The sequence below is a fragment of the Hyperolius riggenbachi genome, chromosome 3, assembly GCF_040937935.1.
Source record: "Hyperolius riggenbachi isolate aHypRig1 chromosome 3, aHypRig1.pri, whole genome shotgun sequence".
NCBI lineage: Eukaryota > Metazoa > Chordata > Amphibia > Anura > Hyperoliidae > Hyperolius > Hyperolius riggenbachi.
Genome location: NC_090648.1, coordinates 143,289,786 through 143,433,964, shown reverse-complemented (window position 1 = coordinate 143,433,964; position 144,179 = coordinate 143,289,786). Strand labels below are relative to the sequence as shown.

Here is a 144,179-nt window from a genome sequence, read left to right as displayed (position 1 = left end):
AAGTGATCTTATTATCCAAGAGGATCCCAAGTTTTTTATCTTTTTAATCTCCTTTTTTTTTTTTTTTTTACATTTTTTCTGCATGTATGTGCATTGTAGTATTTCAAAAGAGGAACCAGCCTGCTACCTTTTGTATGTGATTGTATGTGATATGCAATTTAGCATGCTTTAACAATAGCTTTTATTAATAAAGGATTATTGACCCTAAGATGGTATCTACAGTATATGATATATTTCCAGCGCACCTTTAATTGATTGAGATACTTTTTTACTAATACATAACATTGATGTGTTGTTGAAAAATGCACAGAAGCATTCCAGTGTGCTCAGGCCCTTAGTGCAGCAAATGGGCAAAGAAATTGCACATAAAATCCAGACATTTGAACAGGTACTCAGTGACATGTCATGCATATTGAGCTTGTCAGAGGCTGAGCTGCATATACTGTCCTATGGAGAGGGCAGCAAGAAGAAGCTGTAACTTCCCCATGGTGGTCTGAGACAAAACAATCAGCCAAAAAGTTCTGGGGTGGCCAATTGCTGTTGTTCAAGTGGTGACAAGGGGTGCCTATAAACACATCATACTGTATGTACAGTGTCCCAGCCATCAAAAGTTTCATGCCTGTGCACTTACACTACAGGTTTGTATTTTTCATTGTTACAGTATTAGCGCACCGATAGTGTTACTGCATGTGTTGTTATTATACTACAGATTATTATATCGCTCTTAGTGTCAGTCAGCTACACTGCAGGTTTTTATATCACACAGCGTGGGATGAGAAGCCTTTGCAATGTTGCCCATTTCTCCCCCTCTCCTAGCCATTGCTTTACCCTCTGTTCCCCACTCCCTTCCTCTTGAGGGGAGCTGGAAATGTGACACAGAGTATTTCAGAGTTAATTCTTGATTGGAGATTTGGCGGGCAGCCATGTCCTCCCAATCTGAGGCAGAGGAAAGGACCTGATGGGACCCGTTGACCCTTTTCCAACCCCCACCAATGTGTCCCACATAAACAGCCAGGGCTGATTGAGGTGACCCCACAGCAAGACACGAGGTGGGGATGTCTGGCTCAGGGCACAGCCATAATTAAGGCTCAACACAATAGGAAACCTGAGGATGGCAAGCGCAGGGGGTTAGGGCCAAGCCTAGCAGCGAGTCACACTTGTCACCAGCACTTCAGGCAGTGTCAGCCACTAATGAGGAGAGGAAAGTGACCTCATGAAAGCGAGGGCAGCTGTGAATTCCAGCCATGACCTGCATGCATTCCCTGCTGATATTCTGCATCACAAGGCAGGAGGCTTGCAATGTACATGGAAAGGCATAGAAACGCTTGCCAGGTTCACAACCTCATTGTGATGCCATGTAGCTGTTTGCATTGAAGTCATAAAAGACGTATAAACATGTTGCTAGGTAGTTGCAACTTCCAAACATATCATTGCTTGTTGAAACACAAATGTATGTAAGCTTCAGGGAGCAACAATTGCTCTTATGTACATCATTGCTGGTGTTAAACCTGCAAATCTCTATTTGACCACTAAGTGGCAGGCCAGTGCAGGAAATCATCTCTGAAAATACTTGCTTTTTCCCTTTTCGGCTGGTATTGTCTATCATGTCAGCAGCAGAATCCGAGAAGCCAAGGGGATGAGCAACAAGGCACTTCTACGTTCCATCAAGGTTTAGTGGATAAAGGAGGAGTGTGACAGAGATGGAGTACCTAGCTGCACTTGCATAGTCAGTAGAAGTCCACATCCCCACGTGGATGCCCATCAGGGCTAGCAGGTGATGGCTGAAGGGAAAGCAATACAACATGTATTTTTGTCAGACACAAGTTAATTTCAGGAAAAGAAGGATATCTATTTGTTACCATTTAAAAGAAATCTTAAGGTAAAAACAAAAAAGCCGTTTTACTTACCTGGGGCTTCTTGAAGCCCCCTGAAATCATCCAGTGCTCGGGCAGTCTGTATCATCCTGTGCCACCCACAAAGATGGCAATGAAGAGGCGCCAAAGTAACTGGGATACTGCCGCTGGTGATTTAGGGCAGTGTTTCTCAACATTTTATTGGTATGTACCCCTTTTAAAACCATATACTCACTAAGTACCCCCTAGCATAGTAAACATTATCACAAGTACCCCTTGACAAATATATATTTAATCGTAGTACATTATAATTGGTTTTAAACCATTTCCAAGCTTTTACTATTGCTTTTAATTAGCTAAAATACTAATTTGGTGGTGTTTAAATAAGATTTATCATTTTCTAAAACTCTAAATTTGTTATTTTTGGTTAAGTATATCAAGCCTGAGTACCCCCTGGAACCCTCAGAAGTACTCCTTGGGGTACGCGTACCACAGGTTGAGAAACTATGATTTAGGGCACACAGGTGGCGGGCACTTTGAGGGAACACGTTCAGGGCACCACAGCAATAGATCCAGGGCACAAGCTTCAGATCCTTGCCCCTAGCAACGTGCCTGTCTGGGACCACTGGCAGCACTTTTGCAATAGGCACAGTGCTGCAACAGTAAAACCCTAAGAGAGTGGTTCCACTTGCAGAGCAGCATGCAGCATTTTGGGAGCAGCATGATATCTGCAGAGCCAAATCGCAATCGCTCTGGGAAACATGTTTGAAATCTCAGGACTTCCATGATTCAGGAATCGTGGGAGCTTTGTGATCTCTTGTGAAGTTCTGCCAGTGGGTCCCAGGCCTAAGGGCCTTTTTCCACTAGCCTGCGATTTGCTTCTGATCGCAAATCGCAAGGTACATTCAACTAATGGAAACTGCAGCAGCAATTCCCATTAGTGCGATCTGATTGCGATGCGATTTTGGACAAAGCGCAATCGTCGTCCTGCCACGTTTTGTATGCGATTGAGCTGGACTATAATGAGTATAGTAGCTCAATCGCAATCGCATGATGGAAATTGAAACACGATTGCGATTGCGATCGCAATCGCGTTTCATAGTGGAAAAGAGCCCTCATACTTCATGGTAGACAAGGAAAATAGAGGTCAATTACAACACTGGATATAAATAAAGGTTTATAAAAAGGCCAGCTTATTTTATTTAAAACTTTTTTTTTGCACAGTGAGTGTGTTGTTTTACTCTCTATTCTCTTATGATAGATAGGTAAGATGCTATAAATGAGCGTACATTTAATGTAGCCACGTGTTAAATTTGGTGCCAAGTGTTGAAGATAGAATATCGGTAATTCTATATTACCAATATTCTACTAGCACCTCGCTTAACGCCTAAAGATGCGTCCACACATCCAATTTGGTTGGCCAATGACCAGCCAATTGTAACACTTCTATGTAGTATGATGGCCAACAGATTTTGAATACTGTGAACAGATTGTGTAGGCAAGCTGTCATACTACACGGAAGTGGTAAAATTGTAAAAGTACAAGGTTTTCTTTTACTGGGACTGTGCAGGACGCGCTTGATGACAGGAGAACGCAAACAAGGATGCGTGTAGCCGGGGCAGCACAGATGCAGTGGCCTGACGACTCTCAGTCAGTCAAAAACTAAACTAAGCCACGGTGGGGGACTGGAGGCTAGTCGAGGACCGGTGAAGGCACAGGATGGCTACAGGGGGCTTGGGGAAGCCCCAGGTAAGTAAAACTTTTTTTTTTTTTTTTTAAACTCGGTTAAAGGAAACCAGAGCTTTAGCTATAAGAAGAATCGATACTTACCCCCTGCTTCCTCTTGCAGCATAAACACGTGTGAGTCCCTCGCCGTCATTCCGCGGTCTGCCATTCTGCCGCGATCAGCCCCGGTAATTGGCTCGGTCGCTTCAGTCCAGATCTACTGCAGGAACCTAGAGTGCTGTGGGCAGCATTGCAGGAAGTGAAGCAAACCGTGGAACGCAATGCCTGGACCGGAAGGAGGTAATTGCTTCCCCGCTCCTCGCTGACAGATAATGATGCTGTGCAAATTGCTCCCACCACTGTGCCCCTTCCTGGCTGCTACCCTCTCCAGCTCGGCGGCCCTACCCACCCACAGCCAGGCGAGCGCCGCTCCGCCACTTTCACCCCCTGAGGAACCTGCCTCACCCCACCTCATGGGCGGCCCATGGGTGTACCTTTCCTGGCTTCAGCTTGCATCTGTGCATATTCCTGGGAACTTCCAAACTGTGAACTAGAGCTCCAGGCACACTGCAGTCACATGACAGTTATCTTGGCACTCTAGTCAGTTCAGAAGCTGCAAGCGAGTTGCAGGGACTGGAGCCAGAGCCAGGAGAGGTAGATATACATTCTGCAGTACACTCCAATGTGCACTCTGCATCCACCAGCACGTTCCAATGTGGGCTCTGCAAGAGCTATGGTGGCACATTGGAGAGACAGTTAATTGGTGGGTCATAGATTTTTGGCTGTTTTTTTTCAGGCCAAAAGTGTGTGTGTTTGTGTAATTAAAGCTGTTAATTGTATTCATTATCCATAAATCCTGGGTTTCAGTTGTTAGCATTTTTTTAGGACAGACATTTAGTAACATTTGAAACTCTTTAATATCTCTTATTAGCTCTAGCTGTATTCTAGGGTGTATAATTCCAGGTGGAAAATATGTATTCCTTGTCAATGAGATGGAACACTATGGACCTCCCCACCTCCCCCCATTAGGGCACCTTTTCACTCTGAAAAGTGGGCCTACCTCCCCCCAACTAGTGCTCTAAACCTGAAGGTGAACTGTAATCCCCTACCTTTCGTGTCCCTACCTCTCCCTCTAGATTGTAAGCCTTCGGCAGGGTCCTCCTCCTGGTGTCTCCTACCTGTTCATGCACCTCTATTAACGTAAACCCATCCTATGGATCTGAGTGGACTTGACTTGCCTAATCTCCATGCTCCCATCCAGTGACTGACTAAGCATTACCTTATACTCATACTGTGCTGTGTGATCTGGTTTGCGTGTATTCCTGCATTGTCTTATTGCTGTATATCACCTCTAAATATTGCCTGTAACCTTAACTAATCTCTAGTGCTGCGTAATTTGTTGACGCTTTATAAATACAATAAATAAATGAGATAAATGGAAGATTAAAGTCCAAAATAACTTTTACCTTAGTGAGCCTGATAAAGGTGTTAATGGAGAATTTTATTTACGGTACGTAGATTCTTAAAATGCCTTTCGCCAACAATCTATGCACACAGTGCAATAAGAGCTCACTAATATGGCCAATTTGGCCCTCTGATCTTCATCAAATGCCCTGAAGATACCTCTTCCATAAAATAAGTGTTTTGGTGTCAGTTTATAAAAACTGTGAACAGATACAATTGTCTATTAGTGTGCAAACTCACATCCTAGTACTTCCTCAGGTTATAAAATGTGTACATTTTAAATTTGCAAGAACGATTGTGCAAAAATTCAAAAAAAGTAGTACTGTATTATTTCTAAATGTATTGCACTGTTTAAAGCTACTTACCAAACACAGCCACTGGTATGCACTTGTCCCTCTCAGCCATAGACAATGCCTGCAGTTCATCAGGTAGAAGGTGAGGAAGCACAGCTGAAGAACAAACATTCATTTGACTTTAGAAAGAGCAGCACTTTAGAAAACTATTCTAAAATGCAAAATACATTCAAAAATAAGAAGTAGGCATTAAGACAAGACAAAAATGAAGACAAGAGAACACCGTTTTATAAATAGAAAGTATACTCAAATACAAGTCGACTTCGTGTATAAGTTGACTCCAATATCCAACCCTCAGGCTGGATTTTTTTATTGACTCAAGTATAAGTCTACCCAGCAAAGTTAATGGCTGTGCTTGGGGCTCAGGAGGGGTTAATGACTACACTGCATTCAGTATTGCAACCATTAACCCTTCCTGTCCCTTAAGTGCAGCCAATAACTCCTCCAGGCCCCCCAATTGCATATAATATTCACCCCCACCCCCTCTTGCAGCCCGGTATTTTTCCTCCTGTCCTTTACCTTGTTGATTGTTGTGGCCAGGATTTTGAGATGTGTGTTTCCTTGGCATTTCCCTCCCTCAAAGTATCACTTACCACAGGGTACATTGCTGGAAATGGGAATGACACTATTCGTACACACATAACTCAGTGTGCTCAATGCTGCCTGTGACTCGTTATAAGTCGACCATTATACTTTTATGAAGTGAATCACACCTAAATTTCTAGACTTATACTCGAGTATATACAGTAATGAATTAATATGCTCTTCTAAATGACAAGCTTTATATAGGGGCCTCTAAGTGTTGTTGAATAACCCATTCAGGTTCCGTGGTTTTCACGTGAGAAATGTTCACCTCCCATTCATTAGCCTATAACTTTATCACTACTTATCACAATGAACTGATCTATATCTTGTTTTTTCCACCACCAATTAGGATTTCTTTGGGGGGTACATTTTGCTAAGAGCCACTTTACTGTAAACGCATTTTAACAGGAAGAATAAGAAAAAAATGGAAAAATTCATTATTTCTCAGTTTTCAGCCATTATAGTTTTAAAATAATACATGCCTCCATAATTAAAACTAACGTATTGTATTTGCCCATATGTCCCGGTTATTACACCGTTAAAATTATGTCCCTATCACAATGTATGGCGACAATATTTTATTTGGAAATAAAGGTGCATTTTTTCCATTTTGCATCTATCACTATTAAACAAGTTTAAAATAAAAAAAATATAGAAATATTTCATCTTTACATTGATATTTAAAAAGTTTAGACCCTTAGGTAAATATTTACATGTTTTTTTGTTTTTTTATTGTAATGGTTTTTTTTTTTTATAGTAAACATTTTATTTGGGTAGTTTTGGGAGGGTGGGAGGTAAACAATAGATTTATAATGTAAATGTGTGTTCATTTTAATTTATTTTTATTTTCAGTTGTAGTATTACTTTTTGGCCACAAGATGGCGGCCATGAGTTTGTTTACATGACGTCACTCTAAGCGTAACACACGCTTAGAGTGACGCATCGGGGAGGGAACGGCCAAAAAAGGCGCAGCTTCCGAGAGAAGCTGTCGCTTTTTCAGCGGGGGAGAGGAATCAGTGATCGGGCACCATAGCCCGATACATTGATTCCCTGGCTACCGAATCCGCGGCCGGGAGTGCGCATGCACGCGCGCGATCGGCCGCGGTAGCGCGCATGGTTCCTGGACGTAGTTTCTACGTCCAGGAACCAAAATAGGTTAAAGAGACACTGAAGCGAAAAAAAATATGATATAGTGAATTGGTTGTGTACTATGAATAATTACTAGAAGATTAGCAGCAAAGAAAATATTCTCATACTTTTATTTTCAGGTATATAGTGTTTTTTCTAACATTGCATCATTCTATAATATGTGCAGATTACACAACACTCAGCATTTAAAATGAGTCTTTCAGAGCAGTCTGTGAAGTAATGACCTCTCCTCTAGCAGAGGAAAAGTAAATAGTCCAGGAACAGTTGAGATAATAAAAGTCAGATAACAGCCCTCTCCACAACTAACTTAGTCGGAGAGCTTAATGGCTTGTTTGCATAGAGATAACAACTGGAGTTTCTCAACTCTTCCTGTACTGGAAACAATTACACTGATGTATATGATCTTAATGTTTTATTTCTTAGCTGTGCTACACATACAAATCATAATATCATCATTTTTTTTTCGCTTCAGTGTCTCTTTAAGTGTGCCTGAAATGCCTGAAAATTGGGTCCAGATGAGTTACAACTAAAGACCTACATGTTGGGGAGATCTCAATAAACAAAAATACATTTAATTTTACATTGAACTCCTCCTGCCAGGTCCGTCCACCTGTGGCCACTCTAGCCCCTGGACAGTAATAGTTTCCTTGCTGACCACTCACTGAACATTACAAGCAGAATTGCTCCACACCCTATCCATCGTAAGGCCTGAATGGTTTTACCCCAATGCACGTGTCTATGCCCGTCTAAATGTTATCTCCCAAGTTTCTGTCAATGCAACGTTATACAGTATCTTCCTTGTTTTTGTCAATGCAATGTCCACTCCTGTCAATGCAATGTCCACTCCTGTCAATGTCAATGCAATGTCTGTCCAATTAATACTGCCTTTGCCATGTGAACCACAATCAATTCCGGGTATGATAATTGTGGTACTTGGCAAATAAAGCTGATTGTAATCTATTGTTAACGTCTTCTTTTTTATAGGAACCCTGATGGATAATACAGTATAAGTGTATTGTATAAGATGTTACTCTTTGCTTACACTGAAGGTAAAACTTGCTGATCATCATTTGCTGATCCTAGTTATTCTGCGCGTTTCCGACCCTCCTGGGTTCTTAGTCATAGCTCAACCGAGCTAAGGACCCAGGAGGGTCGGAAACGCATCAGCTTTTAAGCTGTCATGTACCACTGTTGTACCTTTTAATGATGATAAAATAAAAGAATGCGGACAACTTTGCTTCAGATGAAATAACCGCCGCCAGCCAATTAAATACAAAAGCTGCGCTCCAACTTCCTGATGCGTGGCCACGCCTGCTGACATAATTACGGTGTGCGTCATAATATGATGCGGTAGCGTATCAGCAGAGGGAGTAAATAATAGTAAATATGTAAATAGCCAGAATCTCGGGGGTGCTCTGGACAGATAAACATAAAAATATAATGAGTAATAATAGAAAACAATTATACATAATTTTAAATATGGATTTGGTTCATGAGGAGTCTAAATACAAATATATGTATGTATATGTATGTATAAACTCTTGATCGCAATCTAGCGGTGAAAATACAAAGTGCAGACATGATCTCACAAGGAAAGAACAAATGCATGCATTATAAATGGGTGATCGAGGGCAAGTATAGCCTGTAGGTGTAAATATAAAGTACCTCCCCTTTTCCCAGTTGTAAATTATCCCTTCCCTTAACACCACACCTGCAGGTATAATCAGCACTTCAGTAGACAATGGGCAAAAATATGGGCTATATATGAATCATTTTTATAATGAAATATAATATAAGAAACATACAGTACATATATAAGTAATTCTCACCTGTTGTTTCCTACCTATTCCTTTAGATTGCAAGAACAGTGTTCTCTCACCCTTTTGTGTAGGAAGTTATTATACATTTTGTTAATCATGTTGCATTTGTCACTGTAATTACTATAGTGTCTATCAATTCTATATTTTCTATGTCTGCCAATGCTATATGATGCCTACCAATGTCTATATTTAGTGTATACCATTGTCTGTATTATTAAGTACTCCATGTTTGTTATTACATATAACTTGTATCGCGCAACAACTTCAATGAGTCTTTGCTACTATATTTTAAGGATCAAATGTCCATATAGTCCATATGTCCATAAACTCTTCCAAGCAACTACGTGGGCAATCAAAGATGCGTGGATTCTTGTACAAGTGCACCTCCACCACACCCTTAAGACTGGGCACTCACCCTTATCCACAGACCCCCTGTCAGATGGGTCTATTACACCTTGGGATACTCTCAGGCGATCCCCAGCCTCAACGATCCACTGCTTGTACAGTATGCAAGATCTCCAAAAGTATACACCTCAAGACAAAAGCACAAGGCCTCCCATAGCGTAAAACCATTCAAATTTTAATAAAATATTAAAAATGCACACTCACATGTCCAGATAAGAAACTGCGCATAGAGTTTTATGTATGGGCTCTCCCCCATATGTTGGCCGTCAGGCAGGGCATAAGCTGAGACCAGGATCCCAAGACTATCATCCCTCACGCCGTCCTTGCGCCACGCTGATCCACTTCCTCATTAGAAGACCCTGCCCGACTAGTTTCGTCTATTGCGACTCATCAGGAGCATGCCCAATGAGGTAAGTGGAGCTTCTAAAATATGCATTACTTCCCCTCCCACCCGTGCATCACCTTCCACCCAATCTCCATTGAGGCGCACTCATAGGAAGATGCCGGCGGGGAGACGTCAGGCGTCTAACGTCAGTATTCCTGCACATGCGCACTCCATCCACTCCTGTTCCGTCACGCCCCATCTGCCGCAGTATGGCACTCGGGAAGGGATGGATCACGCCCCCCTCTCTTCACTATCCATACGCGCATGCGCCTGTCTCCCGACTAACCCTTCCTGCGCTGCCACAGTGTCTACTGACAGCGTACCCAGCATGACGTCAACCATAGGGGAGCCGCCCTCAGTGCTATATTTAAAACATTAATGCATACAATCCTTATGTCATATTATATACATTGACATGATTTGTTTGTTTATTACTCTGTATAGCACCATGAAATAGTGGTGCTTTATAAATCAATAATACTTTTTACTTTAAGATAGGGCTACATCAGCAATGTAAGTACATTACATAAGTGATCAGAGCTTCATTGTAAAGTACACCTGATGTTTTATACTTACCTCAGTAGTGAGAAGCCTCTGGATGGTCCAGAGGCCTCTCAGAACGTCCTGTTACACACTGTTCCAGTGCAAGGTCGCTATACCTAGTTGACTCCCGCCAAGTAGTTTCTTCTGTCCATTCAGATCTTTTTATCCACGCATGCAAAGTAGACCTTAATGCTCATGCATGGAGGAAAGAAGCCATGGATGATCAGATTCCATCAGCTGGGCATGTGCAGACCGTACTCGTGCATGCAGAGTCTGGAGGTGCTTATCCATGTTCCTACTCATGCCAGAAGACACCTTTTGATTGGCGCTAGTCGAATATCAAATAGGTATAGAGGGACCTTGGGCTTGACCAATGAGCTGTTGGAGGATCTGAGAAGCCTCTCACCATCCAGAGGCTTTTTACTACTAAGGCAAGTATGTAACATTTTTCTTACTTAAGGTGTTTGTTGAAGTGTACCAGAGCTGACGAATAATAAAAGTTTTATTCATACCTGGGACCAGAGCCGGATTAAGGCTAAATGGGGCCCTAAGCAAAGTAACTGATTTGGGCCCCCCATCATGTCGTAATAGAATCAGAAGATGCAGCTGCACAGCAACATGCCGCACACACCGGGGCAGCCGAGCTACTGGTTGCTATGGGCAACAGCCCACTTTCCTCTGTGAGTGCACAATGCAGGGAATAGCAGCGGCCAAATGCAGAGTGAGAGATGAATGACTGGGACATTTGCACTCAGGGGCTGGGGCACCCCTGTGAAGAGGGCGCCAGATATCACAGCAGCAGCACTTTCCCCCTGCATCTCCAGCCTGGCAATAGCAGAAAGCTCTGGACACCGCCAAACCGGAAGCCGTTCCCCAGACAGAATTACATAACCACCCTCACCACCGAACAACCGATTTCCTCCCAAACTAGACAGCCACCATGCAGCCTCCATCCCAGTGAATATGATAGTCCAGCAGAGAAGGCAGCCGCAGCGGGGGAGAATGACAGCACCAGATGACTCACATTCACCTATTGCGATCCAAGCAATAGAGGTCCTGTCACCTGGAGCCCATCTGTCTCCTCTAGAGTGCTGTCACTCTGTAACTACTACTATTACTACTTCCTGTCTCATCTGAGAATCAGGAAGTTCAGAGCGAGCGGCTGCACTGTAGAAGAGACAGATGGGTTTCAGATGACGGGATCTCTATCGCTTGGATCATGGATAGGTGAGTGAGCATTTGCCATCTGCTGCTATCATTCTTGCTGCAGCTGTGGTTCTCTGTGGGGAGGGAGGAGTGGGCAGCGGCAGAGCGCACAGTAGCAGGAGGGGGACCTAGGAGGAGAGCCTGGCTCTGAAGACAATCAGCAGTGCACGGCATCATTTGACAACACAAGACAAGACAAATAACATTTATATTGCGCTTTTCTCCTGGCGGACTCAAAGTGCCAGAGCTGCAGCCACTAGGACACGCCCTGTAGGCAGAAGCAGTGTTAGAGAGACGTGCCTAAGGTCTCCTACTGAATAGGAGCTGGCTTACTGAACAGGCAGAGCCGACATTCGAACCCTGGTCTCCTGTGTCAGAGGCAGAGCCCTTAAAGGGACTCCGAGCAGTGCCTGTGGGTATGCCTTTAAGCATACCCACAACTAATTACATCCTCACACCTACCAGCATGATGTTTGTAATTATATCCCCCTGGGTTCCTTATATTTCATTGCATTGTGCTGAATCGAGCTGCCGACTTTGGAGAAAAGTCGTCCTGTGGCAGCGGCAATTTCAATCTAAAAACTAAAAGACATAGGGCGGCCGTTTATATATCATTGGAAAGAGGAGAAAGAGAGCTTTAAAATGATATGCATCTTTCCATAGTTACTGCACTGCTCGGAGTCCCTTTAATCATTATACCATCCAGCCACCGCTGACAGGATGGCGAGGGCTGGTTTATGTGCTGATGGGGCCCCTTTGACTCTGAATGGGGCCCCAAGCGACTGCTTTTGTTGCCTGGTCGGTAGTCCGGCCCTGCCTGGGACTTCCTCCAGCCCAGGGACGGATCAATAGACCCTGCAGGGGATGCAGCCGCAGGGGGGCCCAGAAGCAGCAGAGAACCGCATGGGAGAAGAATTTTTGTTTCCCTGTCCTGAGAGACTGACAACTAAAGGCACAGAGAAAAAAAACGTTCTGCTCTCTGCACAGTTGTTCTAACGACTGCATCTGCGGGCAAAGATTTGTAGACAGTCCCTATTCAGTGTGCAGCAGGCTCTTGTGTACAGCAACCAGCCCCCAACCTCTCTACTCCTCCCCAAGTGCTCTGTACTGTAGTGATGCTGGAGAAGACTGCACAATCAGTTCTGCTCCATCAGATATGGACAGAGTGAGTGTAATAAGCTGAAGCTGGGAGCACACGCGTCTGTCAGATTTTTGTATGTGTTTTCTGCACACCATGTGGATCACGTTTTATCACAGAAGCTAATGGAACTCAAACAGAAAATGTGTGCAGTACTTCACTGCTGTCTGTTTTTGTCTGCATGGGGAAAACACATTCAAGTGTGCACTAGCCTATTGAATAACATTGTTTCTCAGTTTACCTAGGCAGAAAGCGAGCAGGGGGAGGGGCGCCATCCAAAGTTTTGCAGGGGGGGCTCAGTGATTTCTATTTACGCCACTCCTCCAGCCCCATCCGCACGGATCGCTCCCATGCCGCCATCCTCAGCCTTCTCCTGCTTCGGTACTGGGTCCCATAACTTCAGCCAGTCATGGCCAGTCTGATGCAAGAGAAGTGCGCTCTCTAAGTATCTCTCTGGCAGCTGCTGGAGAGATACATAGAGAGCACACTTCTCTTGCACAGACTGGCCGCGTCTGGCGAAGTTACAGGACCCCGTACTGGAGCTAGATAAAGCTAAGGACGGCGGCATGGGAGCGATCCGTGCGGATGGGGCTGGAGGAAGCCCCAGGTATGTATAAAAAATGTATTATTAGTCAGCTCTGGTTTCCTTTAAGCTCACTTAGGTACACTTGTAGATACACTTAAAAGACAACTGAGGTGAGAGAGATATGGAGGCTGCCATATTTATTTCCTTTCAAGCATTACCAGTTGCCTGGCTATCCTGCTGATCCTCTGCCTTTAATACTTTTAGCCATAGACCCTGAACAAGCATGCAGCAGATCAGGTGTTTCTGACATTATTGTCAGATCTGACATCATTAGCTGCATGCTTGTTTCTGGTGTTATTCAGATACTATTGCAGCCAAATAGATCAGCAGGGCTGCCAGGCAACTGATATTGTTTAAAGGGAAATAAATATGGCAGCCTCCATATTCTTCTCACTTCAGTTGTCCTTTAAAGGCAGACACAGCCTTATACAAATGAACCCATTACACTACATATAATAGGTAAAAACACAAAGTACCTTACTCTACTTATTGTTTCATAGGCTTGCATATACAGTATCTAATCTATCAATGTAATGCATCTTCAATCTAGAGTGGACCAATGCATCTTCAATCTAGACAAGTACTTTTTAAAATACACTCCATTTAACTTGGTACATTTTTAGTTTTAAAGAGTACCTGAAGGGAACAAGGTGGTTTGGGTATTCACCCCAGGATCCTCATGAGCCTTCCCTGTTGCCCTTCTCCTCGCCACTCCAGCACTGAGACAAAGCACAGAGCCGAATGGGCTTAGCTTTCTCCAAAGAGCCTGAGTGGGGGCTCCATGCTGCTGCGCCGGTGCAAGCCATCCTGCACCTGGACAGTGCGGTAGTGCTTGACCTTGTATGGGATTGTGGCCGTGAACTTTGGGGGTACTGGTGCTGGAACGAGGGGGAGGGGGATGGGGAAGCCTCTAGCAGTTGCAGAGGTTTTCCTCTCCCGGTGTAAGTACCCAAAATGGGCATTGTTTTCACTTCAGGTACTCTTAATACATCCTTGTTGTCACCTCTGGCCGTTGCATTCCATCTCACATTCCATTACTTTGATACTTTCTTTTTCAAAGCCAAAAGTAGGAAGTATCAAAGCGATGTAGAAAATGACGTGGAACATAATGGCCAGAAGCGGCGACAAGGGTGAGTCAATACTCTCTGCAAAGGTGCAAAGTCTTTGTTTCATATAAAACTCAGAACATACACTCAGAAGCTTATCCCAAACCCTCTCACAGCCAAACTCTTGCTCCAAAGCTAATCTCCTGATCTCTTCATTCCACCGCTGACTGCCCAGTTAGCAGTCTACGACCAATAGGTTGGAGACTGCTCTCTCCCGCTGCGGGGGCTTTTGGAAGCCAGAGTGCTCCCGAAGACGGGCAGTTCCATACTGCGCATGCGTGAGAGGGTGTGCTCGCACATTCACAGTAACGACCCACTAGTCTTCAGTAGCACTCAGGCTCCCAAAGACGAAGCCTAACACAGCAATAGAGCAGTCTCCAAGCCATCGGTCGGAGACTGCTAACGGGGGAGCCAGCAGTGGAACGAGGGGAACAGGAGAGAAAGGGGAAGGCTCTACAGGACTCAGAGCCTTCCCTCTCCATAGGTAAGTATCTGTTTTGTTTTTCGCTTCAGACTCACTTTAATACCAGCCTGTTCCCTAAATTGTTATTTTTTTTTAGGGCGTATTCACACTGTATTAGTTGCGCTGCAGAATAATAGTACAGGTCAAGAACACTTTGCCCTGATAAAGAGACCCTGTGCGGTATCAAAACATTGGCATTGCAATGAAAGGTTTACACTTGAAGCAAGGAGGTGCCGGCTTATAGTTAATTGCGTTGCAGAATAATTCTGCATGTCAGCTCACTTCCCATACAAATCTATTAGGCTATTCACACCTTTGTGTTGTAATGGATCTCATTATTCTAACACGCTGCATGCAGAAATAGCGTGTATGGTACAAGGCGTGCAGTGTCCATTGAAGTTCATACATATTAAAACGCGTGCATTAAGCAACATACACGATCCAATAGTAGAACCACACACCAAGTGGATGCTGGTGATAGACTCCTAGGCTGCTCAGTACAAGGTTATGAAGAGTCCGCACACAGACTTAAGGAACAATAGGTGCAAGAATTTATTGTCCCATCACATACATGTGCAACCAGATGTCAGACCTGCAAGGCCGATGATCCTTTCGGGGCCACTGAGGGTCCCCTTTGTCAAGGCAAGTCATTCTGCTCCTTGCTTTGACAAAGAGGACCCTCAGTGGCCCTGAAATGATTGTCGGCCTTGCAGGTCTGACATCTGGTTGCGCATGTATGTGATGGGACAATAAATTCTAGCACCTATTGTTCCTTAAGCCTGTGTACGGACTCTTCTTCATAACCTTGCATTAAGCAAAAGACGATGTGAACCCAGCCTTAGAGTACGGCTGCACTAATGACTACAATCTGCGTAAAACTCTGCAAAAAATGTCAGTGCCATGTCAATACACAATAGTAATAATGTACTGTATACTGTTAGCTTCACTTCTGGGAAAAGTGTGATGTAGGGAAGAATAAATATCATTAAAATATTGGATGTGGCATTGCTGCTTTAGTTTATCCTGAAATCTGGTCGTTTGGCTTTCCTGCAGTTTGAGCAGAGCCGCACTCATTTTTAGGGAGTCGTGTTACTGGCTCAGTACGGAGATTAAGTTGCCTGCTTTTTATATGGCACAGCTCAACACAGCTAGCAGGGAGGAGGTTAAAAATTTTGAGGTCTGACGCCTGAGTCATGTTTCCCAAAGAATTTCAGGCAGCTCTTGAACTGCGAGGCGAGGATTGTCCCTTCATCTCCCCCCACTCGCTTTCCTTACCGCTCCTTGCTTTTTATCTCTCTCCCTACCTCTCTCTATTTCACCCATTGCAATAGATGTTATCCAGCAGCCCTTGCAGTCAGAACAGACCGGCAATTCATTAGGTACCATACTTGCCTAAACATACCCATCTTAGTGAGAAATATGAATGACACATCCAACTTTATCAGATGAAGCAGAAATGAAGTAAAGTTCTGTTTTATCATTTTGAATGAATGTAGGTAGCATATTTTATATAGAACTTATATAGTACAGTGAACAGTTCATGTTACTGTCTCTTAAAAGGAACTCACTATCTTGATGTCCCGATCATGGTAGTTTTGTGGAGCAGCAAATAATCCTAATCGCTGGATTTCTGGAAAGGCCAAGGCCTCGGGAGGCAGCTGGTCAAGGGGCGGCTGGACACGGAAGAGGGATTGCTGCATATGGAAGAGGAGGCTGCACATGGAATAAAGAGGTTGCAAATAAGGAGCAACACATGGGGGAGCTGCTGTCCATGAGATCTGTATATAACTGAAGGGGGCTGCTGTACATAGATATTACACATGGAATGGGAGGGGCTACTGTACATGAATATTACACTTGGAGGGAAATTCACAAGGAATAAGATGGTAGCTGCTGCACATGGAAGGGAAGCTGCAGGATAGTTGGCCAAAGGGCGGAAAAGTATAAATCTGACCCTATTTTGGGGGGGATGTGGGTAAAAGTGCCCAGAGAAAACACAAGCTAATACAGGGAGAGCATAGAAACTTCATACAAGTATGTAGTGTCTTGGCCAAGCTTGAGACTTTGAGTAGGAATCCTGCTTCACTGGAGTATAAAGTCCAAATGCTGCTGTATATACAGGATTTGTATACATTTAGTATGGGTGCTAAGGAATTTGGCACGAGCTGCCAAAAGTATTAAGATCTGTAATTTTAGATTTCCAATATCAGAATATTTGGCCAAATTAATTCGCACTTGCAGGAATGTGACTTGGCAGTTGGTTAATGGACACGGACATTACAATACAAGGATAGATCACATAGATATTATAAGTCAGGCCCAGTATACAGGTTAAAGCGGATCTGAGATGAAAAACTAACTATAACAAGTAACTTGTCTATATATCTTATCTAAAGTTTAGATTACACAGCATATCTAGCTGCAAACAGCTTCAAAAGTTTATGATCATTTATTCCTGTGATACAATGAGGGCAGCCATGTTCTGTTTGTCAGATTGTCACAGGCTGAGGGCTGGAGATGCTATCAGCTTGCCTGTGTGTAAATTCAGTCCCCTCTCCTCTTCCCCTCTGTCTCTGAAATCAATGACTAGTAACCTCCTCCTCCTGCTCAGACTGAGCTCCCATAAGCCCTTGCAACAGTGCCACGGCACAAAAGGAGCTGTGGGCGAGGCTTGTTTAGTTTATAGGGAATTAGAGTATTAAAACAAAACAAAAAAGTATTTGGCTTGAGGAATGCCCTATAAACTATATGAAAGGAACACAATTATGCAATGAGTAAACGTTTATCTCAGATCCACTTTAAAGTGGTAGCAAACAGGGTGAGACGTGTTCATTTTCAGTTCTGCGCTGTAAGTCCTGGCACTTCTAGCGTGATTCTGCATTAAACATAACTGCCGCCTGAGAGAAGGTGCGGTTTCTGTGACTGGAAGTTTTTGTTGGAAGGCAGAGTGAGAGGCAATCTTATCACTATCTTTCTGCATCTGCTAGCGTAAAGGTCCTGCAGGAAAGGTAAACTACAGCCAGTTATTCTTTCTGTTGATCAGATGAGGCACTGCAGTATCACCTTTTCGCGTATGAAGCATGAGCCAAACAGACAGTCATAAATGTCATGATGTATTCAATGATTGCAATACAAAACTGCACCATTACATTTCTGCGCCACTCTTGTCAAACCCTCCTACTCTTGCTACGGCTAACACTATAACCGTCCTAAAGCCACTGCACCTCACTGCTGCTACTTCTAACCCTTACCTTACCTCACTTCCACTCCACCTAACACACAATTTTACCACCTCCATGTAGTTTGAGGGCCAACATATTTTGAATACTAAGAACAGATGTGTATGCAAGCTCACATACTACATGGAAGAGGTAAACTTGGCCAATCATTTTGCAGCCAAAATTGGATGTCTGTACCAGTTTAGGGAGTCAGACAGCCAGGATTTGAACCCTGGTCACCTATATCAAAGGTGGATAAGGGGAACTTTTCTTGTCCACCAGTAGCGATGAGCTTCCGAATTTGCTTTCCGAATGAAACACACCCTTTACACATGTGGGCAGAGGCAGCAATGGTGAGGTTGAGAAGAGGAAGGTAAGCCTTTTGATTTGGGGGGCTGTGAAAGGTCCAGTTTGAGTATGCAGTGAATGGGTCTATGATTGACCTATGGATTATTATGCTCGTCTGTAGAATGACTCCTGCAGATTATGGAGCACAGCCAGGCATCAAGGTAATTTTCAATTACTCTAGCACAGGGCAACCATTCGCCCCATTTAGACAACTGATATGACTGGGAACTTTCAAAAATTGATTGGCTAAAACTACTAATAAATGACAACTGTACTAAACAAAAAACTCTTTGGGAGTGTATTTGGATCAACAGTATAGACGCATGGGGAACAGAGGAGATAAAAGAAATGCAATTAGCATGCAGCCTGAAACTACCATGCAGCTACTGTTTGGCACAGTCGCAAGCTGCATGCAAACCTGAGCTGGGTAAAATGTTGGCACTTTATAAATAATACTCCTACCTAATAAAAAGGCAAGTGTCCCTGCATCCTGTTCCTGTGTCAGTGCTTTTGCACTATTGCGCATGTCCTGCCCAGACAGCCATTGGGGCAGGATGGACAAGGGGGCAGGCCAGGCAGGCAGGTGCACACGGCGGTGACATAACTAGAGCCCATTTTTAAACGGGGTTAGGTCACTAGTACTAATAAACTTGGAATACAAGCTTACTGATCATCTCTAAAGGGAGAGATTGTCAATATTGATTTATAAAAGCATCTACATACATCATAGCACTGTAGAAAGTAAGAGATCACTCATTTTAAAGTAAATGTATACTGAGACTGTTTAAGGTTTATTATAACTAGAACAGGTCATATGTTCTGAATACTGAACACACACAATGATAAATCTTCCATGGAAAATCTTTAAAGATAATTTAGATTTAAAGGGACTCCGAGCAGTGCAGAAACTATGGAAAGATGCATATCATTTTAAAGCTCTCTTTCTCCTCTTTCCAATGATATATAAACCACCACCCTACGTCTTTTAGTTTTCGCTATTTTCGCGATTGAAATTGCCGCGGCCGCGATTTCGATCGCGAAAATAGAGAAAACTAAAAGGTGTAGGGCAACGATTTAGGTGTCGTCAGAAAGAAGAGAAAGAGACCTTTAAAATAATATCCATCAAGCCATAGTTATATTGTATTACACAGGACGACACTTTCTCCAGTGTCAGCAGCTCCATTCTGCTGAATGCAGCTGCTGACTTTGACAAAAAGTCGCCCTGTGTAATACAATATAACTATGGAAAGATGGATATCATTTTAAAGCTCTCTTTCTCCTCTTTCTGACGACACCTAAATCGTTGCCCTACGCCTTTTAGTTTTCTCTATTTTTGCGATCGAAATCGCGGCAAATTCAATTGCGAAAATAGCGAAAACTAAAAGGCGTAGGGTGGTGGTTTATATATCATTGGAAAGAGGAGAAAGAGCTTTAAAATGATGTGCATCTTTCCATAGTTTCTGCACTGCTCGGAGTCCCTTTAAATTAGACACCTGGTCACAAAAGTTTAAAATCGGTGTGTATGGCAACCTTTGTGTGTACAGTCCACTGCCGATTTCTGGGCTATGCAATCTACTCTGCTAGAAATCGATGCCCAAACATGCTGGCCCAATTGATCATTAGATTGATTTTCAGCCAAAATCAAATTGTTTGACCTTACCAGGTGGAAGATATCGATTGGCGGCAGGTCAGGAGCAGATCAACGGCCCATAGTGTTGCACAGCATTGGACAGCACAACGCTGCGGTTTAATAGATTTCATCCGGAAATCTATTAAAAATCCATGTGCAGTGTGTGGAAGGATTCCATTAGATACATCCCTCTCTGATCAATATTATGATCTGCAAAAGACCACTTTACTTACGGTAAAGTCTTTTCCAGTAGTCATGAGGACAGCACCCCTGGATGAGACTTGTCTCCCTCCCCACTGTGGACAGGAAACTGTTAAAAGAAGAATTTGCATAAGCAATAGGCAGCCACATATAAGATACTACACCTGCCACAGTACCTCAGTTAATAAAAAGATGACACGGACATTTAATGATGCTTACACAAACTTATTTCTCTTTCCTACCCAAATAAGGGCGGGTTGCAGGGGTGCTGTCCTCATGACTACTGGAAAAGACTTTACCGTAAGTAAAATGGTCTTTCCCAGAACGTCATTTCGGACAGCACCCCTGGATGAGACGATATACAAGAGTTAAAACCTTAGGGTGGGACCACAGCTTGCAAAACTTTCCTTCTGAAGGATAAACCTGCGCAGGCAGATACATTAAGGCGATAGTGCTTTACAAACTTATTGTGACTTGACCAGGTCGCAGCTCTGCAAATCTGATCTATAGAGGCCCCTGCCCTCTCTGCCCAAGAAGTCGAAATTCCTCTTGTGGAATAAGCCATGATAGAATTGAATTGCTCCCCCTGTGTCTGATATGCTAATGAAATAGCCCAAACAAATGTATAATCTGTGTAGGATTTAATTAAGGAAGATTTCTCCCAATTAATGATCCAACCTAGATCTTGTAGTAAGACTATTGTCGTAACAATCTGATCTCTTACCGAATTGGGAGATGTCCCCCAAAACAGAAAATCAAGGTAACCCAAAATGTTAACCTTTCTCTGTCTAAGTGTAGCCAGAACCCCAGACATTACCTTCATAAACAACCCTGGAGCTGAGGATAATCCGAAGGGCAAAGCATTAAACTGATACATTCTTACCTCTTCCTCCATCTGGATGGCAAACCTTAAGCATTATTGAGAAGTCAGATGTATCGGTAATTGAAGATACGCATCTTTTCAGTCTAGAAAGGCTAGGAAATCGTCCTTCTGTAAGAGATGAATAATAGATCAAATTCATCCTGAATTTTCTGTATTTTACCTTCTGGTTTAGACTCTTTAAATTTAGTATGAACTGATAATTTCCCTGTAGCTCCTTTACTAGACAAAACACAGGGCAATAGAATCCCTGTCCTCTGACATTTCGGTACTTCTCGAATTACCCTTTTTTTCTAAACAAGGAAAGGACTTTCGATTGTAGGGCTGAAAACTTTATTTGGTCCTGCAAACGGGGAGTAATGCAAAAGCTCTTAAAAGGAGGCTGGCTGAACTCTATTCTGTATCCCTCCAACAAAAAACACCTTAAAGGCTCTTTCCCACTAAGACGTTGCGTTAGATGCGACGCTAAGGTCACATAACGTGCCCCCAACGCAACGCATGTGAGCTTTGAAGTTGGATGCTATTTAGAGCCACGTTATGCGTCTCCTGATGGGTCTGTGATGCGTACTTTTTGACGCTTACTATCGGACGAAAACGGCGCATGCGGCAAAAGACTGTGGAGAGCACGTGATCGGAAAACTCCGCATCACGTGGTCCTGCCAGCCAATAAGCGGCCGCTCCAGGAAGTTAACACTGCAGTGCATATTAATTAGTCATGTGGCTGGCCACAACAGCGGACTCTCCCCTCCTCTCCTGCAAGAAAAAACAAAAAACACACATTATTGAGCATATGCAAACAGTCTAATGCGGCTAAAACCGTGTATAACGCACAGCATGATGCACTTTCTTTAAACGTCCAGCGTTAGAGTGTAACACAACGTGGGCACTGTGAACAGCCCATTGATTTTTCATTACTGTGAGCTGGGCTGCGTTACAAGCTGCTCTAACCTGCGCCTGTAACGTCCCACTGTGAAAGAAGCCTAAATAACCAATATTTTGTGCACTGTAGTTGCCATGTTTTGAAATTTGCAATTCTCCATCTCACTGGAATACTAGCGTCATTGCTTATCCGACTTCTTGGTAAAAGTGAAGTTGGACTTAGGGCCGGTTCACATTACAAACGCGGACGGCCACGCATGCGGAACGCAACGCGTACGAACGCACGCCATCCGCGTTTGCATGCGTTGCGTGGCTGATCCCATCACTGAAAAGTGAATGGGACAGCCGCGCGTTTTTGCTAAATCTGCGTGCAGCATGCGTTCCCGGACCGCACAGGTCCGGAACGCATGCAGTGTGAACATCAGACAGTGCACTCTATGCACTGTCTGATGTCGTGCGTGTTGGCCTTCTGCACGCGTTTCCAAAACGCAGCTGGAAACGTGTGCAATCTGAACAGGCCCTTAGGCTTCTGTGACTTGTAGAGAGCCCATCTCCTGCCCTTAGAGGACTAGTGATCTGACTTATTCTTAGAAGGAGGGACGAAAGGACCGTTTACTTTGAAAAGGTCCTTTCTTAAAGGAATACTATCGATACCCAAGTGTTCTAAAATGACAATGTACAAATAATGTCTAAGTTGCTGTGTAAACATTTTCCTACCTTTCATGTTAAATATCAGAGGCAAAAGCTGTAATTTACTGAGGGTAGGATTAGCTATATTGGGACAAATCAATTGCAGAAGGGGTGTCTACTTCAATGCACAGCCAGAGTTGCATATCGGACTACAGAAAGCAAATATCAAACAAACTCTGAAAGCAAAAAACAGTATGAAAAGCTGTAACAATTAGTTACATTTCCTCTGCTCTCTACAGACTCTTCAGTCCGAAACAGGACACAGAAGCTGCAGCTGTTCTCTCTGTCACACACAGTTACACAGAGTTATCTGATCAAGTGTGAGGGGAATTTCCCCTCTCCTCATGGCTCAGAGTCAGTTTTGTCAGTAAAGTTTGAAAGCATTTTGATAACAGTAAACAAAGAGGTTTCTACTAAAATGTATACACCAGTACTTAGCAACACTTCCCAAACAATTCCTGTGTCAATTGAAAATATGTGAATCGATAGAATACTTTTTTTTTTTTTTTTTTTATGTGTGTCTGCCGTTCTGTCTAGAGGGTTGTCTAACTGACTCAAACAGCAGACCCCCTTCACAAGGTACACCACATAACTTGATTTCGAAGAATTGTCATCATTCCAAGTTTTTACCCATACACCTCTTCTGGCTGAATTAACTAATGCCGTAGTTCTGGCCATAAGTTTAACCGTATCATCTGAAGCGTCCACTAGATAATTGGAAGCATTCCAAACTTTAGGGAAATCATTCAAAATTTCCCAGAAATCCTCAAAAAAGTAGGTCAGTTTTGTTTGATACCCTTGAAAAATATGGATCTAATTTAGGCGGGGTTCCCCAAAACCCTGATCTTCAGGAGAAAAACAACATTTAGATAATGATCTGGACCAAAAAAAACTTTTCCTAGATTATCCCACTCCTTAATCCTAATCTTAAGAGTAGAATGGACTGGAATAAGACGAGAATGAGGATCCACCAAACTCTCATACATTTGATCCAAAGGTGTCAAAGATTTCTGCTCAGACTTAATACCTATTAGTAAGTCTTTCATTAATTCAGGAAAAAACATTGCGGTTAGGGCTCTTTTCTACTATGAAATGCGATCGCAACCGCATTTGCGATCCCAATCGCACATCAATTTCCACTATGCGATTGCGCTACTATACTTATAGTACAGCTCAATTGCATACAATGCAGGAGGATGACGATTGTGCTTTGTCCAAATCGCATCGCAATCAGATTGCACTAATGGAAATTGCTGCTGCAGTTTCCATTAGTTTAACGTACCTCGTGATCAGAATCAAATCGTAACTCGCAGAGTAATGAAAAAAAAGGCCCTTAGTCAGTTTTACTCAAATCTTCCTCCTAGTTTGATACATTTTCTCTGTGCAGAGAGAGTTACTATAAAGGAGGCAGCCCCAGCATTCCTTTACATGTGCATTTTTGTTTAAATTGCCTCTCCTTGCCCTGAATCTGTCTAGTTCTTTTAAACAATCTATTTAATTGCTGCAGCTTAGAAGAACTTCAAGAATGTTACACATGCAGGCTTTCTGATGTGAAATTTATCTGAAAACAGGTACCCAAGGGGTTAAAAACACAGCCTGGGTATTCTGGGATGCAGTTTGTTCTGCTCTCACTGCAGCTGCCTGGGAGGTCCGTCTCTCCATTAGCTTGCCTGTTATGGCTGGCTTATCGCCTTCTCTAAACAGCCAGGGTTTCTCTGCTCACATTTGCCTGCTTTAATTTTTATAAATTAACCTTCAGTGACCTGTGTTGTGATAATCTCCGCACAAGGTGTTAATTTCCCGCACCTGCTCAGGAATTATAAATTTTCATGCGGACACAGGTTTTATGAATGCACACTTTGCTAAATGGTGGGTAAAGTCAGCTGTTTTGAGCATTACCGCATGCAGGAATGCTCAATAAATAGAGGCCTATGTCTCTTGGAAGCAGGAGGCATAGTTAGAGGTGCAGACAACATAGGAGATGATGGATTAGCTATAACAGGTAGATAAGCCATAGCAGTACTAGTCCCAGGCCCATCTGAAGCAGCTGAGGCGGTAGAAGCAATAGCAGAATCTTTAATTTCCTATTGCTGTGGACCTTCTCTGTACAATACTGGCATAATTTCCATTCAGAGTTGCCAATCCATGCTGACTGGACTGAGTAGAAGATTTTTCAGACTTTTCAACCTTCTCAGTCTTATGTCTTTTGGGGTATAAAACATAATAAACGATAGCCAGCCATTAGACAAATCCCTCTATACATAACATACATCCAGCCAAGCAGAAGAAACATAATCACATCTACTTGCCAGAGAGGGATCCTGGGCAGATTCAGCAGATTGTGCAGGAGCTGACCCAGAGGCGTCCTCCATGATCCCAGCCACAAACCAGAGTGCATCATGGACTCTACAAACTTATACCTGTGCTGCTGATTTGATGCAGCTGATCCAATTATGCATGCGGCCCCCGCCGTCTAAACATATGCTTAATCAGCTTCTTACCTTAAGGAATCAGCTGTATGCCGATTCCTAATCACCGCCGCGGCCCCTGCCTCCCGGCTCAGACTTCAGATCACGCGGGACGCCAGCGCGTGACTACCTCCGGTTCAACCGGAAGTGAACTCTCTCCAATGCACGCACCTGCGCGCATAAAGTTGCTGCCTCCAATGGAGAAGCCTCCTCCACGCTGCAGGGCTCCGACTGTTCACTGAACAGTGCTGCTTGGAGCCCTGGAAAACGCTGCCCCTGCCGCCTGACATGGATGGCACTCCTGGAGACCTCTCCCATGCATCCCGTCCGAGACAGGAAACTAAACTGAGGTACTGTGGCAGGTGTAGTATCTTATATGTGGCTGCCTATTGCTTATGCAAATTCTTCTTTTAACAGTTTCCTGTCCACAGTGGGGAGGGAGACAAGTCTCATCCAGGGGTGCTGTCCGAAATGACGTTCTGGGAAAACATAAGTTTCCCTTCTTAAAACAGAAGGTTTTTACAATTATTCAGGTTGGAGTGAAATCCGAAATGTCCCACAATGCATCACTGCTGAATATGCAAATCATCTCTTTGATAGCTAAACACACCTCCAGATCCGCTGGAATGTAATGTAATTATGATCTATATTTTGGCCATAAAGAGTGGTGTATGGCTAGCTTTATTGTTACCAACAGGGATGGTCAAGGAAAAGCTCAATTCTGAGCTGATCAAAAACCTATGGCAATTTTATATAAAACCCCTCCAACTCCTCAGTTTAGGATTCACTGGAGTGCCATTTCAGCCAGGTTCCAGCATTTAGCCCTGCATCTTGCAGAAAAAGGACCCTGCTGATATAGCATAAGCCCAAAGCCATTTCCTGCAAGGGGACAGATCTGTGCACCAAAACTCAGCTGACACTTTCAAGTAAATCTTATTAAACAACGTGTTGGTACATTCTAGCAATAACATACCCAGAGATGCATTGTAACTAAACTTAGGATATTGCTGTAGAGTAGCTGTTAAATAGAAATCAAAACTAGTCCTTGGTAAGAGTACGTGTAGAGGGTGCAGACAGGAACAAAGAACATTGATCAGGCCCTAGGCAATCTAACTGAGTGAATGTAAGAGTGATGTGCAGGTACTCTGCAGCAAAATGAGGGAATTTTTCCCTTCATTGCTCATTCTTCATGCAGGATCTGGACCAGGTTCATGGGTGATAGACACCTCTGCAGTCAGTGTTCACAACAACTCTGCAGGGAGTGTATATGTATAGTGCAGGGGTGTCAAAACAGTCCTTCGAGGGCCGAGGTCCTCACACATTTTTGGTGCAGCTCAAAATGAATTGATGGGTCTGAATCAGAAAAGGTGTGGTCCATCAGGTAGAACACATTCCTCTCTTTCTCAGTCTATCCTAAACACTGGCATGGATTTGGCCCTCCAGGACCGGAATTCGACACCTGTGGTATAGTACTACTGTGTAAGTTAAAGGAATCTTCGTAGTCTCCTGGTTTCAGATAGCTAAAAGGGCTGCCATGTTTGAGAAATAAAACATACTTTCTCTTAATTACAGTTTAAATTAGTCAGTGCATTTTTCCCTGACTCCAGGTACTGTAACCTAAAAATGGGGGCGTGTCACTTGGGCATCTAATGTCACCAATAATCTGGCACGTTGGATTGTTAGGAGACTTCAGGGGGCTCGGTGCTAGTCACACCCATGGCGGTCTTTATTGTCCACCTCGGCAGAGTTTAATCTAGTGTGTGATCATAGCTTTAGACTCAAGTTAGTGTTCCTTCATCTGTAAAACATGCACAACTTCTGTTATAATTGAAGTAGGCCTCAGTTATTTGAACTGAGTTAGTGAAAAAGGCTCGATGTGCAGAATTGCCCTTTAAGGGGATTTTCTCTTAGAGAGAAAAAAGAGACAGTTCAGAAAAACTGGTACTGAACATTTCCAAGGCTGGCAGTTACCAGGAACATGTCCATGGTGCAAGGCCACAGGCCTACGTAGGCCTAAACTGCCCCAGACCTATGGTTGACAGAGAGGTAAACAGAGCCAATATTTACCAAACATGGCATTCTTTGTAAGTGGGTTAGAAATCACCCAGAATATTAATTAAGTAGGTGTGGGTCATGACATCGCAAGGGGTCTGAGCCAATTGTAGGTTTGGAGGGATGGCTCAGATGTCACATTTAACTCTTCAGTGACCGGTATTAAAAGGGGGTCACAAGCTGAGGAGAGACACTTTTTTCTCTGCTGGCTTTCTCCAACTCGACTTCTATCCAATGATGTGGTGTCATATATTACAACTGTATGCTGTATATAGGTAGTATAGATGTAACGTAGTATAGACATAAGAGGAACCTGGGTGCCAGGACTGGAGCCAAGAGCTGTAACGCAAAGACTTAGTACAGAATAATCTGCTTGGCTAAAGGTGTAACGAACTGTATCTGTATATCTGTTTACTGAATAAACTCCTCAACTCTGAAGATGCTTAAGAAGGTCTATCTCCTATACTGTTTGCTGTGATGAGAGTCGTGTTTGCAGCTCTTACTAATGAGTTGCTGGTGCCGGAATAAAAGTGTGTTGTTGCCAATAGCAACCAACGTATAGTTTCCTACAATTGGTGCCGAAACCCGGGATCGAACCAGGGACCTTTAGATAAGACTGTAGATTAAAACAAAAAAAAAGTAGAAAAGTATCAAAATGCACTCTTACTACACGGATTCAGTTTATTGATTCTGTGCTGGAAGAACTGTAAAAGCCAAAGTGCATTTTATTTGTATTTAAGGTCATATACACATTGCACCATACATAAATAATGACATTGTAAAAATGACTCCGTATTTACAAGTATAATATATATTTCAATATAATATATAAACATTTTATATTAAATCTAGGGCATGGCATTGAGTCCTTTTTGGAAAGTGTGTGGGTAAGGGGGGAGGAGAGTCATGAGGAGTTCTTAAAAACTGTTGTGTTTGCTATAAAAACAAAGAAAAAAAAGAGAGCGAGAGAGTGAGAATGAGAGCTTAAAGGACAACTGTACCAAGAAGGCTATAAGGGCTGCAATATTTAATTTATTTTAAGTTATACCAGTTGCCTGGCTATCCTGCTGATCTTCTGCCTCTAATACTTTTTGCCATAGACTCTGAACAAGCATATGCAGATCACATGTTCTGACATTGATGTCAGAACTTACAAGAGTTGCTGCATGCTCATTTCTGGTGTCATTCAGACACTACTGCAGCCAAATAGCTCAGCAGGGTTGCCAGGCAACTGGTATGGTTTAAAAAGAATTATATATGGCACCCTCTATATTCTTCTCACTTCAATTGTCCTTTAAAAGAAAGGAGCAGTATCGCATGATAAAATAACCTTTTCTACTGTGGACAGCTGCAATCCCCTGCAAATAAAATACAATTAAATTAAAGAGGCACTACAGCGAAAAACTGTAAAATTTGATATATGTGCAAACATATACAGTACAAGTAAGAAGTACATTTTTTTCCAAAGTAAAATGAGCCATAAATTACTTTTCTCCTATAATGCTGTCACTTACAGTAGGCAATAGAAATCTGACAGAAGTGACAGGGTTTGAACTAGTCCGTCTCTTCATAGGGGATTCTTAGCAAGGCTTTTATTCTTTATAAAGATATTCCTGAAAAAGGATTTAAACAATGATGCTGGCCAGCTTCCCTGCTCCCCACACAGTTTTTTGCCAGTTGGACAGAGCAACTGCCACTCACTAAGTGCTTTTGAAAATAAATAACTCCCTGAGAATCCCCTATAAAGAGATGAACTAGTCCAAAACCTGTCACTTCTGTCAGATTTCTACTACCTACTGTAAGTGACAGCAACATAGGAGTAAAGTAATTTATGGCTCATTTTACTCTGGAAAAAAAAATGTACTTATTTGTATATGTTTGCACATATTTTAAATTTTACAGCTTTTCGCTGTAGTGCCCCTTTAAAGAGGAGAACTGCAGTGCACTCCATTATAGCAATAAAGAGAATGACCAATATGGCACCTGAAAGGTTCTTACACGATAGTATACAACTCCATAGTGTGAGGATAGTGGGGTTTTATCTTAAGGCCAGTTTCACACCGCCAAAAACAGGCCTTCAGGGAATACCGCATTACTATGTGGTATTCCCCTTCAGGCATCCATCCAAACAGGAAGTGACATGCGCCTGCTGCCACTTCTTGTTTCGGGTATGCGGAAGTGCACGGAAGCTTATTGTAAAAATACGCCTACGCGCATGCGTGTTGCAATGCCACCAACATTTTTAAAATGCCTGTGCCGCCATAGACTTACATGACTTTCGATCCGACTCACGTCAAAGCAGATACACCTGCTAATGTAGTTATGGAAGTGCATCAGATTGAGGACTTCCACCGCACCACATCGCACGTAATATAAAAGCACCCATAGACATTGATTGCCCTGCTTTAGCAGTGCGGTAAACAGCCGCGAGGCGCCGCCACAGTGTGAAAGGGCCCTAAAGGACACCTGAACTGAGGGGCATATGAAGGCTGACATTGATTTCCTTTGAAAGGGAACCTTAACAGAGGGATATAGATGTTTCCTTCTAAACAATACCAGTTGCCTGGAAGTCCTGCTGATCTCTATGGCTGCAGAAGTGGCTGAATCACACACCTGAAACAAGCATGCAGCTAATCCAGTCTGACTTCAGTCAGAGCACCTGATCTGCATGCTTGTTAAGAGGCTGTGGCTAAAAGTATTAGAGAGACAGGATCAGCAGGAGAGTCAGGCAACTGGTATTATTTTGAAAAGAAAAATCCATATCCTTCTCAGTTTAGGTTCCCTTTAAAGAGGAACTGTAACGACAAAACGGCCCCTGGGGGGTACTCACCTCGGGTGGGGGAAGCCTCAGGATCCTAATGAGGCTTCCCACGCCGTCCTGCGTCCCTTGGGGGTCTCGCTGTAGCCCTCCGTACAGCCGTGACGCAATATTTACCTTCCTGGCTCCTGCGCAGGCGCTCTGATGGCTGTCAGCGCCGAAGTAGGCGGAAATACCCGATCGCCGTCGGGTCTGCTCTACTGCGCAGGCGCAAGTTTCCGGCGCCTGCGCAGTAGAGCGGACCCGACGGAGATCGGGTATTTCCGTCTATTTCCGTGCCGAAAGTCGCCACAGCGCCCCCGCTGGAGCCAGCAAAGGTAAATATTGAAGCTACAGTCGGCTCTGTCGCCGGCTGTTCGGAGGGCTGCAGCGAGACCCCCGTGGGACAGAGGACGGTGTGGGAAGCCTCATTAGGATCCGAGGCTTCCCCCACCCGAGGTGAGTACCCCCCAGAGAAGGTTTTTGTTGTTACAGAGTCTCTTTAAGCAAGGCAGATTGCCACACTATCCTGCTGATAATCTGCCTCTGATCCATCTAGCCAGAGACCCTGAACAAGCATGTAGACCAGAAGCGCTGACTGCAGTCTGACTGGATTAGCAACATGCTTGTTTCAAGTGTGCGATTCAGACATTACTGCTGCCAAAGAGATCAGCAGAACAGCCAGGCAACTGGTATTGGTTAAGAGGAAATATAGCAGCCTCCCCATCCCTCTCAGCTGTGCTTTGAGCCTGGTACACATCATGCAATGTTCACTTCATCTGCTATTCGAGGGAGTGATCAGATTGATATTCAGAACCAACATAGATTGGATATGGAAGAAAGCTAGGAGTACCAACGTATGCGATGGTTTTAAATTCCAATCAGATTGTTCAAAAATGAAACAAAAAAGGGTGTACACATGGAATGACATCCAGTATTTCAATTGATATTTTTCGGCATGTCTGATCTGCTTCCAAACAAGAAAAATGTCAATTTTGCGAAACAGAAAAAAAGGTGCCCCGAGGTGCCATGGAAAGAAGGGTGGTGCCATTCACAATGATAAAAGCTGCGATTAGCGTCAGGCAGAATTTTGTGCACCCACCATTTTATCCGGTGCCTCCAGGTGCCCAAATTTCTATCTACTGCCACGACTAGCAGCTTTGGGCATCGGTAGAGGCAGAGTTACGGGTTGGGCATCGGTAAAGTTACAAGTTAGGCATTGGTAGAGGGAGAGTTACGGGTTAGACATTGGTAGAGGGAGGTTTCTGTGTGAGAGTAGGGTTGGGTCATAGTAAAATATCGGTAATCATTGCCAATATTTTACTATAAGATTCAGGTAGTAGAATAATCGGTAATTTTACCGATATTCCACTAGCGTCAATATCTGGCACCTTTTTTTCTATGTTGGTCACTGACAATCAGTTGGCCGTATATATCCCTCCCCCTCGTAATTTTCTTGATCAGAAATCGGTTCCGAAGTGAAAATTGCGTGGTATGTACCAAGCCTTACAACCCTGTGAAAAGGTGGGAAGCACCAAGGCTGTTAGCAGGTCATCAGTTGTGACATTACACTATGAAATGGTAAAATCTCACTGCAGGACAAAAAAAAAAAAAAAAAAAAGTGACATCTACAGCAAACAGCACAGGGACACAATGATGAAGATTAAGTTACAAAGTATGCCGTAATTCTCCTTTTATTCCACAGTGTGTACTGATGCTGGAAACCTTGTCCTCTGGCACAGTGGTGCAGCAATACTGATCTGTATAGCAAACAGGTTATTGCCTGCTTCGCAAACAGAAAAGGGCTTTACCAACTCATTTTTCCTGCTCAGAGTGGTATATATCCTCATAGAATCCTACATGAATTGGCAGGAGTGGGATGCAGACTTGTTGCTATCGTCCAAGTAAGACCTCCAGCCAGCAAGGGCAAGAAGTGATCATCTGTCTTGAATAACAAGGTCCCCAGCCTTTCGCAAAACTGATGCGTATACTGTGAGGGTCATAAGGTCCGTCTGTGTATTCAGGGTGTGCAGGAAGATGCTGTAAAATGCATGACTTCTTATAGTCAAACACTTTTAGAGAGTAGCCAGGCATCACCTTCCGTATAACAAGTGAACGATACGTGGGGCCATCCAGCGTTGGAGAGTTGACGAAGATAGGATGGTCACTGCGGTTATATGCCCACACCCCATCCGGCTCTTTGCTTAACACAATACCAAGTCCAATCTTCCCCCTTGTCCTGACAGAGGCATCACTCCGGTTTTCCAGACTCAGCTGGCCCAGGCAGAAACCACTCCCTTGAGGTAGGTCATAGAAAATGCTCACTGATGGCTGGCACACAGCATAGAGGCGGCCAACACGGGTTCGATGCTCCCAGTAGGCTACGCTGCACCAGTGGCCCTGCTTGCTAGAGTCCAAGGACAAGCTGGTGTCTGTTGAGGAATAGAAGAAAGAAACCATTATTTGATATGAACACAAAGTCCGCAGTTCTAAAATTGGTTACGAAAACATTCTTCAGGATAAGTAAAATGTTAAGTAGAATGGAGTCCTAAAACGTTTGAAATGAATCCCAACAAAATTATTATAAGATGTAATATACAATTCACTTGTTACACACTGTAGGTACAACTCTGGCTGATACCTAAAGAGAAGAACTACAGAAGAGCAGAAAATGGAAGCAATTTTGTGATTGAATATTAAAATCACACACATTTGAACCTTACTTTTCTTAGAAGTTGACAATTCCCAATCCAACATATTTACAGCAAGGATTAACAATTAAAAAAATGACAGACAGGTGAGGACTTCGGGTCTCAGTGTTAACTTGTAACACCCTTTTTGGCTCCTTTGCTAATCCCACACCTACATTGGTTCCTAAATTCATCAAATTGACCAACAACTGTGTACAAGTGACACTTTCAGTGTACCTCAGATAAAAAATACACAAGGATTTATATTAACCCAGGGCTTCTGCCAGCCCCTTGTTGTGCAGCTGCTTGGTCGCTGTCCTCATGATCTCCTCCGTTCACCTGCAGTTTGGTATATTTCCCGATTGGCCCAGTTGCGGGCCAATGCTCATATGAAGTCCCTGCCACCCTGACCGCACTCCTGTGACAGCATTACGCACATGCACAGTTCCAAAAGACGGGGGGGCGGTCTCCAGCCCTTACAACACGCAGCTCTAAATGCCCTTTATCTCTCGGAGAGCTCAAAACAAAAAGAAAATACTATGCACTTGCTGCCATCAGTACTAGGAATACAAAAGCGGCACAGCAGGATGAAAGGAGATGTCCCTTTAAGCTGTCTTTCCTGGCTGAGAGCAGCTGACTGGCTTTCAATTAACTGGAGTGATAAGGGAGTGCAGGAGGAAAGAGAAGACACATAAGCAGAATGCTTGGGAGAAGGAGACCAGAGCCTGATTAGGGTTTCTCCAATATGCCAGACCTCTTCCCTGCCCTGGGCCCCTCGCACAGGAAGCAGCCTTGTCCTGCAGCCACACAGAGGAAAGTAGGGCAAGGGGATGGATCAGGGAAGAGACCTACATTTAGACATAAGGAAGAGGTCACCCTAAAATAAACAGAACCAGGACATGAAGCAGACCACTGATAACACTGAAGTGGCCAGATAAGATTCTTGCAGCGCCATCATAAGTCTATATTACAATATTTAAATAGAGCTACAACACTGTGTAAAGTACTGGGTAATTTGTATGTGCTGTTAATACAGTATCAGGTTAGGCTGTGTTCACACTACAGCAGAAAAAAAAAGGACATTTTACTGCATCGGAAAATGGGCAAGCGAAGGATCCTATTGTCCGCAATTTTCCCAGAGAGAGTGGTTGAGTTTTCCATATAGCCCATGGTTGAAACGTGTCTGCTTCAGGCGCCAACCGCAACAGAGTGGACACGACACTGTTGGCTCCCACTGGGTGTTCGAGGTCCAGCTCAAGTGGAAACCCAGCTTTTTTTGTTTTTGTTTGAAAGAATAAAGGGAACCCAGCTTTAGCGTTCAGTCTCGTGGACACTTCCAGGGCTACACCAGTGGTTAAAACAAAACAAAAAAAAAAGCTTACAAAATGCTGGCTTAATAGCCTGGCCCTTCTTGGCATTCAGGTTGTTCTGTTACAAGAAATTAGCCCAGTGAACCACCAAATACTTCCAAAAGGCTTGAGAGGCAAACATTAATGAAACACCCATTTAAACAAGGACAAAAGTTGGGCCAGGCGGCTGTGTGAAAAAGCCATTACTTGAAGATGGCAGATACTAACCTTGGTAGTAGAAAGCCTCTGGAAGGGCCAAAACTTCATTGATCCAGCGAAGGGTTCCTCTAATCTAATTAAAATCGTGCCAGTCAGAAATTATTTCTAGCAGTGCTCCCAGCCCTAAACAAGGGCATTCCGATGCATGCGTAAGGTCTGTGCATGCCCTTTAGAATGAAGCCCTACTGGCTTTGCCCTTACTCGCACATGCCTCGTTGGGATACGTACATCTACTGCCAGGAGTATGGCCATAAGAAGATTGGAATGGCTAGAGTGGAATAAGTGGCACACGGATGCAGGCAGGCAAACATATACACACACACACACACACACACACACACACACTTTATGTGTACATTGAAACTATTTAGATCTACACAATGGTCTATTAGCTACCTTTCAGCTGGAGGTATGTGCTCCCAAATGTCAAGGGCAAACTGTGTCAAAGGATTCCGCCCGCCCATGTTTATTCCACTACAGCAGGCCTTCAAACCTCTATCATAAACCTATAATGCAGTTTTATCATGCTTGCCTAATTACATGCTTGGCTGAAGGTGTGTGCTGTCTCCACTTTTTAAAGAACACTAAACTTTTTAAACTTTTTTTCCTGACCAAATTAAGTTTATCCATCATGGACAAAGTTTAATGCAGTTTTTAAATGTATTAATGTAACGGAAGCAAGGTCAGATAAGGGTTATCTCTTAAAGCCCATCTAGCTAGAGGTTGGAGTTTCTCTTAAACAAACAAGAATCTGTCAGAAAGTAGAACACTCCCATAAACCAATGTTTCCCAAACCTGACCTCATGGACAACAAATTACTGTCTAAGTTCTCACAGACAATTAGCACCCCACCTGTGTACATTAAGTTACTGCAAAATATATGTCAGTGGATGGCAAGGAGAGGCTTGGGTAACTGCCTTTAAAATATGCAGCACAAAGCCTCTCCTTGGTGTGAACAAAGCTAACTAGCCAAGATTCAAAGGGGCCCAAATATACCACGTCTAACAAAGCTCTAAATTTAAAAAGAGCACAAACAGATTGCCATCTAGTGTGAAAGCCTGGCACACGTTCCAGTAACAGGAAACTCCAGTTGAACTTAAAGCAAACCTGAGGTGGAAAAAAAAAAATACTTACCTAAGAAGAAAAAGACTCTGGATGGTTTAGAGGCTTTCAGTGTCCTCAACTCCACCGCCACTGGCCAGGACCCTCAGTTCAAGACTACGTTACCCTTCTTGCACAAGCGCAACTGTAGTACGCCTACATAAGTATGGCTGAAAGCTTTGACTTACTAAGGACTACCAAGAGGCTTCTTTCTACCTAGGTATCTTTTTTTTTTTTTTAATTTATTTCAGACATACAGAATGTGTCTATCATATTCCATAGCTCACATAAGGTATACGTCCACAATGTAGAAACAGGGCAACAGTAAACACATCTGTACATTGGTTTAGGAATCCTGTACAACAGTTTACCTTTATAGAAATCCGAATGATTAATCGCATGCAAACCTCGACATTTGTACACTAAATCTCCTTGATCCCTCTGTTAATAATTTGGGGCAGAGTGACAGACGCATCGGTAGGCTACAACCTAGTGATGCATTCTGCTGTGGGACGGCGACAAAGCGTACACCACAGTGACTTCTGGCAGGAGGGTAAGGAGGGGAACAATGCCCTCAGCTGAGTTGAACTTTGAGACACATCAGGGTGACTGTACTTTTGCTAGATTCTTGGTAGAAGAGATGGTCCAACTGCCCTTGCAGTCAATTCCACACCAACATCTGTACAGTCCTTTGCCGATATGTAGGATTAAAGGTGTCCCTCTATCTCAAAATGTTGGGAAGCATGTGTGTTACATGCAGAGGCATATCATTACACCGTAAGCGGCATAGTCAAATAGGGATGCCCCTAGGAAGGCCCCTACTACATTGGGGAAAAATGCACAAAAGTAATATGCTTTGAAGAAAGTCCGCTCCTTAAAGGCTTTCATGGATAAAGAGCATGTGGCAATAGTGTCCCCTTTAAAGTATCCCAGTTGCTAAGGCTTTTAGGTTTTCTAATTTACCCTAGTCTGCATCTTGTTTTCACTCATTTAGTAAATGTTCTCGGCTCCATACAAACATTCCCAATAAATATGCTCCCTCTCATAATCTAAGATCAGTTCTTGGGGACAGGCTCCTCTGGAGAGAAGCATATGATTTCACTTCAGGCCAGGCCGTTCTTGCACTCAGTGGAAAGTCTGTGACAGCATCTTGGAGAGGACATCAAACGAATCTGTGGAGACGGCTCCCGTAGAGTGAGCACATCCTAAATCTTCCAAGTCTTGTTGGCAATTTTATGAAGAGGCAGGAATTTTTTCTTTTTTTTTTACATCAAAGCGCTTTGAAATGACATGATAACCTAACTGCGCTTACATTCCAGTCAGGCAACTGCACACAACACAATAATGGCAACATTGATAGGACCACCCCAATCAAAAAACTGAACAGCAGACAAGTCATCTCAACAGACAGAAGGCCAAACTGAGCAAAATGATGGCTCAAAGTATCTCATGCAGCAAAAACAAAAACTTTTTTTTTTCACCTTACAATGTACTTCTACAATCAACATGCAGGAAAGTAGATTCTGAACCACAAAACCGCAGAACAGATCTCAAGTAAGAATGGTCAAATGAAACTGAAACCATTCTAATGGTGGCCACTAATGATCAAATCTTGTTCATCCAATTTTACCAAATCTATGTAGTAGATGGATAAATTGAGTGAATATATTGCATGGATAATTTAGGCAGTCCCTTATATTTAATAGAAATGGTAAGATTGGATGAAAGAGATTGGATCGTCAGTGGCCACCAAGTCAATACATCAAGTTTTGTATGCAAATTTATGCAGCTTGAAAATGGACCCTGGCGGGATTTGCATCAACTTGTGAATTGGGATGGTCAATGAGATGCAAATTCCAAGTATACATTTTCCTGCTTAAAAAGCACAGTCTGGTCCCTCATTCTATTTTCCAGTTAAAACTCTGGCAGAGAACTGCAAAAAAAAAAAAAAAAAAAAAAAAAAAAAAAAAAAAAAAGGGAAATAAATAGGTCAGGAAAGCTTACAGTGGGCTTGTGACAGCAGGAACACAACAAATGGGTTTGCGGCTGGATGTAATCTGTATGCTGCATCGCATACACTCAGTAAAAAGTAAGGCACTGCATAAAGTGCATTAGGATGCTGCACAACCCAGTGTTGCCAACCTTTCACGTTATTTTTTACTGACAAATACCTAAAGATTTACTGACAAAAGATTTTTTTTACTGACAAAATCCCCTGCGCAGTGCGGCGCGCAAAAAAAATGGGCATGGTCACGCAACAGAATGTGGGCGTGGTTATGGGTGGGGCCAAATATACATGATTTTAGTATTGCTGTAAAAGGTCTGCCAGGGAAGTTTGAGCTCTGCCATATCCCCCCCCCCCCCCCTTTCCCCCAAAATATATGTAATCTTACAGCATTTCACCAAAAATCCACGTAACCTGCCAGAGGTTCTTCCAAAATACAAATATGGCAGTGGTTCCCAAAAAATAGATGTAATCTGGCAGCAGTGATTCCCCCAACATACACATAATCTGGCAGCAGTTCCCCAAAATACATTTAATCTGACAGCAGTGGTTCCCCAAAAATAGGTAGCCCAAGGTCTATAGGTGTCCCCAGAATAGGTAGCCAGGGGTATATGTAGGCAGGGGTACAGGGCCGGTTCTAGACTGGCACATATGAGGGGGCAGGCAAATGGGTAGGGAGCAACATGTTCGAGGAAATTTGCGGCATGATTTGCGCGCCGCGGCGACTAAAGTGGGCATGGCAAGTAAATGCACATAATGAGAGACAGCGTTTCCCCAGTAAATGCACGTAATGAGAGACAGCTTTTCACCAGTAAATGCACATAATACGAGACAGCTTTTCCCCAGTAAATGCACATAATGGCAAACAGCCAGTGTCCTCAGTATATGTAGCCAGAGGTATATGTCCCCAGTATATGTAGCCAGGGGTGTATGTGCCCAGTATATGTAGGCAGGGGTATATGTGCCCAGTATATGTAGCCAGGGGTATATGTGCCCAGTATATGTAGCCAGAGGTATATGTAGCCAGGGGTATATGTGCCCAGTATATGTAGCCAGAGGTATATGTGCCCAGTATATGTAGTCAGGGGTATATGTGCCCAGTATATGTAGTCAGGGGTATATGTGCCCAGTAAATGTAGCCAGAGGTATATGTCCCCAGTATATGTAGGCAGGGGTATATGTGCCCAGTATATGTAGGCAGGGGTATATGTGCCCAGTATATGTAGGCAGGGGTATATGTGCCCAGTATATGTAGCCAGAGGTATATGTCCCCAGTATATGTAGGCAGGGGTGTATGTGCCCAGTATATGTAGGCAGGGGTATATGTGCCCAGTATATGTAGGCAGGGGTATATGTGCCCAGTATATGTAGCCAGAGGTATATGTCCCCAGTATATGTAGGCAGAGGTATATGTGCCCAGTATATGTAGGCAGAGGTATATGTCCCCAGTAAATGTAGCCAGAGGTATATGTCCCCAGTATATGTAGGCAGGGGTATATGTGCCCAGTATATGTAGCCAGAGGTATATGTCCCCAGTATATGTAGGCAGAGATATATGTGCCCAGTATATGTAGCCAGAGGTATATGTCCCCAGTATATGTAGCCAGGGGTATATGTGCCCAGTATATGTAGCCAGGGGTATATGTGCCCAGTATATGTAGTCAGGGGTATATGTGCCCAGTATATGTAGTCAGGGGTATATGTGCCCAGTATATGTAGTCAGGGGTATATGTGCCCAGTATATGTAGTCAGGGGTATATGTGCCCAGTATATGTAGTCAGGGGTATATGTGCCCAGTATATGTAGTCAGGGGTATATGTCCCCAGTATATGTAGCCAGAGGTATATGTGCCCAGTATATGTAGGCAGGGGTGTATGTGCCCAGTATATGTAGGCAGGGGTGTATGTGCCCAGTATATGTAGGCAGGGGTGTATGTGCCCAGTATATGTAGGCAGGGGTATATGTCCCCAGTATATGTAGCCAGAAGTATATGTCCCCAGTATATGTAGGCAGAGGTATATGTGCCCAGTATATGTAGGCAGGTGTATATGTCCCCAGTATATGTAGGCAGGGGTGTATGTGCCCAGTATATGTAGGCAGGGGTGTATGTGCCCAGTATATGTAGGCAGGGGTGTATGTGCCCAGTATATGTAGGCAGGGGTATATGTGCCCAGTATATGTAGCCAGAGGTATATGTCCCCAGTATATGTAGGCAGAGATATATGTGCCCAGTATATGTAGCCAGGGGTATATGTCCCCTGTATATGTAGCCAGGGGTATATGTCCCCAGGATATGTAGCCAGGGGTATATGTGCCTAGTATATGTAGGCAGGGGTGTATGTGCCCAGTATATGTAGCCAGAGGTATATGTGCCCAGTATATGTAGGCAGGGGTGTATGTGCCCAGTATATGTAGGCAGAGGTATATGTCCCCAGTATATGTAGGCAGGGGTATATGTGCCCAGTATATGTAGGCAGGGGTATATGTGCCCAGTATATGTAGCCAGAGGTATATGTGCCCAGTATATGTAGCCAGAGGTATATGTGCCCAGTATATGTAGCCAGAGGTATATGTGCCCAGTATATGTAGCCAGAGGTATATGTGCCCAGTATATGTAGCCAGAGGTATATGTGCCCAGTATATGTAGGCAGGTATATGTCCCCAGTATATGTAATCAGGGTTATATGTGCTCAGTATATGTGCCCACAATAGGTAGCCAGGTGACCCCCCCCCCCCAGCAGGAAGACAGCAGCACAGTGGAGGGAGAGCTGTGGCATCAGTGGTGGAGAAGGGGGGCAATCTCCCCCCCCCCCCCCCCACATCCCTCACCTTAGTGCTCTCCCTCCCTAATCGCTATCCCCTCAAGTAGTGCTGACTGAGTGGCTGGCAGCGAGCGGAACCTACCTGCTGCGTCTCGTCGCAGGCGCCGGATGATTTGCCGCTACTCTGGTCAAGACCAGAGCAGCAGAACTTCCGGCGCTTGGAGCGAGACGGAAAGTAAGTCCCGCCCGCTGCCAGCCACTCAGTCAGCACTAGATCAGGAGGAGACAGCGAGGGAGGGAGAGCACTAAGAGAAGGAGGGGGGGGGGGTGATTGCCCTCCTTCACCGCTGCTCACAGCTCTCCCTCCACTGCGCTGCTGTCCTCCTGCAACAGAGCGGGCGGCCGATTGGCCGCCCCTATGGACGCTGCTGTATTCCTTACGGAATTCATGGGCAGCTTAATTTGCATCAAAATTTACGGGCTGCCTGTAAATTTATGGGCGGTTGGCAACACTGGCACAACCTGACTGGCAATCCACGCCGAAGAGGAAATCCAAACAATAATTTTTCTTTTAATCTTGTTCATTAATAGAGGCATTTTTATCTCCATCTATAGCCATTAAGTTTTCAGTCTCAGTCTGGTGTTGTGAGGGTACAAGACATGACAGTGATTGGTGCTCTTGCCTTCTACCTGTAGTATCTTGTGTTCCAGTCCAGCCAGGCACACTTCTCTGCATGGCATCTGTAGGGAGCAAGGATTGGGGATTGATGCAAATGGTTCCTTGCACTGAGTTATAGGTTGTAGTCTTGTAATTACAGGAAATAAAATTCCTATTTCGCATCAAGCCAACTGGCACAATTTCATCATCTGCAACCACATTAAAGAATCTGCCATTTACAGTATAAAGTAACCTACGTGTACAGAAAAGATCAATTATTATTCAGCAAATCTCAGTGTGAATCCAATTTCCCCTCTGAAAACAAATATGATAACATTTAAAAGGCCCTATCCACCTACTGAGCCTGATCTCTCCAGCACTGCAGCTTTCTAGCATGGAAGTGTGCTAGAGCAGAAATGTATCAATGGACACAAGTCAAAGGTGGCGGGTTAAAGAGGAACTCCAGTGAAAATAATGTAGTAAAAAAAGTGCTTCATTTTTTACCATAATTAAGTATAAATGATTTAGTCAGTGTTTGCTCATTGTAAAATCTTTCCTCTCCCCCGATTTACATTCTGACATTTATTACATGGTGACATTATTACTGTGGGCAGGTTATGTAGCTGCTCCTAGCTGTTTTGGCTGTTAGATACAGCTGTAAACAGCCATTTCCTGTCTGTGAACATTGTTACATTGTGGCAGTTTGCCCAGAGTACCGCGGTACTCAGAGCTTCTTGTGGGAGGGGTTTCAGCACAAAATCAGTCATACAGCGCCCCCTGATGGTCTGTTTGTGATAATCATATTTCTCATGTAAAAGGGGGTATCAGCTACTGATTGGGATAAAGTTAAATTCTAGGTTGGAGTTTCTCTTTAGGCATCAAATGCCCAATTAGGATTAACAATGTATTTGAGTACATAAGACTTTATGAAAGCATAAAGAACACCAGAAAATGTGAATCAATAACGTCAACCTGAAGTGAAAAATAAAAAACTGAATTCAATTTGAATTGAATTCATTAAAAGATAATCACTCCCTTCCCTGTTCTTACATGCTACCTCTGGGCTGGAGTAAACACTAAGGATTTACAACTGCAAAAAGAAGGGCTATATATGAACATGTTGCTTCACCCATTGCCATGTGGCACAACATGCAAGTTCCCTCTGAGGGCTGGTGCACACCAGAGCGGTTCATGAGAGTTTTTGAAAACGCTAGCGCTTGGGTAATGTATTTCAATGGGCTGATGCACACCAGAGCGGTTCGTTTTTTCCACAAACGCAAACTCGGGGGCTGCAGCATTTTTTAGATTTCTGAGGCGTTTCTGCCTGAATGTTAAAGTATAGGAAAGTGGAAAACGGCTCTGAAAAAAGCTAGATCAGAGCAGTTTTCCAGGCGTTCTTGTTACAGTAGCTGTTCAGTAACAGCTTTACTGTAACAATATATGAAATCTGATACACCAAACGCTCCAAAAAAACCTCTAGCGTTTTGCGGCTCTGCTAGAGGTTTTTGGTGTGCACTGGGCCTAACAGTTTCAAGCAGTATAGCAGTGCCCTGCAAACTTGGCTCTCCAGCTGTTAAAGAAACTACAAGTCCCACAATGCATTTGCCTATATGAATCATGACTGTGGCTGTCAGACTACTGCAATGCACTGTGAGACTTGTAGTTCCTTAACAGCTGGAGAGCCAAGTTTGCAGATCACTGTAATGCACTACATAGTAGGTGTGATGGTCTGCCATCCTTAATTCACTTTATGGAGTGTATGAAAAAATGACCCCAAGCAGTGTGCTTGACAATCTGAGGCTATAGGGATGTTTTTGACATTGATATAGGCATTGCTATTTCAGGCAGTGGAATGGATAGGAATGGCAGAAAAATCAGTTCTGTTAAGTTTTAAGAAGCAAGAGATCATAAAAAAGATATGGGTCAGTAGTTGTGTGGTCTTCGGTCTCACATACTTACTGAACCACTCACACAGAGTATACACAGGCAGGTGGTTCTTCACTTTCTGACTGCATGTGTGACTTGACTGTCTACTTCGGCCAAACAGGTGGGCAACTGGCTGCAGCTTCCATATCCCACTCACTTCTAGTTTCTTTTAAACAGCATTGTTTAATTGCATTAAAACCATCCTAGGTTTCTAAAATATAGAGAATTAATTTTTTTCAAGAAAATCTTGAATTACTCTGCACCCCCTCCATATAAGGTTCAACTACCACCAGCTTTGTTGACCGACATCAACTGTCTTTCAGTGGCCTCTAGTGGCCAAAGAGGGCCAGATTACTCATTCCAAATACAATTCTCAACAATGACCAGCAACAGAGTTGAAAAGCTGTGGCGTGCCATAGAGACCAGTACAAACTTTTTTTTTCTGCGGCAAACCAAAAAGTGAACAGCTTTCGTGTGAATTTTTCCAAATGTAGTAACGTGTGTGTGTGTGTGTGTGTGTGTGTGTGTGTGTGTGTGTGTGTGTGTGTGTGTGTGTGTGTGTGTGTGTGTGTGTGTGTGTGTGTGTGTGTGTGTGTGTGTGTGTGTGTGTGTGTGTGTGTGTGTGGGGTTTGGAGAGGTAGCATCTGTACAGCCGAACCTTTACCGGTTTAAAGAGAACCTGAACTGAGAAGGATATAGATTTTTCCCTTTTAAAATAATACCAGTTGCCTGACCCTCTTTCTGATCCTGTGTATAGAATACTTTTAGCCACAGACCCTCAACAAGCATGCAGATTAGGTGCTCTGACTGACGTCGGACTGGATTAGCTGCATGCTTGTTTCAGGTATGTGATTCAGCCACTACCCACTACTGCAGCCAAAAAAGACCAGCAGGACTGCCAGGCAAATGGTATTGTTTAAAAGGAAAGATCCATATCCCTCTCAGTTAAGGTTCCCTTATATACATGAATGGATGCATGAAGAGACATTGGCCTCGATTCATAAATTACCTCATGCGGTAATGCTGAAAACAGCAGACTTTCCCGACCGCTTAGCAAAGGGTCAATTCATAAAGGCTGTTACCGCATGAGAAGCTGACATTACCGACCAGGGAGATAAATTACCGAATTGGCTGTAGTTACCGCCAACACGTCAGTAAATTGTCAGCAAATGCCAATTCATAAAGCCTTCAACAAGGGGTAAGCCTGGCGGTAGTTACCGACACCTCTAGTGAGGCATTAACAAGTTACCGACAGCTCTGACGAATGCAAAGTGCAGAGAGCCGAAGTCTGTTTAAGTCATCTGTGGAGAGAGCCAGAGAGGCATCTGTGTGAGTCATTTGAGCAGGAAGGGAAAGGACTGTATGACTCATCTGAGTCATCAGTGGAGAGAGCAGTCTGTGTGAGTCATTTCTGCAGGGAAAAGAGGATCGAGACACTGCTCTACTCTACCGCTCAATGGGCTGCGGTAATTTACCGACCTCCAAGGGCAGCTGGGGAAATCTTTATGAATTAGCACACAGACCGGGAAAATACTGGCTGTTATTTTCCCGAAAAGATTTTTTTATCGCACTGCTGTTTATGAATCGAGGCCATTAGGTTAATTTTCAATATCTACTCTGGAAAACCACCTATACACCCCAAACACCACAACTACACAGTTAGACTTATACTATACAGTATACTATATAGACTTATACTATACTGATACTTATACAGTTAGACGCTATACTACAGATCTGAGGATTATACTGACAGGAAACTGAGGAGTTGGACTTTTTTTCATGTTAGTGTAACATATCAGGTAGTAATCAGCCTGCATGCACATACATGCACATATGGTAAGATATGGTATGTAGATAGTGTGCCCTTACATTTGATTTTGCAGGCCCCTCAACCTTTTTATCGGATCAAAGGAGAATTGGTCACGTAGCATGGCCACCGGATTGATCTTTTGATTGATTTCTGGGCAAAATAAGTTGAAAGTATCGATTGGGAATGATGGAAAGATCTCAGTCACAAGTCCTTGATCGGGTGCATGGCAGTAACAGCATTCAATATGGTAACAACCAGCATATCTCCAGCTGGTGCCCCCCAAATGTATATGAGTCCCCAGTGTACAGTTTTGAGGGCTCATCTGCCATACAAGTGTGAATCCTGGCCTCATCCAGTGTCACCTCGAGCTTCTGTACCACATGACACTGGTGTCACATGGTACAGGCACTTGAGGCGACGCCGGACACTGGAGGAGGGCAGGATTCGCACCAGCAGATAATAGGTGAGCCTTCAACACTGCACTTGATGGGGGACAAACAATTGGGGGGTGTCAGCGGAAAAAAAAAATTCATGTTGTAATCTATTGGAAATCGCTGTGCAGTATGTGGGCAGACAATAGATCCCTCTCTGATCAAAAAAAGGATCTAAAGAGGTCCATACAACTAATGATTTTCCTGCCAATATACAGCATCTGATCGAATCTGCTGTGAAATCGTTGCGCAAACGCTGACAGAACGATCGATTTCCGTTGATCCGTCCGTGCGGAAGATTTCGTTCGATCACCGGCGGGTCGGGAGTGCGTCGATAGCGGCGTCGAATGTCTGACGACCGACGCTAGCGGCAATACATTACCTGCTCCGCCGGCGTGTCCCGCTGCTCCATCTCCGCTGGGCTAGGGCAGGCTTCACTTCTTCCTGTCCGGACAGGAAGTTTAAACAGTAGAGGGCGCTGTACTGTTTAAACTTTCCTGGACAGGAAGTACAGTGAAGCTGGAGCTGAGTGCAGAGAAGAAGACAGCTAAGACCAGGGGACTCGTGCCGGCCAGATCAGATAATGTATGCAGGGGGGGGAGCACGGCGGCAGCTCCACAGATTGTGATCGGTTTCATGCTGAAATCGATTCACAATCTGTTTGCAGTAAAGGCAGCCATACGATCCCTCTCTGATCAGATTCAATCAGAGAGGGATCTATCTGTTGGTCGATCTGATGGCAAATCGACCAGTGTATGGCCACCTTAATAGTCAATCTGGTGGCAGAGTGACAAATGTATGGGCACCTACACGCCACAAGAACAAGGCAGCATATATACATACAGTAACACACACACACACACACACACACACACACACACACACACACACACACACACACACACATGCTTTAGCACAACAATGACATAGTGAAGTTGTAATAAGACTCCCGTAAAGATTTTAGCATACAATACATACAAACTGTACTTGCTGTTTCTAGTAAAAGCTTTGGTTGGCATACAGTGTTCAGGGAAAAACGCACGGATTTGATTACTGAAATGCTAGCACATACATCCTTAACTCTCAATGGGACTCTTTCATATAAAAGGGAGCAAAGGAAAATGTGATGTTGCCCAAGGAAACCAAACAGGTGTCAGATTTCATTGTTTAACTCGCAGCAGACAAGCAACAGCTGGATTCTGATTGGGCAGCACAGGCTACACCTCCACTCCTCTACTCATTCGTTAAAAGCCCTGATGTGTTTACAAACTCGTACATTAGAACCAAGCGGATTTCACTATACAAGCACACTAGCTACACAGTCAGAGAGATTCATTCACAAATAAACAGTGTCCGAAGCCTTCCAGGTGCAGCTACCCTACACGTTTGGTCAGGATTCTGTGGTCTCATCTGCACAGAGGTTTGGGTTTAGAAGCAGGATAAAAGCAGGATGTTTGTCTGAGGTTACTCTGCCCTCAAATAAACATCCCATTGCAGCCTCATCCCAAGCATAAGCTAAGCAGTGTGAAGTAACTGGCTGCTTTCATATCCTCTGTGTGCTGAGCAGGGCAGTCTTTCTTGAGGAGCTGGGATAGACAGATCTGGGGGGAGTGATGGAATGTATAGGAGGGGAGGAGTAAATCAATGAAGAAGGAAAAAGCAAAAAAAAAAAAAAAAAAAAAAACTGAGGAATTTAACTGAAGCCAAGACCAGGAATTTTGGTGGGGGAGCGTCACAGAGGAGTTACAGAATGGCAAGGGCCAAGAAAACTGAGACGAGGCGAACGTCTAGCTAGGGAGCAGAGGAGATGTGCTGGGGGTCTGAAGACTAGGAAAGCAAATACCATCAGCTGGGGAGGAAGCATCTAAGTATATGTAAGAGGAAAGAAAGGAGATTGCCCTATTTTAAAGTGGACCTGAACTCTTGCACAGGACTGAAGGAAAACAGAGAAGTGCACCCTGTATGTATTTAGAGAGTTTAGCCTGTCTAATGCCCCCTCATCTGTGACTCATCACAACAGTAATTTGATCTCTCAGCTGTGTCAGCTCAGGACTCTCAGCTACCTCAGCAGAGAGCGAATTGGTAAACACAGGGTCAAATCTGCTTCCATGAAAGCCGGAAGTAGACAAACTGCAGATTTGTTGCATGATTTATATCAGCTGTAACAGACATTTTTTCTTTAAAGGTCATTATGCTGTTGCATAGGTTTTAGAGCAGAGAGGAAGTTCTGGGTTTAGGTCTGGCTAGGAGGGGGAAGCAAGCTGTCCCCATTTACTGAAGGCAGACCATTTTTCATCTAGATGGATTTCACTGGATAGGATCAATTTGAGTGTTCTCTACATAAATGTTTTCCAGTAGCCGGGTGGGGCATGATGATCGAATGCACGGCCAGTGCTTCTGTGAGCAACTCTGCTTACAGCATAGGAGGTGAGCTGATGAAAGCCGGGTGCTCACCAAAACTAGCTGGGTGGAGCACCCGGTAAAAAGTCTGGGGAGAACACTGCATTTACACTACACAAGCGGTGTTTTTGTTTTGTTTTTTGCATACACAGCAACACACAACCCATAGCTGTTCATTCTATGCACAGCCCAATTTTGACACACTGCATTTTTTTCTGTGTACATTATAATGAAAGTGACTGGATATCATATGCGTTAAAACAAAGCACATTGCTTACTGTAAAAAGCTATACGACATTTAGAACGTGAATGAGTTCCACGATACGCACAACCAAAAAGCATTTTTCATAACTGTACCTTTATGAATACACTTGTAGCATCAAATTTGTGTCATATACAGTACTTAACCTTTTTTTGACTTACTAAAGCGTAAGCTAAAAACTTTCCACTGATAAATACAACATCCATACTACACAAACAGTTTTGAAATTTAATGCAATTAAAAATGACCTTTGCAACGCAGCTTGGAGCCAGCAATGAGTTTCTGACATGACAGATGATTAAAAAAAAAGTTTACTTGCAACCATGACAGCGGTACGCAGTTTGGTGGAACTTTTTACACAATCTAGTATAGTTCATAAAAAAGGCAACCCGCAACTTCAATTGAAAAGTACTGTAGATAAAATCCAAGATTGATGCACATTTCAATACAGAAGTGGCTCACACCATCTGGGCAAATGAGCCCCATCTGTGTCTCAGTGCAATAAACAACTAAACACTAGTAAAAACTAACCTCCTAGCAAAACCGCAGTGCTACTGAATTACACAAGTATATAGTGCTGACCACACAGCCGTCTGTGGAACTTCCATACAACACTTGCATGTACTTGTCCACTCAACCACCTAGCTGTCCCTATGCTATATGTCCTACATTACAGCATAATGCATCCAGCACAATTGCCCCACAGTTTTATCATCTCTGGAAACTGAGCTTAGATAGTCAGTCTGTGGCTCCTCCAAGATTAAAGAGAGTCCATTATTCACCAACAGTGCAACTCCCCTGAATTGCCAGCTAATATTGCAGTGCCATCCTGCCCACTCACATCAAAATGTCCAAAAACTTTGGAAATTTGAAGACGTCAAAACATAAAAATTAAAAAAAAAAAAAATTGAGTAGGCATCATAGTATTTCAAAGGCCAAGGTAGAGATTGCCGACCCAGGCGTTTATTACATAATGTGTAGGAAATGCAGGTCCACCCATGGATCCCTCTGGATATACTCTATATCAGAGCTGCAGGCAGAGTACGAGCGGCCAATGCCAGCTTTGTGTACCAGTCATCAACTTACAACAGTCAGAACTTAATTGCCTGAACACTTGCCTGAACCATCTGCACGCTATACGGATATTGGTAATTCAGTAGCATTGTGATTGTGGTTTTGGGGTTGAGGGGGGGGGGGGGGGGGGGAGTTAATAGAAGGGTTGTTTATAATACTGTTGCTTAGACAGAATGAAATAGTTAATGATATTGAGACACCTGTGGAGTTACTGCAATTTGTTCATTGTTACAAGGTTAGAGAAAAGAATATTTTTTTCAGGGCTGTGGAGTCGGTCCAAAAATCCACCGACTCCGACTCCTCAGTTTAGGATTCCACCGACTCCACGACTCCGACTCCTCTAATTTGCATATTACAATTTTGTTGATTAAAAGTATGTAACATGAAATTTGTCTATTAACTGCCAACGCTTAGGAATTTTACAAGACAACTGAAGTGAGAAGGATATGTAGACTACTATATTTATTCCCTTTAAAACTAGTCCTTGGTAAGAGTACTTGTAAAAAGTACAAACCGGAACAAAGAACATCTATCAGGCCCTAGGCAATGTAAGTGTGGGAACATGTAAGAATGATGTGCAGGTACTCTGCAGGGGAATGAGGAGATTGTAAACAGACAACACCTCTGTGTTCAATGTGCACAGCATTCTCAGTGGATTCCCTGCAGCTCTGTGGGGAGTGCATATGTAGAGTATACTACTACTGTGTAACAAAGTAAACCTGAGACAGATGAAATTAAAGTTTTATACATACCTGGGGCTTCCTCCAGCTGCCTTCAGGATAATCAGTCCCTCGTTGTCCTCCTCCACCACCTGGATCTTCTGCTATGAGTCCAGGTACTTGAGCCAGTCAGGCGTAGTGCGCATGCACACACTCCGCCGCCAGGAGCATACTACACCTTTGCAGCACTATTGCGCAGGTGCAGAATGTTCCTGGCTGTGGGAGCGGCATGCGGCCGGACAGCGCTGACTGGCTGAATTACCAGGACTCATAGCAGAAGATCCGGGTGGTGGAGGACAGTGAGGAACTGATTAGCCTGAAGGGGGCTGGAGGAAGCCCCAGGTATGTATAAAAGTTTACTTTTCATCCGTCTCAGTTACCCTTTAATTTGTAGTCACCAAACCAAATTTTAATAACATATCAAATTATGTGATTTCATCAGCAAAGGGAGTGCATACATTTGCATAAATCAGCATCAATGCAGAATTATTTCCATCTCGTTGACCATCTCTATTAGTGACACGGCTACACATCAGGCTTTATTCTTACAGCATAGATGTTATTTAGTATATATAAGAGATTCCTGTGTACACATCATATATACAGTCACAATCAGATATGTATATCTGACCTTAAAAATACGGGGACTGCTTTATTGAAGCAGCACAAGTAACTAATTTTGATTGGTTTATTTCATTTTTGTGGACTGAGCACAGCTATTACTGTATATATACATTATTTTTAATGACTATTATCTGAGAAATAGAACATTTTATCATATTTTCTATTTTAATTACAGTTACAAATTCATTAGGAGTCGGAGTCGGTGCATTTTTTCCCGACTCCGACTCCAGGCACCCAAAATTGCCCGACTCCACGACTCCGACTCCACAGCCCTGATTTTTTTCATTGTCGATTATGCCGCAGTTTATGTCTTTCCTAGCGTGCCTGAGACCTAGCACTGCAGAAGCCTGATCTACAAAGGTTAAAGCAGAACTGTAGAGACTTTTTCTACACATGGTTTCACATACCTGGGGCTTCCGCAATCCCCTAGCAGCCGTCCTGTCTCGCGCCGGTTCTCCACGAGTCTCCGTTCCTGATTTATGAATGGACATGGCCTGATTGGGGGTCATGTCTATTTATTCCAGGCATAGCTAATGGGTAGAGGAGAGCTCGGTCCATCTCCCCAATCACGGATTGCGGTGTCTCGACGGGTAACAGCGGCGGCAAGGGGGAGGGCTCACGCACAGTGGCGGCGGGAGTGAGCAGCTTATTAATAATGTCCTGTAGCCGTTAACAGGCTCAAACAGGATGTTTTAATAAGGCGGCTTATCGGGAAGTAGTTAAACGACATCTACGAATGAGGACATTGTTCCCCTCCCGACACTGCTAAGCTGGTCCTTGGTGTGTCTACCATGCAGTCAAATACTGGACCACAAACATACTTTAAAAAATTAAATAAACCCACATTGTAGTGTCCTTAAAGAGGAACTCCAGTGAAAATAATGTAATAAAAAAAAAAAGGGCTTTATTTTTACAATAATTATGTATAAATGATTTAGTCAGTGTTTGCCCATTGTAAAATATTTTAAATCCCTGATTTATATTCTGACATTTATCACATGGTGAGATTTTTACTGCTGGCAAGTGATGTAGCTGCTGCTTGCTGTTTTGGCAGTTGGAAACAGCTGTAAACAGCTATTTCCCACAATGTAACAAGGTTCACAGACAGGAAACTGCCAGAAGTACCTTGGTACTCAGAGCTTCTTGTGGGAGGGGTTTCACCACAATATCAGTCATACAGCACCCCCTGATGGACTGTTTGTGAAAAGGAATAGATTTCTCATGTAAAAGGGGGTATCAGCTACTGATTGGGATTAAGTTCAATTCTTGGTCGGAGTTTCTCTTTAAAGAATGCATGAAGTGAGTGATTTGGAGGCCATATTTATTTCCTCTTAAACAATACCAGTTGCCTGGCAGTCCTGCTGATCTTTTAATCATAGACCCTGAACAAGCATGCAACAGAGAGGTATCTGAGAGGTTTAGCCACATTCTTGTTTCAGGTGTGTGATTCAGATACTATTGATGATCGAATGAACAGCAGAACTGCCAAGCAACTGGTAAGGTTTAAAGGACAACTGAAGCAAGAAGTATATGGAGGCTGCCATATTTATTTCCTTTTAAGCAATACCAGTTGCCTGGCTGTTCTGCTGATCCTCTGCCTCTAATGCTGGGAATACACCATAGGTTTTTACTACCAATGGATGGGTTTGATAGATAAAATTTCCAACATGTCCGATATTCCTTCCGATGATTTTTTGGCTCTATTTCACATAGAAGTGAATGGAAGAAGATAAGCCAAACGAGAGGAAGATAAGAGAATCGAGCGGAGACTCTAGTGAAAAAAACAAAACAATTCGGTGGAAAATCGAGCGAAAAAAACGTATCGTGTGTACCCAGCATAATACTTTTAGCCACAGAACCTGAACAAGCATGCAGCAGATCAGGTGTTTCTGACATTGTCAGATCTGACAAGATTAGCTTAAAAGGAAATAAATATGGCAGCCTCTATATTCTCACTACAGTTGCCCTTTAAATGGAAACATATGGCAGCCTCCAAATACTTCTCGCTTTATGCTCACTTTAAAACATTCACTGAGGAGACGCCCAATAAATGACACTAGAGGAAAGACTGCCTGCGGCCGATGCAGATGTGGCCTTACCAAGGGACACCATATTATTTGTCAATTGGGAGTAAAACTGTCTTGTGTGTAAAAGCCCAAACATGTATAAAACATGGCCCTACCTGATTCCACTCGTCTATAGACCCATCTCCACTTAAAAAGCATATTTTATATTACTAACTCATAAAACGGTTTTAAAACCTGAAGCATCACAACTTGGGTTGCTGTAAAAGACGACTTGCCTCCCACAGCAACACAACCAATCTTTCACCATTTTGATTACATGCCAATCAATGTCCTGAGCTCTGCTTCAGAGGCTTCCTTACTACACACACTGCTAAGAAAACAGAATCGAGGCTTTGCAGGGGTTAGGAACTCTTCCATTTACTACTAGCAAGCTCTTACTGAGCCTTCCTCTTTATTTGTGTGGCATGCAGAGTCTTTCTCCCACTCCTCTAATGACTGCTGACTGTCAGGACCTGTCCTCATAAAGACTAGGGATAAGTCCAGGCATTTCATTCCATTCTATCACATGCACTATTAATCTCATGACAGTGGCAATTTTGAAATAATGCAGAGTGGGGATTAGTTTTTCACAACTCCAAAGAAAGGAGAATCTTCTGAATTTAGTGCAGTTTTTTTGCCCTGCACAACAGTTCACAATGATTACTACTATTAAGATGCTACACAGATCATCTTCAGATACTACATAGCAATCTGAAGTTCTGATACTCCCTCTGCTTACTACAAAGTTAGCTGAAGGCGACAGAATGAATAGGAGGCACTTTAAATACACCTGAACAGAAACATATGGAGGCTGCCATACTTTTCTTTTAAAACAATACCAGTTGCTTGGCATCCTATTTAGCTGCAGCAGTACCTGAATCACACACTTGAACCAAGCATGTGCCTAATCCCCCCAGACTTCAATCAGAGCACCCAGTTCTCCATGCTTGTTCAGATATATGTAGTATACAGTAAAGCCTTGTACACACACTTTTTAAAGTCAGCTGAGGGGGCCAATAACTACCGCTTCAGCTGCTACCCCCCCACCCCCCGAATGTCAACCCGACAAATTGACTCACCCAAGCAGATGGACGACGCTTGAGCATATACTTCTCCCCCCGCCGTGTGACATCACGCATTCGCCACTCTATTGTCCCTTTGCCTCCATGCACAGCAACACAGCACATAGTCAGCTACACAGCTGACTTGGCATCTGTCAGCCCAGTCATGTCACCCCAAGGGGGATCAGGTCCTGACCCCAGACTGGCAACAGTCATCAAAGGTGTGTACGCACCTAAAAGGAGAATTTGCCTGATGACTCCTTTAAGCATATTAAGCTGGCCACTAACGGTCCAATTTCTAGCGAAAAATCGTTCAAGCAATCAGAAATTCTGATCGGACGAAAAATCGTTCACTACACCATCAACTAACCAATCATTGCTTCCTATCTATCACGACCACCAAGAAAATCCAAATTTTCATTCGACGAAAATTCATTCGGGCAACATTTTTTTCACTCGTTCATAATCGATTGTGTCCACTAATGGAGATTATTTACAACCAATCCGATCAGAATTTCTGATCGCTCTAACGATTTTTCGCTAGAAATTGGACCGTTAGTGGCCAGCTTTAGAGACAGAAGCTCAGCCAGGCAATCGTTACAATTGTCCTTTAAGCAGCATTGCAGGGAATTTTATGTTGCCAGTTTCTCAGCCCCTTTGGCCCTGTTCACAGTAGTCAGTTGCGTTGCAGAATAATTCTGCATGTCAACTTACTGCTTAGACAATTCTATGGGCCTGTAACTGACTAACTCGCTGCATGCAGGCTTTGTATTAAAGTCTATATCCAGTCTCCATTGCAGTTCACACTCATAACGCATTCTAACCAGTGCATTATGCAAATGACCAGTGGGAACCTAGCCTCCATGTCAATCATATAAATTGCAATTTGTTACAAAATGTATGTTAACCACTCAAGTACCAGCAGTCTCTGCCCCCTCAAGGACCAGAGACTGCTGGTACCAGAAACCGCCGTGTAACCGGCGAATTCGTCGCACATAACCGCTGAATCCGCCATCCACCTGGAAACCTCAGGCCCCCAATCTGCCGTCTCTTATGATGGCAGTGCTCTGCGAGCGGCTTTCATTGGCTTCTGATCGTATGATCAATGTAAGCCAATGGTAGTTGCCTAATATTGATGACAGGTTCAGGAGCCAATAAAATTGGCTCCCGACCAGCTCACAGGGTTCTGGCGTAATAGAGATGGCAGGAAAGTGAGCTGTGGTGGGCAGAGAGCAACGAGATCAGAGAGAATGCGTAGCGGCGGTGAGGTGAAATGTACGCCCTATCGGGTATTGGGGGATCAAAACAGGGCGTAGATTTCAAGCCCCGCTGTCCGTAAGCGGTTAATCATAGTTTTAGTGCTAGACCTCCAATTACAGGACCTCCTGGTATACGACAGCCAAGCTGGGCTACGATGATAAACAAGGCAAATGGATGATTAAGCCATGCCTACTCCTTAATATATGACACTAAAAGGAAATGAAAGCTGCGCCCCAGCAATACCGTAGACTGAGGGAAAGCCAGCCCACAGTCACATACATGAATGAATAAGATAGACAGATTTACATTTTACACATACACTCTATTGAAGGTAATCTGACTATTGACCATCACTATTGATAGCATTACAGGTTGAGAAAAGCCCAGGTACAAAGACAGATATGGGGAAAGGATAAGTCACTGGTGTCAGTAATTGTGTACTGACACATGCATTTGTTTGGGGGTCCTCACACATTTCTGAATGGATGGGTAAATGTATTTGCTATATCTACAAATGGCCTTTTAGACTGCTAGAGTAACCATCCAATGCTATACTATTGAACCATAAGTCTTTGCCCATGATCCTAGATATGTTGCAGACCCTGGTCTACTACTGATCACTTACTGCCAGCTCAGACTGGCCCTCCTAGTATCTGCCACAATATTCTTGTTGCTGCTGGTTACATTACCACTCTCTACTGCCTGTTACTGACCCTGGCCTGCCGATTACAGTACCAGTGGTCCACCATCTGTTGCACACCCCAAGCCTGTCCCCAACAATTACATAGGGACCAGCAAAACAATTTGACAGCATATAGATCATGATTTGTGCACCAAGAAAAATATATAAATACAATGGCCTCAATTCACTAAGCTTTATCAAACACTTCATCAAAGGTTTCATAATTTACCTCATGGGTAAAATCTAATTTTGAATTCACTAAGGTGCTATATATTTATTGAATGGTTTACCAATAAAACGTTCAATCTATAACACCTTAGTGAATTCAAAATTAGATTTTACCCATGAGGTAAATTATCAAACCTTCGATGAAGTGTTTGATAAAGCTGAGGCCAATGTGTTCATCTCTATCCAAGACACAAGACATCTGAAACATACCCAATACATTGCCAGCAGAGATGCACAGTGAACTAGAGGCATCCATCTCAGTGTATGAATCCGAGAGATCTAGAAAAACAAGAGAAAGTATAGATCAATAAGGAGTACCTCAACACACAGTGTATCCACTAAGGCAGGGGAGGGGACACACTTGTTTGCTTTCATGCACGTGTTCTGCATAGAAAAACTGATTTAAAACTGAGAACTTCTGTTAACCAATGGGTTAGTTCATGCTTATTGTGTTTTTTGGCATGCATGATATAGAGGCGGTATGAAAAAAGAGCGCAGGATACAGACAAATTACTTATTTTTCAGTAATAAGAATAAAAATATCAGTTTACACAAATTTCGTTTTAAATTATCACTTTGTTTAAAATTCATTTTTAACGATTATTCCAGAGACATAGTTTATGTTCAATCGTGTTTCCATCTGACATGGAGCAGACACTGTAAATAACATATTACCGTAAAAATGCATATAAAGTATAAAATTAAACAGTACAACACATTAGTTGTAATCTTAAGGTGGCCACACACGATACAATAAAATAATCCGATTTTACGGCAATTCAATAAAAACGATCGGATCTCCCGTAAAAAATCGAAAGCTTTTTTTTCAATTCGACTGAAAAATCCGATCGGATGTCCTGTTTTTTTCCGATTTTTATCTATCCGGAATGCCAGATATGTTTCTTCAATTTTTCTAAAGATTGTATGGTGTGTGTTAGATTGTCAATTTATTAATATACACACCCAAGCAATTTTCTCATAGTTTCCAATCATTTTTATCATAATTGGGGAGAAATTGAACATAGGTGTGTGGTACATTGGTCATATTTTTTTGAAATGTTAGTCAGAAAAATTGATTGCAATTCTTAAATTGAACAGATATTTGAAAAAAATTGTATGGTGTGTGGCCACCTTAAGTCATTTTAGGTTACAGAAAAATTGTGGCCGATTTTGTAAGTCAAAATTGACAACAAGTGTCAGCGCCAAGGCAGAAGGAAGGGTTAGTGATTTAGGAGAAAAAAAAAAGTTAAAGATTGTCTTAATACTACTACACGTAACTCTACTCTCACACAGAACCCTCCCTGCACCGATGGCTAACCCCCTGGTGTTGCCTAACCCCAAGACACCCCCAAAATCCTTAATAAAAAAAAAAAAAAAAAAGTAAAATTACATTTCAAAATGATAATTATAATTCTGAAAACAAATGTAAAATTGATAAATAAAAAGAAAATCAAAATATTGAAACGTTAAAACAATTTATACAAATGATAATTGTGAAAACATAAAAACGATAAACTCCAGGTGCAAAACCGTTCAATGCGCGCCCGATTCGTCCCGTTTTGCGTCCAATAGCTGATATTTAACAGAGTCAATGGCAGCGCCCACTGACTAATCAATGCTCCCGATTTTCCTGCTTCCGTTTTTATGCGTGCAGGGAAGAAAAAAACTGACATTCTGCAGGATAATTCTGCACATTTTCTCTATCAATTACTTTAGGTGCTGTGAAAAAACGCATGGTGTGCAGAAACCGCAAGCAGAAAACTGAAAGACAAAATGTGTCCCGTGCCTAAGGCCTTGTTCACATCAGGGCCGTTTCTGTGCGCTTTTCACAGTGCATTGCCCTGTGCGTTCAAGCAAGGTATTGATTTTCCAATGTAATGAAATGTGCCTGGTTCACATCTACACGCTGCGCTGAGCAGCGTTACAAAAACTGTTGCCATATACAGGGGTGTCCAAACTTTTTAGGCCAAGGGTTACATCGCTGTTCTTGAGCATGCAAGGGGGCCAAACTAGCAAAATCAAACAATTTTTGCTGATTGCCATCATGTACACTATTCCTTTGATGTGTTGTCAAACAAAACATTTCCATGTGAAATAACCTATATATCATCCACACTTAACACAGTGGCAGCTGCTTATCAGTGGTGGCTGCTAACCTACAGGCGAACAAAGGAGGAGGCAGACTGGAGACACAAGGTGAACCCTGCATATGGCATCACAGCTACAGCCAGTGGGCTGCATGGAATTAACTGTAGAGAACATTGGGGCCAATAGAAATGGCTCTGTGGGCCACATTTGGCCCCCGGGCCAGACTTTGGACATGCCTTCTTTATGAAATTGCAAATGTTCATATTCAGTAAAGCCAGTTATCCACCATGAGAAATACAAACGGCATGATTCACAAAGCTTTTTCACCGGTTTTCCTCTGTCTTCACCTTATCTATGTTACATTTTTAAGCTCCTAATGAGCAAAAAATATAAGTTTGTGACGCTCACACTGTTCCCAAGAAAAACGTGCTTGTGCCATTTGAGTCACAAACGCAAATTCCATTGCAAATTGTAAAAAAAAAAAAAAATGTATTTTTCAAATCAACTTTTTTTTTCTCTTCTCCCTGGCTCTTTGATAGCTTCTATTTACAGAACCTTTCACCTAAGTGTGAAAAGCTGTGTCTTGGTAGGACATAGTCCCCCTGCTGTGCGACGATGCCATCAATCTAGTTTTTGCTTGACAGAATCTAATAAAACAGTCTAATGCTGGGAATACACATTACGTTTTGCGCGTTCGATTCGGCGCGCGATCTATTAGCCACTCAATTTTCTGCTCGATTCTCTTATCTTCCACTCATTTTTCCTTCTTTCCATTCACTTCTACGAGAAATCGAGCGGAAAAGAATCGAGCGGAACATCGGACATGTCGGAATGTTATCATCGAAGGCATCTATCGGAACAATTCTTAGCAAAAAAAAAAAAAAAAAAAAAAAAAGTACCGTGTATTCACAGCATAAGAGAGATAAGCAGGCTCCAGCTTTCACATCTCACCCAGAGCAGCAAACACACAGATCTTATCAGGGTCTCTCTGGAAGTAGCTGACCTACTGTGACCCAGAAATGTCTAGAATAATCCGTAGACTTCTGTATTTGTAATATTTCCGGTGTTAAAAAGATACCAGGTCCTTCAAATTCGCAGTGTGTTGGACTTCACATGACACTGGTTCTGAGAGATTTTCAAGCATCTGGATCTTCCAGAACCAGTACTAGACGAAGACAAGACAAATAACATTTATATCACGCTTTTCTCCTGGCAGACAAAGCGCCAGAGCTGCAGCCACTAGAGCGCGCTCTATAGGCAGTAGCAGTGTTAGGGAAACTTGCCTAAGGTCTCCTACTGAATAGGTGCTGGCTTACTGAACAGGCAGAGCCAAGATTCGAGCCCTGGTATCCTGTGTCAGAGGCAGAGCCCTTAACCATTACACCATCCAGCCACTACTACACAGGGTGGAAGTAACGACCAGTATTATTTGTCACCCATTGTCATCATGTGTAGTATCAAATGATTTGTAAACGTATGTTGAGTGTGAATATGCATTCTGTTTCTTGATGTGACCTATGGGCACAGAGAAAGCGGGCAAAACAGGAATTGGGCCAAAATCTCCCTGTGGGGCACTGCCCCTATTCTAATTGCACAAGGCTGGACTTTTACGTGTCATGACCCCTCCCATCTGCATTGAGGATTAAAACCCCAATGACACTGGGCCCAGCTGTCCAAAAAAATCCTTCATCTGAAATCTTTGTCTAATAACATTGGACAGCCAGCAAAAATCCCTTGGATTATTTTTCCCCCGCTGCCATAACTGCTTCAGTTTGCCGCATCTGCTTGCACCCATTGAGAAAGAACACTCTGTTGTTCGAAACGACGCCGTCTGTCTGGGTAATACTTGGCGGTGTTTGCACCTTCACCACGCTGTGTTGAACTATCTGATATGCTTCATACCAATTGCATTTGATTTTCCCAATGACTTTTTACATGCAATGTGTCCACAGATAGATATTTGACTCAGATTGCCCATATATGCTGCATCACTATAGGCATATTGGTTCAGATTTTTTTTCCTGATTTTTACATATATGTTTGTATTTAAATGTGGACATTGCTGTATCTATGTACCCCATATTGTATTTTATACATGATTTTGATTGTATAGTCCATCTGACTGATTGTGTAGTCTGTGTTATATCTTTTGTACAATATACTACCTTTTTGCAACCAAAATTGCATGGTGTGCGTATCTTATTGTGTATATATTATTTTTCACAAAGGCATGGCAATCACCATCTTGGACTTTCCGCCAAAGACTTGCGATTGCCGCATGGCCTACCAATAACGGTATTTGAACTGTATTTTTAAGACATTCTGTTTCTCTTCCATCTACACACACCGCATACTTTAGCCCACAGATAAATATACCTGTCCAGCAGAACAGATTGGTTTGATAGAGAGTAGTTTTAGAATAAAACTAAGGATTTTAACATTCAGTCCTGTGCCTGTTCTGGTCATTTGATTTTTGCTACAAAGAATCTGCCCTCTGGAGTCATACTACCATATGGGTTTTATTATTTTCTTATTAATTGTTGATTTGCTAGCTAGGTTGTAAATAAGAGTTTTCTTCCTTTGAGTAGCTAGTTGGAGACTGTCTGCTCCATTCAACAGACAGTGGTGGCAGTGAAATTACCCGATTTCAAGCATGAAATCTATATTTTTAGTTTACCAATTGTACATAGAATCGCGATTGTACATGTATGGGCACCTCCAACCAATCTTAATCATTTACTACGCACACAGTGAATCTGCTTCCAGGAGTCTCTAGTGCACGAGACCTGCATGGCAACAGTGGTCTAGTAATACGGGATTGGTGAGAGATTGTCACGTTACATATTGTCGACAGTTGTGCGACCAATCGTTCTGGTCAGTCTGCTCACCGTACTTCCTGCTAATGGGAGGAGATTAGACGAGATTGGCACGCTCTGTCACATTAACCTTCTTCTGACGATCCAGCAACCGGTCTTTTAACGTCTTGTAGACGGGATCGTGGGGCTGGATTGTCACAAAATTAAGGTAAGAAAAGTAATACTGAAATTAATTTAATCAGGTACCACTTTGAGTGATTATTTTGCTTGTAAATGTGCTGAAAGGATATTTTTATGAATTAGGTGATAAATAATCCATTTATGAGAAGTTTTGTGAATAGAGCCCATTGTCGTATAAATGAACAGATATAGTACAGTTGAGCTGCTCAAAAACAATTTTGTGATCAATTGAACAGCAGCTCAACAGGCACTTTCTTTGCTGCCCGAGCACCAGTTTTGTCCTATGGAGATTGGGGAGGAGTAGGAGGTATTGTGTAGGGAACATCCAGGAACTTGATAGGTACACAGCTGATTTTGGGAGGAAACAGTGGGAGACATTTATCAAGAGTGTCTGAGACAAAATATTTGTAGTGTTTCAGAATAGGGTGCAGAACTGTCTCAGACATGCCAAGACATCACTACCGTCTTTCCCCGAATATAAGACTGTCTTATATTCTTTTTGGGGAGGAAATGTGTGCTAGGGCTTATTTTCGGGGGTGGGAGGGGCTAGACGCTTTGTGTATGGGCAGGTGCGTGGTCTCTTACCGCACCTACCTTGTGGCTGCGTCCCCCTCCGTTCCTGGTAATTCCTCCGGTGGCAGCGGCATTGTAATGGATCTGTGAGGGCGCCCTTTGATCTTCACGCAGTACGCCAGGCCGGCTCTGCGCTGGCGCTCTCTTCCTGTCATCATGTGCGCCCGGCAGATGCGTCCCAGGCGCACATTGATTAATCAATGTGCGCCTGGGACGCATCCTGCCGGGCGCACATGATGACAGGAAGAGGGCGCCAGCGCAGAGCCGGCCTAGCGTACTGCGTGAGGGTCACAGGGCGCCCTCACAGATGGATTACTATGCCGCTGCCACCGGAGGAATTACCAGGAACGGAGGGGAACGCAGCCACAAGGGAGGTGCAGTAAGAGTCCACACACCTCCCCATACACACAGCGCCCCCCCCCCCCCCCCCCAGCTAGGCCTTATTTTCGGGGTAGGCCTTATATTAGGGGAAAGACGGTAGATATAGCGCCGACATATTACGCAGCGCTGTACTGTGTGTGTGTGTGTGTGTGTGTGTGTGTGTGTGTGTGTGTGTGTGTGTGTGTGTGTGTGTGTGTGTGTGTGTGTGTGTGTGTGTGTGTGTGTGTGTGTGTGTGTGTGTGTGTGTGTGTGTGTGTGTGTGTGTGCGCGCATATATGTATATGTGTGTGAGATATAGATATAGCTAGATAGATATATATATATATATATATATATATATATCTTGTCACTAACTGTCCCTCAAAGTAGCTCACAATCTAATCCCTACCATTGCCATATATCTATATTATGTAGTGTAAGTACTGTAGTCTAGGGCCAATTAACTTATCCGTATGTTTTTGGAATGTGGGAGGAAACCGGAGTGCCCGAAGGAAACCCACGCAGACACGGAGAGAACATACAAACTCTTTGCAGATAGTGCCCTGGCTGGGATTTGAACCAGGGACCCAGTGCTGCAAGGCAAGAGAGCTAACCACTACCCCACCGTGATGCCCACAAGTTCTGAGGAGAAATTCAGCAGAGGGGAGGAGCACCTCACAAATCAGGTCTAGTCTACACTATCTTTAGAACTGCTATCAAGCACTTCTTAATCGGCAGCAGTTTAGGGACCGATTTGCACTTTTCTTAACTGTAGTATTATTATTATTATTATTATTAGATTTATAAAGCGCCAACATATTACGCAGCGCTAGACATTAATTTAGGTTACAGACAATATTTAGGGGTCACGTTCTCTTTAACTGTAGCGAAGCTCTAGAAATTCACGCTAAACTACTGCTATTTAAAAGGAATACTGTAAGGGGGGGGGGGGGGGGGTCTTGGGAAAATGAGTTGAACTTACCCGAAGTTTCTAATGGTCCCCCGCAGACATCCTGTGCCCACGCAGCCACTCCCCGATGCTTTGGCCCCGCCTCCGGTTCACTTCTGTAATCTCAGACTTTAAAGTCTGAAAACCACTGCGCCTGCGTCGCCGTGTCCTCGCTCCTGCTGATGTCACCAGGAGTGTACTGCGCAGTCACAGACCATACTGGGCCTGCGCAATACACTCCTGGTGACGTCAGCGGGAGCGAGGACACAGCAACACAGGCGCAGTGGTTTTCAGACTTTAAAGTCGGAGATTACAGAAGTGAACCAGAGGCGGGGCTGGAGCATCAGTGAATGGCTGCGCGGGCGTAGGATGTCTGTGGGGGACCATTAGAAACTCCGGGTAAGTTCAACTCATTTTCCCCCAACCCCCTACAGTATCCCTTTAAGAAGGTTCTTATGCAGAACTGTTCTCCCTGCTGGTTAGAACAGAATAAGAAGAAAAAACTGTCGGTAATGCTTTGATAAATCTCCACCATTGTTCTGGAAGTTTAAGGTCAGTACACCAACATTGTTACTGATTCACCAATGACTGTGCTTAATTTCTCTACCTGAGTCCCCATGGAGCAGCTTTGTGCATCATGCTCCCCTTTTCACAGAACAAAACAGCCTGCTGAGAAGTGTGTCTGAGTAAGACGCTTCTCATTACCATTTTTCTAGATGACAGTTCTTTTACACAGCTACAGGAATCGTTCAAAAACGACCCAATTACTGCAATGGAGGTCATAGAGGATACTTGAACAAAAAACACACACACAAAAAAAAAAAAATGAAAACAAACACAATCCACGCACAATGATTTCTTTAAAGAGAACCTGAAGCGAGGAAAATTATTTAAAATAAACACATGATGTAGCTGCAAATTAATATTACATACTAACCTCACCGTCAGTTCCTCTCAGAAGCTCACCATTTTCTTCTTACAGTGATCCCTTCCAGTTGACAATATTTTGTCATAACTGAAATATACCAGTTGTTGTCAGTTATATATCAGCAGCTGTTGTCAGTTACAACTGAATGTGCAAGGTAATGTCCATGTTTCCCTATGGCTCAAGCGGGTGATATTACAGTTTAACAGTGTGCTGACCAGGAAGCCGTTAGGGGGTAATGGCCATTTTTAAAATGGAGGATGGAGAAATCCATTGATCACAGTGGACAAATGGGGCGCAGGAGAGGAGAAAGATGGAGGAGTAGACTACACGGTGGTAAGTATGACCTGTGTATGGTCATTTTGACTTTTTATTTTTAATTCAGGTTCTCTTTAAGTCAAAGTCTGCTAGCAGGCAGCTTCATCTAGTCTACCAATGGCAGGCTAGCAGATTGTAGAAATGATTTGCCATTGCTATTCTGCATCGGGGGTGGGGGCACATTTGGCTAATACACAGGGCGCACATCTGGCTGCCTAACACTATTTTGGGAGCACCCTGGCTACTTAATACTATTGAGAGGGGGCACACCTGGCTACCTAATGCTTTCTAGGGGATCACAAAACTACCAAACACTGTAAATGGGAGGAGGGGGGGGGCGGAGGGAACAGACTATCTAATCCTGCTAAACTGGAGAGCATATCTGCCTGCCTAAAGCTATAAACTACAGGCACAATTGGGTACCTAATACTACTATCAGGAATGAGGGGTGATACATTGCTTACCAACACTATCACGGGCACTCACAGGGCTACCTAATACTGCTAACTGGCTGGAGGCACATATGGCTACCCAATACTGAAATATTGAAATCTATGGGCAAATGGCTACTTAAAGAGAACCTGAACTGAAAATAAAAAGTCAAAATAACCATACACAGGTCATACTTACCTCCTGTGTAATTACTATTCAATCTCCTTCTCTCCTGCGTCCCATTTGTCCACTGTGATCAATGGATTTCTCCATCATTCATTTTAAAAATGGCCATTATCCCATAACAGCTTCCTGGTCAGCACATTGTTCAACTGTAATATCGGCCACTTGAGCCATAGAGAAGCATGGACATTACCTTGCACATCCAGTTGTAACTGACAGCTGTTGACATATAACTGACAACTGGTATATTCCATTTCTGACAAAATATTGTCAGAACTGGAAGGGATCACTGTAAGAAGAAAATGGTGAGCTTCTGAGAGAAACTGACGTGAGGTTAGTAATAGTCATTTGCAGCTACATCATGTGTTTATTTTAAATAATTTTACTCGCTTCAGGTTCCCTGCGCAGGGCACCCCCAGCAGCAGGAGCGTGATTGAGGACACGCATGGACAGGGCCACGCAAGCGCAGTGGCCAGCGACTAGCTGTCACTGAAAATGAAACTTCGTCACTGGATGACTGGATGATCATTCTGTGATGGCGCAGGCACAGGGCGGCTGCAGGTAAGTGAAACTTTTTATGATCACTTTAGGTTCCCTTTAAATTAAATGGTGCACTATAAAAAATATAAAAACGGTGCATGCAGTTTGTTACATTACATCACCTGTTTCAGTAATGCAGAAACAAACGGTAACTAGTATAGGACAAAACACTGTGCAGTGAAGAGGATAGACTAATGTCACCAAGTCACCAGTGCTTCCTTCTACTAGAGCCACACACCGCCTGCAGGGTCTACAAGCCCTCCTCCTCATACACCCACCCCCCCTCCCCTCCTTTTGTCTGTAGCCTGTAAAATTTCAACTGCCCTGACCACAAAGCAGGCTGGAACATGGTGCTGGAAGGATAAGGTTACACAAAGCCTTTAAATGCTTCATAGTTACCATACTTAATTACCCACATTAACATTCTTGAAGCTGTTTATTCCTGCAGGTTTCCTTCCTTCCTCCCTCTGCTACTGAAGCACAAGAAACTTTGTTTTAACAAGTCATCCACATTGTTCCCTCTCCATTAAAGAGACAAAAACGCTCTTAACCTTCAGCTGAAAAACAAGTTTCACAAATGAAATACAGAAGAAATCAGATGTCAAACAGCACAAAATACACAAATATCTACTTCTGCAGGCAAAACAAACAGTCTCCAATATCACTCTTCATTAGTTTTTTTTTTTTACAAAAGCAGACCAAAATAAAAAAAGGTCGGTATCTAACTTGGTGCAGACAGCACAGTATTGCTAGGTGTAGAATACTGAAAACTGGACCAATCCTTCAATCAATATTTTGTTGATTGGAAATTGATCAGGAAGTGGAAATCATTTTTCTCCACCATTTAAAGTGGAACTAAACCCAGAACGTCCTCTCGGCTCTAAAGATTACATGATAACCTTTACCCAATTTTCACTTTTGCAGGGAGCATTGGAAGGGTTAAGCCTCAGTGTTTATTGTACACAAGAGCTACCTTGGTAGAGCTCTCTGCAGTCTATTCACAGTTGCTGATAAGAGCTACTGTAATCTTTGAAACAGAACACCAAGGAGGGAATTCTTCAGCAACTATATGTGGAAATAAGGACTAGTGGGCTTTAGAGCATTAAAGAGGAACTGTAACATAAAAAGATCCCCTGGGGGGTGCTCACCTCGGATGGGGGAAGCCTCCGGATCCTAATGAGGCTTCCCACGCCGTCCTCCATCCGTCAGGGGTCTCGCTGCAGCCCTCCGTAGAGTCCGTGCAGCGGTGACGTCAATATTTACCTTCCCGGCTCCTGCGCAGGCGCTCTGACGGCTGTCGGCTCCGAACTACACGGAAATACCCGATTGCCGTCAGGTCCGCTCTACTGCGCAGGCGCAAGTGTCCTGCGCCTGCGCAGTAGAGCGGACCCGAATGAGATCGGGTATTTCCGTGTAGTTCGGAACGGAAAGCCGCCACAGCGCCCCCGCTGGAGCCAGCAAAGGTAAATATTGAACTGACAGTCGGCACAGTCGCCGGCTGTTCGGAGGGCTGCGGCGAGACCCCCGTGGGACAGAGGACGGCGTGGGAAGCCTCATTAGGATCCGGAGGCTTCCCCCACCCGAGATGAGTACCCCCCAGGGGATCTTTTTAATGTTACAGAGTCTCTTTAAGGGCTCGTTCACACGAGAGGCTTTTTTTTGCATTTTTCAAGCCCTGAAAGCGCTCACACCATTATTCTCTATGAGACAGTTCACATCTGAGCGGTTCGTTTCCGATCCGCTCTGAAAAGCGGTGCATGGGCCATTTTTGAGGAGATTTTGCCTTAAAGGTATAGGAAAAACGCAAATGCTCACAAAATTGCTTTGTACAGCCATTGCGTTCCGGAAAAGAATACATACATTGTATTTATTCTTTTCCGGATCAAACCACAATCACTCGGCAAAACCGCTTAGGGCCCGTTTCCACTAGCACGAATTCGCATGCAGACAACGCATGCGGATTCGCATAGGCAATACAAGTGGATGGGACTGTTTCCACTTGTCAGTTTTCATTTGCGTTTTTATGTGCAGGATTTTTCTGCACGGTAGACCCTGCAGAATTCGCCTGCGTGTGGAATGCAGGCGAATCGCAGGCAATGTATTTAATAGGGAAATCGCATGCGTTTTTTGCATGCGTTTTTTGCCGCGATTTCGCATTGAAAGTAATGTAAATTGACACAGGCAGTGACATGGTTAAAATCGCATATACCCTGCCTATGCGAAATCGCATGCGATTTTGTCAGCGGTGATATGCGGCGATTCCGCACCGCACTAGTGGAAACGGGCCCTTAGAAAAGTGGTTCACAGAAAAAAAAAAAAAAAAAAAAAAAGCGCGCAGGTAATTGCTGGGCATCAGAAATAAAAATTGCGTCAAAAAACACCAAACGCGCATGGACACTCGAAAGGAACGCAATGTAAACAAGGCCTCAGAGTTCATATCCACTTTAATTTGGATCATGAGAAATTTGTTTGCATGGTCACTGAACCACCACCACAGATTGCTGTAGCACATTAAAAAAAAAAAAAAAAAAAAAAAAAAAGGGAGGAAGGCGTGATCATCATAATGGTCCATCCAATGTGAACATGCTGTGATGTCTACACTTATAAGGGAATCTTAAGTAAACACAAAACAAAACAAAACAAAAAAAACTCAATTTTTTTTTTAGCTTACCTGGGGCCTCTGGACTCCCACTGTGCCCATGACATTGAACTGATACCCTCCGGGCAGCAGCGACCTCCACAAAGCTGGGCTGCTGTCGCCACCACTCAGCAGCTACTGTGCATGCTAAATTCGCTACTGCTCATGTGCAGAATGCTCCCACCGCCGGGAGTGCGACCACGGTGCGCGCTGCTCGGAGCAGCACGTGCGCAGTAGCCACCAAAAGCCCAGCTTGGCGTGGGTTGTTACTGCTGCCCAGAGGAGTTCAGGAGGATGTCATGGGCCCAGTAGAAGTCCTGGGGGCTGGAAGAAACCCCAGGTAAGTAATTTTTTTTTTTTTTTTTTTTTTTTTTTTTTACTTAAAGCGGATCCGAGGTGAAAAACTAACTATGACAAGTAACTTTATATATGTTACCTAAAGTTTAGATAGTTTACACAGCATATCTATCGGCAAACCGCTTCAACTGTTTGGGCTCTATTCATAAAACTTAACCGCAAGTTTTCCGCTCAAAACAGTTGACTTTTCCGACCATTTAGCAAAGTGGGCATTCATAAAAGCTGTTCCCGCATGAAAATCTACAATCCCCCCAGCAGAGCGAGAAATTTCCGCCTTCTGCAGTGTTTTTCTAGATTTATCTAGAAAAAAGTAACAAAATGGCCATTCATAAAGATTAGAGGAAGCGGTATGTGGACGGGAAATACCGCTTCCTCGAAGCCTGCGGATTACATACAAGTGAATGGGACAGACCTCCCAGAGAGAGCAGTGCACGGAGGGACTCTGCCGGCGTAAGTGTTTCCACATGCCTTCCGACAGCTTACCGCCAGCCTTCAGCGGGAGATCTCCGCACTTGCATCGCAGCTGCCAACATTTTTATGAATGACCACCCAGAAGTCTAAAATACCGCTGCGGTATTTTCCCTCAAGGAGTTTTTTCTCCACAAATTTTTTATGAATAGAGCCCTTTATGATTATTTATTCCTGTGATACGAGGGCAGCCATGTTCTGTTTGTCACATGCTGAGGACTGGAGATGCTATCAGCTTGCCTGTGTGTAAATTCAGTCCCCTCTCCTCCCTCCTCCCCTGAAATCTCTGGCTAGTAACAAAACACCTCCCCATCCTCCTGCCCAGACTGGGCTCCCATACGCCGTTTCTTCTACTGTCTGAAAATGCCAAGGCACTGTGAAAAGCTGGGGGTGAGACTTGTTTGGTTTATAGGGAATTAGAGTATTAAAACAAAACAAAAGTATTTGGCTTGAGGAATGCCCTATAAACTATATGAAAGGAACACAATTATGCAATGAGTAAAAGTTTATCTCTGATCCACTTTAACCAACTGCCAAGTCAAATTCCTGCAAGTGACAACTGATTTGGCCAAATAAAATGGATTCTGATATTGTAAATAGAAAATTACGGATCTTAATCTCCTGGGCGATAATCCCGAGCTGAGCTCGGGGTATGTCGCGCAGGAGAAGTTCTCAGGTCCTGGTGGGCCGATTTGCATAATTTTTTTTGTTACACGCAGCTAGCACTTTGCTAGCTGCGTGTAACTTCCGATCGCCGCCGCTCGCCGCCGATCCCCGCCGTGCAGCCCCCCCCCCTCCCCGACCCCTTGCACAGCCTGGCCAATCAGTGCCAGGCAGCGCTGAGGGGTGGATCGGGACTCCCTCTGACGTCACGACGCCCATGACGTCGGTTCGTAACACACATGTAAACCTCATGAGGTATAATCCTCTATTTGTTGTCATACCACTAGGTTTTCAATCAAAACAGCAAACCACCAAAAGAAAAGGGAAAACCTATTTGGGCCAAAAATAATATATCCAGGACAATCTGAATCTCAATCGTTCAAATTCATAATCTTTATTGGCGGACAAACAACAATATTTGTAAAAACAATTAAAATCAATCTCTTGGTGCGTGTCAAACGTTATTGGCACTATCCACCTCAGGAACACAATTCTAAGCAAATCACATTACAATAGTATAATATACAGTTCATAGGGCTGGGTGCCACCAAATGTGCATAATTGTGCAAATAAACATCCTCTCCAAGGATAAAGTGCTACTGTGCATACAAGTATAAGTCAGAAAAACACACAAAGGTCTGAAAAAGTCACAAAGTCAAAAAATATACATATACATATATACATGTGTAGATGCTATGTACATGCCTGCGCCCACGCCCAACAGCGTGGGCGAACGCATATACACAGCAAGTGAGAATACAAAATTAAAGGGATACTGTAGGGGGGTCAGGGGAAAATGAGTTGAACTTACCCAGGGCTTCTAACGGTCCCCCGCAGACATCCTGTGTTGGCGCAGCCACTCACCGATGCTCCGGCCCCGCCTCCGGTTCACTTCTGGAATTTCAGACTTTAAAGTCTGAAAACCACTGCGCCTGCGTTGCCGTGTCCTCGATCCCGCTGATGTCATCAAGAGCGCACAGCGCAGGCCCAGTATGGTCTGTGTCTGCGCAGTACACTCCTGGTGACATCAGCGGGAGCAAGGACACGGGCGTGCAGGCACAGTGGTTTTCTGACTTTAAAGTCAGAAATTCCAGAAGTGAACTGGAGGCGGGGCCGGAGCATCGGTGAGTGGCTGCGCCAACACAGGATGTCTGCGGGGGACCATTAGAAGCCCTGGGTAAGTTCAGCTCATTTTCCCCCGACCCCCTACAGTATCCCTTTAAATAAATGAATGGATACTGCTAGTATCCCCAAGTGTCCACCTGCACACAGACAAAACAAACTGTGCTAAAAACAAACTGTGCTAATTAACCCTCCTGTTATGCACTACAATAAAGTGCTATGTCCTATATTATAAGCTGCCAACCTAAGATCACATTGTGAATAAAAAGGCACCGCTTACCCAGAGAAACATCCAAGAGGGGACCCCAGAGAACACCTAACGCGGTCGCAGCTCCAGCTGCTTCAGAAGTCGGTGACGTTCATCCTGCCCGGTCGCCATGGCGACCGGGGAAGCCCAGCAGGAAATCCCGTTCTGAACGGGATTTCCTGCTCGGAGTGGGTGGGGGGATGCCGCTGCGCATGATTTAAAAAATAAATTTATTTTTTTTTAAAAAGTGCTGCGCCCCCTCCTGGGCGATGTAATTGTATCGCCCAGAGGGTTAATACTTTCATCAGCTCACACCAAATCCTTTACTAAATGTATGCAAATCACGTATATACAGCAGCATGCATTTGGACTGAGTAGGAATCCTGCTTCACTGAAGTACAAAGTCTCAACCTTGGCCAGCCCAGGACACTACATATCTGTATGAAATTCTATGCCCTCCCTGTATTTGCTTGAGTTTTCTCTGGGCACTTTTACCCACATCCCCCCCCCCCCAAAAAAAAAAAATAGGATTAGATTTATACTTTTCCACCCCTTGGCAAACCATCCTGCGGCTTCCCTTCCATGTGCAGCAGCCACCCTCCTTTTCCTTGTGAATTTCCCTCCATGTGTAAGATTCATGTACAGCAGCCCCTCTCATTCCATGTGCAGCCCCCTCTTCCACGTGTAATATCTATGTACATCAGTCCCCTTAAGTTATATACAGATCTCATGGACAGCAGCTCCCCATGTGGTGCTCCTTATTTGCAACCTCTTTATTCCATGTGCTGCCATCTCTACCATATGCAGCAATCCCTCTTCCATGTCCAGGCGCCTCTTGACCAGTAGCCACCCGAGGCCTTGGCCCTTCTGGCCTTTCCAGAAATCTAGTGCTTAGGATTATTGGTTGCTCCACAAAACTGAACCATGATCAGGACATCAAGATAGTGAAAGGAACACAATTATGCTTAAAAGTTTATCTCGGATCCACTTTCAGATTCCATTTAAGGTATGCTAGACACATACCTCCTAACTTTTTGAGATGAGAAAGAGAGACAATTTAAGACACACCACTGCCACACCCCTAATCACTCCCCCAGCCATGCGCATACCACTAAAAACTCAAAAAAAAGCAAACCATGCAATTTTACAAATCCAACCACATTGGTCTTGATCATCACTAATTGTTACCATTTTAAATTAATATATTAATGTAAAGGATAGCAATAAAGTTTGGAGCCAATTAAACATCAAAAAAAAAAAAAAAAAAAAAGGACATATTTGAATAGATCGGTACATTAGTACTGAAAGAGGGACTAATTAGGGAGAAAGTGGGACAGTGAGATTTGGTTTCCAAAGAGGGATTGTCCCTCTGAAAAAAAAAAGGGGACAGTTGGGAGCCATGTATACTGTGGCATAATAGCCCCTGCAATCCCCACCATCGCAAGGTGGGCAGGGAGGGAGGGGGGAGTTGGTGTCTCAAGAGCTGGAGCTGGCCAGTCCTGTAAGTAGTAAAACGCAAATAAGAGGCAAAGCGTTCACCTGCTCCCAACAGCTATACAGGCCGTCTTCACTTCCTCTTTAGTTTATAAGTGCCGTGCAGCCAGCCAATCACCATGAGGCTTCTGTCCCTGCCACATGACATGGGACTGAAGCCGCATGGTGATTAGAAATGCCGTGCAGCCAACCAAACTGAAAAGTGAAGAGGGACATGTATAGCAGATGGAAGCACTGAGCAGGCAATGTATGTCGCTCCAATGCCAAGCTGTAATATGTACAGATGGGGTCCCCCAGCTCCTGGCTAACTTCACCTTCCAACATAAAGACCTAGACTAGAGGACACAGCGAAACAGACCAAAAGAGGTTGGTAAGACTATGCCAACAGGCTCCAGGCTGAGATGAAAGCAAAATAACGGTTGTACAAAAAAAGTGACACCAGGAGTTATCCTTTGCCTCTGTAACACTGCTCTAGAAAAACCATGACTTTTAGGCTGGTTTCACAGTGGGACGTTACAGGCGCACGTTAGTGCAGCCTGTAACGCACCCCACAGCACAGCAATGAAAAATCAATGGGCCGTTCACAGTGCCCACGTTGCGTTACACAGTAACACTGCGCCATCACACAACGTACTGCATGCAGTACTTTGTAACTGCTTGGACATGCGCAGTAATGTTGGGGAGGAGCGGAGAGCGGCCAAGCACATGGCTAATTAATATTCACTGCACTCAGTGACATGCAGTGTTTACTTCCTGGAGCAGCCGCTCTGTGCGGCGATTGGCCGGGCGGGACCACGTGATGCCGCATGCGTCCAAGAGTGCGCATCACGGCATCACGGACGCCAGAGTGAGCTGCACAACGCGGCTCACTCTGACGTCCACCTTAGAGAGCACCAGGCGTTGCGTTAGGGGCACGTTATGCGACCATAACGTCCCCTAAAACGCAACGTCCTGGTGTGAAACTAGCCTTAGGCTTTGTTCACATCTAAAAATCTAAATTGCCAGTAGCTGCGGTTTGCGTTTTTTTGCACGATTTTTCCCCCCCATCGGCGCTCCACGATTTTGTACAAAGCACTTTGTAAGCGCTTTTGCAGAGTTTTCCATAAACTCTTTCACCGGGAAATGAATACAATTTATACATAACAGCGCAAACGCAATTACCAGATAAATGATTTGTGAGCATTTTGCGCTTTTCCTATACCTTCCATTGTAGCAAAATCTGCCTGAAAATGGTACATGCAGCGCTTTGCTGAACGGAAAGCGGAAGTATTGCGCTGATATGAACTATCCCATAAGGATTCATTGCACTAGCGATTTCAGGGAGTTTTTAAAAATCGCTGGCGCTCAAAAAAAAAAAACACACAAAAACCCAAAACACCCAAGGTGTGAACAAGCCCTTAAAGAGAATCTGTATTGTTAAAATCGCACAAAAGTAAACATACCAGTGTGTTAGGGGACATCTCCTATTCCCCTCTGTCACAATTTCGCCGCTCCCCGCCGCATTAAAAGTGGTTAAAAACAGTTTTAAAAAGTTTGTTTATAAACAAACAAAATGGCCACCAAAACAGGAAGTAGGTTGATGTACAGTATGTCCACACATAGAAAATACATCCATACACAAGCAGGCTGTATACAGCCTTCCTTTTGAATCTCAAGAGATCATTTGTGTGTTTCTTTCCCCCCTGAGGGGGGAGTGCATAGCAGAACCACAACACTGAAGAACTTGGCAGCCTTCCAGACACAGGCTGACAAGTCTGACAAGGGAAAGATACATTGATTTATTACAGAGACTGTGATAGTACAAAGTGCTGCAGTAAGCCAGAACACATTAGAATAGCTTTTGGAACTTGTAGGATGATAAAAAACAGGATGCAATTTTTGTTACGGAGTCTCTTTAAGGTTTTCTTGGTTATTAGGTACTAAAACCAGTAAAAATAAAATCACTCTACAATCTATAGTGAAAAATATTCTGCTGTTCAACTGGCTGACTATATATACACCAGCAACCACATTGGTACAGTTCCTGTCTGTATTGGTCAATTCTCTTGCTTGATGCTTTCTGGAATAAACAGCAGGAATCAGACAGAGACTGGTGCCATAAAACACATACATACACTAGCAGCACGGGTTCACTGGTCAGTGCATTACATCCCAACATTTATCCTCACTACAGCTGATGTTTGACTAATGGTGACAGCACAATTAGTTTAGTGAACTAAATGGGAACAATATTTACACAAGGAGTAAATACGGAATCCAGGGAGCCTGAATTTGTCAGATGGATGAGCTTACAAAGACGGTAAATGTTTGGGGAAGTAGTTAATGCGTGTACTCTATGGTGGCTACGTAATGAAAGGAATTCTGAAAGTGGAACTTAGCCTAAATTATTTTATTTTGGGTGGAGGTTAATGGATAAAGTTGTGTGCATATTATCTACTTACCACAGCATTACTGATGTAAATATATATTTTGTTCACAAAAACACCATTGGAATGAATTATGCTGCAGATACTTTTACAGAAGACCAAAAAGCAAAAAATGGTGACAGGATTCTGAAACTCCTCATCGTCATTTGGTAAAATAAAATCTTTACATTAATGCCTCTCGCACAAGCAATCCTGGTAGGGATCAGAACACAATCCCTTGGGTGACACTGCAGGGTTGAGGGTGTACAGATGCGTTGTTAGCCTGCAGGTTAACAATGTCTTCTGTTGCTGTGCAGGGGGAAGAGACAAACTGCATTGCAAAGATTACAGCAAACTCAACCTCCCATAAGCACAGAAGGTCCACACATGCCCAAATGAAAAAAAAAATGCCTTCGTTCTACTGGGCATGCTCAGATCGTACTTACTCATGCTCAGTGTGGAAGAGAGTTTGTTCAGTCACCCTCTTGGCTAGAAGATTAAGAGACTACATGCCGTTCAACGAGACACACATTGTTCTAAGCTGATGCAGGATTCTGCAAACTCTGGATGTTAAGTTAAAAAAGTCAAAAATTGACCAATCAAAAGGAAGACCAACAAGGAATTAGGACAGCCAGCACACTTGCTGTTCAGTGGGCAAAGCAATAAACCAGTGTTCACATTGGAATTAGTGAGTGCGGCAGAGGGCAGAAGCACGGGCACCAGAACTTGTGCCTATAAAAATACATTTTAATAACACTCCCATAACTTCAGTTCCCAAAGCTCTGTGCTTGGGGGTAATATGAGACTCCCCTCTCTCTTATTCCTCATGTTCACTCCCTAACCAGCTTGTCATCTCCAACTCAAAAACATAGGTCGCATCGGACCTTCTCACTCAAGACACAACTAAAATGTTAAGACATGCTCTTGTAATATCTCGTCTGGACTACTGTAACATACTAGTTTGTGGACTGCCTTCTAACAGACTCACCCCGCTCCAGTCGGCACTGAACTCAGCTGCTCGTCTCATTCATCTTTCTTCTCGATCTTCCTCTGCTCCTCTCTGTCAAGCTCTTCATTGGCTACCAATTAACCAGAGGATCCAGTTCAAACTCTTAACCCTAAACTAGAAAGCTCTGCACAATTTCTCTCCTCCGTACATCTCCTCACTAGATACCAACCCAATCACAATCTGCGCATGATCTTCTGTTGTCCTCTAGATTTACCGTCTCACATTCTCAAGATTTTGCACTTGCTCCAACCCCACCTCTGGAATACCCCCCCCCCCCCCCCCCACACACACACACACACAACACGTTGGTCATTTGACAACCATTGCTACCTTTAAACGCTCTCTGAAAACTCACTTGTTCTGACAAGCATACGTGCTACCCTAGGCTTTTATCACTCATTACCAATCCTGTATTTTGTATAATTGTTGTATTTTGTCACCAATTATGTATCTTGATGTACACCATTGTCTGTATTCTTATGTACCCCATGTCCATTTCTTACTTTGTACAGTGCCACAGAATATGTTGGCAGTTTATCAATAATAATCATACTAACCCTATATAATAATGAGCCTGTGTCGCTGCGTCCAGCAGTTATGCAGCGTCCCTGTTATTTTGTTACTGCGCATGTGCGCATTAACGGACAGCTGGAGGGACCAGGGAGCGAGGTGGGTGGGTAGTTGCGTGCGTGCGGCAGGCACGGGTGAGTGGTGGCACAGTGACTGGCGGCGGTGGTAAAAAAAAAGACCTAGAGCCGGTTTTTAAACGGGCTTGAGTCTACTAGTAATAATAATCATAATAATAGCCCACTAAGATGTCAATTCAGGCCTGCTGCAGACTGAACTGGAAATACATTTGAACAACATTACTGAACTGTTTATGCATCTAAGAAACAATTGGGAGTAGCTTTCAGGCATTTCTGGGCTTCACCCCTTAAAATTCAACATGGAGAAAAACTCGTCCCAAACTGTTTGGGTGTGTTGATGCAGTCAGCTGAGGAAGGGAACAATTTCTGCTTGCCAGCCACTCCATGGAGCCACTAAGCAGTAGCAGGATTCAGGAGTGGTATTGAAGCTCCGTGCATGGCCATCTGATCGCTCTTTAGAAGCTACATGCTGTGATTATCGCTTACTGGCTCTACTACATATTAAGCACAAACAAGTGCAGCTAGTGTGTTACAAAAACACCTCCATTTGGCTGCATTATACAGTGATTGATTGGCAGCAGACACCAGGCAGATCAGTGGTTTATGGAGCCATCACTTGGTAATTGCAGGGGTCAACTGCTGGAAACAGCCCTCAAGGTGTTGAATTCTGCAGCATTTATCAAATACTTGATCATTTAATAGTCATGCTTACTCACCCAGAGGTTTTTGCTCAAATTTAGGAGAGAGTCGAGAATACGGAGGAGGCGGAGATTCTATAAAACAGAATAAAAAAAAGGGTTAGCTTCCATCAGTTCATCAGAGTCACACACTAAATTCTACTGTCTATTGGTTCTATAAAAATGGAAAAAAAACCTCATCACTTCCAGCCCTTTCAATGAAAGGTTGAAACGGGTGCATAACCATTCTCCTACAGTGCACAAGCATGTAAGTGCATGAGCATGCTCCTGCAGTGCGCATGCATATGAGTGCAGGGACGTGCATGCGAGTGCATGAGCATTTCAGCAAAACGGAGGTTTATAAAAAAAGGTCCTGATTGCACTAAATTAATGCAAAAATAGAAAATAGTATGTTTTAAAAACGTCCATTTTGCATTAAGTGGTTAAAGGACCAATTTCCCAACATATACTGTAAACGATGACAATGAGCTTTACCTAACAGCAAGAGGACAGTAGTCCGTAGGAACCATTAATTTAATTTCAACGTTTTTCTAAAACTGCTTTACCCCATATAATAATAAAACCCCTGTGTGCCGGCATCCTCCTTTGTATCCCTGTGTTCGTGAGTTTAGCCTAGCATGCATGACACACGGGTGGACTTGGGACAGCAAGAGGACGGGCGTGTGTGTGTGACGGGGAGAGTCCTAGCGCCCATTTAACGGGTGGGCTTATTAGTAGTTCAAAAATTATGTATAACCACGGCTAAATACATAATTAGCTCTCTCTCATAATTTACTTTACATACTCCGACATGTGGGTGAGAAAGATAACTGTATAATAAAAAAATAAAAATCAGCGATTCCAATGGTAACTATGAATAGTAAAATACAGTTGGTTGCTATGCCCTATACTTGTGCCTTCTTTCAGCCTCAGCAGTAAAGATGCCAGCACCACTGATATGTTTTCTAATGAAAATTAGGACAAAGAAAAATTTTACAATGGGCAAACGATTCAGTAGAATATATATACATATACATACATATTTTTATTATTATTTTTTTTTTTTTTTAGAAAAATGTTATTCACCAGGTTATGTTGCTCTTAATACAATAAGGTTCCTCTTTAAGGGCTGGAACCCACTAGAGCGTTTTTTTTTTAGCGTTGAGTGTGATAATCGCTAGCGATTTCCCTAAACGCTCTGCCAATGTAAATGGATGGTGCAAATTCCACAGAAGCGATTGCGATTAGCAAAATTGCAAACGCAGGACATGCAGCATTTTGTTAGCGTTTGCACTTCAATGTATATAATCACTGGCGTAATCGCTCATCAAAACCTGCACGGAGCGACTTTGCTAGTGTTTTACAGTTACTGTAAACTGTAACAGAATTAAGGTTAATTGAAAGGACCAATCAGACTTTAAAAGGCTAATCGCTACACAACCGCTGGCAAATTGATTACACTTTTTAAAATCGATCCCTAAAACTCTCATGAAATCGCTTACAAACTGCTCATACATAACACTAGCGATTGCCATTAGCGATAGCATTTTGTAGTGGGCTCCAGGCCTAAAAGTGGGCCTCAACTCTTGCACAGGACAGAAGGAAAACAGAGAAGTGCACCCTGTATGTATTCAGAGTATAGCCTCTAATTCCCCCTCATTTGTGTCTAATCACAAGTTGTAATCTGATCTCTCCCCCATGTTACATGACTGCCATGGCAGTAAAAAAAAAAAAAAAAAAAAAAATTAAAAAAAATCACATGGAGGCACAAAATATGTTAATGTCTGCTTCCATGAATCTGGAAGTATAAACTGTGCAGATTTATTGTAGGATTAGTATCAGGTGTATATAAAAAAAAAAGTTTTTCATGTAAAGGTTATGTTGTTGTGTATCTTTTAGAACAGAGAGGGCGTTCTGAGTTCAGGTCCGCTTTAAGTAATGTATTGTGCAAGCTGTATGTTGAGATGTTTCTATAGTGTGTCAAAAAAAAAAACAAAAAAAAAAAAAAACCCACACCCTAAAAACCACAGGTGTAAACTCAGGTGAGGTAAGATTTTACAACTGGCGAACACGAAGTTATTAGTAAATATTGTAAAATGTAAAAAAGAATAAAATAAAAAAAGGCAATTGTACTCATTGAAGTTCATCTGTTCAGCACCAAAAAGGGCTCCAAATACGTACAGTATATGCCATAGTTTGTCAAAAAGCATGGGACCCCTCACGCACAACACAACTTCCAAGAGGTGTTGCAAACATTATTGCAGCCCAAATGGCAACATATACAAATGGTTTTTGTACAGTGCCAAGCTAGATGTTGGCGCTCTATAAATCAATATCTAACATTCAAATTACATTGACAAATAATGGCAACAGAGATTATATAGCTGTACAGTTCACCTTGTACTAAGTTTATACAGGTGTAAAGCAATACGAACTCACAATCGTAGAGAAGGCCTTTCCCATTTAAGTTCAGGCCAAGTACACACCGTCAATAATAGCTGTCCAAAACTATCAATGATCAGTTTTTGTTGTCCTTATTAACACACTGCTTTGCCAAGGGGGGTCAACTTACAAACAAATTCAACTTACAAATAGTCTTGTGCAGAATAAACCGGTTTGTAAGTAGAGGACCACCTGTGATAAACAAATTAGCATATATCGCAAAACTCATCAAATGGACGTACAAGATGTCAGCGCTACATAAATACATAACGGCAACAACTGAGAAAAAACCTCTACTAAATTCAAGAGATGAGAGAAACAAATGGAAAAGCAAAGCCCCGCGGAGGGCCTTCTAAAATGTGTTTTTTTCTAAAAAATAAAATGGAGAATAGATGTCATTTCCTAGGACAGTGTCCCTGAAAGCAAAGAGGAAGAGGGGGAGGGAAGAGTGTAGTGGTAACTACAGCTTTAAGAAAGCAGCTGTAATTGGCGAGAGCTCCAGATAAACAGTCATTCTGGCGCCAGCAAAAAAGCAAACTCTGTATTATCACCACTCCTACTCCTCAACAGCAGAGGGACCTCCTCAGGAAAGCAGAACCCAGAGTGATCTGATTTCAAAGAGACAGCATGCCAGACAAAATAACAAACTTCAAACTCCCCGATTCCTTCACTACTTTCCTCCCCATAAGGGGACTCGACCTCATAAAATCATTAGTTAGGTATAGCTTTATCTGCCAGTCTGGGTTTCATAACTGATAGAGCTAGATCCACATTCTACAGACAGTATCCAGTCAGCATCACCCCACTGCCTCAGCTTTAACAGCAGTGAAGAAAGGTCTCTGAGCTTGTGTGGGATTCAGCCACCAGACAACTGTTGCCCACAAATTCAGAGTTTAGGCACAATTTTACCAACCTCATAGCAATTTCACAGAAAACAAACATCAAATAAGCTACAATTAAAGGCATTCTCTCCATATCGGCACCTAAAAACAAACAAAAACCTCAGATGTTTCCGTGGCAAATGTGTACAGAATGGCAGACAAGCTACCACAGATCAAACTACTAGCACAATTAGTTGTTACTTTTGCTGCAATCTAAAGGGGCCCATACACTAGTTGATTTCATCCAATTCCCCATTCAATCGATTTGTTGCCGATTACAATCATTTTGATCTGACATAATGGAAAATCTAGGTCGATCTGCTGCTGGCAGCAGATCGATGGCCCATAGAGTTGCATTGGATCTAATGGTCCAATAATGTATTTAGATCAATTTACAACAGATTTCATTCTGAAATCTATTGGAAATCAGTTCCTAGTGTGTGGCACACATCAGATAGATTCCTGTCAGATTGGGCTTGACAGGCATCTCACAAAAATCTGATGGTCGCAGTCCGATCCGGTCCACGTGGCGGTGATTGACAGCGCCGCTTGTGCAGGGCGACCTGGAGATCGGCCTGACGTCATCGCCGGGGACCGGGACATGCTGGGAGCTTGGGGCTGGAGGTAGCCCCGGGCAACTCCTTTAAATTCAGACAGTGCTGATGGTCAGAAAAGCACTCTCAGTCAGTGGAGTACCTAGGGAATTTGACACCCGGAGCTGATTTTTTTTTTTTTTTTTTTTTTTTTACAGACACCCTTCCCCCCAACCAATTTTTTTTTTATGTGAGTTGATGGGTTGGACACCAAACATGTTGCTGAAAATTTGGGGGGTATTTTGGGGGAAAAGGAGTCGTCAGCATGTGGACAGAGCTAACCGTTAGGAAACTCTGTACTCTATACAGTGCTGCAGAAGAGGTCAGTGCTATATAAATAATCAATAGTCCAGGGCACTCTGGTATTACAGCAGCCAGTGCAGATGGGTACTAATGACAGGCAACTTCGAAAGCACTAAACACATCCTGCCACCTCTCCCTGCTAATGTCCCAGCTGCAGCACAGCAATCATGCTTTCTACTCACCCTGCACATTCACTCACTGACGGCTCTGTGTAAAGTGCAAAAAAAACACATTGTCCACGAGACAGAAATGGGGAGGGGTGCTCCATCTAGTGCAGGAAGTAGTACAGGTCCAATGCACTGCCTGCTGCCATTTTCCCGAATGTTACCCGAACTATGAAAAGATCCCAGGTGGAAGAACACAGTGACTGAGCAACACAGCGGTACCCCTAACCATCACTACAACTGAGCACCTTTAGCCTTGTTGTAGGTACGCCACTGCTCACAGTGCGTCTCAGGCCTAAGGCCTCATTCACACCTAAAATCACAAACGCAAGCAGTTTGTGTGCTCCCTCCTCCGCTACACTGCGCTGCATTTCTGGTAAAAGTGCTTCTCTAAGAGCTTTTCCAGAGAGGTTTTGTAACTCACTCCCTGACGCAAGTCAGGAAGTGAACTTTTTGACCCGGAAAAGAATACAATGTATTTATTCTTAAAACGCTCACAGAATCGCTGCACAAAGCATTTTTCCTTTACCTTCCATTATAGCAAAAACACCTCAACAATGGTACAGGTACCGCTTTGCCGACCACAAAGCGGGCGCAACGTGCTGAAATGAACCTTCTCATAGAGATTTATTGCACAAGCATTTTATGGGAGAATTTGAAAATCACCTGTGCTTGAAAAAGGGCAAAAAGGTCCCTAGTGTGAATGAGCCCTAAGGGCCCGATTCAATTTCCATGTTCTGTTTAAACTTTGCAATCACTCTGCAATTGAAAAAATACCAAAAAGTAGATGAAAAAGTACTGACAATTATTCTGAACCCATTAGTGGCCACATACAGCAAAGCTATATGTGCGTTGCAGCGCCAAATTATTTTTTTTTTGCTGCTGGGGAAGTGCGCCTTCCTCAGCCTGGCAGGGTATACAGAGTGGCACAGGGAGCATTCATATTTGCCTGTTCTGACAGCTGGATGGCGTCTACTCTCCTCCGCCAGCGGCGCTGCAATCCAGTCATTATCTTTTGAGTTCCGATCACATATGACATGTGACTGTAACTCAGGGGATGGTGTCAGCGCTGCCCGATGGTGGAAGAGGGGAGATGGAAGAGTCTCTTCCATCACCGGGCGGCGCTGCAACGTCGACACCATCCCCTGGGTTACGATTACGTCAGACACCTGCTATACGTAATAACATGAGTCAGGTCACAAAGCTGAGGCACCCCTGTGAGGATGAAAAACAGGAGTGCACAGCCACGGACATATGGAGGAGCATGCTCTGGATGGATCAGATGAGCCCCAACACTGCAAGGGACCACAATCTGAAAGGGGGGGGGGGGGTGAAAGACCCCGGTGAGGTGTCAAATGAATTTGCAACAACAAAGGGGGCTCCTAATGCTGCTTTTTTTTTCCTGTCAGAAGCTCCATCAGGCTAATTTTGCCCAGGGATCCCCATTATTTATTTATTTATTTGTTGTATTTATAAAGTGCCAACATATTACGCAGCGCTGGACATTAATTTAGGTTACAGACAATATTTAGGGGTGACAAACAGCAATATGACAATACAGGAATACAAGAAAACCAGATCACACAGCACAGTATGAGTACAAGGTAATGCTTAGTCAGTCACTGGATGGGAGCATGGAGTTAGGCAAGTTAGGTTCACTCAAATGCATAGCATGGGTGCACAGTAATAGAGGTGCATGATCAGGTAGGACACAAAAGGAGTGAGGACCCTGCCCAAAGGCTTACAATCTAGAGGGAGAGGTAGGGACACGAGAGGTAGGGGACCAGAGTTCGGCTGTGGGTTTAGAGCAATTGTGAGGGGTGGTAGGCAAGAGTGAAAAGGTGAGTTTTGAGGGCCTTCTTGAAGGTGTTGGAGGGGGCTGCCCTAATGGGTGGAGGTAGGGAGTTCCATAGTGTCGGAGCGGCTCTTGAGAAGTCTTGGAGGCGTGCATGGGACTGGGTGATGCGGGGGACGGTCAGGCGAAGTTCATTGGAGGAGCGGAGTGAGCGGCTTGGTGTGTATCTCTGATTAAGATCAGAAATGTAGGTTGGACAGGTTTTGTGGATGGATTTGTAGGTCAGACACAATATCTTGAATCTGATTCTGGACTGGATAGGAAGCCAGTGGAGGGATTCACGGAGGGGAGCCGCCCTGGTGGAGCGATGGGAGGAGTGGATAATTCTGGCAGCCGCATTCATGATGGACTGCAGTGGGGCTATTCGGGTCTTAGGGAGTCCAGACAGAAGGGCATTGCAGTAGTCGAGGCGGGAAATTATGAGGGCATGGATGAGGAGTTTGGTGGTGGCAGGGGTCAGGAAAGGGCGAATCTTACAGATGTTACGAAGGTGGAAGTTGCAGGACTTTGTGAGGTTTTGGATGTGGGGAGTGAAGGAGAGTGCTGAGTCCAGGGAGACACCCAGACAGCGGGCTTGAGAGGTAGGGTGAATAGTAGTGTGGTTAACAGTGACCTGCACATCTGGGAGGTCCAGGGATGACCGGGGTGGGAAGATCATAAATTCCGTTTTGTTTAGATTTAGTTTTAGGAACCTAGCGGACATCCAGGAGGAGATGGCAGATAGGCAGGAGGAGACCTTGTCCATGGTAGTGGTGGATATGTCAGGGGTGTGGAGATAGATTTGGGTGTCATCTGCATACAGATGATAGTTAAAATCCATGGAGGAGATAACCTTGCCAATGGAGGATGTGTATAGGGAGAACAGTAGGGGGCCAAGGACCGAGCCTTGGGGGACTCCCACTGAGAGGTGGTTGGGGGTGGACGAGGACTGATTGAAGGAGGTCGTGAAGGAGCGGTTGGAGAGGTAGGATGAAAGCCAGGTCAGGGCGAGATCGTGAATGCCCATGGATTGGAGGGAATGGAGGAGTAGGGGATGATCTACTGAAAGGTCAAGGAGGAGGAGAATGGTGTATTTACCTTCAGCTTTAGCTAAGGCAAGGTCATTGACCACTTTGGTGAGAGCCGTTTCGGTTGAGTGGGCAGGCCGAAATCCAGATTGCAGTGGGTCTAGTAGTGAGTTGGCATTGAGGTACTGGGTCAGGCGTTTGTGAACCCATTTTATCTAGAAGCCATCCTGGGTGGAGGCGACATATTGGCCACAATCTGTATTCTGTTGCAGTGGCCCTTGCTGGGAGAGGATTTTCCTCAATGGGTACAATAAGCAATAATAAAAAAAAAAAAAAAAAAAAAAAAAAAAAACACGCCACACTATTTAAAATAAAAATATTTGGCTAGCACAGAGCTTCGTATAAATATAAGCTGATGAAATACCTGCAATTATGTCTGGGTTTTTATTTTCTTAAAAAACATCCCAAACACTATGTGCACAGAAGCGTCTGGGATGAAGCAGGCCTGTATGCGTGCCAATCACAGAGCGCAAGGTAAGGAGCGAGACAGAGGAGGGCAGTGACTGCTCCATTATTATTATTAATAATAAGTATTTATATAGCGCTGACATCTTACGCAGCGCTGTACAGTGTATGTGTATATATATATTTTGTATTGTCACTAACTGTCCCTCAAAGGAGCTCACAATCTAATCCCTACTATTATCATGTTATCATGTGTCTATGTATGTATTATGTAGTGTATGTATCATAGTCTAGGGCCAATTTAGGGATGAGCCAATTAACTTATCTGTATGTTTTTTGGGATGTGGGAGGAAAACTGAGCACCCGGAGGAAACCCACGCAGACACGGGGAGAACATACAAACTCCTTGCAGATGGTGCCCTGGCTGGGATTCGAACCGGGGACCCAGCGCTGCAAGGCGAGCGCGCTAATCACTACGCCAACGTGCTCCATTTGCTGGATACCGCTCTATTATTAAACAGTGGTGGAGACAGCATGCCTCATCCTACTTTCAGAAGATTTCGAGGCAGCACCCCCCCCCCCCCCATGTCTGATCCCCACACGCCTCGCTGGCTGCCTGCTATTTAACAAATGCAGCTCTCACTACCCAAAAGATCTACCAGAAAAGAAACAAGTATTCTGTACGCTCTGATTCTCCACACAAGCCCTCCCCTCACTCTCCCTAGCACTGACCCTTCCGCCAGCTCACACCGTTCAGCACTCAACACAGGGCAAAGCTTCTTACTGGACAAACATCACTCAACTCATGTAAACAGCAGCACAATGTTCAGGGAGATCTATCCCTCTTCTAGAAAAAAGGAGACTCACTCCTATTGCGGTGAGCGAGCCACAGCAGTGCTCCACAAACAAGCACCAGATAAACCCCTTGTTCAGGTATCTGGACTGGAAGACCTCCTTGAAAAGATGATACAACTAACAATTCAAGCAATTCAGTCCAAAAGAAACACTGTAGCAGCTTATGCATTTATTTACTGTGACTATTTACAACTCTGGGTCTTTGCACAAGCCTTGAAAGTCCTACAGCAAAAACCATATCTTTGCAAGGAGTACACATCACTAGTTCACAGCACCCATCATCCAGTCCCCGCCCCCAATCTGACATCACACAGAATGGCCAAACCGATATACCTTGTGGCACCTGTTCTGCACACGAATGCAGCATTTTTCCTTTAATCTTCTTACTGCCCAAATCAACTCCACTAGCACCTAAATGCAAGTTTGTTTGTTTTTTTTAATTACATAAAAACACAAAACTCAAAAATGTATCAAATACTTTCAATTAAATAAAAGTATTCAATTTGCTGATTGTGTACACAAGCATAAAAAGCTCTAAAACTGGGCACTCCGGTTTCCTTGTACATCCCAAAAACATACAAATAAGTCAATTTGGCTTCTCCTAAATGGGCCCTAGACTAGGATACATGCACTACACAATACATACAAACTACATACATACATCTATGGTAGGGATTAGATTGTGAGCCCCTCTGAGGGACAGTTAGGCTATATACTCTTTACAGGGCTGCGGAAGATGTCGGCACTATATAAATATTTAAAATAAATACAATTCCTAGTAATTACTTTGTTGCAAATGAGCACTTATAATAAAAAAAATAAAATAAAATAAAAAAAAGTTAAATCTTAAAGTGGAATTCCAGACAGCAATCCAGACCTATATAAAATTACAAACCCATACAGATGCTGAAGGCAAGTCACCTGAAATTATTGTTAATAGCTTTAGGTGACAGTTTTAAAGAGAATCTGTATTGTTAAATTGCACACAAGTAATCATACCAGTGCATTAGGGGACATCTCCTATTCCCCTCTGTCACAATTTCGCCGCTTACCGCTGCATTAAAAGTGGTCAAAAACAGTTTTGAAAAGTTTGTTTATAAACAAACAAAATGGCTGCCAAAGCCGGAAGTAGGTTGATGTACAGTATGTCCACACACAGAAAATACATCCATACACAAGCAGGCTGTATACAGCCTTCCTTTTGAATCTCAGTAGATCATTTGTGTGTTTAACCCCTGCAGCTCTCATCCACTGAAGAGTGACAGGCTGATTGGTTTCTTCCTGCAGACAGCTCTGCCCAGTGTCTTAGTTCCTCAGCATGTGACAGCCCAGGCAGCCAGCTCCTTTCACAGCCTAACAGAGGATGATTTATCCAGCTTGTAAAAAGATAAGAGAGCAGAGAGGCTGCCTAATGTAAATAACACACACAGGAGTGTGCATAGAGGGGGGCCTGGAGGAGGGCGTGCATAACAGAACAACACTGAAGAGTTGGCAGCCTTCCAGACACAGGGTGTAAAATGCGACAGGGGAAAGATAATTTGATTTATTACAGAGACGGTGATAGTAGAAAGTGCTGCAGTAAGCCAGAGCATATTAGAATAGGTTTAGGAACTTGTAGGATGGTAAAAAACAGGATGACATTTTTGTTACAGAGTCTCTTTAACCTCCCTGGCGGTATATTAAAAACCGCCATGGGGCAGCGCAGCCATTTTTTTTTTTTTTAAATCATGTATCGAGCCTAGGGCTCGCTACATGATAGCCGCATCCCCCCAGCCCCGCCGTTCGCCTCCGGTGATAGGCGATCAGGAAATCCCGGCCAGGCAGCGCAGGGGTCTGGGGGGGGCTGTGCTGCGACGCGGAATGCGGCGAATCGGCGCGGGGCGGGGGCGATCGAAGTGCTGACTGCAAAGTGCTAGCTGCGTTCAGCAAAAAAAAAAAAAATTACTCAAATCGGCCCAGCGGGGCCTGAGAAAACCTCCTGCGCGGGGTTACCGCCAGGAAGGTTAAAGTGGATCCGAGGTGAACTTTTACACATTGCATAATTGTGTTCCTTTCCTATTGTTTATAGGGCATTCCTCAAGCCAAATACTTTGTTTTTGTTTTAATACTCTAATTCCCTATAAACTAAAGAAGCCACACCCACAGATTTTCAGGGAGCCTTGGCAGTAGCAAGGGCTCATGGGAGCTCAGTATGGGCAGGAGGAGAGGGAGGTGTTACTAGCCATTGATTTCAGAGGCAGAGGGGAGGAGGGAGGATGAGAGGGGATTAGGCTGATGGCTCAAGATACAGATAAGCCTGCCTCTGTGTAAGGTTTACAAACAACATGGCTGCGGTCATTGTATCACAGGAATAAATAATCATATTCTATTAAAACTGTTTGCAGTTTTATTTGCTGTGTAAACCATCTAAACTTTAGATAAGATATATAGACAAGTTACTTGTTCTAGTTTTTCATCTCAGATCCGCTTTAAGCCTCATCTACACGGTACAATTTTCTATCAGATAGACAGATCTATTAGATAGATCTAATAAGAAATTGCATCATGTGTAGATGTCCAAATAGTTTCAGATCAATTTTGCGATAGATTTTGCTTTGATAAGTACCCAAAATCTATTGCAAAAACTAACGTAATCAGATCCGTCTAATATATCCGATCTGACGTAAAATGTTACTATGTAGATGAGGCTTTAGGCTGCTGTTATACTTAGCCCATTCCTGTACATAGTGCACTGCAGGCAATGCATCTCCTCTATACATTTGCATGGACCCATTCTTATTGCCCTGACGTCCGAGGCAGTTGATTTTCCCGCCCACTTGGAACTCACGCTGTGCCGGATTTGTGTGCTGCCATAGGCCATAATTACGGCTATAGCAACAATCATTGTGTTGGAATCATGAAATCAATGGCTCTACCCCTGGCCGCAACAGACAGGGCACCAAGCTCAGCATAAAGAGTTGTATAAGCTGTACGGATCATGTGAAAGCAGCTGTAGGCCTCGTTGACATCATGACATGCTTCTGTGCTCATTTGGAAGCGCGTATGATGTGCAACACGGAGCAAGAACGGCAGAAGGGCATAGACAGCCCTTCTGCCGTTCACATCATACACGCTGCGCAGCAGTACGATGCGCTATGATCCGCTTGCGCACTGCTGCCTGCATTCTGCCCGCAAGCTCAGCACTGACCCATTCACTGTAATGCATGGGATCAGCAGCGCATAGCGGCGCAGATGGCGTGCGATCGTACGTGCTGTGATTGCACGGCCATCTGCGCATCATGATGTGAACATACCCTTAGATACAATCATTTCATAGCGGAGCGGCCTGATCTATGGCAGAAACTGACATTGTGGGGCACATTCACTCATGTATTTTGCATGAAATTATAGTCTTTGGAGAAAAAAAATTAACAAAAACAACTACTCTGTACATGGGATGTGCCTCTCCTTATATACAATGTCAAAACGAGTCCTTCCAGGTAAAGTACCTTCACGGTACTCTGCTTACTAAAAGCAGTCTCTTCTAAACAGATTGACCATTACACAATTTACCTAGTAGGCGCTGGGGACCGACCAGCATGTTAGAATTCTACAGTAGACAAAGGTCTCCTCTCAGGTAGAGAGTTGCATTAATAATTATGTCCCATTAGGGGACAAATACACTTGAGTTTTAGAAGAATTAGTCTATAACTGACCCCACCATTATTTAGGCATTACATATATTAAAACATATCCTACCAAACACCTTAAAGTACACCTGCAAGGGAAAAATATAAATATATGCAAAGGTTAGATACTTACCTAAGTAGAGGGAGGCCTCTGGGTGTACGGATTAGTATGACGCCAGTAAGTTGGGCGCAGGGTGTGCCGAATTACAGCTCACCCTACTGCCACTCAAATCCCCGGCGGGGTTAAATGCAATTCACCCTCCGAGTGGTCGCAACTTGGAGAGAGGAGTAATTTGGGGTCCCCAAATCACCCCACAGAGTATATTACTGCTATGGAGGCGCCGAGACCTCCAGCTTTGGCATCTGGATGATCCATAGGCTTCTGAGTCTCCTGCACCCCATTTTAGCAGCATGCATGATAGATGGTGCCCTTATATAGTTAGCTAGACACCAGCTGTAACTTTAGGTCTTGGATACGGAATTTGAAGCCACTACAAAAGAATCTGAAGTGAATTTATTTAAAAAGGATCACATTACATTTTTCCAGCTATCATTTGATAAAATGATGGCATTAGAACAGCTGGCTAACTGCAATTTCTTTTTCTCAATTTGTCAGTTCAATGCTGCATACATTTTTTTTTTGTATCAAATCAAGCATGCCATCAAGTGATTGAAGTTAACTTATACCTCGTTTACATTCATTTAATATGGGCTACACTTTTTAATTTCAAAGTGTCATTCCAGGCACTTTAATTGATCACACTGTTTCTGCATAACCGCTGTTAAAATGGAAGATTTTTGTTATAGATTTATAAAGCACCAACATATTCTTTGGCGCTGTACAAAGTAAGAAAGGAACATGGGGTATAATAATAACAACAACAACGACGACGACAAACGGTATACACCAAAATACAGAATTGTTACAGTGACAAAAGTAACAAATAAAAAAGTAAATTGGCATTGAATTAGTTGATGTTAGCCCCTCCCCAAGCAGGAGGGGCCTAAACTTGCACCCACTCCAGTGCCAAATGTAACTAAAGCCATGCACACACTCCAATGTGGCTAAAAGATAACTTAAAATCCAGTGTGCAGAATTGCACACATCTAAATCTCAACGCCTTTCAATACAGAGAAAAATGCCTCATTTTTGGCTATGCAAGATATATCACAATGCATTCTGTTTTAAGAAACCAACTGTAGAAGTAATCCTAGCAGAGAAAGAAGAATGTGTCCCCTCATGCCTGGAAAGTGTCAAGCATAAAAGGGGTTATCATGTTTACTCATGACAGGCCTGTGATGTTTCCCACTAAAGACCTGTTTCTTTGTGTAATTACACCAGTGGCCTCAGGCAAGGAATACAAGAGAGCCTTTGCAGAGATAAGGAATCTAGAAACCCCTTCTATACTGAATCTCTAACATTTTCATGTTTTCTAAGAGCAGTTCTAAAAACTAACTATATTTATACAAAATGTTTATCTACAGAGTGTATACCTAAACAAAGGATTTTCAACTGTAGCTTTGATAATTCTATATTCCTAAAAGCTCTCTTGGTCATTCGGACCTCTGCACAAGGTGATGTAGCAAGAGCTGAAAGCAGCAGGGAAAGCCATGCTATACCAGGAGAAACACTCACACACATACACGTTTTACTTACATAACTATTGTACTGTCCACCTTTTGATTTCAGTGAATTTTACATAGTATGTAAAGAGTAAACTGTTCTAGGCATTTTCCATCCTTACTGCCTCTGACTGAAGCAAATATTGGTCATTTCCTCCCATAATCTTTTTCTCCTGCCTGAAATGGTGTATGAATGTAAGTCCTCCTACCCAATGAGTTGTATACTAGAAAGTGCACAGTCATATCTAGCTTGCTTTGTGAGCACAGCTTAGATTGTATTTCAGCAGCTTCTGCAGAGGGGTGAGGTGTATTTTCCTTCTCAGCCATGTGTCACACTGAACTGCCATCAGCCATTCAATCAGTGAGGAGCAGGAATGTGGGAGGGAAGATAACAAGCATCCCTCTCCCTGTAAATGTACCAGAAGAGCTAGGCTGACTGAGATAAGATTCATTACAGCAGAGACATTTATAATTGCATTGCAATGCTTTCAGTGCAGGGTCAGGATGTAGACTACATAAACACACCAGTGGGTAAATGATGCGGAGTCAGCCTATAGCTGGCCATACACCTGATGTGGCAAAAAATAGATTCCTCTCAGAATCAATTCAGGAAGGGATCAATTCCTACCACACACTGCACATCGATTTCTAATACATTCCAGCAGGGAATCAATTGAAAAATCATTTGAACTGCAATGCTGCACAAATCAATGCATTGCAGCGATATAAGGCCATGAAACTACCACTGCTACTGCCCCACATCTTCCGCCCTGTCCGATCGATGATGATTGATTGTTAGTCAAAAAACGACCAAAAAGTCGATTAGACATTTTGGGGGAATAGATTCCCTTGATCACTCAAATCTGCAGGGAATCGAATGGGAAAAATTAATAAGTGTATGAGCACAGATAGCATTTTCCCCATGCTAGGGAACTGTGCCTAGGACACTAAGATTTTTTTATAACAGAAAAATGTGAACAAACACCATACTATCAATAAGGTATTAAGAAAAGAATACTTAAAGTGGACCCAAATTAAAAATACAAGATTTCAGAAATAAAATCTATTTTTTAAACTATAATAATAAATAGCAGCCTTTTTTCAACTGCATGATGACAAATATAATTTTTTTTACTTTTATTGGAGGAACCCTTCCCTTCCTTTTATATTGCCGGGACAAAATCCAGCAAACTGGTGGAGTAGATGGTGTCCGGCAATGGAGGAATTGCTAATGGCTGCCACCTGTATAACTCTAGTTATGAAAAGAGAAGGGTGAAAAGCATGCACCGAAATGATCATAGGTTTGAAGGAGTGTTTATTTATCTTTGTATGTGTCAGAATGCTGCAACTAAATATTTTTAATAAAAAAAAAAAAAGAAAAAAAAAAAAAAGTTTGTTTTGGGTCTGCCTTAAACCACAGTGTGTTAAGGATAAAGCACTAATTTTGGAAGAGAAAAAGCACCAAATAGTACCAAAAATGAACAATCTTAATTGAAGTAGTAACACAAAAACAAAAGCAAGGAAGGAAGCAGTTGGCACTGCAGCATTAGACAGTCGATACTGGGATGGTGCGGACAGGGTTCACACACTTCTACTGTGGTGCAGCCTGCGTGCTCTGATGAGGATGGAGACCAACTTGTACATAAATAAGAAGGAAGAGGAGTCAATCTGCACTGCAGGTGCTTTATTCCATCATCAAAGATCAGACTTGATACACATACAAAGTGTCAAAAGTCACATACCTCTGTTGAAGTGCATTGTTAGCACGAAACGGCCGTCAGGCATCCTGTGCCCAGCACCCACCGCACCACCACGCTTCATCTCAATGGTATGTGACTTTTTATGACACTTTGTATGTGTATCAAATCTGATCTTTAATGATGGTATAAAGCACCTGCAGTGCCGATTGACTCCTTTTCCTTCTTATTTATGTACAAAAACAAAAAAAAAAAAGTCACCTAGCGAGTGATAGGGCACAGTGATACCAAATAAATAATATAACCAAGAGTTAAATGTATAAATAACTCCCCTCCACAACATGAATGCAAAAAGATTTATATACTGTATGACAACAGTTTCAGTAAACTACCTACAAGAAATATTAAAGTGCGATTAAAAAAAAACAACAACAAAAAAAAAGAAAAAAACAGCAGCCATACAGGAATACGCAATAAGGTGCCATTTGCAAATCCTGGAGAAAGTGCAACCTGGACCAGGCCAACTAGTAGCCATCGATCGCCAAACGTCGCCGCTTCTCCCCGCCCCTCTCAATCTTCCTTCACAGAGAGGGGCGGCGATTGTCAGCAGGAGAGGTGGAGCTATAGGGAATAGCTCAGCCTCACAGGGCAGCACAATCCATGACCAAGTTGGTCGTGGATGTTTGCCTGGGGATTTGAGGGGGGGGGGGGTCTGCAGCCCTCGTTTTTCGTAGGGGATGCGGCAGTTTAGCGCTGGTGAGACTTCTGAAGCGAATGCTAAGGTAAACAGGCAATGAAAAGTATGTTTCCAAGTCATTACTGAGCATGTGCAAACAGTCCAACGCAGCTAACAACATGTATAACGCACAGCATGCAGTACTTTCACTCAACGTGCAGCGTTAGTCACCAACGCAACGTGTGCACTGTGAATGGGGCATTGATTTTTCATTGCAGCGAGTTATTCTGCGTTAAATGTTTTAACGTGCGACTTTAACGTTGCACTGTGAAAGAGGCCTTCAAAGAGAAAAAACAAACAAACAAAAAACAAAACAAAAAAAACACTAAATTTCTTAGTTACAGCTGATACATATCCTAGATTAAGTCTGCACTGTTTCTACTTCATGGAAGCAGCTTTCATCTACTTCTGACTTTCATGGAAGCAGACATATTTTTGACATCCTGTGCTTTCAAATGAGCGTATCTGCCATGCCAGTCAGCTAACACAGGGGAGAGATCAAATTACAACTTGTGATTAGACACAGATAAGGTTTAGACAGGCTAACCTCTCTAAATACATACAGGGTACAATTCGCTAGGTTTGCCTTCTGTGCAAGAATTCAGGTCCACTTTAATAAAAAGGAGAGCCCCAAGTCAGGGAAGGTGCTTACACGCATGGAGAGGAGGAGGAGAGTACCGGACCACCATGCACGCGGAGCCTTTTATCTGTGTTACTTTAAAAAGAAAAAATATTTTTACTGCCTCAGAGTAATAAAACAGAGAGAAGGCAAGCAAGAAAGCAAAAACAAGCAGCTTCTTGGACTGGCTAAGCAGAACCATGCTCTCCTTCACTGAACAATGCTGGTGACAGCTGTATGTATATACATGTGGGGTTGATGTGGCTGTGTAATATTAAAAGCTATAGGCTTGCTATACACCAGCAGTTCTGGATGCTTGCCTGGTTTACAGGGGTGAAAATAGATCATTTGCATATTCAGTAGTGGTGCATTGTGGGTAACCACAAATGCTCACTTATAGCTGAATTATTGCAAGTTTCCTTCTGTTTTAAGAAGGCAAATTTTACCAAGCATTGCTTTTTAGGAGGAGGGCTTTTTGGCATTTCATCCCCCTATACATTCCTAGTGGTTTGGGTCACCCCGAGCTGCTTGGTTACTCTGATGTACACACACACACACACACACACACACACACACACACACACACACACACACACACACACACACACACACACACACACACACACACACACACACACTTTTCTTTGGATGGGGATTGTCTAGCAAGTGTATAATATTGTAAAGGTCCATACACACATCCAATTTCTATCTGTAGATGACTGGCCAATTTTACCACTTCCTTGTAGTATGAGAGCATACCTACACAGTATAATAGTATCCAAAATCTGTTGGCCCTCATATTACATGCCAGTGGTAAAATTGGGTAGTCATCTGCAAATTAAAATCTGATGTGTGTATGAAGCCTTAGTCTCTTTGTCTAAAGCCTGGCACACACTTTCAAATATCATTGGCCAATCACTGACCAATTACTTCCATGAAGTATGAGAGTTTACCTACATAAACTGTTCATATTATTCTGTATCTGTTGAGCCTTCTACTACATGGAGGTGGTAAAATTGGTCAGCGATAGGCCAATTATAATCGAATGTTAGTTAAGGGCAAGCAAATCAGAGGTTAGTTAAGGGCCATACCCATGGCAAGATCTTTTCGCGATACCGTGTAGCATCATATAATGAAAAATTAGTTGAACAATGTGCAACAATTGCAGACTACCCTCGACGATTGTCAGTTTTAAACAAACGTCATGACAGATCATGCCATCGCCAGTCGTTAAGATTTTGATTTAAACAATTATTCGCGTCCTGTTCATTCTCATGTTCCACGACTTTGAAAGATGGATCAAGGGAACAATCCGTTTCTGCAGATTCAGTGATCCATCTTTCCATGGGTATCTAGCTTCAGACGAGCCAATACAGCAGTCTAGAGCATCTATTTTAAAAACAGACCTGCAGAGAGGGTGGTAGGGATCAAAAATGCAAAGGTAATCTATTCTGTCAGAAGACCCCTCTTCAGTGTTCTGCCCATATTCCAGGGCTGTGGAGTCGGTCCAAAAATCCACCGACCTCGACTCCTCAGTTTAGGATTTCACCGACTCAGACTCCTCTAATTTGCATATTACTATCTTGTTGATTGAAAGTATGCAACATGAAATTCATCTCTTAACTGCCAACGCTTAGGAATTTAAAAAAAAACAAAAAAAAAAAAAACACAACTGAAGTGAGAAGGATATGTAGACTGCCATATTTATTCCCTTTATGCTGGGAATGCACGGGTCGAACCGGCGGCCGATTAGCCGGCGGATCGACTCCCGCCGCGTCCCCGCTCGTCCGCGGGGATAGATTACCGCTCATCCCCGCCGGCGCTCCTTATCAGCTGCTCGATTCCCCGCCATTGTCCGCCGGCGGGGATCGAGCGGGCCGGGGGTCGAGCAGCGTGATCCGGCCAGCTGAATATTATCAGCTGGCCGGATCAGCGGGTCGATACATGGTACAGAAACATACCGTGTATCCCCAGCATTAGTCAGACTAAAACTAGTCCTTGGTAAGTGTACTTGTAGAAGGTACAGACAGGAACAAAGAACATCTACCAGGTCCTAGGCAATGTAACTGTGTGTACATGTAAATGATGGCAGGTACTATGCAGGAGAGTGAGGGGATTCTTCCTCTATTACACATTCTTCATGCACAATCTGAACATGGATCAGGCCCTAGGCAATGTAACTCTGGGTACATGTAAGTGATGTGCAGGTACTCTGGAGGGGGAATGAGGCGAGTCTTCCTCTATTACACATTCTTCATGCACAATCTGAACCAGGTTTATGGGTGATAGACAACACCTCTGTGTTCAATGTGCACAACTTTCTCAGTGGATTCCCTGCAGCTCTGTGGGGAATGCATATGTAGAGTATAGTACTACTGTGTAACAAAGTAAACCTGAGACAGATGAAATTAAAGTGTTATACATACCTGGGGCTTCCTCCAGCCACCTTCAGGCTAATCAGTCCCTCGCGGTCCTCCTCGGCCACCTGGATTTTCTGCTATGTTTCCAGGTACTTGAGCCAGTCAGGCGTAGTGCACATGCACACACTCTGCCACCTGGAGCGTACAACAACTGCACAGCACTATTGCGCAGGTGCATAATGCTCCTGGCTGTGGAAGAGGCACGTAGCTGGACTGCGCTGACTGGCTGAATTACCGGGACTCGTAGCAGAAGATCCAGGTGGCGGAGGAGGAGAGTGAGGGACTGACTAGCTTGAAGGGGGCTGGAGGAAGCCCCAGGTATGTATAAAACCTTCTTTTCATCTGTCTCAGGTACCCTTTAATTCGTAGTTACCAAACCAAATTTTAACAACGTATCAAATTATTTGACTTCATGAGCACAGGGAGTTCATACATTTGCATAAACCAGCATCAACACAGAATTATTTGCATCTCATTAACTATCTCTATTAGTGACACGGCTACACATCAGGCTTTATTCTTGCAGCAGAGATGTTATTTAGTATATTTAAGAGATTCCTGTGTACACATCATATATACAGTCACAATCAGATATGTGTATCTGACTTTAAAAATACAGGGACTGCTTTATTAAAGCAGCCCAAGTAACTATTTTTTGATTGTTTATTTCATTTTTGTGGACTAAGCAGAGAGATAGATATAGAGATAGAGAGATAGAGAGATAGAGAGAGATATAGAAACTATTTATGATGACTATTTGAGAAATTTTATATTTTATATTTTAAATTACAGTTTTAATTCATTAGGAGTCGGAGCATTTTTCCTGACTCCTGGTACCCAAAATTGCTCCGACTACAGCTCCACAGCCCTGCCATATTCTGTAATGGATGTAAAACGCATACTGCATACATTCCTTTCAAACTTCATATGACTTTGTGCTTCATCAGAAAGGACGATAATCTGGAATAACTTTAGAAGCACGAACAAGTTTTTCCCTTTTACGAAGAATAATCTGACTTGGCAAACCTAACATGTACCCTATTGTGACAGGTCTGTTTTAGATTCAGCAGAGCTGCAAATGTCTGGCTCTCATATTCTTTGAGCCCTAAAGGCACCCAGAGACAAGAGAGACTGCAGTATTCCAATGATGTTTAATAGCAAGATCAGGAAACAGGCTCTCAATGCTGCCTCCACAAAAGGACAGTTTTAACTGCTTTCAGACCAACATTTTTTTTTTAAACTTCTTGATCACTGTGATTAGCCCACAGTAATCAGGAGCCAATGAAAACAGCTCCTGACAGTTATGGAGCTCAATTGTAGTTCAGTGCCAGCGGGGACACGCTATTGCGTCCCACACTCTGGAACGGGTGGCATTAAAAACTACGACTATGCCCACATCAGACTTGGGCAGTCACTAGTGTGGCATAGTATTAAGTACATGCGGTCCCAATCTGGTGGATGTGAGTGTTAGAATCCTTATAGCACATTCAAATAGGTCCTCAAAACTCACCTCTTCAAGAAGGTCTACCCCACTTCGCCGATGCCCCAACTCTCTCTGCCGAGAACCTCTCGATGCAGTCCCCCTCCTATCGTGTCACCACATGGAGAGGACACAATAGGAGGGGCAGAGAGGGCCTTGTGTATCCTACCTGATCGTACATCCTGCTACTACTCCAGTGCATGATCTGGCATTGTGTGACTTCTTATTCAGTGGCACAGCTAAGGAGCTGTGGGCCCTGATGCAAGTCTTACATTGGGCACCCCCCAAACACTCTATATGTAACAATTGCAACGGTGCACCAAAACCTGCCAATGGCAACTAAAGTGTCAGTGATGCAAGAAGGGGATGGGAAATAGCTTGTTAATGATTACCACTATTCAAAGTATCTATAGAAGTGGTTATTATGAGCAAAGGACCAATAGAGAGCTAATACTGCAAATGAGGGAGCCCCCCGGCCCAAGGGCCCCGATGCGGCTACAACCTCTGCACCCCCTATTGCTATGCCACTGTTCTTATTCCCTGTATTGTGTAGTCTGTAACGCCTATTATCAATGTCTCTAACCTAATTTTTTTGTACAGTGCTGCATGATATGTTGACGCCATAGAAATCTAACGAATAAAATCTTAAGAAATCCTAAACCTTTGTTCACAATAGCCATCAAGAGGTCTCTATTAATTCTGTCGTCAGCCTGCTGCTCAGTGGAAATCGCCATTAATCAGAATTGTTCATAATAAAGGAATACACCGATTTATGGAGAAAGGTGCCAAACGTTGCTGGGTCCAGTTATGCATCCGCCAATATGGCCAGTCCTGCTGCCATCAAGTTAACAGTCTTGTCCCTACCTAAGCTACCCAGAACCCTCAACCCTTCTCTCCTTGGTCTTATGCTAGGTAGGCACAAACAACTGGCTATATGACAACTGGCTCACGCAGCTCTTCACGACTGTTTTGGACGAGAATCTAGCGCATAGATAGATGTGCCTTGACGTCGCTTTAGTAACAATGATGGCTGTACGACACCCAAACGCAAGATTCACCTCCTCCACTCGCCAGAAGTTGCTCTATTATCCGCCTGACAGTCATTTCTCCTTTGTCCTGTAGGGCAGCGACAGGTCTGTACAGAACTTGACCCCAGAACTGAAGGAATGGAATTCCAATCACTGCGGGTAACAGTAATTGTGTAGCCCCTTCCTGTTTCTGCCCTATTCTCACCCACCACTAACTGGCCTTGTACTTTAACTTCTCCCCTCACAAATACCCTTTAAGTAACCTAAGCCCAAAAAAACCTAAACAATCTTGGTACTGTAGCCTTACCCTAAAGTGACCTGTAGGCCAACACTGGCCCTCCTACCACCCGGGAAACACTAAGTACACCTGAAATACCCATCTTTCCCAGTACAATACTCAGAAAGTCAGTCCCCATAAACATAGTGCCTTTGTGCCTAATGAGCACTGACCACCACTGTTAGTCTAATAAGAACAGTCACACAATGAATCACAGAGAAAATCTTTTTCCCTGCAGCCCCACATGGTTTCAATAAAGCTTGCAAACTGCCCGTGCAGCATTTGTCAAGCTTCCATCAGGTTTTATGTAGCTTGTCAACAATTTAACAACATATTGTAATAAAGTTATGATGCAATATTTTCTTCAAGTGTAACTTGCCTTTATACTCCATCCAACTCCCACAAAAACTCATGTCTAAATTGAAGTCTACATTTTATATTAAAGTAAAACATCAGGTGGGGTATGGTTAAGACCTCAATCAGATTTTAGTCACCATCTGTCCCACGATATACCCCCACTTTCTGCTTTTAGTAAACCTGTTCCATTAATACTTTACAAACATTCCAACAAAATGCTTTCCCCAGTGACGGTGACAATCATGACCAAGATTATACAAGTTTGCAGAAAAGGGTTTTAAATATTATAGATTATAAAAACAAAAACATACTTGAAGTGGTCATCCCAATGTAATTCTATTTTTCTGCACTGTGCAATTCAATGGAATGCAGAGGATGCTACAGGCTTTAGATAAAGCTTCATATGGTCAAGAACCAGATTCTGTCCAGCACTGAATAACTAGTTACCACTGTAAACTCCGGTTACACGATTACATGAAGCACTTTGAAAAAAAAAAAAAAAAAAAAAAAAAAAAAAAAAAAATCACTGATGATTGATCCCTGTAAAGTAACCAGATTGAACAGCATATAGTTCTATTGCTTTCAGTGTGGTTACATTGATCAGCATGTGATTACCATGTGATAATTGCCATAGTAGTGCTTCTCAGATATCCTATATCCACTTACTGGCTGAGGAGGGGAGGGTGGGGGGGACAAGCTGGCTTCTGACTCTGTAGAGCTGGAATTTAACACTGAGAACACAGCCCAGCTCTACAGCAAATTTTGTGTTGCAGGCAATAGTTTACCAACATGCAGCTAAAGCTGGCCATAGACATTTTTTCCCCTAAAGATATCCTGTAAATTCATCATATCATTTGATTGAATCTGCTAGAAACTGATGCCCCAACAAGCCAGCCCAATTGATATCAATTGAACTGGAAAGAAGATTTTGATCGATTAACGGTCCATAGCGTTCCACTGCATTAAACTATGCAACATGGTGGTTAGATACACTTTTATTCATTTCATGCTGAAAGCTATTAAAAATCTGTGTGCAGTGTAATGCCTGGCATACACGGGTCGACCCAGCGGCCGATTAGCCGCCGGATCAACTCCTGCCGTGTCCCCGCTCGGATCGATTCCCACTCGTCCCCGCCGGCGCTCCTTATCAGTCGCTCGATTACCCGCTATTGTCCGCCGGCGGGGAATCTATCCGGCTGGTCATCGGACCTGTCGGATATTATCAAAATTGAGCCATCAGCCGCTCGATTGATAAGCCTGCAGTCGAGCCGTGCATGCCAGGCATAATGCTGGGAATACACCATGAGATTTTTTTGGCAGATAGATTGTTTGATAAATTATTTCTGACATGTCCATCCTGATTTTCAATCATTTTTCTGATCAAATTCTCATAGAAGTGAATGGAAAAATTGGTCGGAAAAAAAATAATCGTAACAACAATCATACAGTAAATCTGCTGAAAAATCACGTGTTTTCACAGCATTAGGAAGGATTCAATGCTATAGCTCCCTCAGATCATAATCTGATGCCATCTTTTGGTCACCGTTGACCAGTGTATAGCCACCTTAACAACACTTGAAATAAAAAAAAAAAATAATAATAATAAAAACCCTCTTCATCATATGCTTCTTACCAGCAATAGGTTGCAAAAGCTATACAGTAAAAATTTACTTCAGTCTTACATATTTTGACCAGTCTTTATAACATTGCCTCAATTCACTGGGCATTAGTTTATTCATGCAACCCCAAAATTGGCCTTATGCCGGGGATACACGGCTGCGATTATGCGCCGGATCGAGTCGCTGGTTTATTCTATTGTTCTCACCGCCGGTATCGAGCAAAGTATCGATCCGGCGGGGTATCGGACACGTCGGATATTATCAAATCGAGCCATCGGGCTCGATTGATAATCCTCTAACAGCAGCAGTGTATGCCCAGCATTAGTCACTGTGTTACCATTGCAGACTATGGTTGGGAAGAAGGGATTAGATTGTGAGCTCCTCTGAGGGACAGTTAGCGACATGACTATATATCACTATGTAAAAGATCGATGATAAAAAAAAAAATTATTATTACTGACCTAATTATCAGGTTGTTGGTAATGGGGATGGCTCTCACAATTTACTCATGGCTCCTGGATCCAACAACCTGGCTCCTGAATTCTGAAGTAACTTGTCCACCATTAATGGTATCTCTGCATGTATAAAAGGGAGTGTAATTTATGAAATACAGACTCCTCTTTAAAAGCGGACCTGAACTCTTGCACAGGACAGAAGGAAAACATATAGAAATGCACCCTGTATGTATTTACAGAGTTTAGCCCATCTAATTCCCACTAATCTGTGACACTAAGCACAAGTTGTAATATGATCCCTCAGCCGTGCCAGCTGGCTGCGACAGCAGAGAGCCAATTGGTAAACAATGGATGTTAAAAGTATGTCTGCTTCCACAAAAGCAGCAAGTAGGCACACTGCAGATTCAGTGTTCTCCCCAGAATTTTTTTTCCAGCCGGGTGACATGAAAAAGTAGCCGGGTGGTGCAAAATGGGCGTGGCCATGACGTGTCGGTAAAATGAGCGTTGCCATGACGTGTCGGTAAAATGGGCGTGGTCATGAAATGGTCATAGCTAACTAATGTAACAGTGTAACTCAAAAGGCCCCTGATTTTTTTTTTTCCCCCGGGTGGCTGGTGTGGTGGGTAGGTATGTAGGTGAGGCTGGTGGCTAGTGGGATGGGTGGGTAAAGTAGGTAAGGCTGGTGGCTAGTGGGGTGGGTGGCAAAGTAGTTCCGGCTGGTGGCTAGTGGGGTGGGTGAGTGGGTAAGAAGATCAGGCTGGTAGCTGGTGGGTGGGTAAGTAGGTAGGTAGGCCCCCCCCCCCTCTCGGAGAACATGGCAGCAGGTCGCTCCTAACATCGTATGGTGTGAAATCCGATCCTCGGCTGCATCCCGAAGGTCTCCCCCCAGCTACAGCACCCCGTCAGACAAGGCACAGGCCGCAGTACTTATCCCGGCTAATCGCACGGATTCCTCCATCCTTTTCTGCCAGCCAGCGGCACGTGTGACAACCAATGCGAGGCAGGTTCACAGCAAGGCATTGCATGTGGGGTAATGCTGCAAATCACCCTTAGTGGAAACTAGCCCTATGTCCTTTCACGTCATACTCTTTGCACACACAATGGTGGTGGAAAGTTGCTTCATGCAAAAAATAGCATATCATGATTATATGCCTCTCCTCTCCTGATAGGGAAGACAGAAGTTCAGGAAGCTGTTTTGGATCTGCAAACACATGCAACCTGACTCTGCACAGCCCACAGCAGTCACAAGTATTTTGCTGGAGTTGGGGCTTATAGTCATTAAATATGACATATGGAATAAAACATAAAATTAACATAACACCGGAATTCGGGGCTTTTTTTAAACTAACTTTTTAAGTATTTCTGGCATACTCTTGATCCTCCGTGACTTCGTCATCCTCGGGTTTGCGGCACGGCAGCACTAGGATCCCGGTAAACATCACTTCACCACGTGAGCGCAGCGCAGAGCGGGTCCACGGCGAGGCAGCCTCCTTTTGGCCAGTGCGGACACGCATGGGGTACGCTGCCTCATCCCGCCCAGTTCACCTGTGGCTGCGAGACTGGAAGAGGGACTTACTCCACTGTGAGCTTGAAAAGTGTCCCTGGCTCGAGGCTGTGCGGACGCCATTTTCTTGAGGAACGCCGCTTAGAGACAAAGTAAATACTATGAAATATAGCGCCGGCGGGGTTTCAAAAAAGGCGGGCGGGGTTCCAAAACAGCCGGGCGGCCCGCCCACTTAAGTCCTGGGGAGAACACAGATTCATTGCCGGATTTGTAGAAGCTGTAACAAATAAATGTTTTTCTTATACTGTTGCTTATCTTTTAGAGGAGAGAGGAAGTTCTGAGTTCAGGTCCACTTTAATATTGTCCCTTACAACCTGTCTCGTTTCTCCCCAAACGTCTACTAAGCAGTCCCAAACCACACACACTACATGCTGCCTGCAACGGCCAATGATGTGAAACAATGACAATTCTTCATAGTTTCCTTGTGTGACTTCCCCTATACCTCAGCACAAAAGGAAGAAGCACTTAGATTCCAACTTTTCACAGTAGATACTTTTTCTTCCCCCCCCCCCCCCCAATGTTATTTGGTGCTTAAAGTGAACCTGAAATGAGAGAAACACAGAGGCTGATTTTTATTTAATTTTAAACAATACCAGTTACCTGGCAGTCCTCTGTCATACGTTTAGCCATAGACCCGGAACAAGCATGCAGATGAGATGTTTGACATTAGCTGCATGTTTGTTTCCGGTGTGCGATTTAGACATTACTGCAGCCAGACTGATCAGGAGGACAGCCACAGGGCTGTGGAGTCAGTACAAAAATCTTCTGACTCCAACTCAGACTCAGTTTATGAACCCACCGACTCCAACGCCGACTCCGGGTACCCAAAATAGCTCTGAGGGCTCGTTTCCACTAGTGCGGCGTGCGTCTCGTAGACGCACGCCGGCACTGAGCGGGTGGGCGGGATCGCAGGCGATTCCCATCAGCCGTGCCATGCACGGCTATGGGAATCGCAGCCTCCGCCGCGAATTCTGTGGGGGTTTCCGGCCGAATCGCTACTGCAAGCGATTCGGCCGGCGGCGCCGTTGTCCCCTATGGCAGAGTTTCCCCGCGCGATTTGCCTGCGGGGAAACTCTGCGGATTCGCGGCCGTTTCCGCGAGAGTGGAAACGGGCCCTGACTCCAACTCCGACTCCAATTCCTTAGTCTAATACTTAACAGGGCTGTGAATTTTGTACAAAAATCATCCGACTCTTGACTGACGTTTGTGAAATCAACGACTCCGACTGCCCAAAATTGCCCCGACTCCGAGACTCCGACTCCACAGCCCTGGACAGCCAGGCAACTGGTATTTTATTATAAGAAAATAAATATGGAAGCCTCATGACACCTTTAAGACACACGACAGTGTACATGTTAGAGGTTCTGAAAATCATAAGTTTCAGCCCTGCCTCTTCCTTTTGCTACTTCCTCCCAAGTCTAGGCACACAGGCTACTTTCACGCTGACACATTGCTTTGGACAATATAGCTGTAAAGCAAACACAATACAATTATATTGTAATAGGACGTTCACATCAGTGTGTCAGTAGTGCTACAGAATACATCAGAATAACGCAAGGCAGGTTGTGCAGAGCCACTTACAGCCAGGGCTGTGGAGTCGGAGTAATTTTGGGTACCTGGAGCCAGAAAAAAATGCACCGACTCCTAAGGAAATTATACTGTACTTAAAATAGAAAATATGATAAAATGTTCTATATCTCAGATAGTCAAATAATTTATATATACAGTAATAGCTGTGCTTAGTCCACAAAAATGAAATAAACCAAAACAAAATTATTTACTTGTGCTGCTTCAATAAAGCAGTCCCTGTATTTTTAAAGTCAGCTATACATACAGGTATCTGATTGTGACTGTACAGTATATATGATGTGTACACAGGAATCTCTTAAATATACTAAATAACATCTATGCTGTAAGAATAAAGCCTGATGTGTAGCCGTGTCACTAAGGGCTCGTTTCCACTATAGCGAATCCGCATGCGGGCACTGCACGCGGATTCGCATAGGCATTGTAAGTGGATGGGGCCGTTTCCACTTGTGCGGCTGCGGGAGCGTTTTTTGGTGCGGCAGAAATCTGCACGGCAGAGCCGTCAGATTTCGCGTGCAGAAGGAATGTGCGCGAATCGCCGCTAATGTATCTAATAGGGAAATCGCATGCGGGGTGACTATGCGTTTTTTGCCGCGAAATCGCATGCGATTTCGCATAGGTATTAATGTTAATTTACACAGGCAGTGACATGGTTAAATTCGCATATACCTTACCTATGCGGAATCGCATGCGAAATCACGGCAAAAACGCATGCAGAATCGCACCCGCATGCGATTTCGTCCGCGGTGGAATGCAGGCGATTCCGCACCGCACTAGTGGAAACGAGCCCTAATAGAGATGGTCAATGAGATGGAAATAATTCTGCGTTGATGCTGTTTTATGCAAATGTATGCACTCTCTTTGCTCATGAAATCAAATAATTTGATATGTTAAAATTTGGTTTGGTGACTGAATTAAAGGGTACCTGAGATGGATGAAAAGAAAAAAAGTTTTATACATACCTGGGGCTTCCTCCAGCCCCCTTCAGGCCAATCAGTCCCTCATTGTCCTCCTCCGCCACCTGGATCTTCTGCTAGGAGTCCCGGTAATTCAGCCATTCAGCGCAGTCCAGCCACGTGATGCTCCCACAGCCAGGAACATTCTGCACCTGCGCATGTAGTACGCTCCCGGCGGCGGAGTGTGTGCACCCAAACACCAAGGCTCAGAAAAAACACCTTGGAGAGAGGAACCTGTGCTGCTGAGGCAGCACAGTCATATCCTATAAAGCCTTGCCACCTGTTTGCGTTTATTCAAAAACTATGGGTGCAAGCGCCAAGTCACTTATCGGTAAGCCAAGACCACCATGGTACCTTCTAGAGGAGGAGTGGCCACTTGACTTGTGTAGTAGGAAAGAGCTGCCTGCAAGCACTATTTTTCATAGGTATGAACCATTTTGTACCTAGGCCTTTCAGCCATATAGAGAAGCATCCTCCTTGCAGGTCCTGCAAAGCATACATAGATATAGATACATACTAATATAATATAATATAATATAATATAATATAATATACACATATATACACATATATACACATATATATATACATATATATACATATATATACATATATACATATATACATATATACATATATACATACATACACACACACACATATACATATACATACACACACACACATATACATACACACATATACATACACACACACACTACCGCCGGCAACGGGTCCGTCGGACCCTCCCGCTGGGCAGGCGTTCCAGCGACAGTAGTGAGTGTGTACAGTCTGTCAGGCAGGCTGTTTCTGAACGATCCGCTCAGCGGATCGTTCAGAAACAGCCTTATCAGTCTGCCGACAGCGCGTACACATACGCTACTGTCAGCTGAACGTCCGCCCAGCAGGAGGGTCTGACTGACCAGTGGTTGCGGATGTAGTGCGTGTGTACGCACCTTTAGAATTGTGTCACGTTTACATGACAAAACAATGAAGTCACTATAAAACATAGGACATACAGACATCTATTCAACTGTCCTTTGAAGGGGTACATCACAAATCAACTGGGTTTGGAGAAAATAAGTAGACAAGCCACACACACACACACACACACACACACACACACACACACACACACACACACACACGGTAAACTGACCAAGTGAACAATGACCAAATGGCGACAAAATAACTGCCTGCAGTAGATTAGAACCCTATAAGCAATGTGCTAACCGGGTACCCTTCAGTACATGAACATTAGTCAGACTTGATGGAATACATGTGGACAGAACATGTCACGATCCAAGTTTTCCACTGTGTTCTGCAAAACAATGAAAAAAAGCCTACAAACTCTGCAGGCACGCTGCCCACACTGCTCAATGACAAATATAAACAAGCAGGAGGTCTGCTCAGAAGTAGCCGAATCCCTATCAGATGCTGTACCAGGCCCCTAAACATAGCCAAAAAATACCAAATCTTTCCATGCTTGTGATACAATGCACAACAATCGGACTGAATTTCCAATTACCCCCTGTAGTTCCAGGCACGTCTTCTCATGCGTTTTTCCAGACAACGTGCCTTTACGCTCGCATTCTCCATAAACCTGCAACGTACACACCGCGTCTGGAAAAATGCGCCTTGCTATCAGTTTTCCTGCTCACAAAAAAAAAAAAAAATGCTATCAGATGGAAACAGGACACTATCTGCATGGAGCTTGTATGTTCTCCCTGTGTCTGCATGGGTTTCCTGGAGGCACACCAGTTTCCTCCCGCATCCCAGAAACATACAGACAAGTTAATTGGCTTCAGCCTAAATGGGCCCTAAAATATGATACATACATTACACAATATACAGTATAAATACAGAGACGTATGACTGTGGTAGGGATTCATACACAGACATGAGTATGGTAGGGATTAGATTGTGAGCCCCTCTGAGGGAAAGTTAGTGACAAGACAATATACTCTGTACAGCCCTGAAGATCTATGTAAAAACAGAGCGCTCCATAGTGCGTTTATCAAAGGGAAAATTTTATTAGAAAGGTTAAAAATTATACTCACAAACGTGAATCTCAAGTTCGCTTGTCAGCGGTGCAGCCAGCCGCTTAAAACACTGGATGGTGGATGATAACGCGCTGTGGCCAGCAGCGCGATCTCCGGTAGCCTGGGCTGTCGGAGATCGCGCTGCTGGCCACAGCGCATTATCATCCACCATCCAGTGTTTTAAGCGGCTGGCTGTACAGCTGACAAGCAAACTTGAGATTCACGTTTGTGAGTATAATAATTTTAACCTTTCATATAAAATTTTCCCTTTGATAAAATGCACTATGGAGCGCTCTATTTTTACATAGATCTACATTGCTGAACCCCACATTGAGCAGCACAAGTGCATTGAATTAAAGAGGAGCATCTGAGTATCTGAGAATCTGTGTAATCTGGTGTGGGAGCGCAAGGAACTTTTTGCCTTTTTCTGGACAGCCCTTAAAATGTCTAATATAAAAATAAATAATAATAAAACTGCCCATTGATTTTAAATGTGCGATCAGTTCTAATGGCTTATTCCTGTGTGAAACACACAAGCTTTCAACTTTTTGTAAGTTAGCTAGTAAATGCAAAAAGAGAAAGAAAAAAAATGCAGCAGGTTGTAAAGTTTGTTACCACACATTTGCAAGCAGCAAATGTACAGATTACGGAAACTAGCCTATTGACGTTCATTGTACTGCAAAAAAAAAATGACAAATTTGCATTGGTTGGAAAACTCATACTAAGGGCCGGGACCCACTACAGGCAGAATCACAAAGACCTGCGATGTGCTAAATCACAGAAGTACCGCAATTTCCAGGAGAAATTGTGATTTGGGTACTGTAGCCACCGATGCAATTGCTCCAGGATTGTTCACAAAATCCTCCTAATGGGACCACCCCAATAGGGATCCACTGGCATAGCACTTTTCCTATTGCCGCCGCATGTGCTGCCAAAGCGTCCTAGCCTTCAAAATGACTTTCCTAGATTCCCATATTCTTATTTTAGTTTAAAACAGGGCTGTGGAGTCGGGACAAAGATCTTTCGACTCCAATTCCGACTCCTCAGTTTATGAAACCACGACTCCAACTCCGGGTACCCAAAATGGCTCCGACTCCTCGACTCCGACTCCTTAGTCTAATATTTAACAGGGCTGTGGATTTTGTACAAAAATCATCCGACTCCTCAGTTAATGAAGTCAACGACTCCGACTCCAACTCCGGGTGCCCAAAATTGCCCCGACTCCGACTCCAAAGCCCTGGATTAAAAAAGGATAAAAATCCAGGATTTAAGTTATGAGGGCCCATTCACACTAGAGCATTTTGCTGGCGATTTCAGCAAAACGCTCAAGCGCCAGCGCTTTTTAAAGCGCTAGTGCAATGATACCCTATGGGCCTGTTCACACTTGGGCGATTTGCGTTAATTGCCGGCGATTAACGCAAATCAAACGCGTAGCCTGCACCATTTTCAGGCGATTTCCCAGCGATCGAGTTTCAGTGCTATAGAAACGCTAAACACGATTGTGGGGGGGGGGGGGGGGGGGGGACAGTGTCCAGTGATTTTTCCGCATTAAATCGCGGAAAAATCACTCCTGCAAAACGCTGGAGGGAGGCGGGGGGGGGGGGGGGGTTTGGAGGGGCTGAAATCAGCTGGATGGCATACTGGTAAGGCTGTTGCCTCTGATTTACGATTTGACCCCTTTGACAAGGGTTCAAATCTGTGCTCAAGCCAGCACATAAAAAAAAAACAGTACGGAGTCTTTGGGCAAGGTTCCCTAATGATCCTAGTCGCATATGGCACACTCCTTAAAGAGGAACTTCAGCCTAAACAAACATACTGTCATTAAGTTACGTTAATTAATATAGATAATATAATCTCTTACCCACCCTGTTTTAAAAGAACAGGCAAATGTTTGATTTCATGAGGGCAGCCATCTTTTTGGTTGAAAGGAGGTGACAGGGAACAGGAGACACAGTTCCAACTGTTCTATGTGCTGATCACCCCTCCCAGTTGCTAGGCAACGTGAACAACAACATAGGAAATCCCATCATGCTTTGCACAGCATCAGGGAAAAAAGCCCAGGAAGTTTTCTTTGATGGGTGGAGCTTAGCTAAAAATGCAGCTAAAAATGATGCTTTGGTAAGAAAAACAAAGTTCTGATGCTGTGAAACACCAAGCCTTTTCAGTTCTGCTGAGTAGATTTTTAGTCCGGAGGCTCACTTTAAGTGGCTGCAGCTCTGGCGCTTTGACTCCGCCAGGAGAAAAGCGCAATATAAAATGTTCTTGTCTTGAAGACAACAAACAGCAGGAGGTTTGGAGAACTAAAGCCCAACAGGTTTTTGAATTTAAAGTTTAAAGGAAACATCAGGCAAATTAATAACAAACAGATTTACTTACCTGGGGCTTCCTCCAGCCCCTGGAAGCTTGTGTGTCCCTCGCCACAGCTGGTCACCCAGGGAGCTCCTCTGTAGCATCTGCCAACTGGCTCCTGTGCGGCCGTGCCTCTCACGGTTACGCTCCTGACAGCATTCTGCACAGGCACAGAATGCTCCTGGCGACGGGAGCGTAAACGAGAGCAGCGCAGGTGTAGTAGCTGCCGACTGCTACGGAGGGGACCCTGCGTGACTGAGTGGAGCTGTGGCAAAAGACACAAGCTTCCGGAGGCTGGAGAAAAACCCAGGTAAGTAAATCTGTTTTTTTTTTTTTTTTTTTTAAATTTACCGGATGTTTCCATTGACTTCAAGAATGCTTTGACCCTTACATTGTAACAAATAAAAAAACAAAACACACACACACACACCTAAGTACTGTAGGTTGGCACATATACACAATTCCTGATTTGCCAATGTCTAATGCTAAAGAGGCAGCTGAATATTGCAACACTGTTCTGCAGCAAGTAGAGTAAGTAGTCAAGTGGTTTTGACAATCCTGGCGATGCTCTCTTAGGGCTTGCTTACACTAAGGGCGTTTTAGGCGATTTTGCTCTAACGGAAGGTATAGGAAGAGAACTGAACGCTCACAAAATAGTTTTGTGCGGCGATTGTGTTCGCAATTTTAAGAATAAATACATTGTATTTATTGTTTTCCGAGTCAAAGGGTTAACTTCCTGTCAGGGAGTGAATTAAAAATATCGCTTTACAAAAGAGAGTTAAAAGGCTTATTACTTAATAGTTTAGTATCGAGTAGCCTGAACCAAGTTCTGGTACAACCCAGAGGAGTTTCTGCTAATTACAGAACAGAAAAACTGCCCAATTTAATTTCATGTTACATTCAAAAGGTCTGTGGACAAGATCAGAGGGGGAGTGTTCCAACACTACACTAGGCAGAAGGGTTCAGCAGGTTTCCCACTATATCAAATGAAAAACTAAAAGTAAACAATTTTGCATTTAAAATGGAACAGTTTGTTAAACAGACTCTGAAGTCTCATAAAATGCCACTTTTTATGTAACAGTTACCTTCAGCAGTATCGCCCTAACTAAAAACGCTGCCTTTCCGCGGCAGATCGCTGGTTTTAAATCCCCCAAATACCGGGGGGAAAATCCATGACTTTCCCGGTCGTGGATTTTGCTGCCTGGGGAGGCAGAGCCTTGAGCTGCAGCTCTGCCTCCATTCACGCCAATTCCCACGGATCTCCACCTCTCCCCCGCCCCTCTCAGTGAAGGAAGACAGAGGGGTGGGAAGAGGCGGCGATCAGCTGGGATTGACACACATGGAGGCAGTGCTATAGCCCAAAGCTCAGCCTCTATGAGGAAGTGCTCCCCGCATTTTCCCATGGAGATTTGGGGGTGGAGGGGGAGCGTTAAAACCAGAGATCTGATGCTGGGATGCTGTGTTTTAGCTTGGGCGATACTGCTGAAGGCAACTGTTACATAAAAAGTGGAATTTTATGAGACTTCAGAGTCTCTTGAAAGGACAACTGAAGGGAGAGGTATATGGAGGCTGCCATGTGTATATCCTTTTAAGCAATACCAGTTGCCTGGCAGCCCTGCTTACCTTCTGCCTCTAATACTTTCAACCATAGACCCTGAACAAGCATGCAGCAGAGCAGGCGTTTCTGACATTGTCAGATCTGACAGATTAGCTGCATGCTTGTTTCTGTTGTTAGGGCTCATTCACACTTTGGGCTCTATTCTCAAAGCATGCGGTAAAGTACATGCGGGAAGTTTGCGTCCAAAACACCGTCAAGTTGACATTCTCAAAATGTTCCGCATGTTTTTTCCGCATGTGGAAAAAGTGCGGTAATAGTGCGGGATTCATGCGAAAAAATTTCTGCAAAAGTCGGTATTTTCCGCAATACAAAAAAAAAAAAATCAATTCTCAAAAATGTTCAGGCGCATCATTTTGTCGTTATTTACCGATTTTTTTATCACCTACAAGTAGTAGGTGATATATTCCGCATCCCATTGACTTTAATGAAGTCTGGAGGCTTAAGAGCTGTGCTTGCTGGACTTTCATTTTTTTTTTTTAAACACTTTTCATGCGACCTTTTTACCGCATGAATAATAGCTGTGTCCGCATCTTTTTTCCTGCATGCGGAAAACATGCGGGAAATATTAGTGAATGTGGAAAAAATGCGGAGTTTACCGCTGGTGGAAATTTAGCGGTAAAATTTTGCGGTGTTTTTGCCTCTTAGTGAATAGAGCCCTATGTGCTGCGCTGTCAGTTTTGACGCAACGCACATAGTGTATGATCTACATGGCAACATGAAAGTCCATAGACTTTCATGTTACCATTCACATCACAGGTGTACGTTCCCATGCGTTACGATGTAATGCTTCTGGGAACATCTAATTGCACAACGCACACATTCTCCTGATGGGTTGTCTGCCGACATCTGCGCTCCTAGTGCATCACGTGTATTCTGTGTGATGGCCGCACAATGGCAACATGCACGAAATCGTGTTTGTATGCGCTCTGTAGTGTGAATGAGCCCTTAATCAGACACTTCTGCAGCCAGACCAGCAGGGCTGCCAGGCAACTGGTATTGTTTAAAATAAAACAAACATGACAGCCTCCATAGTCTTCTCACTTCAGTTTTCCTTTAAGTTGAGAGTCAGCTTTTTCATTCAGTTTCCGTTGTCACCAGCTTGGTATACTTGTCATATTTGCTTCCTCTGCCACTCTGGTCCACTGCATGGGAGAAGCACTGGTATACAGATTTGTTCCCTAGCAGAAGCATTGAGGCGCCCTGTTAAGCTGCAACAGATCAATGGGTATTCTACCTCAAACCAGGGAGGATCATCACTGGTCTGTTGCAATCAAATGGAGGCCTCAGGGTCCTTTCACACTGGGGCGGTGCTACAATTTTACCGCACCCCACCTCAGCCCAATGAAAGTCTATGGGGCCAGTCATACATACGCTGTGCAGCATGATGAAAGTGACTTTTCACCGCATCCCTGACACAAGGACAGATCTACATTGCCGCGCGGTCCTGCTGTGACCGGAAGTCATGTAAGTTTATGGCGACGCGTGCTTGTGTATGGAAACCTGCCAAAGGTTTTACACGTCGCGCGTGCAGAAGCGTATTTTTTTTTTAATATGCTTCTGCGCACGTGATTGCATTGGCCACAGGAAGTCAGCATCACTTCCTGCTTAGCCGGCTGCCAGAATGGGATTACTGTGTACTAACGCAGTAATCTCCGAAGGCCTGTTTACGGCAATGCGGCCCCCGGGTGCCAATCTGCAGTGTGAAACCGGCCTGATGCTTCTGATGGGGCTCAGGTCAGCACTAGTCGCTTTAGGGGACCCAGTAGGAAACAGCTCTCCAATCAAAGCACCATCTTCAGCATAAATTGTTGTTGCATAGTTATTTGGGTTGAAGAAAAAAAAAAAAAAAAAAAAGACATACGTCCATCGAGTTCAACCAGAAAATAAAAAGTACAATACCAGTCTGCTCCCTCAAATATCCCTGTTGTGATTGGCTGAATAGCGTAGGTGTAGTTTACCACAACCTATTGAAAACCTAGCAGTTCGAGAGGGAGCTGTTAGCTAAATTTCCATAAGAGGTTTCCTGCTGGGTCCTCTAAAGTAGACCAGCGCCCCCAGATCTCTATTCCAGCACTTCTCCAGTGTAGTGGACCCAGGCAGCAATTGCAGGGGAGGAAAGTGATGGCAGCAAGTACACAAAGAATTTGTGTACATCCTACAATGGACACTGTTTGTTCTCATAGGCTTTCATTGACTTTGTAGGCATCCGCTTTTCTGGCCGATCTGAAGAGACACCAAACAGATCCGCTACAAATGAACAGATGCAAACAGATCCTATTGCTTTCACATAGGATTTGCTCTGTTCCGATAAATGGAAAGTTGTTTTGCCAGTGTGAACCCAGCCTCAGCAGTAATTGGGAGTCAGCCACTTTACTTACAGGACAATTACAAGAAATTGTCAAGTATAGCTATAACAAATTTAGTCATTTACATGGATTTCACATCTTCTGCTAAACTGGGCATCCAGAGACTTTTCTACTGCTGTGGCGCAATGCTAGTCTTTCGGGCATAATGTGTCTGACCTAGCTGGGGCCACTCCCGGTTCACATTAGCGTTCGCTATCCTGATTTTCCGGATCTGATCCGGACCGCATACTGTACAAACGGAACATACGTTCCGCATAGCAATGTAAAGTCTATGCGGACGTTCACACGTGTCCGTTCCGTACAGTACGGAGCCGGATCGGATCCGGACTCTTTTCCAACATGCGCTATTTTTTGGGTCCGGATCTCAGGCCAACGCACCCGGACTTGAGCCTGACAGCACCATCAGGAACACAGAAACCAATGGGGAAGGGAAGGCACAGAACACACTGCCTACAAAAACCTGACATTCTACCCCACTTCCTATGCGTATCCAAGCGGCCATTTCGGATGGGGACACATGGGCCAAGCATGTCTGGAGTGGAGCAGCAGTGACAGACGTGCTGGAGCTGTTTGGCAGAATGTCGGAGGTGGAGGTGAGGCCTACAGCGGAGGAACTTGATTCTACACATGCACCTTCTGCTGACCCCAACATTTTTTAATTTAAATTTCACTATTTTTTGCCCACGGATCCGGATGGCAGCCTGATGCATGCCTGATACAAACGGACCGGATCGGAACCGTACGGTTCTGATCAGGTCAGGATCCGGTCCGTTTATTTGCCAAAACGCAAGTGTGAACGGGGCCTAAAGTAAAAGCAACCCATCAGCCAAAAGTGTGACTGCAAAAGAAAACAAAATGCTTACTTGAACAGCAAAAGAAGAAGCAAAAGTAACAATTACCTGGTTTTCTCCAGGAATTTTCTGTTAATCAAAAGCTTACCGGTAACTGCCAAATAGACTTTTTTGCACTTGGGTAGAGAACTAAAAAAGGCATGCACTTAGTTGAGTACAGAAAAACTAAAAACAGCATAAATAGCCAGTTGCAGGGAACATGCACTGAAACCATACCCAAAGGTGCTGATATGCCACTGACTATGCAGCTGTAGCAAGGAGATCTCAGATCAGTGACATTATGAACATCGAAAACTGTATGCTCAGTTACTCTGTAACATATTTTGCATGAAACAAACTCAGAAATAAGATCTTAGAACACAACTTCCTATTCGGCAAAGAATGATATTTCCGAGACAGACACCAGAAGCACATTATTATACATAATAGCAGAGCAATGTGACTGTGGAAGGTCTTGGCTGGATCACTCACCCGGTCCACATAACCTGCTATAGTGGTAAGGGTTGCAGCACACGCTGTTGCTCTCGGCTCCTCCAGCCCCCGAACACCCGCTTAGGGCTTTCAGCTGCCCGGGATGCTGCAGCTCAGGCCAGCGGAACAGTCTACACATCAGCAGGTGAGGAGGGGGTCCAGTCCGGGTCACCAGCACGCAGCCTACGGGCGCTGCCCCCTTAGACTCCACCGCCTCCAGCAGGGCGCACAGAGCTTGCTCCTTCAGACGCTTCAGCACGCCAGATGCCGCAGCCCGGAGTTCGGGGGACCCGGCGGGCGGCTCGGACAGACCGCAGCAAGACACCCCGCCATCACCACCCGCCCGGCTCCGCCACAGGCGCCGAACCAGCCCGCTACGTCTGGACTTGAACATGCGGCGCCCCCGGGGATACGCCCGGGCCACCGTAGCCTCAGTGCCCGGGGCAAGCTGGGGGTGCGGGCATGAGGCTGCGCGGGGGCGGCACAGCTGGGTGGGGGGCGTGGCGCTCCGCGGGGCCACCTCTGCGCTCCTGCGCCGGAGGGTCACTGGTCCTCTTCTACCTGCGGGAAGGTTGCCTGGGGACTCCAACACAGACGGGGCAGCTGCAGCAGAGAGCCGAGCCGGGCACTCGGGTCACATCTCGCAGCGGAGTCCTCCTTCACAAGCCGTCACATGGCCGGGGCAGCCCGCAGTCCGGTGCAGCGCAGAGCCGACATCCTGGGGACCGGGATGCTGCGCCCGATGTGCCTCTCCAGCCAGAGAGCCGCTGTACCGCAGCAGCAGCCAGAGCCTGTGCACACTAATCCCCGTGCTGCTCGCTGTCTCCCCAGCACAATACGGGAGTCCGCCGACCTGGCGCTTCCAAGCTGTGCTCTGTGCTCCGTGCACGCCTGCGCAGTCACCTGCTCTGCGTCCCGTCCGTGCTGATAATACAGTGCTGTCCCCGGCGCCGGTGCTGCCTCTCCGGTCTCTGCACACTCTGCTCGCCGCTCAGGCTGCTGCTCTTTGTGCTCACGCTCTCACACACATACATGGGCCCTGCACGGGGCGCCCCATTGGCTGCCTCCACGCACGTGACAGTCTAGACACTTTGGCGGCTCCGCTGCACTGACTGTTGCGCAAACAAATCTCAAGTTTCTTAACTCTTAAAGGAGCCACACACTGCAGCTTCCCACTGTCCCTTTCTAAGCAAGCATCATTTACTCTGGTTGAACTCGATGGACCTATGTCTTTTTTCAACCCAAATAACCATGTAACCTGCTCATTAGCTAGGTGATCGGAAGTGCAGCAGGTGTCTGCTGGAGGAAACTAATATTGTGGCATAAAACAAAATTTATTCAGCTCAGCTCTGTAGATTTAAAATATTACCAACATAAAACAATAAAAAGAATAAAAAAGATATTACCTACAAACATTTTTTTTTTTTTTTTTTGATCCATTTCGATTCACTTCTATGAGAAATTGATCAGAAAAACGATCGAAAAATCAGATCAGACAAGTCGGAAATTATCTTATTGAACCATCTATCTGCCAAAAAATCTCATGTATTGCCAGCATAATGCTAAGTACACACCATACAATTTTCTGGCACATTTACCTGCCAGATCAATTATTTCCAACATGTTCGATCTGCATTTCTATCGATTTACCGATAATTTTTCTGATCGTTTTCCAATCAATTTTCCGTTCACTTCTATGGAAATTGATCAGAAAAACGATCGGAAAATCGAAAAATCAATCGAAATTTAGATCGGACATGTTGGAAATAATCGATCTGGCAGGTAAATCTGTCAGAAAATTGCAGGGCTGTGGAGTTGGAGTCAGAGTCGAGGAGTCGGAGTCGGGGCAATTTTGGGTACCCGGAGTCGGAGTCGTTGATTTCATAAACTGAGGAGTCGGAAGTCGGAGTCGTCTGATTTTTGTACAAAATCCACAGCCCAGTTAAGTATTAGACTAGTCGAGGAGTCGGAGCCATTTTGGGTACCCAGAGTCGGAGCTGGATTCGCGGTTTCATAAACCGAGGAGTCGGAAGATTTTTGTACCGACTCCACAGCCCTGGAAAATTGTATGGTGTACCTAGTATAAAGAATCCTTATGCCTAGGTACACACCATACAATTTCCTGTTGGATTTTGGTGCAAAAATCTATCTAGCAGGTAAATCTAACAGAAAATTGTATAGTGTGTACCTTTGATGAATTAATGCCACACCATACAATTTTCTGTTAGATTTACCTGCAGATATATTTTTTCCATAAGGTAGTCACTACCAGTCTATAGGTGGCCACACACGGTACAATTTTTCTGTTCGATTTTACCCCAAATCGATTTAAACTATCAGTTGTACCATAAAATTGAAAAGTTTTTTTTTTTCAATTGAGAAATCTGATCAGATTTCTTGTTTTCTTGATTTTTTGGAGATTAAATGCTTTGAAAATTTTAGATCCATTTAGACTAGAATTGTATGGTGTGTGATGGATTGTCAAATAGTATTCAACCAGAATAACTTTTATATAACTATTCAGTATGTACTAATCTTTGTTGTTTGTATAAACAACATAAAAGGATGGAGAGAGAGAGGGGTATTTTTTGGGGTAGAATTATCATACTATGTAACTGTATTTATATAATAAACAGAAATCATTGAATGTTTGTAGCAAAATAAAGTGTGGTAATAAGTAGCAACCTAGTACTCAGTGATAATTGTAATGCTAAACAGCAAATAATTATAGTGTGAGATATTGATGTACAGAGATGGAAAATGGTTATAAATATTACAGTGAAATATGTAGTTCTATAAAATGCAAAATAATCAAAAATTGATTATTGAGTGAAAAGTTGCCATGCAGGAGGGGTTTCTAACCAACCAACTTTTTCGACATATACAATCTTTTTTTTTTGCGAAATTGCTGCAATCTCGAACACACGTGTGTGTTAAATTGAACAGTTGCTTCAAAACGCTCAATAAAAGGTGGATTCAAAACTCTCAATGAAAGGTGGATTCCATTGGTCGAATCAAAACAATATTTAGAAAACTGTCCCATGTGTGGCTACCTTATGGATTAGTGCGGGTACTGAAAAGGAGAATTCATGGTTTCTGTTTTGTGATGCTAATTACGCCTGCATAGGAGTGAGCACTGATTCTGACTTTCATGCAATTTGTTGCTCCACAGGACACAGAATACCCCTAGGGACAACTGGAACTTTGGGGAAAATCAAATCCAGACACTAATTATTAATTACTTGACAACTGATTAATTAATTAGCTGCCTGTCAAGTATCACAGGACTGCAGTCAGAAATGTCTGGGCCCCATACTGGGCGAACCTACTCCTCTCTGAGCTAGTATGGTTGAGCCAGTGTGAATGTCCATGGAGAACAGTTCTCCAATCACAGCAACATCTACAATTTGAAGCATCCTAATTGGCCGAAAAGTGTGAGCGTATTATTTCTACAACTTACCTGAAACCTAGCAGCAGTGTTGCCAACTCATCCCTTTAATTACTGACACATCTAAGTTATACAGGTTCTGGGGCTACTTACACATAATCGGTGCCTTACCTGCATCTACCTAGCCCCGGAACCTGTATAATTCATATGTGTCAGTAATTAAAGGGATGAGTTGGCAACACTGCCTAGCAGTTTGAGGGGGTGCTGTCCACCCAATCATGTTCATGAAATTTCCCTATGGACTTTCTAGCTGGCTTACCTCATCATCTCTGCCCTTAGGCAGGAAACACACTTGTCTTTCAGTTTTCTGCACGCGTTTTTCTGCATACAAAATCTGCACACCAGGGCCCATATGCAATACATTTTTTCACCTGAGTTTTCAACTAGGTGATATTTTTAAATTTGTCAATAAAATGCATTTTAAGTCATCAGAAAGCAAGAAAATGCTCAAAATAATTTTGATAGTCCTTTTATTTACTTTTTGGTACTTTCTTTAGTTGAAAAGTGCTGGAAAGTTATGTTAAATTGAAGATGAAAAATTATCTCCTAGGAGAAAAGTCAGGTGTAAAAGTGAATTGCATATGGTCCCAAGTGTGTTTCTTTGCAGAAAAACGCGTGCGTTTTTTTCACAGCAGCTGATGTAATTGATAGAGAAAACTGACAGAATGTGCAGAGTCATCATACACAATGACAGTTTTTTTCTGCGCGTGAAAAACATATCAAGTGTGAACTAGTCCATCGATTAACATTATTATTTTATTATTATTTATTGTATTTATAAAGCTCCAACATATTACGCAGCGCATAATATGCTGTGCACAAAACGCACACAAAAACAGTCAAATGTGTCCCCTGCCTTACACCCCAAATCCCAATCTGATGAAAAAAAAGCTCTTTTCCCCAAAACAAAAGATACGTCAGTGTTTCCAACAACAAAAAACATCATTAGGCAGCATGTTTCCCAAACATATAAAGGCAGCGTTTTTACATAAATAGGCAGGGTTTCCCCCTACCATAGTAGTACCATAATAGGCAGAGTTCCTCACCCTAAACCATCAAACATAAGTAGGAAGAATCGCCCCCTCCCAAAATACTCTAAACATAATTAAACAGAGTACCCATGTAAATCCCAAAAGATAATGCCCTTTGGTCTGCAGCCCAGCCTAAGTGAGCAGTGCCCCTTACCCTTATAGTTTTTCCTGGTGCTCTAGCAATTCAGCTCTCCCCCCACCCCTTATAGTATTTCCAGGTGGTCTAGTGGTCCCCCCTCTAATATACACTTTCCTGGTAGTCTAATTGTTCACAGTTACCCCATGTAGCACTCCCGGGTTTCATAGTTGCCCCCCCTTAGAATGTTTTCTCTGGTAGTTTATGTAAGTTTAACGGACCCCCTCCCCATCTAGTGAACATTCCTTAAAATAAAATATTCTCTGGTGGCCCCTGTCCTTACAGTATGCCCTTGTGGTCTAGTGCCCACCCATCCCCATATTGTATTCTCTAGTGGTCTAGTGGTCCCCCACCTCCCTCACATAATTCCATGGTGGTCCCCCCCCCCCCCCCTACATTATGCTGTGGGATCTAATAGTTCCACCACCACCCTCACAGTATTTCCTGATGGTCTAGTGGCTTCCTCTCTCATTCACAACATGTCTTGGTTATCTAGTAGCCTCCCTCATCCCCGTATAACTTTCCCTTGTGGTCTAGAAGTACCCCCCTGTCCCTCACAATAAGCCCCCTTCCCTCTAGTTGTTCTTCAATCCCGATATAGCCTTTCCTGGTGGTCTAGTGGCCCCTCATCCCCCTTACAGTATTCCCTGGTGGTCTAGTGATCCACCTCCAGTAGTCCCCTAGTATATGCAGAGCTATGTGCAGTGTTAGGGTTTGAGAAAGAGACTCGCCTCCTCCAGCAATGGATTTACCAGTCCATCCTCCATAACAGCTTCTGCCTCTCTGATTTCCTGCATGAAGTATAATTACGTCATGAAGGGGAATCAGGAAGTAGAGACCATTGGTGGAGCTGGGGAGTTGATGGCAAGGTGGGCAAAGCCTTTCACAGGTGGTGTGAGGGTGGGGAGAGGTCAATGTGGGTGCTGCTGGGTGAGTGAGAGGTTGTTACTGGTGCTGATGGGGCATGACTGGACAGAGAGATCACTGTGGTGCTGCTGGGAAGTTGTGGGGGGCGTTACAGAGGAGAGGTCCTTGTGGGTGCTCCTGGGAGATGAGGGGAGCAGAAGTGACAGTAGGTGCAGCTGTGGGATGGCTGGGTAGAGAGGTTGCTGTGGGTGTGGCTGGAAGGTGATGAGGGGGAGGGGTGACAGTGTGTGTTGCTGGGAGGTGACTACAGAGAGAAGTCATTGTAGATGCAGATGGCAGGATGGGAGAGAGTCAGGCAAAAATGGGGCTGGAAATTTGGGCGCAGCCAGCGCCACCATAGACTATTATGTGAATTATGGCTGTAGCGGCGCTTAGTAATTTGGGTGTGGTCAAAAGACGGGAGCCCAAATTACGATAAAAGCAGCATAATTTAGCCGCCACAAACAACTGGAAGTTGAATGCGTCTTACTCCTGAGTCACTGGCAGGCTGAAGGGGGGAATAGTAATTAACACCATCTGGACTTTTGCAGCAGCAGGGTAAGCTGTTTTTCGGCTTTACCCTGTGCCCAAATTTCCAGGTGCCTTAATTACATGTATGTGGATGGGACCATGGTGGCTGGGGGGGGAGGGATGAGAGCACAGTGGGTGCTCTTGAGAGGTGGCAGGGAAGGTGAGGTCTCTGTGGATGCTGCTGGAAGGTAACTAGGGGAGCTGCTCCAGATTAGTTACTGTGGGTGCTTCTGGGGGTGTAGGGGGAAAAAATACAGTTGGCACTGCTGGTAGGTGGGAGAAGTTACTGTGGGTTCTGCGGGGAGGGGAGGTTTCTTTGGGTGTTGCTGGGATGTGGTGGGGGAGGAAGATCAGTGTGAGTGCAGCTGGGGGTAGAGTGCAATGTGGGGTCTGCTGGGAATAGAGGTCATACTGTTGCTGAGCGGTGGCTAGATGAGGAGGTCACTGTGGGTGCTGCTATGGAAGAGGTTATTGTGGGTGCAGTGTGTGTGTGTGTGGGGGGGGGGGGGGGGGGGGGTGTTCATTCAAATTTGTTAGAATGCAGAGATGTGACCATGCCCATAGAATTGTATGGACAGTGAATTCACATACAGAACTTTTCTGAAGTGCAGCGTATATAATGTGTTTACACCCTCACAGGTTTGCTTAAAGAACAAGTGACACCCATGCTAACCTAGAAATAAAAAACACATATATAAATAGATAAATACTAGTTCTACTTACATAACATAACAGATGTATTGCACTGTCCAAGTTATGACTCCTGTGAATTTTATAAAGGAAAAGCAGAGAATCCTATTCTAGGCAGTTTCCATCTTGGTTACCTTTGAATAAAGCTAATCCTGACATAATTTCCTCCCTCACTCTTTTTTCTCCTCTTGCTAATCGTGTATTCATTACCCGCCCTCCTCCCAGAGTTTTCAGACACTCCCACTGAGGTCTACACTAGGAAGTGCTCCTAAGGTATGTGATAACTCCAAACCATAACAGCAGAAAAAGATTTGAATGCAGGATTAGCATCTTTATCCCTTAATGCACTCAGACCAGTTGCTGTTGAAATTTGATTTTTTATGGTGACAATCCCACTTTAAATGTGCAGAGTATCCTTTGTGTTGTGCCTATGTTGTGACAGGGTTGTGTCTTAACCACTTGAGGACTGAGGTGCTAAACCCCCCTAAAGACCAAGCCATTTTTTCCCTAATTGACCACTGCAGCTTTAAGGCATAGCTACAGGGTCGCACAACTCAGCACACAAGTGATCCCCCCCCCCCTCTTCTCCCCACCAACAAAGCTTTCTGTTGGTGGGGTCTGATTCCTTCCCACAGTGTTTATTTTTTGAAAATAAATATTTACATTACTATTTTATTAATACATTTTGCTTACTCGGTTTTTTTTTTTTTTTTAAAACCCCTCCCACCTCCCAGCCGGCCAATCCTGGCGATCGGCTGTCATAGGCTTCTGCCTTTGAGAGCACATCGCTCTCAAGTGCCCCAGGGGGACAGCCGTGTCTAACAGTCTCCCGAGCGGCGATCGCTATTCGGAAACTGAAGGTGGGACGGAGCTCCGCCCCCCCTCCCCCCCCCCCGAGCAGGAGATGCGCGCGCAGCCTGCGTGCGATCTCCTGCAAACTGCAGCCCCAGGACTGGACGCCAACCCATTGGCGGTCTTGTAGTAGTTAAAGGTGTTTCTGTTTCTTCTCTCAAAAAGTTGGGAGTTAGCACTTTAACTGACATTTGGCACTCCCGGCTTATGGAAGCTGCTCCATTGTGCTCCACCCTGTCGTCCTTCGTCCATAGATACAGAAGGTGTATTTTAGCTATTGCCTCACAATGCATCGGTACAGAGATGGGCCTCGCATTGTCACCTGCAGTATCGAGTTAAATCCTGGCAAGTGACTCAAATTGCATTCAAATTGTGCATTTGTATGCACAGGGCTTCCAGAGGCGGCTTAATGGGTTCCCCCAGATCTCTCCCCAAGTGAATAAAGGGCCTTCAGTGCCCCTGTAAAGTACTCGAAGCAGGGCAAACCCATTGGTCTGCTCTTCCTTTGGCCTATGTCCTTCTGTCTTCATCCTTGCAGGTACCTCTCCTCTGTAACTGGTGGTATTGTTGCATGAAAACATAAAGGAGTCACGGAACAGAGGTGTCCGTGAAGATGGAAACACACAGACATAAGGAGGAGCGTGCTAGCCAGACAGGTGAATTTACTCCGCTGTGAATACTGTGCAGTGACCCCCAGGGGACCACTGTTCACTTTGAGGGAGTGCTGGGGGTTGGACAACCCAGTGCTATCGGCGGAAGGGGGTTCAGGAACAAGGGGGAATGTCACGTCTATGGAAGGGGGTAGGAGGTGTTGCAGGTCTGGGGGGGCCCATGTAATTTTTGTCCAGGGTCCCACTGGAGCTAGAACAGTCCGTGTGCATGCACCTGAAGTGGCTAGCACTCTTGCTTGCAGCACTAGGGTCCAAGGTTTTAGTCATGGCCAGGATAGTACAGGCATTGAATTTGTAGAAATGGTAGCTCACTTAGTGTAGCTCCTAGGTTCTCAACACGTGATATCTATGTGTACCCTGGGGGGTACTTGGGATGGGTTCAGAATGTACTTGGAATAGTCATAGTCAGTCTATTACAGTGAGCTTGGGGATTAAAAAATGATAAATCATATATAAATAAGCCTGAATAAATACTTCTAGTTCATTAAAAGCATAAAGGAATGTTTGAAAGCATTTACAAACAAATACTATTCCTAACAAATATATGTGTGTCAAGGGGTACTTGAGATGATGTCATTCACGATAGGGGGTACTCGAATGGTTTAGCTAATAACAAGAACATGAGGAGCTTGGGGCGAGGGCAAATAAACACACAGCAAGATGTAAAGGAAATTAAGTCACATGAAGCTAGAAGATACACATATCACCTCCAATAATTGTTCTGCCTTCTAAATACTGGTTTAACTACCTTCCACCTGGGGTCCGGCCAGGTGGAGGGCCTTTTTTCCTACTCCTATGGCCCTCTTTCTGTGCTCCCCAGCAGCTGCCTCTCACCCTCCTCCTCACGCATGCCAAGAAATGTGGTGGTGGTGGAATCTCACCTCCAGCAGTGTAACCCTAATCTGTTCCTCATCTGTCCACCTGGCCGCTCTCTGCCCGAATCTTAGTCTTCTGCAGGTCAGTTCTAAGGCAGAAGCTGGGGGCAGAGCTGTGAGGGTACATTCCTCTACCCCTACCCACCAGGGCCGCCATCAGGGCAGTAGAACAGATAGTGCCGTATGAGTCACAGCCAGGCTTGCAGCGCATGAGGCACGGAAAGGTGGGACTCTACTTCTTTGTTGCACCCATATGCTTGTTAATAGGATTGAGTGATGGCTACCAGGGTGCCTCAAGAGGGGGCCCCAGGAGAGTGAGGGAAGAAGTCATGCCTCTGTCCCAACGGGGATACATCAATCATAAATGATGTGTGTGTGTGTGTGTATGTGTATGGGAGGGGCTAATAATCTCATTAGGGTAGATGCACATTTCATGGTGGTGGCTGCACTTGTTAGGAGGTAAGAAGTAGGGGGTTATGTTGGCCACATGTGCTGTGGAGTGGAAGGGATTTGGAATAGTGGTCCCATTAACAGCGGGGGAGCTAAAATGAGGAGCAACTCATGGATGACCAGCTTTGGCTTTCTATGCAGGCACAGCCACGAGAACATAGCCAACAAGCTCACAGTCAAGAACAGCACTGAGCTGCTTATGTAGGTTATCTAAATTACTGGAACGGCTGGACAGATTGAAAAATCTTTTTTCAAGTAGGGCCAAGGCCAGATTTGGGCAAGAGCCACAGGTTGTGGCCTAGGGTGCTTAGACGGATGCACGATTTCATAATCGGGCCCGCTGCACTCAGAACATCCCCACCCTCCTCCACAGGTCTTGCCTATCAGTACCGCTGGGTATAGCTGGGTGCTGGGGCCGCACGTAACTGACATCACAAATTAGTGAGTGAGAGCGTGCCATGGAGGGTGATGAATGGAAGTCCCCTAGGTGCATAACGAGATCTCTCCGAGAAACAAACGGATGAGCCAGAGACAACCGCAGTTATAAAGGAGACTGGGCCAGGTGTCTGCTGGGGAGAGAGAAGTAAGGGTCATCACCCAGCATGAGACCAGCCCCCCTCCACCAATCTCCAAAGGGAGATTCCCTACCCTGCAGCACCCAGTAATCCTGACCATCCCCCACCCTGCCTGCAGCACCCAGTGTAATCCTGCATTTCCTAACCTGCCGCATCCAGTATAATCCCAGCAGCACCCAGTAATCCTGACCATCCCCCACCCTGCAGCACCTAGTAATCCTGCATCCCCCACCCTGCAGCATCCAGTATAATCCTCCACCCAGCAGCCCCCAGTAATCATCCATCGCACACCTTGAAGCACCCAGTGTAATCCTCCATCTCCCACCCTGCAGCACCCAGTAGTCCCCCACCCCCACCCTGCAGAATTCAGTGTAATACTCCATCTCCCACCCTGCATCACCAGTGATCCCCCACCCCCACCCCTTCCTGCAGCACCCAGTGTAATCCTGCATCCCCCATCCTGCATGCCCCAGAATTACCCTCCCTTCCCACCCAGAAGTACTCAGCGTGACCTTCCGTCTCTCCCCTCCTAGTTGCCCCTACTATGTGACCCTGTCCCTCCCTCCACCATAAAAATCCAAGTCAGAGGGAGGTTGGTTGTGTGGTGGGCAGTTAATAACATTGGGCCTTGGATGTTAAAAAGTACAAATCCGGCCCTGGGGAGGGCATTGACATTTCTAACTAACTATCTCCGAGTGTCTGATTTACTCTTTCCACTACTTACCTCCCAGACTCTCATGTGCTCTGATTAATAACTATTGTTCTTATTATGTATAAAGAATCACCACCCCAGTTATTTCTAGTAACTAATTCATTTACTGTACGTTAATAGATAACCTGTCTTATTACTCAAGCAGGAAAAGCTTATTTGCCATCTGGCTAATGGTCAATCCTTGATAATTACAATGTCAACCCTTACCACTACAGTCAGGTGCTTTTAGTACCTGATGCTATAAAAAGAGACGTTTTTACTTTTACTAGTTTATATACTCAATCAGGATCAAGCAATGTTTTTAAAAAACAACCTTTTCCATGGACCGGATTAATTGTTTGAACTGTAAACAGGCAAGAGAGAATGTTTCTCTCTTTATAGCTTTAGGCCCTTAGTGAAATGATAAGAAGATATATTTTGCAGAGCCACTGCTGTTCCAAAACTGTCAGTATAAAAAGAGGTTAAAGTGGACCCAAATTAAAAATACAAGATTTCAGAAAAAAAATCTATTTTCTAAATTATAATAATAAATAGCAGCCTTTTTTCAGCTGCATGATGACAAATCTAAAATATTTTACATTTATTGGAGGAAACCCCCCCCCCCCTCCCCCTCCATTTCATATTGCCGGGACAGAATCCGGCAAACTGATGGAGTAGGTGGTGTCCAGCAATGGAGGAATTGCTAATGGCTGCCACCTGTATAACCCTAGTTATGAAAAGAGAAGGGTGAAAAGCATGTACTGAAATGCTCATAGGCTTCAAGGAGTGTTTATTTATCTTTGTATATGTCAGAGTGGTGCAACTAAATATTTTGAATAAAAAAAAAAAATTTTGGTTTGGGTCCACTTTAAAGGGAACCAGAGACGAAGCACCCTCATGTATTTTACCATATGTATCAGTGGGAACATTAGAGAAAACACCAACCTTGCTTTCTGATTCATTCTGCACTGATGATTATAAAAATAGTCGTCCGATTGGATTTTCGTCAAACCAAAATTTGGATTTTCTTGTTGGTTGTGATTGATAGGAAGCAAAAATTAGTTTGTTGATGCCGTCGTGAACGATTTTTCTTCCCGATCAGAATTATCTGATGGCTTGAACGATTTTTTGTTAGAAATTGGATTGTTAGTGGCCAAGACAAATACCACACACTGTGGAGTTAACTTACTAAGGCATGGTTTAAATTGATGGCTGAATTGCGCTTCTTGTCCGATCTGCTGTCTGATTGCCTACTAGCTGCATTTTAATGCCACCAAATGACAGCGTTTGTAACCACACCAAATGACAGCGTTTGTAACCACACATGTCAGCATTTGACACAGTTGCATGGCGCAGTTGGATGGCAGCAAGTAACTTTCCAGCCTATTTCCTGGTTGCAGGTGCTGTATAACACATATTCGCTAATCTCTAGGCAGTCCTTGCTTTATTCTGATATGAACCAGATGAGCTGCAAGCTAATAGCTGACATTTATTTAAAGAGACTCTGAAGCGAATCTTAAATCATGTTTAAAGCTTTCATTACTGTAAAGCAATATAGATAGTGCACCCCCACGGCAAAATGAGGGGTTTATACCCCCCAAATCCCCTCTGTAAACTCGGGGGAGTGCTTCCTGAAGAGGCAGAGCTTAGCCCTGTAGCTCTGCCTCTCAGCACGTCAATCCCCGCTGACCGCCGCCTCTCCCCCGCCCCTCTCAATCTGCCTTCACAGAGAGGGTGTTATGATCATGTCTGCAGCGTTTATTGCTGGCTGCAGTGGTATTGTAACCCAAGCAGTTCTGATGTCATTACATGCATTTTCTTGCATAGTTTGGTTTGCACTTGAACTAGTTGCTGATTCCATCTGCAGTCACTCTGAAATTAATGACAGTTTGACATGCTCTTGTGTAAACAAACATTGTCTGCTGCAGTGGAGGGGCAGTCCCTTTCCTGCAGGCTGCATATCATTGTCTGCCTTTTCCTGCTATCAGCCTGTGATTAATTACCATTCACTTGTGTGGGAATCTGCAGGTCTGCTCCCATTGGATGACCTCAGTATAAAGAACTGCTTCCTGCAATGTCTCATGGGCTACCATAGTTTCAGACTCTATCTGTTACTCTGCTCGTGCCCCACCTCGTTCCTGGTCCGTGTGGACTGCGCTGACTCCTGCGAAGGGGTCAGCGAGTCCTCCTAGTTTTGCTCTTGTTCTAGAAGTGCTACTTGCTTGTCTTGTGTCATATATTGGTTCATCGCCAATATATACGCATACTTGCGCATTTTGTTATTTTCCTTGTATTTGTGTTACGTTGATATATCAGTGTCGCTGATATATACGTACACGAACTGTTTATTTCCTGTGTTCAGTTAGTCAGTTTTCCAGCACGTTTTGGTAGTTTGCGCGTACCGTGAACACCCGTGCTGAGCTAGTTATCCTGTTCCTGGTCCTGTTTGTGGATTGCGTTCATCTCTGCGAAGAGATAACGAATCCTTCTGAGTCCTGTTCCCTGTATTACTCCAGTCTTAGTCAGCGTTCCTGCTTATGTCATATATCGGTTCATTGCCGATATATACATATGTTAGTCAGACCTTACAAATAGTTTCATTGATAGCTGTAATTGTAATACGCTAGGAAAACATACTTATTGTATATTTATCTGTGTTACGTTCATCTATCTCGATCCTGCTATTCCCTGTCTCTCCTGTCCTGTCTTTGTGAGGCACGCCATCGCCGCAACGCATTGGCTGCCTCATTCCAGTCTGTCTGGTTTTGGACGCTTGCTGTCGCTAAGTAATCGCTAGCTAGCAAGCGTTCATTCTGTCTACCTGTCCTGATCTCCTCAGTCCTGGTTTATGCGCTCAGCGCTACTTTGCGCTGAGACGTTATTACGAAAGTGTTTGTGGCTGTTCAGATCTGCACCGGCTCTGTGCACCACAATCTCCTATTGGAGTCAGTCCTCTCCTCCACTAAACTGGGGATATCCTGATCCCTTGTGCTGGTGTGTGTACCTCCTTCACGTCAGCTTATGTGTTGTATGCTGACTGTGGAGATTACACCCCCAAGCTTAACATTATGGTAGCCCCATTACCAATCCCCATTGTGGGGGGGGGTTCCCAGCAAAAATGACACTGTTTGTTATGGTTCCTGTTCCTTTAAGAAATTTGAGAAGCTCAATTCTGAAACAGAAAATGAGTTTTTTTCTGAATGTGCCAGGTTCCTGGCCAATCCTGAGCTCCAGGCTACTCCTGTTTCAACGTGGGCCCCCCAGCTAGTTTATGTTTTATTTAAGGGAAGATTGTTTCAGTGGGCCTACGATGTCTTGGATCATACCAATTTAAAAGAAAGACCACTGGAATTTCTAGCGTTTGTGATCCATAACTGGCTGCGCAAAACCGATTTGCCTAGCCCTGTTGATAAGCTCCTGGCAGCTTGTCAATCAGCTGCTCCTTCTACTGCCTACAAAAATAATCAGCAAGCAGATAATTGTTCTGATAACTTTTCTTCTGCTAAGGCAGCAGGGTCTAAAGCCAAACGTAAACGCTCCAAAAGAAAAGCGTTACAATCAGCGGAGTCGTTGCCCTTGGCGACTGCGCATCAGATCTGTAATGAGACTCCGCCAGTAGCAGATAATGAAATTCAGTCACCATTCAGGGGAGTCAAATGGACCTATGAAACTACTAATGAACTTTCATTGCTAGCCAGGGAAAATAAAAGTTCTTGTTTAAATGAATTATCTGAATATGATTATGAAGATATATTACAGAGTATTGAACAGATCAATTTATTCGTGCAGCAAGGGAAATTTGCATACACTAAAGTTCAACACTTGCTACAGGTATTGGAGATCCTTAGGAATAAGAAATCGGCCAATCACCTGCTAAATAACCCAATGTATGTTTCTGCCACTAACACATTTGCAAACTATGATCAGCCGGAATGCTCAGCTGTTAAATATGCATGGGATCCTCCATTTGAGAAGGGAGAGATGGAAGCCCTGGTCTATGAATGGAAGAAAGATGCAAGTTCATTTTGTCAGTTTTACAGTGCAAAAAGTGAATTAGTATTGAATGCATGCATTAAGTCTGCCTATAACCTAATAAAAACTGGTGTGTGTGGGTATGACTTTGTGGCTCCATTGATCGATGTGTGGAGAATGATTCTGGACGAATTTTATGCGATTCAATCAGTTGATACCAGGGAAGACACACTGTCAAGTGGAGATTGTTCCACTTCCTCAGTTCCTGAGGACTCGCCTGCTTCAGCACCTTTGGCTGATTCAGCGAGTGATTCAGAGCTCCTTTTGTGTGAAATTGAAGTTCCTGTAATTCCACCCTGTACCATGGATAACTCAGTGTTACTTCCCAGTAAGACAGAAATTACTAATACTTCCTTAATCTTGCCCTGCACAAATTTCTCAGCAGAGGACCCAGAGGTCCTGCTGACTTCTGAGTCCAGCCTAGCCAGTACTCATGAGTCTTTGTTCAGTGAAACAGACACCAGAAAAATCTTGCCTGTCTCTGCAAACACTTCTGCAGAAATTACCTGTGTTAATAAAGTTCAACTCCTGTCTGATCCAGCAGATGCCAATAGATGCACTACATCAGTTTCTGAGTCCCAGCGATCCTGTCCAGAAATCTCAGAACCCCAGCATCTGAATTTTCCAATTTCACAATTGAATGGTGATTTAGATGCGCAAACATTGTGTTTTGATCTTCCTGTTTCTACACCTCACTCTAGTTTCATGAATAACTCAGAGCGTCTGCTATGTGAGTCCGAAATCGCAGAATTATTACCGTGTTCAGAAAATGTTCCAGTGAACTTGCCCTGTACCATGAATTGTGCAGTAGATCTCTCCAATGAAACTCAGGTCACAGAATCATTATGCTGTCCAGCAGGTGCTTCCATGGTTTTGCCCTGCAGTGTGGACTGTTCAGTGATCCTGTCCAGTGAAGCTGTGGTCACAGAGTCTTATGCTTCACCTAGTACTTTGGATACTTCAAACCCTCTAGCAGAACAGTCTGAGGCACTGCTTACCTCAGTTGGTGTTGCAGTAATATTCACTTGTCTAGCAGCTGTTTTGGAATTACAGTCTGCTCTAATAAAACTTGATGAATTTCTGCCCAGCGAAGCAGAAGCCATTGAAATATTGTCCTCGTCAGCAAGTGTGTTAGATACCTTGCCCTGTACACAGTCTGATTTAACCAATGTTGTTGAGTCCCTCTCCAGTGTTGTAACAGCCGAGGAACTCCAGCCCTGTCCTCTGAATGTTTCAAAAGTCTTGCCCTGTAACATGGATAATTCTGACTCGCTGGAAAAAATAATAGAAATCTCAGAATTTCAGTCCGGGTTAATGAGTGTTTCTGAAACCCAGCCCTGTATCCTGGAAAATTCTGGTTCTCTGGCCGGTGTGGCAGAAGTTCCTGAGTCCCCTTCCTGTCCAGTGAGTTACTCAGTTTTGCCTAGTTCAGTGGGGATTGCTGCACTACTGACTTGTTTTGCAGCCCTTCATGAGCTCCAATCCAGTGTATTTGATGAGTCTCTGTCTAGTCCAGAAGAAGTTATGGGAACCCTGTCTAGTTCGGTGCATACATCAAAAGATTTGTCCTGTCTTGTAAATGCCCCTGAACATGATTTGTTAATAACTTTGCTGGAATCAGAGACATCTAAGTCTAATCCTGCATTTTTTAGTGACAATCCAGTAACTGTGAAGTCTAGTCATGATGATTTTTTTTTGCCCAGTCCTGGTTTCGGTCCTACCTTGACTGACTTTGAGGTTTGCAGTTCCTTGACATGCCCAGAAGTCTCTCTTGTGCCAGTGTGCCCAGATGTGCTTCGTATGCCAGAGTGCCCAAGTGTGTCTGTGTTGGCGTGCTCACACGCTTCCCTAGTGGAGACATGTTCTGATGTTGCCGGTTGGCCTGCATGCCCGGAGAAGTTTCTGGTCCCTAAAAACCCTGGTCTTGATGTTTGTCCTTGTGACCCTGACTCTAGAGTTGCCCTGGGTTCCATAGGGGTTCTTGATGGTTCTCCATGTGAACCTAAGGGGCGTTCTGACCTGTGGGGATCTCTTTGGAGCTTCCAAGTGTTCTGGGAGATCTCTGAGGAAACTTGTCCTGGTACCTTGGACTGGTTCAACGGTGGGTTTTGTGTTGGTGGGGACAGTTCCGGTGGGCATTGCAAAGGCTTTGGCGTTTTTGGACAGTCCCGAGAAGGCGGTGGGTATCGCTCAGAGAGTTTCTGGGGGCTTTTCTCTGGAAGTCGTGGTTCTGATGGGTATCACACTGAGGCTTGTGGTGCTGACGGGCATGGTTCTGTAGGTTCTGGTTCTGATGGGTCCAGTCTTGTGGGGACTGATTCTGGAATTTGGTCTTGCCGGGCTGTCCCGGTCATCATGAATTATCAGTCAGATTGTTTTGTTGGGAATTTCAGTTTCAAAAAGCGTCTGGTATCCGCTTTTAAGGGGGGGGGGGGGTAATGTTATGATCATGTCTGCAGCGTTTATTGCTGGCTGCAGTGGTATTGTAACCCAAGCAGTTCTGATGTCATTACATGCATTTTCTTGCATAGTTTGGTTTGCACTTGAACTAGTTGCTGATTCCATCTGCAGTCACTCTGAAATTAATGACAGTTTGACATGCTCTTGTGTAAACAAACATTGTCTGCTGCAGTGGAGGGGCAGTCCCTTTCCTGCAGGCTGCATATCATTGTCTGCCTTTTCCTGCTATCAGCCTGTGATTAATTACCATTCACTTGTGTGGGAATCTGCAGGTCTGCTCCCATTGGATGACCTCAGTATAAAGAACTGCTTCCTGCAATGTCTCATGGGCTACCATAGTTTCAGACTCTATCTGTTACTCTGCTCGTGCCCCACCTCGTTCCTGGTCCGTGTGGACTGCGCTGACTCCTGCGAAGGGGTCAGCGAGTCCTCCTAGTTTTGCTCTTGTTCTAGAAGTGCTACTTGCTTGTCTTGTGTCATATATTGGTTCATCGCCAATATATACGCATACTTGCGCATTTTGTTATTTTCCTTGTATTTGTGTTACGTTGATATATCAGTGTCGCTGATATATACGTACACGAACTGTTTATTTCCTGTGTTCAGTTAGTCAGTTTTCCAGCACGTTTTGGTAGTTTGCGCGTACCGTGAACACCCGTGCTGAGCTAGTTATCCTGTTCCTGGTCCTGTTTGTGGATTGCGTTCATCTCTGCGAAGAGATAACGAATCCTTCTGAGTCCTGTTCCCTGTATTACTCCAGTCTTAGTCAGCGTTCCTGCTTATGTCATATATCGGTTCATTGCCGATATATACATATGTTAGTCAGACCTTACAAATAGTTTCATTGATAGCTGTAATTGTAATACGCTAGGAAAACATACTTATTGTATATTTATCTGTGTTACGTTCATCTATCTCGATCCTGCTATTCCCTGTCTCTCCTGTCCTGTCTTTGTGAGGCACGCCATCGCCGCAACGCATTGGCTGCCTCATTCCAGTCTGTCTGGTTTTGGACGCTTGCTGTCGCTAAGTAATCGCTAGCTAGCAAGCGTTCATTCTGTCTACCTGTCCTGATCTCCTCAGTTCTGGTTTATGTGCTCAGCGCTACTTTGCGCTGAGACGTTATTACGAAAGTGTTTGTGGCTGTTCAGATCTGCACCGGCTCTGTGCACCACAATCTCCTATTGGAGTCAGTCCTCTCCTCCACTAAACTGGGGATATCCTGATCCCTTGTGCTGGTGTGTGTACCTCCTTCACGTCAGCTTATGTGTTGTATGCTGACTGTGGAGATTACACCCCCAAGCTTAACAGAGGGGCAGGGGAGAGGCGGAGATCCGCGCGGCGATGGACGCGCATGGAGGCAGAGCTGCAACTCAAATCTCTGCCTCCATGAGCAGCAAAATCCAAGACCAAGAAAGTCGTGGATTTTGCAGAGGGGATTTGGGGGGTATAAACCCCTCGTTTTGCCGTGGGGATGCGGCGGTTTAGCACTATCTATAGGGGTTTACAGTAATACCACGATTTAAGACTCGCTTCAGAGTCTTTTTATAAAAAAAATGCTATGCAGGTTTGCAGGATCACTTTTGTTGTCAAATGTGTTCAAATTTAATGGATCAACCCTAATACTTTATTTTTTGTCATCTCTCAAGTGCCAGAGAAAACAAAACACAGCCGAATTATACACCGTACATATGCCCTGCTAGATTCTCAGCAGAGATGGCCCGGACCAGCCGCTTTGGTCAAATCCCCTCTAGTGTGTGCATGAGCGGGCGTAACTAGAGGGGAGCAGCACCTGCAATCATGGGGGGCCCAGTGCTGTGGAGGGTCCCAACTACTAACCTTCCCTTCCTCCAATACAGGGGACTATACTTCAGAACAAGTGTTTTTGTGGCTACACTTGTTATGGGTGTGACGATCATGATGGTCACACTTGTTTTATGACCCTTGTGAGATGGAGCAGTGGAACCATTCTCCCTTTTGCCTTGAGAGATGGGGCCCCAAGAGCATGAAAAGTACCAAGGGAAGGGGTGTGAACATTGTGGGGCCCCATCAAATTTATGCTGGGAGGCCCCATGAACTGTAGTTACACCACTGTGCACAAAGCTTTAGATCAGTGCTCCCCAATCCTGTCCTCAAGGCCCACCAACAGTGCATGTTTTATACAAATCCACAGAGGTAGATAACTATCTCTGCTGAGACACCAAGTACCACACCTTTGAACGGTCAGGGAACACTACTTTAGAGGAAACCAGAGACACTGCAAAAGAAAGATTTGATACTTACCCGAAACTTTGTCCAGCCCCATAAGCATTGCTGATTCCTCCCTGTCCTCCTGCGTGCCTCCATTCAGCCGCATTTAGCCCTGGTAACTGGCTCAGTCGCATCAGTCGGGAGGTCTCACACATGCGCAGAAGATCCCAAGTGATGCGACTGAGCCAGTTACCAGAGCTGATTGCAGCTGAACGGAGGCACGCGGGACGATGGCGAGGGACTCTGCAATGCTTATGGGGCTGGAAGCAGCCCCGGGCCGCCCATAAGGCAGGGTGATGCAGGTTCCTCAGGTGGCAGAAGTGGGGGGGCGCCCACCTGGCCATGGGTGTGGGGGGCCGCCAAGCTGGAGGGGGTAGCCGCCAGGAAGGGGGGGGGGAGGGCACAGCGGTGGGGAGATGGGTCGGACCCCCTCTCCTTCACCGGAATCCCCCCTGGTCTGGGCTCCCCCACCAGCTATTAGCGCACTGTGCAATTACCAGACAGCGGGCGGGGAAGCGATGACTCACCTCCTTGACGTTCCAGCGCTGCGTTCCACTGCTCGTCACTTCCTGCAATGCCACCCACTAGTACTACCCGCTGCTAGATAATTGTACAGTGCGCTGGAGGGGGAGCTCAGACTGGGGGGGGGGGGGGGTCCAGGTGAGGGAGGGGGGGATCCGACCCCTTCCACACCGATGTGCCTGTTGCCCCCCTTCCTGGCTGCTACCCCCTCCAGGCTACCTATACTGGGGGCAATTGTACTACCTATCGGGGGGAATGCGGCTTCACAAGGTTGCCTCAGGGGGCAAAAAATCTAGAACTGGCCCTGGCTGGAGGAAGCCCCGGGTAAGTATCAAATATTTATTTTGCAGCGTCTCTGGAACACTATATATCCTCCAAGTTATTGAATCATGAAATGAGAAAAATAAATGTTTTCATTTCAGTTTCACAGATTTTCTTTTTCTTATTTAAGGGCAGTTTGGAAGATTTGTCAGATGTCCCCCAACAATGTCCCTGCCATCTGTAAGTATTGTGGTAAAGCTAATACTGATGAGGAAGCTTCAAATTATGGAGTAGTGAGGTAAATGTCCGACTTGTGAATATCACATGAATAAAAGAGCGTGCGGTAAAGGAAGTGAGATATATGGTATTTATCTCCAGTCTGGAGCTATCGGTAAATAACAAACAGCCATTTCTGAGGTTATAGAAGTGGGAAACAGAGAGCACAGATACAGCAAAAATTAATTAAATTCATCTAGAAAACATGTTTTCCTAGGTTCACGTGCTGTATAACATAAGTCCACAATATCATTTTGTACAATAGTAATTATATATAGTTAATAATATGTTAATGGATGTTATGACCTGATCGAAATCTTATGTTTATTTAATACAACTGGACTTGCAGGTAACTAAATAAAAATCTATCTGTATTTGCCTTACGTTTTCCATGCACTGCAATAATTTATCAAACACTGAATGAAATACCAAATAAAAATACTAAAATACTGAAAGAAATACCGCATGACGTAAAAAACCTGTGTGAATTGTCATGACGTTTTTCGGAAAATTACTGAACTATTAGGCAGGCTTTACTCTGGCGTTAAAAAGCAGTCCATTTGCGGAGCGGAGCGGAACAGATCCTAACGGATGAAAATGGATCCAATGTTATCCTATGTTCGATCCGCACGATCCTCTAAAACGACAGAAACTTTCCTTCTGCAGCAATTTTTACAGGCCGCTGAGACCAGCAGAATGGAAACGGATCCTGAACCCTGCGTTGGGGGCAATGAGAAAACTGAACGTTTCTTCACACTAGTGAAGAAACGGACTGAAGAAACGCACCGTTCTAACAGAAAAATCCACTTTGGGGGTAAAGGTCTGGGGGGATGTGGGGAAACGGAACGGAAGCAGCTGAATGGAAACGAAGTGGCAACAGAGTGAAAACAGATCCAATCAACCGGTGATCAGATGCGTTTTCAGAGATCCGTTTGCCACTCAATTGCAAGTGTGAACCAGGCCTTACTGTATGTGTGAAAATCAAAACTATATTTATTACTATAAAACTATGAGAAAGATTACTGAAAAGGAAATTTTTACCGAACACTTCTGTGTGAATTGAAGCCTATGCTAACTCAGACACCTAAAGTGAGGCGCTCACTTCTGCATCTAGACCCATTGAGTTATACTCCTGTTTGCCTGATGAAGCAGGACCACACCTGCGAAACGCGTTGCACTAAGTGGAGTTAAATAAAACGTTTTTTGTATTGATATATTGTGACTCAATTGAGTTCTATATTTTTGAGGGAGGTAAGTCCACCTGAACATCCCCCTCTTTTAGACGGTTTTTAAACATTTTTATTCTACTCTGGCGCCTCTGTACACCAAGCCTTGCTGAAATCTTGATTCCACCCTCGGTGGAGGGGTGCTACCCCGTTTCCTATCTACAGAGAGCGACATCTTAATAACCTGAGTGGGGTCAGGTTCTAATACTCCCCACCTGCATTTGAAGTGGTTGCCTATGGGTAACCCATGTCTGTGAGTATTTCTTAATATTTTGCTTTAAACCACAACCAACTTAACAATACTACACCATATTGGGCTCTCGATTTCTCTTTGTTCTTCCAAGCACCTAAAGTGAAAGGATATCCGAATATCCCCCCCCCCCCCAAAGTACCTACTCTGGGACTACGTTTTCTGTCCCCCTCCTTTCCCCATAAGCCTCCGTTTGCCTGATATCTGTCCCGTATTAGGCCTCGACTAGTAGTAGTCGAGACCTTTAAACCGAATGTTAAAGCGGACCCAAACCAAAATATTTTTTAATTCAAAATAATTAGTTGCACCACTCTGACACATACAAATATAAATAAACACTCCTTCAAACCTATGAGCATTTCAGTGCATGCTTTTCACCCTTCTCTTTGCATATCTAGGGTTATACAGGTGGCGGCCATTAGCAATTCCTCCTTTGCTGGACACCATCTACTCCACCAGTTTGCCGGATTATTTGCTGGCAATATGAAAGGAAGGGAGGGATTTCTTCAATAAATGTAAAATATTTTATATTTGTCATCATGCAGCTGAAAAAAGGCTGCTATTTATTATTATAATTTAGAAAATACATTTTATTTCTGAAATCTTGTATTTTTAATTTGGGTCCACGTTAAGTTTTTTTCGCATGCGCTCTGACTGCCAGGGTAAAAGGGAGTCCGAGAGTGGAGCTGCATGCTTGTTTCAGGTGTGTGATCCAGACATTACCAATGCCAGAAAACATCAGCAGGATTCAAGGCAACTGGTATTGTTTAAAAGGATATAAATATGTCAGCCTCCACATCCCTTTCACTTCAAGTGTCTTTTAAATGAGAGTCCTGAATGACTGTGTGTATAGTAATCCTGCAGAGCCATTCAATTGACAAGACATATCTACTGACACCATCTAACCTTTATTGCAGATGTCTATGAAAATGTACCTATCACTACCTACCCAAATCAGTTAATTTGGATGCAGATCGTGCCTCATAATGTGGGCGCCACTCATAGGCAGCTGTGGAGCGTTCTGTGCAAGCACAGTTACAGTTTTAATGAACTACGCAATCGCAGAACGCTTCTGACCTGTCCACAAGAGCGCGATCAAGGGGTGCGCGCGGCCAGGACTACAAATGTATGTAGAATCAGAATCAGAACCTCTATGGTCACAGTAATCTGTGACCATAGAGGCAAAGGGGGCAATTGCCTCCGAACCCCAGAGCCTGTAGGAGAGTGTCCCCTCCAGCTATGGTGACCGTATACATGCCTGCAGGGAATGAGGAAGAGAGGCACCTGCTGAGAAGTCTGGAGTGTAGAGCACAGTGCTGCCTCCTGTGTCCTGCCTGGATTAGGTAAGACCCCCGCTGTGTGTACACTCACAGCATGGGGGAAAGGAGGAGGGGAATAATTGGATCCCCAACAATGCTTTTTGGGACATGCCAGGACACCTAATGTTTTTGTGTGGCTGAGAGTGTATTGGGATGAGTCCTGGGAGTTGGCTTGGGGGCTGCGTGGGGGCATTGCGAGAGGGGGCCCCCAAGCTACTTTTTCCCCAGGGACCAGGGCCCCATTGTAGCTAGAACTGGCCCTGTCTGTGACTGGGCCGAGTCACAGATTTTACAAGGCTGACAGGGCATAGCGGATGGGAACAGGAGAACACTGTGGGAGCTGACAGATGACATGGGGCGGGAAGAAGCCCCATGTATATAAAAATCCTTTTCTCTCATTCATCTCCGATACACTTTAACTTCTCCCCAGTTTATCCAGAATCCTTGCAGTGGTTATAGGAGTATAAAAAAAACCATGTGTTTATTGACCACCTAAACGCGTGCAGTTGGAGGCAGGTGTAGAGAAATAGACTGCATCATTCAGTGCAAGGCAAGTAGATGGTTTGATAACATTCTGTGAATGTCAGTTGCTGACAAGCTGCTTCCAATGTCTCAATTACAAGAAGTAATTTTGACTCCTTCACATACATTGCCTACTGCTGCCTGTCTGTCACTAATCAGTCTACACAGCGAGCAGAGGTGGAAAGCAGACAGCAGTGAACGTGTTAAGCTCCAGGCTGCTCTGGAGTCAGAGAGACTGGCCACACCCCCTCAATGTGTTTACTTGTCAATGGTGGCAAAAGTTCAAGCTTCCAATCCCATCATTGGATGAATGTTGTACCCAGCCACGCCCCACCTGTGACTCAAAGAAAAACGTAGTCGTCAATCAAAGAGCGGCATGTGTTCATGTGTTTGTCAGAATGAACTTGGGAACGCGCTACAAACCTGCTGCAACATTGCACTGACTGGAAACAATGGTAGCTAATAAATAGTGTGTAGAAGGGAGAGGCAGAGCCAAATCATTCTCAAGGCAAACCTAGGCAGTTGCCTAGGGCCTGGAGACAGTCTAGTGGCCTGGTGGATGCTAGCCCCCACCAAATCTTATTTAAAGAAAAAAAAAAAGTCAGCAGTGGGCAAAAACGTTTTTCTTGTCTTGTTTTTTTGCTTTAGGTTTATTCTAAAGAGACTCTGTAACAAAAAAAAAAGTTCCCCTGGGGGGTACTCGCCTCGGTAGGGGGAAGCCTCAGGGTCCCAATGAGGCTTCCCCCTCCGCTGTAGCTGCAGGCAATCCAGCGCTGCCTCCCCCGAAGTCTCCGGCAATCCACGCTAGACAAGCCTGACAAGGCTTTCTATATTTACCTTCCCTGGCTCCAGCGGGGGCGCTGTTGCGGCTCTCAGCACGGAGATAGGCGAAAATAGCTGATCTCTATCGGGTCCGCTCTATTACGCAGGCGCAGACGCCTGTGCAGTAGGAGGGCCGACAGCGATCGGCTATTTCCGCCTATCTCCGAGCGGAGAGCCCATACTGCGCTGGAGCTGGGAAGGTAAATATTTACATCCCCGCTGTTCGGAGGGCCAGAGTGAGACTGCCGTGGGACACAGGAGGACGGGGGAAGCATCGATTGGATCCGGAGGCTTCCCCCTACCGAGGTGAGTACCCCCTTGGGGAACTTTTTGTCGTTATAGGTTTTCTTTAAATAATACATGAGCGAAATAAACAAAACAAAAGCTCTTCTTTCTGCCAGTGTCCTGGTGCCCCCTCCGTAGCAGATCTTCATAGCAGCGTTCTGCGCAGGTGTAGTATGCTCCCGGCCACACATGTGCAGAAGCTGCCAACCTGGCCAGGTAGCCACTACAGAGGGGACCCTACGACACTAGCAGAGAGCACAGCTGTGACAAGGGACACATAGGCGTTCTAGGGGCTGCAGGACGTGCCAAATACAGTAAGTAAATCTGATTTTTTTTTCTTTTTTCTTTTACTCATTTTCTTTAAAGGAAACCTAAAGCAAAAAAGAAACAACAACAAAAAAAACTGTTTAACTTGGGGATGTGATGGTAGCGCTCTGCGCATGCACAGTATGGGGAAAATCTCTACTGCAAATGTACAGAAAACTCCCTGTAATGGGAGCACGATCAAGTGTGCAGTGGCCTCGATTCGCTGACTCAACAGAGGGCTGCTGAGGGGGACTGGAGCATCACGCAGTGACGGCACAGGTGCAGGGCGGCTGCAATGGGCTCGCAGAAGCCCAAGGTAATACAATAATATAATACAATAACATTTCTATAGCGCTTTTCTCCCATAGGACTCAAAGCGCTTAGGCTCTCTCAGATTCAGTAATTGGTAGTAGGATGAAGTATTCACACAACAAAAGTTATATTTCTGCAAATGCCAAACTGAACAGGTGGGTTTTCAGTCTGGATTTAAACACGTCCAGGGATGGAACTGTCCTGATCTGTTGAGGTAAGGAGTTCCAAAACGTAGGGGCAGCATGACAGAAGGCTCTGGGACCAAAAGTTTCCAAGTGGACTCTGGGTATGACTAGATTATTAGAACCTGTGGATCTGAGAATGCGGTGATTGCTACGTAGCTGCAACATATCTTTTATGAATCCAGGGCCTAGATTATTCAGGGATTTAAATGTCAGTAGGCCGATCTTGAATAGGACCCTCCATTCTATAGGTAGCCAGTGAAGGGAGTGCAGGACTGGCGTTATGTGGCAGTGACGGGGTTGGTTGGTTAGCAGTCTGGCAGCAGTATTCTGTATCAGCTGTAGGCGGTACAAGACCTTTTTTGGAAGGCCAGTGTAGAGAGCATTACAGTAGTCCAGTCGGGATGTGATGAAGGCATGGACTAAGGTTGGCAGATCTTCTGGGGGAATGAGGTGCTGTGCTTGATTTTTGCAATGTTCTTCAGGTGAAAATAGGATGATTTCACCACAGCAGAGATTTGAGTTCTGAAGTTTAAATCCCCATCAATTAGAACTCCCAGGCTATGCACATGATCAGAGCTGCGTAGATCCGTGCCTCCTATTCCCAGTGGTGAAGACTGCAAGATAAGTTGTTTTGTTAATCATGCTCTGCCCTCCAATCAGAAGGACTTCAGTTTTGTCTGCATTTAGTTTCAGCCAGTTGTCATTCATCCATTGCTGTAGTTCACGTAAGCAGGCGTTTATGGTTAGGGCTCATTCACACTATGTGCTGCACTGTCAGTTTTGACGCAACGCACATAGTGTATGATCCACATGGCAACATGAAAGTCCATAGACTTTCATGTTACCATTCACACTACAGGTGTGCGTTCCCATGCGTTACGATGTAACGCTTCTGGGGACATAAAATCGCACGACGCACACGTCTCCCGATGGGTACGGCTGCCTGCGCTCTAGCGCTCCCCGACGTACATTCCGTGCGTTGACCGTGCGATGGCAACGCAAGCACGAAATCGTGTTTGTGCTTGCGTTGTGTAGTGTGAATGAGCCCTTAGAGTTGGGTCTGTCACACCAGGCTTGAAGGAAAGATATAGTTGGGTGTCGTCTGCATAGCAGTGGTATGTCAGGCCATGTTTTTGGATTAGTTTTCCAAGCGGTAACATGTAAATCGTAAAAAGCAGGGGAGAGAGGATTGAGCCCTGGGGCACCCCATACTTATGTGATACAGGGGTGGACAGGAAGGGCCCCAAAGACACTTTGTGGGTTCTGCCACTCAAGAAGGATTGGAACCACTGAAGAACTATGCCATCAATGTTGCAGTATTCCTGTAGCCTGTTTATCAAGATGAGGTAAGTTAACCCCCCTCCCGACTGCCTAACGCCGATCGGCGGCAGGAGGGTGGCAGCCCCAGGACCGCCTAACCCTGGTTGGCGGAGAGTAGCAGGGATCAGGCGCACAGATGCGCGCACATCCCCACTGAGTGACGGAGCGGAGCTCCGACTGACATCAGCCTGCTAGTCCAAAACCTGTAACTTCTGTCAGATTTCTAGTACCTACTGTAAGTAACAGCAACATAGGAGAAAAGTAATTTATGGCTCATTTTACACTGTAAATATACTTCTTATTTGTATACGTTTGCACATATTTTAAATTTTACATTTTTTGGCTGTAGTGCCCCTTTAATTATATCTCTGATTTCGGCTATTATAGTTTTAAAATAAATCATGCTACTGTAATAAAACCCCACACATTTTATTTGCCCATTTTTCCTGGTTATTGCAACGTTTAAAATATTTCCCTAGTACAATGTATGGCACCAATATTTCATTTGGAAATAAGAGTATTTTTTTCAATTTTGCACCCACCACTAATCACAAGCCCATAATTGTAAAAAATAACTGTAATATACCCATATGACATACAAATTAAAAAAAAAGTTCAATCCCTAAGGTAATTATTCATGTATTTTTTTATTTTAATTAATATATATATATATATATATATATATATATATATATATATATATATATATATATATATATATATATATATATATATATATATATATATATACATACACATACACACAGTGGGTTGCAAAAGTATTCGGCCCCCTTGCAGTTTTCCACATTTTGTCACATTACTGCCACAAACTTGAATTAATTTTATTGGAGTTCCACGTGAAAGACCAATACAAAGTGCTGTACATGTGAGAAGTGGAACGAAAATCATACATAATTCCAAACATTTTTTACAAATAAATAACTGCAAAGTGGGGTGTGCGTAATTATTTGGCCCCCTGAGTCAATACTTTGTAGAACCACCTTTTGCTGCAATTACAGCTGCCAGTCTTTTAGGGTATGTCTCTACCAGCTTTGCACATCTAGAGACTGAAATCCTTGCCCATTCTTCATTGCAAAACAGCTCCAGCTCAGTCAGATTAGATGGACAGCGTTTGTGAAGAGCAGTTTTCAGATCTTGCCACAGATTCTCGATTGGATTTAGATCCGGACTTTGACTGGGACATTCTAACACTTAGATATGTTTTGTTTTAAACCATTCCATTGTTGCCCTGGCTTTATGTTTAGGGTCATTGTCCTGCTGGAAGGTGAACCTCCGCCCCAGTCTCAAGGCTTTTGCAGTCTCCAAGTGGTTTTGCCCTGTATTTGGCTCCATCCATCTTCCCATAAACTCTGACCGGCTTCCCTGTCCCTGCTGAACAGATGCACACCGCCCCCCCCCCCCCCCCCCCCCCCCGAGCATGATGCTGCCACCACGATACTTGACAGTGGGGATGGTGTGTTCAGAGTGATGTGCAGTGTTCGTTTTCTGCCACACATAGCGTTTTGCATTTTGGCGAAAAAGTTCCATTTTGGTCTCATCTGACCAGAGCATCTTCTTGCTGTGTCCCCCACATGGCTTGTGGCAAACTGCAAACAGGACTTCTTATGCTTTCTGTTAACAATGCCTTTCTTCTTGCCACTCTTCCATAAAGGCCAACTTTGTATTTTCTCAATAACTTGATCCCTGACCTGTCTTGTGTGTTCTTTGGACTTCACGGTGTTGTTGCTCCCAATATTCTCTTAAGGCCCATACACACGGGGTACAGCCGTCGCCGCAGCCACGTGGCACGCGCGTGTTGCGGCAACAGGTCGCCCGTGTGTATAACGCGCGCGCCCCGAACCGTCGCCTGTCGGAGCTGTCGCCAGGCGATTGACATGTTCAATCGCCGGCTACAGCTGTCGCCGCGACTGTCGCTAGTCCCGCGTGAGTACGCGGGCTAGCGACAGGAGACCTATGTGAGTGAATGGAGCATCCGGCCGGGGGATGCTCCATTCACAAACAGCTTCCGTCGCGTCTCTGCCTTTCTGGCGAGACATGTGGACAGCTGTCGCCGGCAGGGAGCTGTCGCTCCCTGTTCGCGTGCGCGCATGCTACGGGGGACAATTGTCCCCCGTGAGTATGTAGCTTTAGACAACCTCTGAGGCCCTCACAGAGCAGCTGTATTTGAACTGACATTAGATTACACACAGGTGCACTCTATTTAAGTCATTAGCACTCATCAGGCAATGTCTATAGGCAACT

General features: G+C 44.2%; 1 protein-coding gene across 1 annotated transcript; it reads right to left on the bottom strand.

Moving 5' to 3' along the window:
* Window positions 1-30,432: 30,432 nt before the first annotated feature.
* Window positions 30,433-115,765, bottom strand: SMAD6 (SMAD family member 6). Its single transcript, XM_068275030.1, has 4 exons — window positions 114,714-115,765; window positions 76,405-76,461; window positions 55,485-55,553; window positions 30,433-32,376 (listed from the first exon to the last, which is right to left on the bottom strand). The coding sequence occupies exons 1-4, from the start codon at window positions 115,105-115,107 to the stop codon at window positions 31,838-31,840; spliced, it is 1,059 nt and encodes a 352-aa protein (XP_068131131.1). The 5' UTR covers window positions 115,108-115,765; the 3' UTR covers window positions 30,433-31,837.
* Between the last annotated feature and the right edge of the window lie 28,414 nt (window positions 115,766-144,179).

Coding starts and splice junctions, on each gene's coding strand:
- SMAD6 (XM_068275030.1), bottom strand. CDS start 115,107: ATGTTCAAGTCCAGACGTAGCGGGCTGGTTCGGCGCCTGTGGCGGAGC. Junction 76,462..114,713: donor TAGCAGGTTATGTGGACCGG/GTGAGTGATCCA, acceptor TCTGTTTTATAG/AATCTCCGCCTCCTCCGTAT. Junction 55,554..76,404: donor ATTTGAGCAAAAACCTCTGG/GTGAGTAAGCAT, acceptor TTGTTTTTCTAG/ATCTCTCGGATTCATACACT.